The sequence below is a fragment of the Pinus tabuliformis genome, chromosome 1_1, assembly GCF_031772625.1.
Source record: "Pinus tabuliformis cultivar Carrire ecotype Pingquan chromosome 1_1, CPIR1, whole genome shotgun sequence".
In the NCBI taxonomy this organism is placed as follows: domain Eukaryota; kingdom Viridiplantae; phylum Streptophyta; class Pinopsida; order Pinales; family Pinaceae; genus Pinus; species Pinus tabuliformis.
In genome coordinates, this window is record NC_142297.1 from 919,454,379 (window position 1) to 919,598,557 (window position 144,179).

Consider the following 144,179-nt stretch of genomic DNA (forward strand, 5'->3'; position numbering starts at 1 on the left):
GAGGATTCGAAACCAGTACGTACCCCTATGGTAACAGGATGCAGCCTCAACGCAAATGATGAATCAGTAGCAGTGCATCAACCAACCTATAGATCCATGATTGGTAGTCTACTCTATCTAACAGGTACCTGACCAGACATTATGCATGCAGTGGGAATGGTTGGAAGGTTTTAGGCAAATCCAAAGGAAACTCATCTTCAGGCAGTTAAGAGAATTTTCCAGTATCTTCAAGGAACTCAAAACTATGGCTTATGGTATCCTAGAAGTATAGATCTCACACTTCATGCATATACAGATGCAGATTGGGCAGGAAGCGTGGATGACAGAAAAAGCACTAGTGGTGGTGCATTCTTCATGGGTCCTATATTAGTATCTTGGTTCAGCAAGAAATAGAGTTCAATTGCATTATCTACAGCTGAAGCAGAATATGTAGCTGCTGCATCTTGCTGCACACAACTCCTTTGGATGATGCAAACATTGCAAGACATGAAAATCACTTGTACTCCACCTATCTCCATTTTTTGTGATAATACAAGCGCAATCAATATTTCAAAGAATCTCATCATGCATTCAAAGACCAATCACATACCTACCAAATATCATTTTTCTCCGAGAACAAGTGCTTGAACAAAAGGTTAAATTAGAGTATGTTCCCTCCAAAGAACAAGTTTTTGATATACTCACCAAACCACTGCCCAGGGAAACATTTGAATACCTTAGACAGAAGCTGGGAGTAGTCGATGCATCATCTTGCTATTGAAACCTATCTGTTGCAGAGAAAAATGGGTGTATGCTAGTTTCATGAGGAGGATACGAGTACATATGCTGGTTTATGTGGGTACAGTCGCGTATATGTTGGTTTGAAGACAAACAGTGGGCCAGGCTCAGGATGAAAGGAGTCTGATATGGGTATGACAGAGACCATCTGGCACAAGTTCAGGGGGAGCATATATATTCTTCTAATAATGCATTGTTTGCATTATCCAAGAAGATCTTGGTTCAAGATCACAGTGTTTTGGTTTTAGGGGGAACAGGTGCAGAAGGAGAACATGGTTGCTAGTCTGAATGATGATTGACAGATGTTGCTAATGATAGTTGTTGATAACTATCATAGTCTGGTTGTAGATATTTCGTCTCTATGTCATGTATTTATTTTCTTGTCAAGGTCATGTAATGGTCTTCTTTGATTTCCCCACTATGCCTGGGATGGATAATGTAATTTCCTTGTTTTATCTTGTGTAAACTTTTGGTGTACCCCCACTTGGTTGGGTGGATGAGTCAATTCCCACTTGGTTGGGAGATGGATGTATGTATGAGTCTTTGGTGGTAGGAAGGTCACTTATGATGAATAAAGTTATGTCTCTTCTTGTAGAACATCTTCTTGCAGACCTTGCCTACAGTCAGGGGGAGCATGAACAACACAGCAGAGTAGAGATTTCGGCATGAACTAAGGGGGAGCATAACCATTTTCCCTTGATGTCAAAGGGGGAGAATGACTTTGAGTGAGTTGGGGTTGCCATCAAGTCCAAAGGGGGAGATTGTTGGCATTATGACACATGTTTGGCGCTATGACATAGGTGTTGTCCTTGATGGCAACTCACTCAGATGGCAGATCACTGTTCAAGCTCTCAGAATGAAAGAAAGCAAGGAATACGCAAGTTTCCTTTCACGAAGTCGCGTATACATGTGGTATTGCCGATAAAAAGTTACGTATGCGTATGCATGCACTTTCATGCACAGAAAAGCACGTACATGTGGGAAAGCTTATTTTTAGGTCCATGGTATTTGGACCTATGGTTTTGGACCTTGGTATTGCGTCCGAAGTATTAAACCGAGCTATTGGGTCCCTAGTATTGGTTCTTTATGGTTTTGGACCATGGTTTGAGTAAGGCCTAAGACTATGAAAAGGAGGAGATCATTTGGCAAAATGATTGACTGAAGAATTGAATATCTTATGAAGAGCAAGATCGGAAATACTGTTGATTGGTTTATGGTGCATAACTGAATCTGAATCAAGGAGGAACCTGAGCACAAGACGATGGATAACTCAAGACTCAAGATTGATGAGTCAAAACTCAAGACTTGAATAGTAGTATCTTTGTGTGATTTTGATTTGTTATATTTGGCGCATGACTTGATCTATAAATCTGATAATCTGGGTGTAACTAATGTCTAAATATCTGAAAGAATGAATTATCCTTTATAGATCTGTATGCAGGTTCATCAAAGCAAAGGCACGTATACACACTGGTTCTGTAATTCAAAATAGTGTATATGCAGGTTGGGCTTAATTTAGAAGCGTATGCACGCAGGTTGTACACATTGAAGTAGCGTACGTCTCTTGAAATATGTTTTAGCTACTTCTATTTTTTGTTGCAGTGTTCTGGGTTTAGAATTGGTGTCTGGTTACTGTTATTGTTTTCTGGGTACAACTTTCAGAGAAGTGACTATTTGATTTAGTTTGTTTGGTGCAAAGGAGATTGGTTGATGCAGATATATTTGATGTTTGATTGATGTTATTTATGGATCCAGTCTGAAAATTTATGAAACGTGGTCCCTGGAAGAAAAGAGAAGGTTGTATCCTTTTGTAGGTCAGCACCTACGTACTAGTACCTCAGCTAGTACAAGAGCTAAGGCGGTTGTAGCTCCCTTCTGGGAGAAGCTGGAGAACGAGAGAAGGTTGTAGCCTTCTGCAGGTAGTAGCCTGCGTAATGGTATAAGACTGCACCAGTACAAAATCTTTGTAAAAAGAAGTTTCTAAATAAAAGAAGATAGAGACGAATTGCAGCAGGTGGTTTTCACCCACATTGGGTTTCCACCTTATATCTTTGTGTCCATGTGTGTGATGATCTGTTCTGTTTTACTGCTCCTGTTTACTGTTCTTATGATTAATGAAGTCTAGATGCACTGATTAAAGATCAATCTTAAATTTTCTGATATACATTGGTTTCTTTAGACACAGTAGCGTATATACGCAGTTTCCCACAGCTGAAGTAGTGTATACAAATCTGATTGTGAAATGAAAAATAATTGATTTAATAATATGGATTCACCCCCCCCCCCCCCAGTATTATTTCCAACAATATCTTCCTTAGTATTACACACAATGATATCCCCTATAATGGTAAGATAGTCGCCACTAACCAATTAACTCATCATGAACCTATCTCATCACCTATGGAAAATAACATCTTACCGCTCATATCCCAATAAGACCTCTTCCCTTCCTTCTTGGAAGTTGGGCTAGGAATTTTCAAGGATTCCTCTCTTAATGTGACTTACCCAGAAGATCATATTTTTTACAGCCCTAGCTTAAATCCATATCTAAATGGTGTTTATTGCTCCAACAAAGCCAATCGTCAAATCCTCTACCCCTGAGCTAGAACCTAACATGGCATATTAAATGGTGTCCAACCACATCCCTTACTTACTCACTCAAAGTAATTTTCTGTAGCCACCTCTAGGATTAGTCTCACACTAAGTGATGGTCATAATAACCCTCCTCACTATGGTGTTTCCCATTCTAGTATGGTACTTGGACCCCCTGTCACTTATCCCATGCCAAAAACAACACTCAAGTATTAACAACAACTAACCCCACCCCTGCGAATCAAACACTAGTAGAGATTAGCATCATGACTGGGAACAACTAGAAGACACCAGTCAAACTACATAAATCAATCGAGGACAAGAAGAAAGATAATTTTGAAGCCTAACCATGCTATGATTCATTCATCCTTGCACCATTTCTAATAAATAAGTCCATCCAACCAATATGTTCTCTACACTCCCAAAGATAATGGATCTCCTCCATGATGCACATGCACCACCGCTACTACCCACTCTAATGATTGATGGAGATACAACAAAATAATATTTTCTTATGCACAACAAAAACCTACAAATAAACCACTGTCGCATAATTTATTTTGTACATGGCCCTTATACTCAATATTGTATTGGTCTCCCATGATATCAAGATGTGTTCAAGGCAGTTCATCAAACCATTGAGCCTACACCAATAATAATGCTAGTGGAAATATTAGAAATTATTTAGGATTCATTTATGATTTATTGTATGTTCAACTTACTAAACACAAATAATATATATGCATGTTCCTTATGTTGGGATGATGATCATCTCACCTATATTTTCCCCTTGATCATTTCACACCATGTTCGAAAAATGACCCAAGTAAAACATATAACCAATTTGGATTTGGTACATCAATATGCAGCCATTGCAACTACCCACCATGGATCCTATCACTTTCCTTCGTTGGAGAGGAATTCCATGAATCCCCTACTTAGCACTATAACACTAGAATAATAGTTAAAGGTATATCTTTCCCCATTTTACGCCTTAAGGAAAGAAATATTTCCTCTTCTCACAACTCATGACCAACACAACTATGAGCACATTTTTTATATTTCTTCATCCATAGGAAGAACATCCCCCATTATTTATTGATCATTTATTGGTGTTGAGAATGGTTCTTCTTTTAAGAACTCAACACCACCCTTCTTTGATGTGAAATCTCATTTATTTTGTGTTGTTTCCACTTCCATTGGCCCCATAGAACCTAGCATGTTGTCATAAACTTGCAATGTGTTTAGTTCCTCCACATACCTAAAACGCATTCACACCTTTCCTAGGTTAATACCATTGTTGTCACAAATATTTTAACTTGATAAAAGTATATTTGAGTTCATGAGAACACCAAACTACCCTTGGGATGCAATGAAACACCACTCATTTTTCTACTGAAAGCAACATTTCATCCACCAACAAACACTATAGTTTGTGTAGTCAAAACCAAAGATGGCATTCCTCTTTATCATGTTAACGAGTTCAAGAACCTAATCATCATACCAAATTCCTTTGAAGAAGGAAACATGGTGAATATTTCCCCTACAGTTAAGATGGATATATTAACAAAACTAGATTTCATTGAAGAAATCACATTAGGGGAAAATTTTTTCCCAAAGGAAATAATTTCCTACAAGTCTCCCTTTCAAGAGTTTAAAGATATATTTTCCTAGTCATACATAGAGATGTTTGATCGATATCTTATCATTGTCAAACATCATATCAATACATGGCCCAATGATTCATCAATCCATCAAAATCAGTGAACCTTACAGATATCAAAAGGAAATGGAAATTAAAGATGAAGTTGATAAGCTCCATAGAGCTAACTTCATTTATCTGTTCACTTATAGTTCATATGTATGTGATCCTATCCTTGTAATGGAAAAGAAAGGTACCATTCACATTCTTACTAAAATCAAGGATTTACAAAAAGTGTGTCCCAAACACAACTTCTCAATGTAATTCATTGAACAGGTCATAGATGCTTATATAAGCCATGATTCCCTCTCCTTCATGGATGAATTCTCATGGTACAATAAGATACAATTTTCCATTTGAATTAGTACATAACTACCTTCACTATACCATGGGGAAATTTCACCTATCACATTATGCTTTTTGGTATCAAGAATGTTAGAACCACCTTCCAACATGAAATGAATTATAATTTCCATGATCTTTCTCACCTCATCCTTTCTTACATAGATGAATTCACCACTCATTCTAGAAAGTACTCTTGACATCTTCAGAATATTTTTAGTACTTTCTAGTTCTTTCATTAGTATAAGATTCACTTGAACCCTCTCAAGTATTTATTTTGTATCTCCATTATACAATTAATTAGGTTCGTTGTTTCTAAGAAAGGAATTATGATGGACCTCGTCAAGGTGCAATCCATTGACAATATTTTTCCCTCAAAAGCTATGCATCAATTACAAAGTCTTTGAGGAAAGGGAAAATTATTACAATATTTTTCCAATATCACAACACTTGTGCTCATGAATTTTATATATTGTGTATCAATATATCCGATTTCAATGGGACAACCAAGCTTAACAATTCTTGGAAAATGTAAGAATGTTAAAATACCATTCATTAACCCCCATAATTTCATAAAGGAGTACATCCTATACTTATGAAAATTAATGTCATCATCATAGGGTGTTATTTTAATATGGGGATATTGGAAGGGAACACGTCATTTGTAACATTATAAAAAACTTGTTGAGGCCACCCCTCAGCTATGATATTAATGAGAAATTTTTATTTTCCTTGGTACATGCAATGCAAAAACTATGCCTTTCAATCTTGTTGCAAACCATGAAGGTTGTGGCAAGTTCCAAACCCATTCATTGTTTCTCAGTTGTAGAATTGTGAATGGAAAGTTTGTGTGATGGATCATCATTCTCCAATAGTTTAATATTCTTGAGTATGAATCTACAAGGAGTAAGAAAAAACTCATTCTCACTAAATTCATCACTGACTTGGCACTAGAAATCAAAGATCCCAAATGAGAATTTGTTTGTTATCTCCTCTAACAACCATTGGCATATGGTGACAACCTTGTTTCCCTTTGCACTCAAAGTTTTAGCTCTCACCTCCCACATGATGATCATTGATGGCTATGCCACTAAACCCCCCAATAAATCCTCATCATAAATTTCTTATACCAATGGGGATTTCATACCATCCTATAGGTCAATGCCTCAATTTAGAAGAAGATGAACGAGTCCTTAATGATGTCATAGTGGTCTATTTCAAGGCCATCATCCAGGGATGTCCACCACAAAAAAATTTCTCCACACTAGTTACTTTGGAAAACAATCTTCCTTTATTACATTCATGTTGTTAAGTGATGTCCAAAATTCCAAATTTTCATTCATAAAACTCAAGGACCTCTATCTCCCTTGCATCTGGTTATTATGATTGGCCCCTTTTGTATATGTGGAATTCATTTCGTGACATATGATACATTGTCTAGTAATGGCCACAACTACATTTTAGTCACCATTGGCTACTACCAAGTTGGCTGAAGCCATGCCTGCATTCAATAGCATTGTTAACACAAAAAATCACATTTGCGTCAGTTGTGTCATTACAAGTTTTGGAGTACCCAAAGAACTTGTTTCTAGTAGAGATAAAAACATTTAAAGAATTAGACAATTCAAGGGCCCTCATCCCTTATTGACATTTCCCATGACTTTCTTCCAACCTATTATTCTCAATCCAATGACCAATAAGGGACTAGCAACAAAGTCCTCAAAATGATGTTGCAATGCACGATGAAAACACACAAAGCCAACTAGAATCACATGATATTATTTTCCCTTTGGGCATATTGGACATCAGTTAAAACCTCCTCTAGGATCACACCTTTTCATATAATTAATGGGGTCAAAGTAAAGCTTCCCATCAACTATGTGTTGACAGTGCTAGATACCACCAACATATAGGGGGTCTCCCCGATGTGAAGTCCCAATTAGACCTCACACCATTTGGAGTAGAAGCCCCATCTAGAGCATCAGCCTGACTGCCATAACTGTAAGGTTTGCCTTGGTTTCAATGGATAACATAAGAGATCATATACATAAGCCTTGAACAAGCAAGTAAGTTTACATTGTGAAACACCAATTATAATGTGTAAAATGAGACTTTCATGAGTGGGAAATGAGAGTGAGTATCTAGAAGTAAGTAATAGTACTAACCTAAGAGATACATATGAGAGCATGCAAATATTCGTTAGAAAAATAGTTCACATAACGATTGTTAAATAAAATAAAACACACATTCAACTAGATGAGTCCCACATCCATCGAAATAGTTCAATTTATCCAATACATTTGAACACAACATATACCGTAAACATCCTAATAATAGTCCTAAAACATTTGTGATACATGCATGAAAATGTGTTGGCTCATTGAATTTCAATTAGGTGAAAGATTGAAGTACACGAGTACAATGATGAGGCACTAGTTCCAGTAGTGGAACATTAAGTCACTTCTTGCTTCTCCAAATAATAGTTTTCTCTCCTATGCCAAGTGGGGAAGCCAAGACAAGCTCTCCAAATCTTAAGCCTCTAAAAATCCATTTGCTTGAGTTATGAGGTTTCTTGTAACAAAAGGAATGAGCTTTCATCTCCCCTTGACTTTTAGTTTGCCCTCATGACTTTGGGACTCCTTAATATGTCCTTTGGACTTCTAAACAACTCTTGAACTTCTAAATGACCTTTGGACTTCTCTGTGTGACTTTTTTCCATATATGACTAAGTGACTTTTCATATTCTACATATGACTCTTGGACTTCCACACATTACATTTTGTCTTTTTCCTTAGAAATACATCATTAAATTCCACAAGATGATGTGGCATGACTCATGGATGCATATTGACCATTATGATGACACTTACACAAGTTATAACTTGGTAATAATGACATGGTCTTCATCATGAGGTGGCAATGTCAAGTTGTATTCGTTGCTACTTCATCTTGCATTCTTGATGGTAGATTTGCTATATGCTTCATATTCATGAAATATCCCCTTTGTTGCTTATATTCATCCTCCAAAGGGTATTATATGAGATTTGGAATCTTATGAGTCATCATGCAATGCATTCTTTCTATTTTGAACCATGATCTGCTTCATGTCTCTATGATAGCTCTCATTTTTTTCTTCTTCTCCACAGGAATTTATTTATGCTTTCTCCTTGCTATATGCTTTGAGAATTACCTTTTCATGCTAGGAAGGTACTCCTGCTAATGAAAATCATTCATGACAAAGTGAAATCAATCTTAGAAACATATATTCTATCACTACCTAGCTCATGAAATGATCATCTCAAGATAGGACTGTGAGAGGGTTAAAAGAAGGAGGCTTGATGGGAAAAGAGTGGTTGAACTCATTAGTGGCTTAAGGAGGCTCCATTATTCATTTTTTACTGCGCTGAAGGCAATGAAAGGTCAAGGCTCATAATAGATCTTCAAGGTGCACCTTTTTTCTTAACCAAGAGAGAGAGAGATAACTAAAGGGAACATGGCATAGGTCGGAAGCACAAAGGATAATCATTTGTTGGTTCAGGGTGCACTTTTGTGCTCAAGGGATAAAGGAGGGTGTAGGGATGCACACCAAAGGAATAAGGGATCAGACGTTGAGCCTTCCGAGTACATTTGTGTTCTCAAGGAGGGTGTAGTTCTTCAAGTCAAAGGAGCATGCTCAAATGAAGGCTTTGTGTTTCATGAGTATAACATGCACCCTAAGAGAAGGATGAAGGATTCGTGCTTCATGAGTGTGTCATTCACCCTAAGGGAAGGATGAAGAATTTACACTTTTTTAGTGCACCATGCACCCTAAGGGAAGGATGAAGGCTTCATGCTTCGTGAGTGTACCATGTGCCCTAAGGGAAGGATAAATGCTTTGTGCTTCATCAGTGCACCATGCGCCCTAAGGTAAGGATGAAGGCTTCATGCTTCAAGAGTGCACCATGCGCTTTTTAAGAGACAAAGTATACTTCATTGTTATGAAGTGTGCTTCATTATTAGAAAGTGCACTTCGTTGTTCTAAAGTGTGATTCATTGTTTTGAAGCATGCTTAGACTTGGGAGGGCGTAGTTCTCTCCAATGGTGGATGCTTGTTCATCTAGAATGTGATTTTCAAAAAGGAGGCAGAAAAAGTCTTGGTTAGTTATCCCAAGAAGTAATAATTCACTATGAGAGGGAGAGAACCTTGGAAAAGACTTATTGCACAATTATGGGAGGAAAATATATGTTAATAAGGCTTATGAATAAGTTCTTCTCATCACCTCGTACGAGGGATAATTCCTTCACAACTTGCACTGGGATGAGGAGAACAGGAAGATGACAGTTGAAAAATATGAATGACCTTGAAAGAAGAGTGAATATAACATGAAAATTTTACTTCTTAAAGTGAAATGAAGTAAAAACAATAGTCGCGAATGTGTAAGCCACACTTGTGGAAGAGAAAGCATGTAAAAGACTATAGTTGAGAAAACTCACCAAAATATAAGTACAAACACAACCAAGGCAAGGGAGACTATAAAAAACTTGCAAGCTAACTATCGGAATTAGTTGAACATCACATAGGAACTATATCTATGGATGGTGCTATACTGTTTTAAGCTTGCATAAAGAAAGTGCACTCATGAGTTCAACCAGGACTGTGCATGTGTGAACAAGTGACTTTGTAGTTCAAAACTATGAAGAAGACTTAAACACTTTACAAAACATCATTTGAACATGGAGTAATCATAGTGTGACAGTCCACAATATCCTCAGTAGGCTCCCAAATTCAAGTGTAGACAAAATTTTGGAGGGTGTTGATCACAACGTCAACACTAAAACATATTACCCAAATTAAGCATAGTTATTAAACTCTTTCCTGATACTACTCATACAAAGCAATGCTCATTTTTTTTGAAAACATCAACAAATATTGACATTCTTCTCGATAGAATAATGAGGATACTAAGAAATTATCCAAAACCTATTATTATCATAACATTAACCTTCATTTCTTTAATGAAGACACCTCATATTACCTTATGTCATTGCCAATGAATCTTTGGGCCTAGGAAAGTTTGAAACCTTGTGGAAAGGTCCGTTCATAGTTCAACACTATCTCACAAGGGGTTCCTACATATGGGCCTACTTATATGAAAATTGCCTTAAAGAATTTATCAATGGGATTTACCTCAAGAAGTTCTACCCTTGATAGTTTTCCAACTTCTTCCCAGCACTCTCCCTTTTGTTATATATACTTTTCTAGTAACAATATCATGGATTTTCTCTGTAATATTTTCCATAACTTTGCTTACCAAATGGATCCCCTACTACAATAACACATTAGTTTACAAACTATGCTAGTAAATGGAATCAAAATATTGCACCAACAACATGGGCCATTTATTCACCCTTGAGACTTTACTATATTCTAGTGATGTTTGTATTGGGTTCACCATGAATAACCAAGTGGAATATGTTGTAGACATCGAATTGTTATCTAGCATCATTCACATTTTCCTTCTTCACCTCATCTTAGATTCCTCTCTCTCTCTCGCTCACTATATATATATATATATATATATATATGGGGGGATCAACAATTTAAATGCCCCTCAATAAAAAATATACACAATGAAAGCCACATATATGGTGGAAATAGTGTAGGGGGGAATCCTTACCACACTTTCCCCTAGAAAGAGGATCATCTCTAACCTCCCTCTCTATCTCTCCACCCGATGTCATGAGTATTGGAATTTATATTCACACTATTACCATTTCTCACCTTAATGTTATTTTCCAATCTTACTGGGAAACACAAGTCTCCTCCATGTCCTCTCCAAGGTCACCCAACCCTCCTTAGGGACTCGTCAGAGATCCAACACCATCGAATACTTTCGTTCAAAATGCTATTGTTACAAATAATTCACTTTATCCGTAAGATGGTCTATATCCTCCATCTCCCCACCTGTATCTCCTCTATCAAAACACAAGACAACCCTGCCTCATGATCATAGTGACCCGTACATCATGGTCTCATCCATTCCTTTGGCTCTTGATCATCTAGATTCACTCTCCTTATCCTTGCAAATAGAGGGGACTTCTCCTATCTCCCTCAAACTCCTCCTATCACCTCCTCTCAAACCACCAATGCCTCCCATCCTCCTAGGTAAACATATACATTGAGAACCAAGTTACACATTATCATAATGATAGATAATCAAAATCATAAAAATATGAAATGATAAAAACATAGTAAATACAAATTCATGTACCTATGGCCCCTCGGGCCTCTCCTAAAGGTATGATGCTCTTTAAGTCATTTTGAAATTCCATATAAACATATGGATAATGGAGGATGATTTATAACATGTACCAAGCCTATCATTCCACCTTAGTAATCCAATACCTTTCACTAGGACATCCATCCTCTTAGATTTTCAACCCTCCCTATCACCTTATCTTAGGCCATATGGGATGGGTCACCTCCACCTACATCTATGAGTGCACTATGACTAACCATTATAGAGGAAATAGACAAACATGAACTTGTACAACTCTCCTTGTATGTAGTGTGTTAGATACAACAATAATATAACTTGTACTAAGTGAATCCATCCATAGAAGGTGCCTTGAACTATCTCTTCCATGATTGTCATCTGGACCCCCTGTTGTCACTATCACAATGACCCTCCAAAATTTGTTCATAAGTCAATTTTGGAGCCTACATGAACCATTGTTTCAAGCCCCCTAGTGTCATCATGTTTTTTGATTTGTTATTCGTATGTTTTCTCCTAGTGTCACATCCTCCTAAGTCAATGTTTTTTGAGTGTCATCACCTAACCATTAGAAGCACTTATGTTATCTAGTCCATGGTTAGGTGAACTCATGAATTTTCTTGACTTAGAATCTAGCCTTTACACCATGCACACACTTAAGAAAAGAACTAAAAGGAATAAAAAAAAAAGCAAAAGCAAGAAAATCACTCTTTAAGGAAAAATCATACTTCATGTTGGTGAAGACATGCACTTGAGTTGAGTGCACTCCTTCATGCTGAGCAAGTGAGCCCTACTTGAGTGCACTCCTTCATGTTGAATATAGGCGCCCTTGCTGGTTGCATGCATGTGCTTATTTGTTTCATGTGGGTGCACTCCTACAAAATAGGAGCTCACTTAACTTCCCTTAACTAATCCTTTCACTTATTGACAAGTGATGATAATGCAAGAAACAATTTTGCATGTAAACTCTTTTAAATTAGCCTAGTTTAACCATTCATTTGCATAATAATTCTCATCTGGATCAAGTGCATAACTGTGCATCAAGAAACTCTTCATTAACCTCCATTACAAGTAAGTTTTGCATGTTGAATCTATTCATTGTCTTTCATGATTTCACTATCGATCTTGATTTTATTGTTGGTCTTTGTTCGTTTTTAAGTTTATTCACTGGGATTTATGTTCAATCTTGATTCTTTAAGTGTTAATTTTTTGTCACATTGTTATAGACATTTTTGGGCACTGCAACCCCAATCAAACATGTCCATAAACCAAGGGCTCCTAAGTCCCTAAAAGTGTTGTTCCATACCCTAAAAGAACAAGGTTAGCTAATTACATCATCTCCCAGAAGTTCTCCATGAAAAACTGCTCAGAACTAGTCAAAACTGGACCATCTCACCTGCTCCATGGTCAAAGTGCGATGCATCCCACCTAATGCACATGGGAGGTGTGATGCATACTGAAAAGCCCTTCTATGGGGTGCGATGGGTGAGAGTGGACAAATGGCAGAGACAGTTTACGAGGTGGATGATCATGGAATCTTCCAGAAACTTCTCCTGTGACACTTGCCTCTCTGAATTCGCCCAGGGATGAGTAAGAGATCATCAATATCCAAGTGGAATCAAGAACTATCAGAGAGAGGACACTAATCAAAATCCCAAAAGCTGACTCACCCCCCTGCAATCATCTATATATGGATCCCTCATCCCAGAGATCCAGAGGCTAGAATTTTGTATCTTGTAAGGAAGTGCTGTTGGTTTCTTGGTGGAATATCATAGTGTTGGGTGATCTAAGCTTTTTCATGAGGTGAAAGAAGGGATTTCATGTTGGAGGATGACGCTGGGTCAGAACAATGGGTTGTAATTCTCTTTCCTATTCTTGATATTAATAAAGCTATTCAAGTTTTCCTCCACATTCTTGTATGTTCTATGCATTTGTGTGGTCAATATACATCTGGTCCTATATTGTTTATGATTGTAGATCTCTGTTCTTCGATAGTATTATGTTGATTTGATTCCACAGGTGCTCTTTGAAGCTGGGTAGACAAAGGAGAAGTGGCAAGGATCTGTCAGAAGGGAGAGGAATCGAGCAAGGAACCAAGCACAAGGCTGAGGTTGGTGTCCTTCATTCCACTCTTATCTACTTCTCATAAAGGAAAACGAAAGTAGTTTTAGTTTGTTTGTTTCTAAGATAGCTACCAGTCTTAGTGGGACTAGCAGCTCCGAGTGGACACTAGATTTCTCGATAACAAAATGGTGACTCCACTGGGGAAATCCTTTTTGCTATTCTTGATATTAATAAAGCTATTCAAGTTTTCCTCCACATTCTTGTATGTTATATGCATTTGTGTGGTCAATATACATCTGGTCCTATATTGTTTATGATTGTAGATCTCTGTTCTTCGATAGTATTATGCTGCTTTGATTCCATAGGTGCTCTTTGAAGCTGGGTAGACGAAGGAGAAGCGGCAAGGATCTGTCAGAAGGGAGAGGAATCGAGCAAGGAACCAAGCGCAAGGCTGAAGTTGGTGTCCTTCATTCCACTCTTATCTACTTCTCATAAAGGAAAACGGAAGTAGTTTTAGTTTGTTTGTTTCTAAGATAACTACCAGTCTTAGTGGGACTAGCAGCTCTGAGTGGACACTAGATTTCTCGATAACACAAATGTAGAGACTCTGCACATTCCTGAACCTTTCACAATCTACCATGATTGTGACAGGGTCCATATAAGCTTGTAAATCCTTCTTCTTCTCATTTCTACCACAAAATATTGTTTCTAGACTTTTTCTTGAGCCATCCTCAAGTATAGTGCATTTTTGAAACCTGAAGACTAATCATCCTTGAAACTGCACCAAAAATTACCAAGTTTCCCTCTTGAGCACACTCCTTCATCATGAATAACAACGCCCTCCCTTGAGCGCATGAGTGCACCATGAAGACTCCAATGGTTTTCTTTTGTCCCTTCATCATGCACCAATGCACCTTCCTTCCCTTTGAGCTCAGGAGTGCACCCTGAAGAACTAAAGGACCGAAGACACATTCTTTCTCCCTTCGAAGTGCATCAGTGTGACCTCTTTGTATCCTTGAGTGCATGAGTGCATTGTGAAGGCTTAAAGGCATTACAACTCACCCCTTCGACCCTTGGAGTGCACCAATGTTCCCTTGATGATTTTCTTCACTTATGTGAGTGCATAATCACACTGCAAAGCCCAAAATAATATTTGACCTCCCTTCATGCTTTGAAAGTGTTCCCTCCTAGTTTGAATGCTTATTTTCTTCTGCATGCAAGTGATTTTGTACTATCGTTAATAGATTTTCATGACCAGTTACATTTTATGTTTCTCTGTACATGATTTATGATATATTGTTGCTAATTTAAGTTGCATAAAGATAATATTTTCATTATGAGTGTGATGCCACAAACATGTGTTCGATCTACAACTATTGGGATGGGGTCCCCTGGGTTAGTTTTGGGTTAAAAACCCAAGTTTTGATGTAAAGGTTGATAAAAAGATGTAAAGTCTCAGCGAATTGTGGATGCAGAGTGCATAGTTAGTTAGGAGCCAAAAAGGGTTTTTACCCTTGTTTATGTAAAGTTGAGTAAGCTTTTGAGATCTACCCATGGTCCATGGACCATGGGATTGTATAAATAGGTGTGTGTTATAGAGTCTAAGGTAGGTTTATGTCTATGTATATGGGTACAACAAATGGAGTCTTAGAGAGTTAGCACAGGAAAGTAAGTCTTCGAGGGGGAAAAGGCTTTGCAGCTGAGTGCACAGAGGCCTAAAATATTGTTTGCAGTTGAGTGCGCAGACCCTTGCAGCTGAGTGCACAGGGAAGTTTTGAGTTTGTAACCTTATACTGAAGATCAATAAAGAAGACTGTTTGAGAAATTCATATGTTTATCTTTTTCCTTCTGTTGTTTATGTTTGCAATATATGTTGTGATGAGATAATGTCTTTATGAAACAATGATATATTGATGCGCGAAACTATTGGATAAGTCTTATTAACTGAACGCAATTCATGTTAAGTATTTATGCGAAGATCATAATACATTTTGTTACGTTTGTCAAGCACTTAAGTAGATCTGAGTAGATTCTTATCTAAGGATAATTTATGGTGTGCGTAAGTAGGTAATTCATCTATTTAGGGTTCGCAAAAGCCAATCGTCAACCTCCGCGGAGGTCTAGGGGTCATCCAAAGGGACTTACAGTACCAAGCCCTAAGGGCTTATAGATCTACATGGAGGCAGATCTAGGGCATAAAAATACATCACACTGATCTCTGGATGTGGAAACTTGGTTCCAGCATCCCCCCATACTGCTTCGGGTGAGACTTCAGTCCAGGGCAGTAGTGTAGGGTTTTGTTTGGTGCAACTAACTATGAACCTAGGTCAGGACCCACTAAGCCGACAACAACTATTATGTCCCTTTCATGATCTGCTGGAGCCATGCCTCCCAGTAAAGTGGCCTCCAAAGAAGTCTTAGAAGCAAGCACTAAGGAACAGCTTGAAGTTACCAAGCCAAACATTCCCATTTATGAAAGCACATATTGCTTCATTGATAAGTCTGTCAAGCTCACATGGAGCAGTATATACAACACATTCATGCAAAAAAAAATTGTTGAGGACTTGGAAGACATGCAAGGATACATCAACATCAAGCGGTCCAGGATGCATAAGGTCACATGCAGATTCCTATTCACCCCTTATTCAGACATAATTGAGTGGATCATTACACATATAGATGACTCTCATCTCATGGTTCATAGTGAGAGTGGCGATCATCTTGCCACTTATTATGGAAAACAGATTTAGACATGCTACAAGCTGCTTAGGCCTACGAAACATGAAAATGTTGACTTCTACCTTAGATGGGCCAACCTCGACACGAGTGACATTATTAAATCATGGTTTCGAGAGCCCGTTAGGTTTCACCATCTCCCATCTGCAGTCTATTGACTAAGATCCTCGGAGATGTATATCCGTATTTGATAGCCATGTGTTTTTGGTTTCATGGGTGCAAGAATGTTGAGGTGTTTGAGGAGAACTGGATATATATGCTCAATATGGTGGTAACCCATGGAAGAGTCTTCAATTGGGAAAATATGTTGTCATTTGAATTACAACCTCATGTGGGTCGAGAAAAAAAATCTTTGAGGCCGAACTAGGCCCAAAAGTTATACATGTATGCATTATTTTAGATGGAATCCATGCACAATATGCATTCACAGGAATGTATTGGAACTGGAACTGTGAGAACAAGTTCCCAATTTGCTTTCACTATAGAGTGTTATCATAATCAAGCTTTAGAGGCACATATGAAATATTGGATGAGCACTTATTTGTAGTTATCTTTCATATGATATTTGAGATCGATCCTTCTTGCATGACTGATGAGGTGGAGTCACTATGGGATATCAGAGATTGGTTTGAAATGCTTGAGGGTACATACATAAGGTGTTTTGGATGTTAGATATCCCATCATCTCAGGCCGTGATATGTGACCAATAAGGTGGTGATGCAAGAAGTAGAAAATGAATTGGAAAAGGGATTATTGGAAAATGGATTATCAGGAGTTCTTCAATAGGAGGAAGAAAGACCCTTGGCCTAACTTCCCGTTGAGGATTGAGTAATATGAGTTGAAGAGCCATAAGGTGATAGTAGTATAAATACAAGAGCTAGATCACTTGCACTTCACTACTAAATACTTTCATGGATATGATCTTAGGAGAGTGTGCATTCAACATTATGAAAGGATTAGTTATAATACGTGGTATTCATTGATGTCCACAAAAGAAGATGAAAAAGTGAAGAGTTGGTATAATGAGGTTAGAAAGACACATCTAGCAGCGAAGAATAGTTCAGCCCAAGATCCACCAGCTCAAGATATGAAGGTCGAGGAGGAAGAACAGATAACCCCTTCAGTAAGGAATGTATCTCCTCAGAAAAGGATAAGATATGATTCGACAGGTGAGAGCAGTAGGAAGTGGAAAGATGATCTTAAGAATGTAGGAGTTATTCAAGAAAAACATAAGAGGAGAGAAGCAAAAGAAGAAGAGGAGAAGACGTAGAAGGATGAGTTGCTTCAAAAGAAAAAAGAAGAAGAGGAGGAGAGGAGAATTATAGAAGAAGAACAAAAAAGGCAGTCAAAGGAGGAAGAAGTAGCACATAGACTAGAAGAAGAACAATTGACTCGAGATAGAAGAGGAAGAGTTGGAGAAAGAGGATACCATTCAACCCATGGATGATGAGCCAAGTTCTCTAGAGGAACCTCCTCTCACATGTGGTCATATGCCAATTGGAGAGATGGGGATCACTCCTCCACTAATAAACATAGTCATGGATGTAAGAAATGTCATGTTTGATCAACTTAAGAAGAGGATTATGCATCAAGGGCATATATAATTTCCAAAGGATCCTCATAACCTAGTCTTAGTTGCTATAGACAAGGTGATAACTACCACCACCAGAAGGTATCCTAGGGTAGTTATGGTGAAAAATGTTTCTTTTTCCACAACGACATAGGACAACTCCAAATATCTATTGAGTGATAATGCTAGATTGAGGAAATAACTTGCTACAGCAAAGCAATAGGATGAACATCTTGCAGTGGAGAGTCAATGGTTATCATCACATAGCTTCAACACCACAAAATGGAAGTCAACCATGCAAGAAGAACTAGGGCCAATGGAGGACACCATGGCACGATTATATGATGAGAAGATACTTATACAATAGGTGGTGGCTCCTCTTGTTGTCATTCAGAAGAAAGCATAGGAAGTGGTAAAAATCCTAAAATTAGAAGACAAAGCAGTTAACCATATTTAGAAGGGGGCTTCCAAGTATCTAGATGCTCTACAACATTTGGAAAGGAAAGATAGGGTTGTGTTGTAGCGGCTACAACCACCATCCTAAATTTTGGCTTGCATGAAAAATTCAGAGCCTACCTTGGATCCTACGATCGATTGTACTTGGTCACTTGTTGGTAAGTTGACAATCTCAAGATGCCCCTTCTTGATCTTAAGAGTTGTACATGTTCTCATATTTATGTAACGTGTGTTAGATTTGGGCATAGTGGTTGTTGTTTTTCATGCAAAGGGAATGTTGTTTTGCTTCAAGGGAAAGCATGCACACATGAGTTATTATCATCACATAGACATGTTTCACACTCACTGCATGCACTCTTGTCACAAAGGTTGTTGCATCAAGAGGAGTATGTTTTATACATTTTGGATTGTCTATGCTGCATCATTAAGTGTTCATGTGTGATCACATTCAAGTTTTATCTATGTTTACATATGTTTCACTGATCTTACAATTAGCCTATTTCCCAAGAAACTTAGCCTTATTCAACCTCCTATAATTGTGCAATTTTCTTCTGAAACCATCAATATTCCTCTCTTGCCTGTTGGAACTCAACAATGCGCAAAGACCCCAGCATCCTTTGGTATCAAAAACTGCGTAGTGGTTTCCCCCAGTGTATTTCCCCAGACAGAACTCGCTGTCTCCAGAAATTACGCAGTATTGTCTCCCAATTGCTCGGGTTGCAATGCACTCAGAAATTGCACAAAGGTGTCCTCCCAGGACCCCCATCCCATAGCAGTGTCAAGTGCCTCAAAATTGCATAGTGTTTTCCAAGATGCCCTATCTATCTTTCATTTAGAAAATGCACAGATGGGCTTCATAGGACCTCATTTTGGCAACAATCATTGCCCAGTGAAACTGCATTGATCTATCTCACATTGACTACAGGAAAATGCAACATGTTGAGATCACTCCCAAGGAGTTGAGGAGAATGACTGAGAGACCAAGTGATGGAAAAATATTTGGACTGCATGCAAACTTCATCGAATGCATGATCATATCGAGGGTAAATATGGTAAGTAAAGAATGCCTTTCGAAGTACACCTCTTTGTTGAGTTTGCATGATTGCTTGTAATTTTCATATCATCCTATCTTCAGTAACATTCATGTGTGAAAACACAAAAAAATCATTTTGTGTATTTCCTCTACATGTCTTGGTTCCTTTGCACTTGTTTGACCAACTGTCATCTTCAGCATGTTGATTGCTATGTCATGCTTGTGACCTTGTTCTAGTGATGTTGAAGGTTTGTCTTGGTGTGTTGAGTTGTGTTCACTATGTAAACATATATTGCACTCAAACACGAAGTTGTAAACAATCTCCCGCAACTTTCATCAGGGTCTTTCAATGATCTATCTCAAGTCTCGCACTTGTCACTCTTAACCTGTAGATAGTCATGCTAAGGCATGTGTCTTGTTGGTTTTGCATGTCCTTTCATCAAGTCATGTTGAATGTGTGTTCTCAAGGTCATGTATACATGATTTCACTCGCTCACACACTTGACCATTTTTCTGAAGATTTGTTGACCGGACCACCTTTCATCAACTAGACCTCCACTGAGCTGCACTGCGCAATCTCAACCCTCAGTGACCAAGCACTCTTGCCCAGAACTGCATAGAGCTTGAGAATGCCGTCTAGGTAGTCTACATTGCATAATTCTAGAATCAACCTGGCTGTCTGTCACCCAGAACAACATTTAATTTTCCCATGAAGCCATCCCATTTTGTGCTTCCCACAAGCCTATCACTCAAGCCTCCTACTGGTCAACCAGAGAATTTGACTTGGGTAGTGACCGAGGGTTGCACTCATCCCAAAAATGGTATAGAAGTTGTTAGCCTTCCTTCCTCCACTAACTAGAGAATTTGTGTAGACATGAGGGACAGGCACTTGCTTCTTGTCACTACAATGTCTCTGGAAATTGGATAGTTTTGTTAGTCAGTTCCCCTACTAGCCTGCTTGCCACTTCTCCTTAAAATTGCGTAGTTTTCATGGATAGTTCACCTGCTTCCCGAAACCCTGCTTAGCCTGGAAACTATGCATACATGTACTACATGAATGCCTCCCACATCTGTGAATCTCTGGCCACCAAGCTCCCATAGTTTGATCCCAACCTCCTTTAGAAATCTGCGCAGTTTTCACTATGAGTGCCTCTTGCTTCCCGCACTGCCTTCCTTAGAAAAATTGCATAGTTATGTCTCCCAACTAAGCCAGATACCATAGATGTCACTGCTGTGTCGGACTGCTCAACCCAGCCTCTCAGTGACCTCTGCATAGTTTTTCCTGACAGTTCCTCAGAGCCTCGCATCCTAGCCTCAAGTATGCTTTGCGTAGTTTCAGAACCTTGTCCTCTCTCCCGGTCAATTGCACTCAGAATTGAAAGATGATGCATCATGGTATATTAGGGGATTTCTGGATTTGATTTCATCTCATAATGAGTGATTGCAGAAATAAGAACTCGATTGAGACATGGTGCAAAGACGAATGGGATGAACAAGGAGCGCATGCTAGAAGACTTGCTTATGGTTGGACGAACACACGAAGCATACCAAGTAGCAAGCGAAGGAGACACATGCGCATACATGAACCATCAAGTGAACACTAAGACCATTGAAGACTCCACACACTTTACCATGTGGAGGTGAATCTATGGTACACCACAGGCACACTCATCACTCAACAGCACAACAACTCGACATGAACAACATAGCCAACATGTGAATACTAGTAGTTTCATGTCGATTTTTGTCATGAGCCACCTCGACCACATCACTACTTTGGGTCATACTTGTGTAGTCAATGTAATGTAACGTGGAAGTCCAAGAGACCCACAGATGAAGTTAAAGAGTCACGTAAGTCAAATAGTCACGAGAGAAGTCGAAGAGTCATAAGGGTCAGTTTCACCCTTGGCTATATATACCCCTCATTTGTATATGTAAAGGACTTTTTCACCTTGGCTCCTCCCAAATAGCCTTGAGAGTCTGTATTCTTTTCTTTGAGGAGCGAGTAGTGGCTCCAATGCCCTGCTATCAAGGTTAGTGAGGTATGGTATACAAATGTGACTTGGAACATTCACTTGATTCAGAAGCCTATTAACAAGACAACACGTTTTCACACATGTATTGTATTCATTTGTAAAAATATTCTTTGGATGCTTGTAATGCATGCTACTTTAACCTATGCTAAGATAGTTGAATTGCTTCGGTTGTTTTAGTGCATATGTTGTTGGAAATGTGTTGTATCAGTTGTTAATGTTGTCTTGACCATGTGGACTACTCCATCGGAAACTAGACAAAATCATTCTTGTAAACTTGTTATAACGACCGTTGCAATCATTTGGACTAATCCATTGGGTGTTGTATGTGCTATCTATTCACTTTGTCTTTGTGACTGCTGCATCCATGTGGACTAATTCACTAGAAGCTATGCAGATCCTTCTGTGTTGTGTGTCTCTAACTGAGTTGGGGCTATTCCCTTTCTAGTTGAGACTCACTCTCACCCTCTCCCTCTGTAGTGAAAGAAATTTGACACAAGTGACACTAAGCACTCACCAGGCATACAAATGTCATTGTTTGAAGACTAAATATACCACTCTCATGTGCTAACAAGAAAGAGCTAAGGTATATATTTAAGATAATGGAAACCAAGCCATCATACCGGATGGGACTCTTACACCAAACGGTGTGAGGTATAGTTCGAAATTCATAATGAGTCCTCAAAGTCTGTTTCGAATCTTCCCACTTCTATCATGTCTTATGTTATACTTCATCCTTCGGAATGTATGTCTTACAAAAATGACTTTGATTTGGAGGATTTCTAGAATGACTTGTCACAATACACATATGAAGGTGAAGGTGGAGTAGCTTGGTAGAGGCATAATATTTCCTTTGCCAATCTATGTAGCAGCCTCGAAAACCATAAGAATTATGTAATCTCCATGCTATTTGTATTCACTCTTTGTGGGAACCCACTGTAATGGCTTGTCACACTGCCTGAAAAATATATTCACTCATTTGGTCACTTTGTTAGAGAGTTATCTGATGCTTTCCATCACTTTGACCGTAAAGCACTCAATAAAGAAATTTTGAAATTATGGAAAGCACTTGATGAATCTGTTGAGCAATTTCACACACGCTTGTCTAATCTTGCAAACTAATATGTTGAAGATGAAATTGATTGGGAATTTCGTGATGGAAGATTTAAGTATCTTCTTTACATATCCGAAAATCCGCAATTCTTAGAATCATTCAAACCCCTCCCAACATACATGAGTGTTAGAGCTGCCAAAGCTAAGATGGAGAAAGTTGCTCTCACAATTGATTGTCCCTCCTCTTCTCATCAAACAAATATAGCTCCACAGCGCGAGGTGGGAGAAGGTGCATGCACATTTGCTAAAATGTCACATCCTCCAACCCCCTAGTCTTAATGTTAGTGTATATTTGGTTTGCAAGCTTGCTAGTTGTCACGTGGATTCATTCCCTCAACCTCCGTCCCCACATTCCATTGATCCTCCAGATTGTACTATGTTGTGCTCTCCTATTTTGGACTCCACATATTGTGTTCACGAGGATCAAGTTGTCAATGGAGTTGGTGTTGTGGAGATCATACTTGGGGACAACGCCACCTACCCCGTGAAAGGGATTGGGACTATCACTCTTCACTTGAATCAAGGTCAAATCCTTCATCTACAAGAAGTATTATATGTACCTAATTTGAAAAAGAACCTGGTATCTATTTCTGTGATGGAAGATAAAGGCTTCAAGGTAACATTCGTTGATGGGAAGGTGCTATCATTCATGATGAGTTTGTGCAGGAATCTGAAGAAGAAATCACGGTGAAGGATGACTCCCTTCCATCCGCAACTCATCTGCTCTATCCTGATCTTTCTTGTGATTCAACCACTCTTGATTTTCCCTGTGAAAACTCATCTTCAGATGTTTCTACTTCCGATCATTCACAGGACACACCAGATGTCAGGCTGAAATTACATTGTGGAGATGACACATCTTCCTCTGAAAATCCTTCCCATCTATCATCAGTCATTTCTAAAAACATAGAGGGTGAGCATCCTTTTTTCTCATCTACCCCTTTACATGATTCATCAAATCATGAGGATGTAAATGAACATCTCGAATTTTATGATCGTGGTTGTCGTTATCTATGTACTTCTTCATTTGATCACGATGTTGATTCACTCACTGTTAATATTTCTAAGCCACTAATGTTTGATGATCTATCTATTGACAAAGTGGAAACCCCACAAGTTGTCGAGGAACTTCAGCTTGAGCTAATGGTTATGTTAGGCCTTAATATCTTGAGGTTAGTTCCACTTCTGATTAGAAAAATTATGAAACACCCAAGGCTCCTCTTTAGTCATTTGTATGCACTAAAGATCAATCCAACACACAGATTTTACTTCCTCCACCAGAATCACATGATCCCATTGCTTATGCACTGGAGGAATCATACACAGCAAGCACACTTGCAAAGCATAATTTGTCTCTCTTTCTCATGTTTTCATGTTTGTCATAGTCAAGAGAATGCACATGCTTATCATCTGCACACAGTGTATCACAACACCATGTTAAGTCTGTAGAATGTTTGTCTTGTGCATTCGCTCTTTTCGTTTTTGTGGATGTTTAAGAACTTGGAGCATGTTGGTCTTCGTTGATCTATATTTCTTGTTCACGAGTTCACATGCATATCTTTCTTGTTTACCATTCCTTTGCTAACATGGGCCAACCAATGAAATAGTGGCTTCATTGGAAATATCACTTCATGTGAGTAGGCCCCAACACTATTTAGCATAGGAGTAGGAGTAGTTTTCGCTTTCTTGCTTTTCTTTGCTTCCTAGTTTGCATGTTTTCTTTGCTTGCTTACTTGGTTTGGTTGGCTTGCTTGCTTTCTTTTCTTAATTGTTTGTCTTTCTCTTTACTTATGTTTTTTTTTTTTTCTTTCTTTTCTTGCTCGTGTCTGCAGGCTAGCCTTACATGAAACCATGTTTGGCTCTCGAGACAAGCTGAGAAAATCTAAGAGGACTTGTACAACCATCAACATTTGGTTATATGTTTTCCTCTCTCTTTGTGAAGAACTTTTTATCTTCAGCCAATGATGCCTTGATGGAAAATACATTATTTTTAGAGTGAGTCTTAGCGAAAATACAATGCTTGCACTGTTAACTAGTACCACCTACTCTAATCGGTTCTTTTGGGTTAACCCTTGTCAGCTCAGTCAAGTAGAGTAAGGTGAGGGGGAAAATCTTAACAAGTATGTCAGAGGTATATATAACATACTTATATGAAGGAACAACCTCTTATGCTCTCAATAAGTCGGGATCCCTATTCTGCCTATGAAATAAATAAGTACCTATGCACAGTTCTTGGCTCGCATGCAAATTTCAGAGCCTACCTTAGATCATGTGATCAATCATCCTTGGTCACTTGTTGGTAAGATGATGATCTCAACTTTCCCCTCATTGATCTTAATAGTTGTTCATGTTCTCATCTTTATGCAACGTGTGTCATCTTTGGGCATAGCGGTTGTTGTTTGTCATGCAAAGGTAATGTTGTTTTGCTTCAAGGGGAAGCATGCGTGCATGAGTTATATTCATCACATAGACATGTTTCACACTCACTGCATGCACTCTTGTCATGAAGGTTTTTGTATCAAGAAGAGTATGTTTTACACATTTTGGATCATCTATGTTGCATCGCTAAGTGTTCGTGCGCTATCATAGTGAGGTCTTATCGATGTTTACATATGTTTCACTAATCTCACACTTAGCCTATTTCCCAAGCAACTTATCCTTATTCAGCCTCCTAAAATTATGCACTTCTCTCCTAAAACCATCAAGCCTCCTCCCTTTCTTGTTGGAACTCCATAGCGCATAGAAACCCCAAGGTCCCTTGTCATCCAAAAATGCGCAGTGCTTTCCCCCAGTATCTTTCCCCACCTGAAACCGCTGTCTCCAGAAATTGCGCAGTATTGTCTCTCGGCTACCCGGGCTGCACTGCGCTCAGATATTGCACAGAGGTGTCCTCCTAGGACTGCCATCCCATAGAATTTTCCTGTGCCCCAAAACTGCGTAGTCTTTTCCAAGCTTCCCTATCTGTCTTGCATTCATAAACTGTGTAGATGGGCCTCCTAGGACCTCATTCCTATAGTGGTCATTGCTCGCTAAAACTATGCTGATCTATCTCTCAATCACTAGAGGAAAAGGTGACATGCTGAGATCAACCCCAAGGAGTTGAGGAGAAGGACCAAGAGACCAAGTGATGGAAAAAGATCAGGATCACATGCAAACTTCGTCCAATGCATGATCATCTTGAGGGTAAGTATTGTAAGTAAAGAACACCTTTCGATGTACACCTCTTAGTTGATTTTGCAGGACAACTTGTCATTTTCATGTGATCCTGTCTTCAGTAACATGCATGTATGCAAACAAAAAAAGTCATTTCTCTATTTCCTCTACATGTCTTGCTTCCTTTGCGCTTGTTTCACCAACTATCATCTTCAGCATGTTGATTATTATGTCATGCTTTCGACCTTGTTCTAGTGATTTTGAAGGTTTGTCTTAGTGTGTTGAGTTGTGTTCACTTTGTAAACTTCTATCACACTCACACGTGAAGTTGTAAACAATGTTGCGCAAGTGTCGTCATGGTTGTTCAATGATCTATCTCAAGTGTCGCACTTGTCGCTCTTAACCTGTAGACAGTCACATTGAGGCATGTGTCTGGTCGGTTTGAGGTGTCCTGTCATCGAGTCATGTTGAGTGTGTGTTCAAAAGGTCATGTATACACAAGTTCATTCGCTCACACACTTGACCATTTTTCTGAAGATCTGTCGACCGAACAACCCTCCATCCGCTAGACCTCCACTGAGCTGCATTGCTCAACCTTAGCCCTCAATGACTAAGCGCTCTTGCCCATAACTAAAAAGAGCTTGAAGCTTCCCTCCAGGCAATCTACACTGCACAATTCTAGAATCAACCTGACTGACCATCACCCAGAAGAATACATAAGTTGCCCATGATGCCATTTGAGTCTACGCTTCCCTCAAGCCTATCTATCAAGCCTCCCACTTGTCAACCAAAGAATTTGACTTGGGAAGTGACCTAGGGCTACAATCATCCCAAAAAATGCACAGAAATTATCAGCCTAGCTACCACCATTCACTGAATAATTGCGTAGTCATGACAGATAGGCACCTACTACATGCCACTGCGCTATCACTGGAAATTGTGTAGTTTTGTCAATCAGTCACCCTACTGGCCAACTTTCCACTCCTCCTGAAAATCGTGTAGTTTTTATGGACAGTCCACCTATTGTCCGACACCCCACTCAACTTGAAAACTATGCAAACATGTCCTACATGACTACCTCCCAGATCTATGCATTTCTAGCCAGCAAACTCCCGCAGCCCAATCCCAACTTCCTCTCGAAATATGCACAATTTTCACTACCAGTGACTCTTGCTGCCCAGACTACCTTCCCCGGAAAAATTACACAGTTTTGTATCCCAACTGAGGCAAATCTTGTAGATGTCACTGCTGTCTTGGACTACTCAAGCTAGACTCTGAGTGAACTCTGCGCATTTTTTCCTAACAATGCCTCAGAGCCTCGCATCTTGGCCTGAAATGTGCTCTACATAGTTTCAGAGCCTTGTCCTCTCTCCCAGTCACTTGCACTTGGAAAAGAAAGATGGTGGATCATGGAAGACTAGGGAATTTCTAGATTTGATGTCATCTCATCTTGAGTAATTGCAGAAACAGGGAAATGAATGAGACATGGAAAGAAAATGAATGGGATAAACAAGGAACGCATGCTAGAAGACTTGCTCACGGTTGGACAAGCACAAGAAGCATACCAAGTAGGAAGCGAAGGAGACACGTGCATGCATGAACCATCAAGTTAACACCAAGTCCATTAAAGACTCTATGCACTTTACGATGCGGAGGTGAAGATATGGTACACCACAGAAACACTCATCACTCAAAAGCACAACAACTCGACATGAACAACACAACCAACATGTGCATACCAGCGGTGTCATGTTAAGTTGTATCATGAGTTGCCTCGGCCACATCACTACTTTGGGTCATACTTGTGTAATCAATGTAATGTAATTTGGAAGTCCAAGAGACCCATGGATGAAATTAAAGAGTCATGTAAGTCGAATAGTCATGACGGAAGTCGAAGAGTCACAAGGGTCAATTTCACCCTTGGCTATATATACCCCTCCTTTGTACATGCAAAGGAATTTTTCACCTTGGCTCCTCCCACATAGCTTTAAGAGTCTGTAGTATTTTAATTGATGAGTGAGAAGTGGCTCCAATCCCACGTTATTAGGGTTAGTGATGTATGGTGTACATATGTGTCTTGGAACTTTTTCTTAATTTAGAATCCTGTTAACAGGCCAACATGTTTTCACAAGTGTATTGTATTCATTTGTAAGACTATTCTTTGGACACTTGTAATGCATGTTGCTTTAACCTATGCTAAGATAGTTAAACTATTTTAGTTGTTTTAGTGCATATGCTGCTGGAAATGTGTTGTATTAGTTGTTAACATTGTGTCACTTGTGTAGATGATTCTACCAGACACTAGAGAGACTCATTCTTGTAAACTTGTTATAATGGTCGTCGCACTCGTGTGGACTACTCCGCTGGGTTTTGTACGTGCTATCTATTCACTTTGTGTTTGTGGCTGCCACATCTATGTGGACTACTCCGTTGGAAGCTGCGCAGATCCTACTGTGTTGTGTGTCTCTAACTGAGTTGGGACTATTCCCTTTCGACTTGAGACTCACTCTCACCCTCTCCCTCCATAGTGAAAGAACTTTGAGACAAGCGACACTAAGAAATCACTAGGAATATGAAATTAAAACCCATTTTATTCCAATTCGTGATGAACTTTGGGTCTGAATTTTAGATCTTTTCTTGCGATATTTTTGGAGATATGATCCAAGGAAGTTAGGGTTTTTGCAGGCTCCCAAATTACATCCCAAACGTGTGATCTTGGTAAAATCATCATAACTTTCGCTTTGAGCATTGGATTGAAAATTTGTAAGAAGTCATAGAAAGAGGACAGAATGTAATTTTCTTTGTATCATTTTTCAGTCCGAAGGTCGAAACAATGACATGTGGCACTTCATACAAGTTCGCTATACTGAAAACTTATATAATCCGGCCACCTTGGGATATTGGGCATAACTATTTCTTGAAGAATCCAATTTCGATCAAACTGGTGGCATTGGAAAGTAGACATAGAGGTCTACCATAGGTCACAATTTAAGACCTTGGAGATTCAAAATTTTATAGATACAATAGATTCAATATCGATCTCCTACAAAGAAAAGAAAAGGTGTGTAGTTTTTTTTTTTAATTTGCATAAGTTTGGTTTGAAAAATTAGTTTGAAGTGATTCAAAGGGCATAGTGAGACATAATTATCATTAATTGATGCCTCGAAGAAAGAAAATGGAAACACCTAGTAAGCAACTTGAAATCTCTACCATGACTCATGAATAAGAGGAAGAAATGCAACATGATATATCAAAATTACGAGACCAAGTGCAACAATTTTCACTCTCACAGAAAGTAACGGAAGCTAAGGTGTGGAAGCTAATATGGATGGAATGGAAGCTAATATGGATGGCATGGACATTAAGATGGATGGTATAGAAGCAAATATTAAAGGAAACATAGAAGACTTGAAGATAGGTTTGACAAAGTTGCTACAAGAAATGTTTACTAATGGCAAAAGGGTACTAAAGGAAACTCATGATGAGAATAAAAGAAATGTTAATTATGATTTCATACACTCTAATGTTGGATTGAAGACCCACCATGTTCCAAAGATTGATATGAGGAAGTTTGATGGCAAGTATCCCATAACATGGACACTACAGATGCAACAATATTTCGATCTCCATAATGTGCAAAACACACAAAAGGTACGTATTGCAACTTTATATTTGGAACCAAATCAGTTTGTATGGTATTGATGGCTTTTCTCTCGTAAAAAAATTGTCAATTGGGCAATTTTTATGGAAGAAATGACCGCACATTATGAGGATACAAAAAACAACACCTTTTTTAGCTAATTGATAAATCTCAAACAAAAGGGTTCAATGATGGAGCACATTGAGGACTTCCCAAAATTGAATATAAGGGTAGAAGATATTCCAGAGGAGCATTGGATTGATGTTTCATAGGGACTTTAAAGGATAACATCCAACATGAGGTTCTCATTTGGGAACTTACTTCATTAGAGAAGGCATTCAGCTTGGCAAGAAACATTGAAAGCAAAATTATGGCAACAAGGAAGCCTACCAGTCACAACTATAAAGATGGAAGTGTTGTTGCCCTAGCCTTCCACAACCTACAAGGTTTACACCACAACAATTGGAAGAAAAAAGAGCAAAAGGGATTTGTTACAATTGTGATAGAAAATACACTAAAGGTCAAAAGTGTGCTGAGAAGAAATTATTTTACATATATTGTGAAGAGGAGGAAGGAAATGAACAAGACACGTCAAAAGAAGAGGATATACACTACGAACAAACCCTAGATAAATAAGAAATGAATCCGACCATATCTTCTAATGCATTGGCAGGAATTACCACTCCTCAAACTCTCAAGATAGAAGAACATATCAAGAAGAAAAAGGTAATAGTGTTGATTGATTCGGGTAGTACCCATAATTTTATTCATTGTAAGATAGCCAAGGAATTGAATTTCTTCCTATATCTAGCACCAAAATGTCAAGTGATGGTTGCAAATGGAGGAGCCATAAATTTCTCTGGAAAGTTCCATACTATCAAGCTATCCATGGGAGAATATGTATTTAATAGACCAATGATTTCCATTCCAATGGGTGGTGCTGATGTTGTACTAGGAGTCCAATGGCTACAATCTTTGGGTACGATAACTTTTAATTTTCAAGAATTTTTCTTGAATTTTTTTTAGAAGTAAATGAAGTTGAATAAAGGGATATGGAAGGGAAACCGAGAAAGATAATAAGCTCTAACAGCATGACAAAGCTTCTAAATAAAGAACAACGAGGCGTAATTGCACAATTACATTCGCTAGAGGTTCCCACATCAAAATCATTTATTTCTCCAGATATCCAAAAAGTCTTGGAAAATCATTCCAAGGTATTTGAGACTCCCAAAGGCCTCCCACCTATTCATGATCATGATCATGCTATTCATTTGATTCCAAGAAGTGTTCATCCAAACTTCAGGCCTTACAGATATCCCTATTCCCAAAAGAGTGAAATTGAACGTATGGTTGCAGAAATGCTAGAGGCTGGTATAATTTAATCTAGTCAAAGTTCTTTCTGTACTCCAGTAGTATTGGTGCACAATAAGGATGGATCATGGCGCATGTGTCTGGATTATAGGGAGATCAACAAGCTCACTATTAAAGATAAATTTCTCATTCCTGTCATTGATGAATTATTGGATGAATTGCATGGATCAATTTACTTCACCAAGTTGGATCTTCATTTAGGATATCATCAAATTAGAATGAAGATTGAAGACATTCTGAAAACAACATTTAGAACTCATGAGGGTCATTATGAATTTTTGGTCATGCATTTTGGCCTTACCAATGCACCTTCTACATTTCAAGGTTTGATGAGTTCCATTTTCAAACCCTTAGAATTTTTTTTTAGTATTTTTTGATCATATACTAATCTACAACAAGTCTTGGAAGGATCATGTTCAACATGTTGACAGGGTGTTCATACTATTGGAGGAGAAACAATTATATGCAAAAAGCTCCAAATGTTTCTTTGGAGTACAAGAGGTGGAATATATGGGTCATATTGTGTATCATGAAGGTGTTAAGGTAGACCCTAGAAAAATTAAACCCATTAAGGAATGGAAAATCCCCACATCCATAAAGCATCTATGAGGATTTCTAGAGTTGACAGGGTATTATCGCAAGTTTGTTAAGAATTATGGGAGAATATCAACACCTCTAACAACATTATTGAAGAAATATGCATTTTCATGGATTCCAGAAGCAACGAAGGCCTTTGAACATCTGAAAGAGGCAATGTATCAAGCACCGGTCTTAGCTACATCGGACTTCACAAAAACCTTTATTGTGGAATGTCATGCCTCAAGAAATGGAATTGGTGTTGTTTTAATGCAAGAAGAAAGACCAATTAATTTCAAAAGTCATCTAATCAAAGGAAAGTATTTACACAAACCTATTTATGAGAAGTAAATGTTGGCAATACTACATGCACTTAATAAATGGCAACCCTACCTAATAGGAAGACACTTCAAGGTAAACACAGATCATGATAGTCTTATATAATTTTTAGAATAAAGTTTATCTTTAGAAGAGCAGCAAAAATGGGTCACAAAGATGTTGGGTTATGACTTTGAAGTCATCTACAAAAAAGGGAAGCAAAATGTTGTTGCAGATGCACTCTCAAGAAAGGATGAGGATGTGGAAGCAATGTTTTGTGCCATTTCTATTATCCAACCAGATTGGATAAATGAAGCAAGGGATGAATGGAAGAATGACAAAGAATTGTGGGCACTCATTCAAAAGTTGCCACAAGATCCCAGTACATCTGATACATTTAGCTGGAAAAATGACTCATTATGGTACAAAGATCACTTATACATCTGTAAGAATTACCAACTCAAACAAAATATTCTTATGGAATTGCACACCTCTCCCTTAGGAGGGCACTCCAGATTTTTAAAAACTTACCATAGGGTTAAGAAGGAATTTTTTTGGGATGGCCTTAAATCTGATGTTCAAAAGTTTTTGGCGGAATGTTTGGTTTGCAAACAAAATAACGTTGAAACAATTAAGACCGCAAGTTTATTACAACCTTTATCCATTCCAAGTCAACGTTGCGAGGAATTTTCAATGGATTTTATCACAGGTTTACCCAAGTCTGAAGGAAAGAGTTTCATCATGGTGGTAGTTGACAGACTTACCAAGTATGCACAGTTTTGTGCATTATCTCATCCATTTAAAGGTGGTAGAGTTTCTACTGCATTTATGGAAACAATTCAAAAGCTACATGGAAACCCAAAGATTATTGTAAGTGATAGAGATCCCATTTTCACTAAAAAAATTTGGACATAATTATTTTCTTGTCTCGGTACTCAATTAGGTCATATCTCATCTTATCATCCTCAATCTGATGGGAAAATTGAGATAGTAAATAAATGTTTGGAAGGATATCTTCGTTTCTTTGTATCTGATAAACAAACACAATGGATCAAATGGTTGCCTTTGGCTGAATGGTGGTATAACACTTCCTTCCATACTACAGCAAAAATGAACCCTTTTATGGCACTTTATGGATATCATCCACCATCCATCACATCATATTTAAGAGGAAATTCTAAGGTTCAAGCAGTGGGAAATCATATCGAGCATCAACAACAAGTTCTCTAGCTCTTAAAGGATAACCTCACTTTGGCACAGAATAGAATGAAACAACAAGCATATCAACATTGCAACGAAATAAGTTTTGATGTAGGTGACTAGGTATTTCTATGGCTACAACCATATAAACAAATGTCCCTCAAGAAATCTAAGAAGGATAATAAATTATCACCAAAGTATTATGGTCTGTAAAAGGTGTTGCAAAATATTGGTACTATGGCATACAAATTGGAGCTTCCCGTAACTTCCCGAGTGCACCCCGTTTTCCATGTTTCATGCTTAAAGAAGGTTATAGGTGATAAGCTCACAGTTCAAACAATATTGCTAGAACTTAATGAGGAAGGAAAATTCATATTGGAACTTGAAGCAATCATACAAAAAAGAACTCAACAGCTACAAAATTGATCAATTTCAGAGTATCTCATCAAGTGGAATAACTTACCCATTGAATATGCCACATGGGAGGATAAGAATTTTATACATAAGCATCCAGAACTACTCAAGCGTTGAGGAAAACACTTTTTTGAAGGAGAGGGGCATGTTAGGTCATTGTAATACTAGTGATTCCCCCATTACTATTATCATTGTATTCCTTATTATTATTGTTGTGCCCTTATATTATTATTGTTATGTCGGCTTTGATTATATTGTGACCCCTTATACTCCTATATATAGAAAGGAGGTTTTTTCATTTGTATAATCAAAGAATTGTTCATTTTTGTAATGTAAAGGAGGTTCCCCCCTTGAAGAGGCTGATTTTGAAGTCTGATTTTGAAGTCGTTGATCTATATTTTCTTCTATTTTATGAGTTGGTTGCATAACAGGAATGCATACTATTTTTGAGTCTCTAACACATAAACATGGGATTCCCAAAATAGAAGCACTTAAAGTAATCAGAGGCAGAAAGATCATCTTCCAGGAGATCAAGAAATACATTGAACATATCAAGCAAGTAATAGAATAGGAAGGCTTGGAGGTCACTGAGGACATTATTCTATAATAAGCCATCACATCAGTCAAATCCCTTATGAAACTTTCATGGGTATGGAATAATGTACAGTCAATCTCCAAGACCATATTGATAGAGGAACTAAAGGTGAAGATGCGGTATGTAGGGGACTTTCCAGTTTGGGTCAAAGCCATCACAATAGAGTTTAGAGCATGGAACACATACATTACAAATGAGATCCATGAGGAAGAAAATGATTTATTGATTTGATTAGAATTTTTCCCATTATCAATTTTGTCTTATATAGCCACCCTCTCATATGTAATATGTCTTATGTAATCAATGGTATGTAATGAAGTCCAAAGGACACGTGTCTAATTTGAATAGTCACATATGGAATGTAATATAGAATATGAATGGTTGTAGGAGTTGAAGAGTCATGAGGAAGCTCAAAGGTCATTTTTATTTGTTATAAATAGCTCCTCATAATGCAAGCTAAGGGATTGGATTCTTGGATTCTTGACTTGGCTTCTCTTGTAGTGCATATGTGATAAATCATTCTTTGGAGAAGCAAGTTGTGGCTTCATGTTCCACTAATGGATATAGAGTTTCATTCATGTAATAGTGTAGTTGGGATATTTCACTCTTAATCAAAATCTCTATGAGCTAACACTTCTTCACAAACATGTCGTAGATATAGTAGGACTATTCTTATTATGTTTATGGTATATGATGCTTTGCTTACATACTAAGTTAATGAACTAATTCATTAGCTATGGTTTTTATTGAATAAGGTTTTTTATGCTTTAATGATTTTTGTTTATTATGTGGACTAATCTGTAGGTATTCAACAAGTCTTTATGTTCCTTCCCAGGTCCCCCTTTAGGATAGTACTACTACTTTTCTAACTAGAGGTTCTTTTTCCTTTACCAACCATGGATGTTCCCTCATGCATATTACATTAGGTGTATCACAAATCCTACATACTTGCTACCCAAAGAGGTGTTGTGATCTCTTATGTGTGTGGGTGTAACTGAGGCATACTTTTAAAGCCTTTCCAATGGTGGTTGGACCATATGCGAGATGGGACTCGTACACCAAATGATGTGAGCCCTAATTGGGACTTCACATCAAGGAGATCAGCTTACAATGTTGATGGCATCCAAAACCATCAACACCCCAATAATTTGATGAGTGGTCATGTCCCCATACATCCTCACAATGAGGCTTCTCACAACTTGGACTACTACCTCTCAGGTATGGCTGATATACAACCCCGTCTCTCATAGCATCCATCCCCTAGTAGTGGTAAAAGGCCAACTCATTAGCAATTATCCTACCAAAATGAAACTCTCTTAAGGCCTCCTATATACATGGTTGTAGCCCCATTAGAATGTAACTATCCACCTCTATTGATAGTTGGATATCTCTAATATTGTCTTAACCTTTCTAGTTGGATATCTATACTACCTCACCCCACACCTCAAACAATTCCTAGTGCAATCACCAAAGTACATTCAACTCATAATTTTTATTTATTTTGTTGGAAATAATACTGAGAGGGGGGGGGGTGAATCAGTATTAGAAAATCAATAATCTTCTCATTTCCTTTATCAGATTCAGATATGCTACTTTAGTTAATGATACCTGCGTATATACGCAACTATGATTAATGCAACTAGTGTATATCTAGTAAACTTATGGTTCAGTTAGTTGATCTTCAATGGGTGCATCAGAACATTATTAACCATATGAATAATAAATAGGTGCAATAAAATAGAACAGATCATCACGCACAAGAACCACACATGAACACCATGATGTAAGGTGGAAACCCAATGTGGGTGAAAACCACATGCTACAATTTGTCTTTATCTTCTTTTAATAAGAAAATTCTTGTTACAATATTTCTATACTGGAGCAGTCTTATACCAATATGCAGGCTTCTACCTATAGAACGGTACAACCTTCTTTCGTTCTCTAGCTTCTCCTGGAAGGGAGCTACAATCCCCTTAGCTCTTATACTAGCTGATGTACTAGTACATAGGTGCTGACCTACAGAAGGCTACAACCTTTTCTCGTTCCCCAGCTTCTCCTAGAAGGGAGCTACAACCCCCTTAGCTCTTGTACTAGCTGATGTACTAGTATGTAGGTGCTGACCTACAGAAGGCTCCAACCTTCTCTTTCTTCAGCTTCTCTTTCTTCCTCCAGGTACCACGTTTCATAAATTTTCAGACTGGATACTCATGGAACACAACATCATAATCTGAAGGCCACGTTTCATACAATTTTCATACTGGACCCATCAATATCATTGAAGCACAAAATCAATCACCACTTGCATCATCAATATCTGAATCACCCAATACTGAATCACTGAAACCCTGTCAACAAAATGTAGTCACTAGAACATAGAGCAGAACACAAAACCCAACAACAATATTCAAACCCAACTGTATCATCAGAAATCATGCATCAGAGTGCATATGCTACTTGGAAGAGCCGAACCAGCATGTATACGCAACTTCACCAAAGCGAACCAGCGTATATGTTATCCAATACTTACTTATAACTTCGCTGCACTTCGTGACTTCAGACATACCTAGATCATTACATATACAAGGATAATATGTGTGTTAGCAACTAGATCTAATCCATCAGATCATATAAAGATAAGTCATTATGATCCTAATCCATTGTTAGATCTCATCCATCAACACTGACGCTAAACACAATCAACCAATCTGAATATGCAGAATACTGACACCAGTAAACAGTTACCAGAACTCAGACTTTACATCAACAATCAGAATCACATGTAACTTCAAACATCATATTTTATATAGTATATGGTATTCAGATGTATCTAACCTACGTATATATGCACTTTTATCAAAGTCAACCAGCGTATTCATCTATAAATATTCATTCATGATTTACAGCTATTCCAAACTTGAGTTATACCAAGATCATAATATTTATAGAACATTACATGCGTAAGTATACAGATCTAGAATAAGCATGATCAAACCATATAGAGATGATTCATTTCAAGCCATTAGATCCCGATCCATCATTAGACCTTGTCCTCCATCACCCGCTGAGATTCCTCCTTGGCTCAGATCAAGCAAAGCATCATAAACCCATAACCTGCATACTAGATCTCATACTTCCTCAGATATTCAAGACTTTCTAAGTGCCTTTGCCTAATGATCTTCTCCTCTTTTTATAGTCTTAGGCCTTACTCAATACCATGGTCCAAAACCACTTGGAACCAATACCTTGGACCAAATACCTGGGGTCATCACGTCAGAAAAGATACCTTGGACCAATACCATGGATCACAATACCATGGTCCAAATACCACAGACCAAAACCAAATGTACGCACCTTTCCTTGCATGAAAGTGCGTGTATACATATACGCACATTTTGTACTTCTAACCCACATGTATACGCGGCTTTATCAAGGGGAAATTGCGTATATCTCTTTTTCTTCATTCTGTCAGACTGAACTATGATCAGTTATCTTAGTAAGTTTCCATCAAGGACAACACCTGTACAATAATGCCAACAATCTCCCCCTTTGGACTTGATGGCAAAGCTATCTTGTCATACTGAGAACTGTCATCTTAATGAGTTATCATTGTATATTACATCTGAACTAATTCCTTTGAGCTGCCCTGCATCCCATGTAATTTGTCACATCTGATATCTCTATAAGTGAGTTGTTCTGCTACAAGTGGGTTGTCATCAAGTACAACACATGCATCATAATGCCAACAATCTCCCCCTTTGGACTTGATGGCAAAAACCATACCAATTCACTCTCCCCCTTTGAAATCAAGGGCAAAGGGCGGACCAAGATATTCTCTTCCTTGATATACATTCCATTGTCCATACTCCCCCTGAGTACCTGCTGAAATCTCTGATTTAGCTCCCCCTTTGTATATGCCAAGATGTACCAATCCGTCAATGCTCCCTCTGAGTACATGCTGAAATCTCTGCTCTGCTGAAGTGTGCTGTTCATGCTCCCCCTAACTGTAAGAAGAACATGACTCTATACATCGTAAATGACCTTCCTATCACCAAAGACTCATACAACCATCCATCTCCCAACCAAGTGGGGATGTACCAATATTGACTCATCCACCCAACCAAGTGGGGATATACCAGATACCAATTGTTTATACATTACATCATCCTTCCCATGCATAGTGGGGGTACAAATTACATCATATGACCAAAAGGGATTCATCAAATGACTACAATAGATAGAGACAAACTATTACATCATGGGTCTTTATATGACCTTTACATTGAATGATATGACATTTATAATAGAGACTAAATATCTAAACAAGACCATGATAGTCATCGACAACTATCATGCACACTGTGTGATCTGCTCCATAGGCATCTATCAACAGCATCCAGACCAGCAACCTGTATATGTCCATTAGTGTAGAAGTCATCAACCTGTAACAAGGTATGTCTGCATATAGATATCAACTCATCCTTTTGAACATTATCATAGCCTTTCATGAATGAATTCTGCATATGACATACAAAATCATTCACATTATATCATATGTGAAAAACACCATAGCCATCTCATCATCATCAAGATCTGCATGATCTTATATACCATCCATGTATCATCACTTGGGGACATCCCTCATCTACATCAATCAACATATGTAAGTATCAACCTATCATCATATAGGTAAGAACTCATCATCATCATGTCTCCAACAATGCAACTTTGAGTAATCATCCATGTATCCAACATACTGTATATAGCACTATGTATCTTGAGCTCAAGATCTTTTGTCAAGACTTCTTGATATCATCAACAACAACAATCCTCATCCATGTGAGCGCCAAGAACTATAGGAATCCTGCATCATAACTATATTATATGATCCTTATGCATATGTCGATAGCAGCATATGAGTGACTCATCATCAAGTAATGAAGATGTGTATTCAAGCTTTGTACTTCTCCTTATCCTTATGAAGATCACCATGTAAGCACCATATATGCATCATCAGAGAATCAACCACAAATCTGATCTGAACACCAACTATGTACCCCAAGAATCATATGAGATTTTGTCATGGACAACTCATAGCAAGATGTATCATTTAGCCATATAAGCATCATCACCAAGGACTTCTAACCATAATGCCAACAATGCATTATTCAAAGCATATGCTCCCCCTAAACCTGTGCCATTTGTTCACTGTCAGATCTGATCATGCATATATCATCAAGAAGTATCAAGGCATCATCATCATCAAGTTAGGATCAAAAACATCTTATGAGTACCAAGACATTTTCACACATCATCAGTAGATTGTAACCATTATCAAACAGAGCAAATAATGGACTGAATCATATCAGACCCTTTTTCCTGAGCTTGTCCCACTGCTTTTCTTCAAACTAACATATACGCGACTATGCAGTGACTAACTCGCATATATACGAGACTTCTCTTCATGAAATTTGCGTATGAGATTTAGAACACTGAAGTTTCACACTTTCAGCTCCCTCTGAGTTTGTTAAGTCTGTACATTGTGCTGTGCCACATCTTTCTGACTGTACTTCCTTCTTCTTCCATATCGTCAAGTGTGATGATGTTTTTTCCTTTTGGTATGGTGCCTGTACGTTGTTCCCTGCATTCTTTTGCTATATGTCCAAGTTTTTTACATGCATAACATCTCATATGGTTCATATTCCTTCTATAGCAGTCAATGGCTTTGTGACCAAACATATTGCAAGTAAAAAAATATCCCTTAAAGTACCTGGAACGTGATGATCTTTTTGTGTGACGGTCTTGAACCATTCTACTTCTGCATCTAGCTGCAACATGTCCAAGATTATGACATACATAACATTCAACATTATTCATTGGAGGAAATAATTGCCTATCACTTCCACAGTTAGGAGCAAAAGATTTTCTTTGAGGGATTTCTTTCCTTGACTGTTGATGGGGTTGTCCTCTCATCTCCTTGTTGATCATTTTAGATTTCTCATTAGAGTTCCTTGCCTCACCTTGTGAGCTAGATTCATCTTCAACATATTCATAAAAACCAATACCAGTTTTGATAGCAGGCGACCTTTGACTACTAAGAATATCATCCAAGATCTTAGTACTATCTTGAAATCATAAGAGCTTATCCTTTTCTTCTAATTTATCATTTAGAATATTTACCACAACCTAATGTTGCTCTTCCTTTTCAAGATACTACTTCTTCATGATTCCTTTAGTTTTTCTTCCTTCTTCCAATTGATGTCTTAATTCAAGAACTTCATTTTCTTGTTTTCCAAGAGCTTGGAATAGTTCTTTATTCTACTTATTTGATTCTTCAAGATCTTCTTTTAGCGAAAGGATCTTAGCTTCTAGACTTTCATAGTAACTGGATGTATCTCTGAGTTTCTTGATTGTTGTGCTCCTTTCATTTACTTCATTTATTAATGATGTCACTTCATCCTACAATTTTTGACATTGATCTTCCTTTTCCTTGAATAGCTTCCTTACCTTGTTTCCTTCCTCTAGTTGAGCTTTTAGTTTGGTAACTTCTTCTTTGGAGACATATTCCCTTTTGTGAAATAGATCTTGTTGATCTCTAATTTTGTCTGTAAGCCTTTTAAATTCTGCCTCTATTTCATATCTTTCTTTCTCACCCATAAGAGCAAATTCAGTTGTTTCGTTATCACTTTCATCGTCTTCAAAAGGATGGAGAAATGTATCACCAGAGGATAACAAATTCATACCTAATAGTTCTTTTGCTTGTTCATCTTCATTCTAGGTGATTCTAAATCTGAAGTGTTTCTTCCACATATTCCCCAATCGATTCTTCCACTGTCATAGTTCCTTTGAGATGTCTTCTTATTCTGAGGCACTTTCTTCTTTAGCTTCTTTCCCATTGTTCTACGGATCTCCTTCAAGCGATCAAGCTTCTACCAAAGGACCTGCTTTGACACCAATTGTTGGAAATAATACTGAGAAGGGGGGGGGGGGGTGAATCAGTGTTAAAAAATCAATAATCTTTTCATTTCCTTTTTTAGATTCATATACGCTACTTCAGTTAATGATACTCGCATATATACGCAACTGTGATTAATGCAACAAGCGTATATCTAGTAAACTTATGATTCAGTTAGTTGATCTTCAATGGGTGCATCAGAACATTATTAAGCATATGAATAGTAAATAGGTGCAGTAAAACAGAACAGATCATCACACACAAGAAGCACACATGAACACCATGATGTAAGGTGGAAACCCAATGTGGGTGAAAACCAACTGCTGCAATTTGTCTCTATCTTCTTTTAATAAGAAACTTCTTGTTACAATATTTTTGTACTGGAGTAGTCTTATACTAGTACGCAGGCTTCTACCTATAGAAGGCTACAACCTTCTCTCGTTCTCCAGCTCCTCCTGGAAGGGAGCTACAACCCCCTTAGCTCTTGTACTAGCTAATGTACTAGTACGTAGTTGCTGACCTACAGAAGGCTACAACCTTTTCTCGTTCTCCATCTTCTCCTGGAAGGGAGCTACAACCCCCTTAGCTCTTGTACTAGCTGATGTACTAGTACGTAGGTGCTGACCTACAGAAGGCTCCAACCTTCTCTTTCTTTAGCTTCTCTTTCTTGCTCCAGATACCATGTTTCATAGATTTTCAGACTGGATACTCATGGAACACAACATCATAATTTGAAGGCCACGTTTCATCCAATTTTCATACTGGACCCATCAATATCATTGAAGCACAAAATCAATCACCACTTGCATCATCAATCTCTGAATCACCCAATACTGAATCCCTGAAACCTTGTCAACAAAATGCAGTCACCAGAACATAGAGCAGAACACAGAACCCAGCAACAATATTCAGAGCCAACTGTATCATCAGAAATCATGCATCATAGTGCATACGCTACTTAGAAGAGCCAAACCGGAGTGTATATGCAACTTCACCAAAGCGAACCAGCGTATATGTTATCAAATACTTACTTATAACTTCGCTGCACTTCGTGACTTCAGACATACCCAGATCATTACATATACAAGGATAATACGTGTGTTAGAAACCGGATCTAGTCCATCAGATCATATAAAGATAAGTCATTATGATCCTGATCCATTGTTAGATCTCATCCATCAACACTGATGCTAAACACAATCAACCAATCTGAATATGCAGAATACTGACACCAGTAAATAGTCGCCAGAACTTAGACTTTGCATCAACAATTAGAATCACCTGTAACTTCAAACATCATAGTTTATATGGTATACGCTATTCAGATGTATATAACCTGCATATGTATGCGCTTTTATCAAAGTCAACTAGCGTATTCATCTGTAAATATTCATTCATGATTTGTAGCTATTCCAAACTTGAGTTATACCCAGATCATAATATTTATAGAACATTACATGCATCAGTATACATATCTAGAATAAGCATGATCAAACCGTATAGAGATGATTCATTTCAAGCCATTAGATCTCGATCCATCATTAGACCTTGTCCTCCATCACTCGTTGAGATTCCTCCTTGGCTCAGATCAAGCAAAGCATCATAAACCCATAACCTGCATACTGGATCTCATACTTCCTCAGATATTCAAGACTTTCTAAGTGCCTTTGCCTAATGATCTTCTCCTCTTTTTATAGTCTTAGGCCTTACTCAATACCATGGTCCAAAACCACTTAGAACCAATACCTTGGACCAAATACCCGGGGTCAACATGTCATACATGATACCTTGGACCAATACCATGGATCACAATACCATGGTCCAAATACCACAGACCAAAACCAAATGTACGCACCTTTCCTTGCATGAAAGTGCGTGTATACATATACGCACATTTTGTACTTCTAACCCGCGTGTATACGCGGCTTTATCAAGGGGAACCTGCGTATATCTCTTTTTCTTCATTCTGTGAGACTGAACTATGATCTGTTATCTTAGTAAGTTGCCACCAAGGACAACACCTGTACCATAATGCCAACATATTCATCTAGTTTACAAAGATTTTTCAAAAGCAAACTTATCCAACATCACATCATTTTCCCATTTTTCCTTTTCATGAAATTCCTATTCACCCATGGTAAAATATTTTACATTCAAATTTGATTGTGGTTGCTTGGTACCCCAATGGTTATCATTCGTGTTTCTCAGTCTCATTGTTGTGATTCATCAGTGTCAATGTCTTTATAAATTCTACTAGTTGTAGCCAAAACATTGGCCTATCGAGTACCATTTATGGTTTTCCTCCTAACTCCATATTTTTTCCTATCCCATTATGTTTTTGGCTATCACCCTCTACCTAACTATCAATTATGCTCCACCCAAGGGAATTCCATAGTTTTCATTTTGTCTCTATTGATATTTTCCATCATGACTAAAGACCACTCCATCACTATTTCGTATTTTTCACAACTATAGTTTGATTTCTAAGGATCCACTTCACTTGGTGGTCATGTTTTCTTTATTTTGTACCTCAGTATACACATTTCAATATTGAAGTGGTGTATTAATTCTCATTCTCCTTTCAAATGGAAAACCTCGAATGGAACAAAAATAGTGAACATTTATATTTGATTCTATCAACCCCCTTTTTATTCAAATTTAGTAGCTATTCACATCAGGGTTTTTGTTACTGTATGCCAATTACAATTTCATGTCGTGGTTGAAGACCCTTAGACATGACCATAATTCATCAACCATCATTTTAAGCATTTATTTTCATGTCAATTTCCTATGGATGTTCTCCTTAGAACCATGTTCTACTCTCATTGATTCACCTAAGGGAAATATATATTTCTACTTCAACATACACCATGTAACACCCTCCTCCCACATCTACCCAAGCAACTGGAGAGCATGGATAACCATGCGATGAGAGGACACTATGATATGTTTTTTTCCTCCTAAGTCACGTTAAGGAAGTGGAACTAACGAAAACACACTATATAGACATTAATCATCAACTATAGGACCCCCAAGAACCAATCTAATACTTTAGATAGTTGACCTTGGGGTCCCATTGAACTTTTGGACAACTTAAGCCTTAGTGTCTCCCATGCTATAGGCATAAGTGCAACTCAAGGATAATTTTAGGGGCGAATGTTCGCCCTTTGGCGAAATTAAGGGGTTTTAAATTTTTAGTGGGCGAATATTTTGTATCATAGTACATTTTTACAAATCACCTCAAATAGCCCACCTTATTTTAAGGAAGAGGGTAAAAAAGGTAAATTTAGCCCTTGAAATTAGGACTTACAACCTTCCATTCGCCCATTTTCAAGAATAGGTTTTATTTAAGTGAATCCATATGAATAGGCCTATGGGCCAAATACCATATTTATAAAAGAGGTATGGTAAATTAATAAAAATATAAATAAATGAGAGGTATGGTAAATAAATAAAACATTTTTTATATTTACTCCATAAGTCATCTTATATACATGTAAGGGTGTAAACAAATAAAAATATAAGTAAAGTGGAGGTATGGTAAATAAATAAAACGTCTTTTTATACTTACTCAAAAGGTATGGTAAATAAATAAAAATATAAATAAACTAGACGTATCGTAAATAAATAAAACCTCTTTTTATATTTAGTCCATAACCCTCGTTCTATTTATGAAGGCTCAAGAAAGAGGTTTTATTTAAGTGAATCCTATGGGCCAAATATGATATTTGTAAAAGAGGTATGGTAAATTAATAAAAATATAAATAAACGAGAGGTATGGTAAATAAATAAAACATTTTTTTATATTTACTCCATAAGTCACCTTATATTTACGAACACTCAAAAAATGGGTTATATTTAGGTGAAACCTATGGCCAAAATACTATCAGACAAATACCATGGACTAGATTGTTATTAATACCATGCAAAAAACCATTATTAACCCTAATATTAGAATTAATAAAAATAAAAATGGCACGTGGTATTGACCCATGGTATTCAAGTGGAATGTAGCCTATTTAAATGGGGGAATTAAACCAGCATGTAGTCTATGCTAAGATTCACTAGGACTTTACAAAGTTTTATTATTTAGTCAAAGACTCGCCAAGATCTTACAAGATTTTATAATTCAGTAAAATATTCGCCATGCCTGGTGAGAGATTCGCCAAAAAATTATATATAAATATTATATTATTGATAAAATCGCCTTCCATTTTTCCTATATACCATGGAGATTCGCCCATTTATTATATTTATAAATTTAGGGGGGGTTCTTAAAATTTTCCCTGGTGCAACTAGAAACCCAAATTCTCTCTCACAGGCTTGCCTGCCAATGACCAAAGACAAAAACTCTCAGTGCTATGCTAGTGACTCTAGGATTTGGGCTACTTTTCAGGCCCAGAGCCCAGGTCACTACCAAAAATTGAACCATCTCTTTAGATCAATAAAATAACATAAAAATGATAGTACTAAATAAATTACTCATTCAACACCTTAACTAGACCCTTACTAGCCATGATAGGCATTTCGTCAAACATATTGCAAATGTGTAATCTATAGGTGTAATTAATAGTTCTGAGCATAGGGGTCTCATACTTAACTGAGAATTACTAAGAGACATTGATTCCTCAACACATCAACTTCCATTCCATCCATTAGGTCATAGATACATTGATCATTCAATTACAAGTAAAAACATGATGAGAGCCATGCATGGCTGCTGTCATAAAACACATAAATAACCATCATAATAGAAGCAAAAAATACTCATGAAAGTATTGTCATATAGAGCACATATAATCCATCAAAATTATCATAGAAATATAAGGAGAAATAACCTTTCATTAATGATGCAAAATCCAAAACTGGGATGGGACTTCCATGTTCCACTCGACCGTAGAATGGCTAAGACAAATCTCTCTTCAAGCATTTACCCCTGTTCAATATTCTAATCACGAATGTGGGACCTCATAGAACACATCAATAAAAAACCATCCAAGGCTTCTAGAGGCCATCCACCTCAACCCATCATACAATGATTCCACCTCACGGTCAGACATCACAAAACAATCATCAGATCAGTCTCTATCCCAGCCATCTAGGACTCTAGAGCATTTGTTCCAACCAAGGCTCCAAGACTAGTAACTCAACCCACAACTACCATCGGGCTACAGAGCGTTTGTCCAACCAAGGCTCAAGGACTAGTAACTCAACCCACCAAGGGCTCCAGAGCATCTGTCCAACCAAGGCTACGAGACTAGTAACTCAATACAAGTTGTTACAAGGCTCCAAAGCATTTTTCCAACCAAGGCTATGTGACTAGTAACTTAACCCAAGCTGTTACAGGGCTCCAGAGCTTTTGTCCAACCAAGGCGACGGGAACTAGTAACTCTCTTGGGTCCCTATAATACTAGTGATTACCCCATTACTATTGTAGTTATACCCCTTATTAATATTGTTGTGCCCCTATTGCCCCCATATTGTTATTACTGTGCCCCATAGAATCCCTCTATTGTTATTTTTGTGGCTTTATATTATTATTGTTAGGTCAGCTGGATTATATTGTGACTCCTTAGACTCCTATATATAGAAAGGAGGTTTTGTCATTTGAATCATCCAAGAATTGCTCATTTATGTAATGTAAAGGAGGTTTCCCCCTCTAAGAGGCTGAATTCTAAGGCGTTGATCTATCTTTTCTATCTTTTCTTGAGTTGGTTTCATAACATTTGGTATCAGAGCTTTGGATTCTAGGGTTTTGCTGCTCCAAACAGGTCTTCATGGAATTTTCGCTATAACTTTTTTTCTGCGACGTTTTAGAAGTTGAAAAAAAAACCCATTTGAGAAGAAATCACGTTGAACCTTGGGTCCAAATTTTAGAGCTTTTCGCACTATATTTGCAGAGATATGATCTGAGGAAGTTGGTCTTTTTGCAGACTCCTGAATTACATTCCAAACAGGTGACCTGGGGAAAATCGTCATAACTTTCTCTCTGGGGATCAGATTGAAATTCCGTAAGAAGATACAGAAAGAGGATAGACTGTAGTTTCCTGTATGCATTTTTTAGATCCAAAGGTCGAAACAGTGACTCATGGAACATCGTACAAGTTCGCTCTACGGAACTAGTCTATAATCAAGTCACTGTGGGATATTTCGCATAACTCTTCCTTGGAGAATCCAATTTGGGTCAGAATTGTGGCATTGGAAAGAGGACACAAAGGGCTACTGCAAGTCACAAATTTAGAACTAGATGATTGGAAAGTACAGAGATACATCAGAGGCAATATCGAGCTCCTACAAAGTAAAAAAAAGGTGTGTAGTTTTTAATTTTTTTTCATAAGATTGGTTTGAAAAATTAGTTTGAAGGAATTCAAAGGGCATAGTAAAGCATTATTATTGGTAATTGATGCCCCGAGGAAAGAAAATGCAAACACCTAGTAGGCAACTTGAAAGCTCTAGGATGACCCATGAAGAAGAGGAAGAAATGCAACATGATATATCAAAATTACGAGACCAAGTGCAACAATTGTCACTTTCACAAAAAGGAACAGAATCTAAGATGGATGGTTTAAAGAAAGATGTAGAAGCTAAGATGGATGGTTTAAATAAAGGCGTAGAAGCTAAGATGGACGATTTGAAGATAGATCTGAAGACAGACATGGACGAATTGAAGATAAATATGAATAAGTTGCTACAAGAAATGGTCACTAAGGGTGAAAGGGTACTAAAGGAAGATGAGAACAAAAGAAATGTTAATCATGATTCCATAGACTCTGGATCGAAGACTCACCATATTCCAAAAATCGATATGAGGAAGTTTGATGGCAAGGATCCTGCCACATGGATATTACAGATGGACCAATTCTTCGATCTCAATAATGTGAAAAACACACAAAAGGTATGTATGGCAACTTTATATTTGGAACCAAATCAGTTTGTATGGTATCAATGGCTTTGCTCTCGTAAAAAATTTATCACTTGGGCAATTTTTACGGAAGAATTGATAGCACATTATGAGGATACAAAAAGCAATATTTTTTTTAGCCAATTGATAAGTCTCAAACAAAAGGGTTCAATAATGGAGCACATTGAGGAATTCCAAAAATTGAACATAAGGGTAAAAGATATTCCAGAGGAGCATATGATTGATGTGTTCATAGGGTCTTTAAAGGGATTCTATGGGGCATAGTAATAACAATATGGGGGCAATAGGGGCACAACAATATTAATAAAGACACAAAAATAACAATAGAGGGATTCTATGGGGCATAGTAATAACAATATGGGGGCAATAGGGGCACAACAATATTAATAAGGGGTATAACTACAATAGTAATGGGGTAATCACTAGTATTATAGGGACCCAATACTCTTAGTTATATTGAAGGGTCCACAAAACCATGGTACTAGCTTGGCACAAGATCCAATCTGCAAGGAGTTCTTCTTCAGTTTGATGCGCAAGTACACCTGTTCCCCAACTTGGAACTCCTTGAACAACATGTTCTGATCTACATAGCTCTTCTGCTTATCTTGTGTTTCCTTTAGATTCCTCTTTATAACCCGCATTTCTTGTTCCATGTTTTCCAACATATCTGGTCTAATCAACACCCTGCTAACTAGATCACTCCAACTGATCAAAGTGTTACAACTCTGCCCATACAAATCCTCAAAGGGACTCATTCTCAATGATTCCTGATACCCATTGTTGTACGCAAACTCTACCAAGGGAGATAATCTAGTCATTTACACTGCTGATGCGTCACGTACATCCTCAAAATTTCCTCAAATATCCTGTTTACCCTCTTTGTCTATCCATCTATCTGTAGATGATAAGCCGTACTTGATGAGCACCAGTATTACAGCAAGAATGCTACAACTCCTAGGGCTACCAACTTTACTTTATCAACCCAGAGTTCATACAAACTTGGAAGTGACAGTGCTATATACACAAGTAAATGTGATGGGTCCGCTCTTTGTCACTGCTAAGATGGAAATAGACCATTGAGGTTTTTCAAACCAGACTTCTATTGATTCATAAGAAGCTTGATTACCAACGAGGAAAAGAGAAATCTACACTAAGGGAAGGCTTGTCTACTGTAGTAAGGAAAAAGTCTCAAATTAAATGCTAAAACACACCATTTTTCTAACTAATTGCTAAGAGGCTTTGCTTCAAAAGAATGCTAAGCTAACATGGATGCAATCCTACTGTCTTAGGCATGCAAATGAAAACATCAAACATTCTACTGTTGTGCATGTAAATGAACAAAATAACTCTGTTTTTCTTTTTGGATTTCGTTTTGTCTTTTTTGTGTGAAAGTGTGAAAGCTAACTTCTTTTGGTGATGTGGTAGGTGGATTAGGGATGATGTTGAATGGCCAGAAGGCTTGGGAGACAAGTGGGGTCCTTTTCTATCCTCCTAGGGTATTTTTCCACAATTTGGCCTCAAAATAGGCCACTACAGGTCAACCTATAGGATGTCCTAATGCGTTCTACAGGATGTCCTGAATTCCTACAGGATCCCCTATATTCCTACAGGATACAACCGAGAGAAAAAGGAGGGATGTTGAAGGTGATGGAAGTCTTAGGGAAGGTGGTTGGTGGATGGAATGAGGCCAGTGAGTTCCTAGGACCACTTCAGAATTCAAAACCAGAGTTGGGAGATGGCTGGATTTTCTCAACAAGCTTGGAAAAGTGTTCTTGTGAAATGATGAAGTTGGTGAGGATTTGGTGAAAGAAAGGAATGATCATGGATGGTTGAAGTTGGGATGAGGTTTCTGATCATGAAATCTCTATGTAATGCTGAAACTACTACACTGCATCAACCATTGACATTTATCCATAAATCATGTAAATAAGAAGGATTCCAATTAACTAAGGAAAACAAAATTTCATGAGCTAGTTGCCTATTTCATGCATGAGGAAACATTGAAAAATAATATGAAACCTTGATGAGATCTAATGCAAGACTAAAGATAGAAGAAATGATAACTAAATCCTATTCTTGAAAACTGATCAAATGTTGGCCTAAGTATAGAAAACCCTAAATTCCATGAGAAACTAGAATTCTGTCTTTTTGGGGCTGCATAGGGGTTCTTTCCTCAAACCATGATCCCTGAAGGAAGGAATGAGGCCAAATCCACCTACTGAAATCTTTGTGATGTTCCTTTATCTCTTCTAAGCTACTTCTAAAGTAAAGCACAAATGGAAGAAAACTAATCAAATCTACAACTAATTGCAATGAAATACATCTAAAGAAAATTCAACCATTAATCTATGAAATTGACTAAGCATACAAATACAAGAAGAGGAGCCTTTGCTACTAGGGTTGGGACCTAACCCAAGAGCTTTAGCCCTCTGAGTCAACTCAGTGTGGATCAAGGAAATGATCATTCTTATTATCAAAACATAAAATTACATAACAATGTCTTCCACAAGTATTGAACTCGAAAATGACTAGTGTTTTTTTATAGAAAAAATTTGAATCCTAATGAGGCTCTAGGCCTTCTTATTTATACAACTAAAGTCTCCAATGAATTCCTTAAATCTAGTGAGGCTCAGCTCCCAAACTTGAGATAAACTAGCTCTTTGATTGTCACTTGCTTGGCTGCCTTTTGATCTCCATGACTTGGGTGCTTGTACTCCGAGCTTGTGTGATTGATGGAGGAATATTCGAATGAGTGAGGAGTAAATGAGGAGGATCTACCTCCTACAATATCCTCCTTGTCTCATTTGAGTTTCAGCCCTTAATTAGCCAAAATTTCCATGATTTTCTCTCAAAAACCTGCAATCAATGCATATTAGTCCATTAGGCATAATATCTCACTTTAACTCATCTCATTAAGAAAAATACAATCAAAATATGTAATAAATTGAGAAGAGTTGATTTGAATAAGCTAGGATGTGGATTAATGTCCATATAGTTACCCAATGATGAGGCTAATCATTACTCCCTACCGAAAGAGTTGTTTATCCTCTAAGCAACTCAATCAATATCCATGTCCTTCATTGCTCTAGTGGCCTCCCTGACATCCCATGCTTCTGTTGTAGTTTCCTCTTCTTGTGTATAGAATCCTTCCTTCCTTTCTATCTCCTCACACTGATTTCTTTCTTCCTCTTCCTTCCTTCCTTCCAACATTCCTAAGAATAGTGGTGGATTGAGTTTCAAGCCAATCCAATTGACTTTGACTCTTGGGAGAGATTGCTTGTACATGGGTGTCCTGTTGAGTGCTTCTCTCATTCTCTGAGGAGAATGATACTCTCTGATTTTCAAGCTGGAGGGCAGAGTTTTCCATCTCCTTTGGCAAGCTTGCCTTTTATCATCTCCTAATAGCCTAAACATGTCCTCATAGTGTGTGATTTCTTGCTCTTGGGAAGCAAGGTACCTAGGTGCAAGTTGAGGGTCATTTGCAATCAAGTTATGGGTGTTGATTATGTCCATTGGATTTGACTGCTCAGCTCTTATCATGAGAGGTTCTATTTCTTCGCTTTCCATTATTTTCTTAATTTCTACAGCCCTTGCTTCCTCATTGTTCATCCATGGTGCCAAATCCATCAGCTGTAAGTCCCCTAGTTTTGAATTAGGGTCCCACACATTCAGATCTGTTAAGGCTAAGTCATGTAGGTAGAACTAAGACATTTTAGCCCTATCCTCCAATGTGCTTTGATCACAAAGTTCAATGAATTGCCTATAATATTAGAATGGCATAGTACCTCTCTGTGCTAAAGTCTTGATTTGGACTGCAACCACTGTTCCTTAAGATACAATGCATAGGACTTAGCTGGCATCCTGCACTGGATTTCCTCTAAGGATAGACTGGCCATGGATGCCAATTGATTATCTCTCTCTTGTACCTATCCTCTTAACCATTCATTTTTTGCCTCCAACTAAGCTTTCATCATTGCCTTTCTCTCCCTCAAGCTACTCAATTCCCTGCCCATATCCTTTACTTTCTCCTCCATGTGACCTATGTCCTCCACTCCCTTGGATTTGGCAATTTGCATCCATCTATGTTTTCTTTCCCTTTCTTTCTCAAGCTCAAAGAATAATGGGATGGAAAATTTATGTGGAATGACCCTACCCCCTTCAATGAACCTATAGTAGGAGTCAATGTTAGGTTGAGGACTAGGTTCCCTCAGCTCTGGATCCTCCTTTTTTGTTTCTTGCTGCATACTCCCTTCTTTGTCCAATTTTTGAGTTTACTATAGGTTTAGCAGAGTTTCCTATAGGATTGCCTCTGCTTCCTGTAGGTCCTTCTGTGTATCTTGTAGGAGGTCTTTTCCATTGGATGAGGCAGATCTAGTGACAAGCCTCCTAACATAAGTGATAGGAGATTTGGGAGAGTCTTGTCTTGATGATCATTCTCCTTGATCTTTCATAAGAGGAGCTATGTTTTCCTGTTATTTTTGGGAGTCTTCAATGACAATAGGAACCTTGGTGGGAGTTTGAGGTTTTCCTTGCCTTATTCTTGTACTTTTTCTTGTCCTAAAGTACAATGGAGTTTGTCTCTATCGCTTCCCTTTTTGTTTGATAGGAGTACTAAGGGTAGTGAGGGCAATTGCTGCCTCTTCCTCAGTGAGTTATAGGGATACCCTGTGTAATTCTTCCTTGTCTTCTGTCTCCCCTTTTCCATTTCCCTTTTCATATTTGTCTTTATCCTCTCCTTTGCCCTCTAGTTCCTCACTCTGTTCATTATTTTTCTCCTTTGCATCTTCTTCTGTCTCTTAAGTTTTTGTTTCATAGGGGTACTAAGGGCAGTGAGGGCAGTTGCTGCCTCTTTCTTAGTGGGTTCTGGGGATACCCTGGGTGATTCTTCCTTGCCTTCTGTCTACCCTTTTCCATTCCCCTTTTCATCTTTGTCTTTCTCCTCTCCTTTTCCCTCTAGTTCCTCACTTTGTTCATTAGTTTCCTCCTTTGCATCTTATTCTGTCTCTTCACCACTTTCCTTCTCCTTTTCTTCCTCTTCTTTCTCATCTATTTCCTCTTCATACCTCTCTGTTTCTTCTTCATCCTTCTCTGTTTCTTCTTCATTCCTTTCACTAGCAATGGGGCTTTTGTCATACTTAAGGGATTTTATGCCTTCCTCTATCTGCATGTCTCTGAAAGTTTCCCATGTGATAGGGAGTCTGAGGTTTTGGAGGGCATATTCTATGATAAGTCTAATTAACCCATGATGGGCTAGTTGTTGATGGTTTCCTTCACACGCCTTAATACTCATATCTAATATTGATTGAAGAAGGAAGTAGGGTATGCTGAGTCTGTTTTGAGGAGGTGTGTTTTCTCCAAACCTCAACCCTTGGAGAAGCCTAAAGTGGTATCCATATACCACATTGTACCTACCTTCTCATGCTATATATTTTATAAGGTGGTATCTAATTTCATTCCAAGGATATGGTAGGCTTTCTCTTCTAACTCCATTTTTGTCTTCCTTGGCCTCCTCTCCTTCTAAATTTTTTTTATTCTTTGCAATTTGGATATTTCCCCTATCCTCCTCTCTCCAAGGCATCCCTAGAGGAAGGGTCATGATTATTCCTATGATTTCAAGGGTGAGTTCTATAGAGAGGCCTTTCACCACAAGAGTGGCATGGGTCCTAGTTAGTGGAATGAGGGAGAGAGCAAAATCTCTGGCTACTTCATCATCATATCCCCTCTATTTCTCAAAGAAACCCATCCAATTGTGCCTTGTGGATATCTCTAGTACAGAAGGGTGCTGATAAATCCTCACTGTGTTGATGGGTTCCATCTTATTAAATCCCCCTATGATTTTCTCTAATGGATGGAGGGTTGTATATGTCTGATACCAAATTTAATGAATGAGGAATTTTAAATGAAAATTCTGTGTAAACAATTCCCTTAGACTACAATCTTTCTCAACATAATAGAAGGTGTTTCTATATTCTTTTCACTTGGAAATTGTGGAAATGTATAGAGCCTACCTCCTTATCACTTCTTGATGAAACCAACCTCTTTTTTTCCCTTGTAGAATTGCTCACTACCAATCCTATAATTGTTGTTTTGTATCCTGTAGGATCTAGTAGGTGCTCCTGCGTAGGGAAAAAATTGAATTATGCCTTTCTTGTAGACTGCTTAAGGGCCATGAGAGACTTTTTCTAGTGTGTGGCCTCGATAATGTGAATGTTCATGGGGATCAATGTTTATTTCCTCATGTTGGGTAGTGGATCCCCCGCGTAATGGTTTTGGGGCTTAAAGCCCACAATTTTGGGTAATGGTATTGTAAAGGTTCCGCGAAGTGCATGGAGCATGAATCATAATACGTTAAGTCAAAGGGTAGTCCACCCTAAAATATTGTAATTTAATCTAGAAGATGTTGGCCTACCCATGGTCCGCAGACCATGGGAATGTATAAATAGAGTGAGGCTCTAAGTGTAGAAGGTAGCTTTGGTTCTGATAAAAAGTGATATGGGTTTTTGAATGCAATATTCGCTTTGAATCTGTAAGTCTGAGTCATAGGTGGTGGTAGTAAGAGTAGGCTCTACAGCTGTGTGCACAGAGGCCTGGTAGAGTCCGCAGCTGTGTGCGCGGACCCCTGCAGCTGAGTGCACAGGGTGGAATTGAATTGTATTGGAACAGAAGATTAATAAAATATAAGTGTTTCTGAAATATTGTGCATCTTCTCGTAGATCTGTGTGTTTATTCTTCTGTTATGGTTTTATGCATCTCTTTAAGGTTTATGGTTGTGCACACTAGTTACGAATATTGAATTATTGATAAAGACTACTGAATTAAGTTAGATCTATAATAAAAGCATACTAAGGGTAAGGGATCTAGACAACGCCTCCTCGCACTCGGTACAAGGGCTATGCGAAGGTCGGATAGCTGTGTGAAACAGTACAAGTGCTAAAGAACGGTTCAAAAACTCTCCAGACCTCATTGAGACATCCCTAGGGCACGAAAACTTGGTTCTAGCACCCTCCCATACTACCTCAGGTGAGACCTCAGTCCGCGCTCCATGGACTGTTACTGAAAGGGCTGGTAGTTTTAGGATTTGTTTGGCTAAAAAACTTCTGAACCTGGGTTAGGCCCCAACAAGCCAACAAATGGTTCCGTTGGCGGGACCTAAACTCAGGTCTCTCGGGTGAGAGCCGAGTATCCTAACCAACTAGACTACAATAGATAGGGTGCACCGGAGATGCAGAGTTTGAAGCAGGATAGGGCACCCCAGCCAGAAGCGCGCGAAGAAGTGTGGTGCATAAAATGTAAGGGTTAGGGGCAAGATAAGGATCACTGTCCGATATTCGTGAACTACTTGGTAGGAGGGGGGCCAATGCCATTGAGACTAGAGGCACAGGTAGGGCCAAGTGTGACACCCACGCTCTGGTGTGCAATCTGTCAGGTGGGAGGAGAGCACACTACAAACAACTATCACCTGTTGCAAAAGTATACACAGACTCCGCAACAGCTATTTTGTAATTTTTGTAGATCAATGGGTGACGATGAGCGAAACTATCAGAGTTATGAATTGTTGATGGATCGAACACTGGCCTACAGGATGCAGATCAAGGCGCGAGGTCAAGATCCAGCCATAGCAATAGCGTGTGGTGGATTCAAAGGACGTGGACGAGGACGAGGAGGAATGGGACCTGGACGAGGACGCAGACAGTTAATCTGTAATTGCAGAGGACCTGGGCACTATGTGCATGACTGTACGAATCTGACCAGAACATGTTGTCCATATTGTTATGAGTTTTATCATGAAGCGATAGAGTGTCCAATGTTGATCGCACAAATGCACGAGAAGGGGGTACTATAGCCTACTCTGACTTAGAATATCCAAATGATGAGGTCTGAACCGTGTTAAGAAGACCCCAACGTCAACATGGTGCTCAAAAGCAGTGCAACCATAGGGGAAGATAAGGGAAAGCAACCTGAGGATGATACATGGGTTTGCATGGCTCCTACAAAGGAACCTGAGCTTGACTTGGATCACGCAAGGGAAACGTTTATGGAAGCTAAGAAGAGCTTCATAGAGGCCTCTACTTCAGGTAGTAAGGATCAACCAGAGCCGAGAATGGATCCTTCTATGCTTACTACCTTTTTAGAGACATGCATGAAACTGCTACATGATAATAAGGCGGTTAAAGGATTACAGGAATTGATAACTAGGTGCATAGGGTCAGGGGAACTACGCATTCTGGAAATTGGGAAAGCATGCCTTGTGCACCGTGAAGGAAATGTGGTTGACGGCTCAAATTGGTGAATATAAGATGGATTAGGTAATCCTAGACCTGGGTTCGGATGCAAATGTGTTACCAAAGCAAACATGGGAACGCATGGGCAAGCCCGCGTTACAGTGGTCTCCTGTTCAATTACGGATGGAGAACCAACAAAAGATCGTGCCCATGGGAAGATTGCAAGGGGTAACAGTGGATATCGAAGGTGCGAGAAAGTGGATGGACTTTGAAGTAATAGAGATTGTGGATGACAATAACCCTTACCTCACGTTGTTAGGGATAGACTGGGCCATGGATATGAATGGAGTCATCAACCTGAAGAAGCGGAAAATGATTTTCGAGAAAAATTCCCTATGCGTAGTAGTTCCGTTAGATCCAGTCGAAGGAGCATGCTACACTGAACCTGTGCGTGAGGATGGCAGTGACGATGAGCTGGATTACATCTACCAGATAACAGTGCAAGACTAAGATTGGGTGAACCCAACTAAAGATGGGAGAATCTCATGGGAGTGCGACAATTCCTGTACTTCGGATTCAGACGAAGAAATAGAATGTTGGCAGAACCGGTTGCACGAAGTAACAATGCTAAATTGCAACATGATGATTAGATCACTGTGGTGCGTGAGGACCAAAGCAAGGGAACTACCAACATATGATGGGGAGACAGGCGTGGATGAATTCTTAGACAAATTCGAAAGGTCAGTACCAAAACAACAGTGGTATGGTGCAATGGAATGGGCATTGCGCACGACACCCGCACGATGGTGGCAGACACACTAGAAGAATATTGGGAGCTGGCGTGAATGTAGAAGATGGATGCACTTACGGTTTGGAAGTCCCCAGCGTCGAACGTGAGCTGGGTAGCCAAGACGAAGTAGCTTGCGCGCCCACCTATGTCAATGGGTGCAGATGTGTGCTGGGCAAACAACTTCCAAGCTAAGGATAAAAAATCAGAACCTGACGTAGCAACAGGAAAAGTGATGCACACCACAAATACCCCATGATGGAGCATTCACAAAGCTATGCAGAATCATGAATAGAGTTTACTAGGTGGGACGAATGGATTGGGACCTGCGCGTACTAGTAGTTCTGTTACACAGTAATTTGTCACTGCCTTCACTCCCAATCCATCTATTGTGTCATGTGTTCAAGTCAAACATGCTCATACTTAAAAAATGCTCTCTTATGCTACCAATTGACCCACTTTTCCTAAGTTATCTGCTTCATCGTGACTATGGACTTAATATACACGCTGAATGGTGCTCATAAACAGTCCAGCCGCACTGCCAGTGCGGAAGTACATTTGATTCCCACGATGGTCCAATTTCATGCACCAGTCAGGGCTACTTGTTATCTTTAGCGATGATCTGACTGGCTACATTGCTCACTAGCGATGTCAGTGCTAAAGCTTAGTTATGTACCCACGATGATCCAAATTGGGCAAATCCATTCCAACAGTCGGCCTTTTGGATGTCTCTGGACCTGGTTGTTGGGTCAGTTTGCGTCACCTTTCTGCCTCTAGGATGGTGGTTCCGCTTTTTGTTCTACTTACCTTGAGGATAAGCTCCCTCTCCCTCATTTCATGGAGGCTCCCTTTCCTATAAAATCACTCACCATTGCTATGATTTGCTAGTTCCTAATTCTTGGATTGCTGGTTGCTAGTTCTTGTTTTTTAGTAGAGTAGATAGCTTTGGTGTGAGTGTGACAAGTGTGGGATTGCTGATAGCTTGTGGAAGGTTGTGAAGTGCCCTTAACTTTGTGTAAAAGCTTATGAGTGAGAGAGAGATTTTGTCTGTTGGGAGATCCATCTTCAAAGAGTGAATGCTTGAAGAACATGCTAGCTGGATCCCTCTGAGAAGGCTTGCAACGTCAAGACTTTGGTTGTAAGCTTACTCTTATTTCATTATTAATACAATCAATGATGTTTTCCTATGTCTTGTATGTAATGTACTTGATAGCTCATGAATTTTTGACTTTGTGAGTAAATAGATCATTGTTGTTTTCCGGTTACGTGCTTTGTTGTATTTCCTTTGCATTGTTTCAGGTTGATCACTCATTAGGAGAAGGAAGCGGAAGTTGGAGCGGCGCAACGAAACTGCATCGACCACCGGTTGAGGTAGGAATCCAACTATGACTATTTAAGGAAAACTATTGTTGATCTGTCCTTGTTTGTGACTAGACCCACTCTAGGGCTAGAGGGGTTGCCTTTGTCTGCAGAGGGAACACTTTCCTGCATCACAAATGGCAACTCCGCTGGGGAAGCTTGGCCTTTGTTCTTCCTTTGTTTGCTCTTGTTTTGATTTTTGATTTGGTCTCTTTTGAAGCTTAGGGATTAATTATCAGTGTTTTGGGTTACCTAGATCGATCTGGGAAATCCCTCTGTTGTCTGTTGGATTGACTGGTTCTTGTTTGGGAGTTTTTGTTCATTTGTCATTGTTTTTGAACATCATCACGGAAAAAAGCCTAACAGTCGCGACGTCATCGCCACTTTATAGCTTTTCACCCGCGATGATCTCGGGTTTCTAGTTTAATTCCCGCGACGACTCTCGAAATCGCATCATCGTGGAAAATAGGTGTATTTCCGCGATCATCTCGGGTTGTCAGTGTAAAACTTGCGCTGACATCTCTAGTTGTCTGTCCATCACTAGCGATGGTATCTCATTTAGCGATGACATCTCTAGTTGTCAGTGTAACACTTGCGATGATTCCTGTAAAGTTGTTTTTACAACTTTTTACCTCCTGAATTCATCAATCTTGTCTATCCCCTGTTGTTTCTTGTCTCTCATTAGCTTGTTTTAATTGCTTTTGGTTAGGGTACTGTCTCTTTGATTTCATTGAGTGAGTCTTGTGTTTTTAGACCATGTGACCTAGCCCTTTAGAAGTTTCGTCGAGAAACCATTTTCTTAGGTTACTTGTCTGTTCAAGGTTCATCCACAACCGTCTTATTGATTTGCTTGAGGCTCTTTCACTGCTTGTTTTCTTGCTGGTTGATTTTTAGTGTCGATCATTGAACCAATTTTTTATGTTGATTCGATTTCTTTGCTACCAAGCATAGATCACAATTGTTTGGATCGATCAGTTCACACTTGCTTGTTTGTCTCTTTAAATTCACAAAAAAAAGAAAAATTAAAAGTTTGCATTGATTTAGCATACGAAAGTAAAAGTACATTTGCATTACGAATTTTCATGTTTGAAAAATTAAAAAGCGAATTTTAAATCTTTCATTAGTAGTATCGATGCATTGTGAGATTAGTGTATTGATGCATTGTGTTTCTTAGTGTTTGCATTTGCTTGTCTTGGTTTGGGAATGATCTCTCTACCTTTCTATAAGTAGGTGTTCATCGAAATCAAAGATGCTTTACTCATTCTAGCTGCATCCTAGGCTTTTGATATACATACGGTAGGGCGTGAAAACTGAAAAATAATTCAAGATCAACTCTAAAATGAACTAAATAAACCTAAAAATGCATTAGAACATAACGCACACTATTTAGAGGTTTAGGCTAGAGACGTGCTTCAGCGTCGTTAAACCTAGTCACTATTGTTTGCACTCAAGGTTGGGTGATTCCTCCTTCTATGACTCAATAGCGGTCTAGTACAGAATTGTGCTCCCATGTACCATCGAGTATATGTTGGGAGACCCCACTAGGTTATCATCCTTTATCCCTAGGAAACTGTGTCTGCAATCTTGCAAACCATAACGCACCGAACACAACATTCAGGAAGATTGACTGCCGTACGGAAAGTCCTTGTTTTTCATATCACTGCCAAGGTGTATATGCAGTTTTACAGGTTGTTTGGTAAACCTTTTGCCTAGTTCTCCAAAGTAGTCACTTTCATTCCTTTTCAGACTCCTTAAAAGAAAAGGTCCATCTGAGAACTTGTCCTTTCAGGTTCATTAAACCTCGAAAGAGATAGAGTCACCTTTCCATCCTTTTCTCCACTCTTGAAACATGAAAAGGTCAAGTTTTGTTCCTGTGCCATAAAATTTATTTGCCCACGAAATATTCCTGGTAACAATTAGAGTTCTTCATTACAGTTCAAGTATTTTCAGGCTCATTCCTGATGGCAACATTCCCCGAGTCTACCGGCCAAGGTATTTCCCCAGATGGGAATCCTAGTCCATTTCCTTCTTTTGGAAATTCTGGTGCTCCATATATGGCAACATTGTCTTTGCCTGGGTTAACCATCGGTTTGCCTGTATGGTTATTTTCAACCTCGATGGTCCCGAGTGTCATAACTCTTGTTACACCATCTACTTCGTCTGAACCATGACACGATGATTCCAAGGTTGAGCCTACGCCTTCTTCCCCTGTTTCTTCCTCCTCCTCTCCTCCTTCGCCTGGTGAAAGTTTCACATCTAGTAACTAGGAGACTAAGAAGAAGAAGAAGAAGAAGTCCAATAAATGCAAGGCCACCTGTGCAGTTACTGCTCCAAGTACATCTCAGGTCGAACCACCTTCTGCTCCTCCGCGGAAGGTTAAGTTTCCTTGTAAATTGTGCAAGGGTGACCATCTTCTTTGTGATTGTCCTGGCATTCCTAGGATCTTAGAAGTATGGTCTCATGATCCAGCTCATCCCTCATCGTCCTCTGAAGCTCATGGCAATGCTACCCTATCAACTGGCAACGGTAAGAAGAAAGGGAAGATTCAATTCCCCTGTAGGCTATGTGAAGGCAACCATCCCCTTCACCTTTGTCCGCTCATGGATAAAGCTTCTGCCATTTTGGAAAGTCTTACAGCTTCTTCACCCCAACTTCCCATTGGTTATCAGAGGCTCTCTTCAGACCCTCTCCTGATTGACAAAGAGATTGACTTAGATTCTTCTCTTGTCTGTCCTCCTCCTTCCGAGCCTGGCTGTGCTAAGCCTGTTCCAGACCAACCATTGGTCGGGGAGAGTGTCAACTTAGGTTCACCACCTGTTGATCACTCTGTTTCAGAAGAGTGTCATGCTCATGTTCTTCTTGTCTCGTTAGATTCTCTTGAGTCTGAGAATGACCCTCCTATCCCTGCTAATCACGAGAGTCCTTCTTCGGTTCCTATAGAGCAGGGGGGCAATCATACGATTCCCCCACCAAGTAGTTTAGTCATTTCCTTTGACTGGAGTCATTTGACTACATTCCACCTTCCATCCCATGTTCCTTTCCAGATTACAGTACATTCCTATGATAAGGCAGTACCTAGCACTATCTTGGATGAGGGTGCATTTGTCAGTCTTATGGCTTCCACTACTTGGCAAGGTTTGGGCTCCCCACAGCTTGTGCCGGTTGCACAACATCTATTAGCGTTTGACGGAGGAACCAGTCAACTGTTAGGGATCCTTCCGAAGTTCCCTGTTACTTTAGGAGGCAAAACCATCTATATAGATGTACTGGTTGTCCAAGGTGCTTTAGATTTCAGTCTTCTCCTTGGCCGTGACTATGTTTATGCCATGGGGGTCCTCGTCTCTTCACTTTTCCGTGTGGTTTTTTTTCCACACGACGGAAGAATGGTGACAGTAGATCAATTATCGTTCTTTAGTCCCCCAGTGCCTCTTGTGCAGTCGTCGTCCCCTATTGGTTCTTGCTCGCAAGTAGTGCCTTCCTTGCCATAGGTCAATTATGTGGCTACCCTTTCTGTCTTCGCCTTTGCTGATGGTCTCATACATCATGTATTGGGGGCATTGGAACCCGATCTGTCATTGGTCCATCATGACATGTATTCCTCCCAGAGTGTGTTTCTTCCATCTCGCGAAGACCTCTTAGGAGCCATGTTCTCGTATGGCCCATGAACAAGAGTCCGAGGATAGTTTTGATCTTGTGTCAACCTCGTTAAAAAATGAAACAAGGTGTCACGAGGATAGTTTGTTCTTGTGTCAACCTCATTTAAAAATGAAACAAGGAGTTGCGAGCATAGTTCCTGATCTTGTGTCAAGCTCGTTAAAAAATGAAACAAGGGTTATGAGGATAGTTCTTTTACTGCGTCAACCTCATTAAAAAATGAAACAACTCCCCAATCCAAATCAAGTCTTTCCAGGATCTCGAAAGTGAACCTTCATTCCATCCACCTCGTTGAATGCAATGAAGCTTGGGGGGCATGTCCCTCGATTTGCGTCATTATGCTGGGGGCATGCGAACTTATAACAAGCATAGTTTTTCATTTCAAGCTTGTGTAAACATGAAACCGAATCCAAGCAGAGTTCTCCATGGTTCAAGCTTATCTAAAAATGAATCCATACCTGATTTACACCTTATGATTACCGTTGTTATCTGCTAAATTTTGCTAGATGAGCCTTGGTTGTTTCATTCCATTGCCACCATCTCTTTGGCCAACCATATACTTTCACTTGGTTGTTTTTCCTTTCCTAAGGGACTGTAGCGATGAGTGGTTTTATTAGCTAGCCTCTTGACCATTACATGTTTTGAGTAGTTCCACCATTGCCGGAACCAGTTGCTACCCTTTATACCACTCATTCCTCTAGGACGAGTCACCTTTAAGCCCTTTTCTGACTCGTAAAAAATGAAAAGATTTCCGAGTATTTTTTCCCTTTTTTGACTCGTTAAAGAGAATAAAAATGGCGGTCTGCTTTAAGATCTTTTCCGATTGTGTAAACATGAAAAGATCATCGAGCCTTTGTCATTTCAAGCTCGTTATTGGTTACGAAATGACGTGATTCCGACTGCTTTTCTACTTTTTCGGGTTGAAGTCACTAGTTATGAAAAGTACTCCTCGATCGTAATGGTCGGGCGGTTCTTTCGAGTATCGTTTTATACTTTTTTGGGCTCGAGAGACACAAATCTATGAAAAAGGACCCCCCTAGAGTTTTATTTTCCTTGTCTTTTTCAAACTCTCTAAACATGAAAAAGACTCCGAGTTTTACCTATGTCGGACTCGTTAAACCCTGATGACATTGGACTCGTCACCATGACGAGACTTGAGCTTCTCCTCCCTAGGGCTCGTTAAACTATTACTAGGTTGGATTTGACCCAAGGTTGAGCTTATATTACAAGCATATGCTATCCCCTTCAAGCTTGTTTTAAAAAATAATAGGGGTACTCACCAACAATGGTGGGGGAAAATTTGGAAATCATCATTGGTAGCTAGTCACTCTTGAACATCGACACTTCTACTTCTTGTCGGGTTGGGATATCCATACATCGTCGGTTGGCCTTCCACAGGTTTGGGTTGCCATTTAGCCTCATTCCATTCGATTCACACCATCTCCATCGAGCCTCTAATCCCTTGGTACCTAAATGCTGCCACCCTCTGGAGTCGTGTCGCCGACATGTTCAAGAGTATAATCCCTCTGCAGTTTACACCCTTGCCTTCTCTTTGATGCTTTGTTTGACCATCTACCACTTGTTCCTTATCTCGTGTCGTTGATGAGGGAAACATTATGGCCCTCTTGTGACAGATCATCTCTTGTCGACATCAGCTCATTATCCAGGAGATCGATCTAGAGATCCCCTTTGGTACCTTAAAGCTTGCATGCCTCAATGGCAAGTTCTTCGCACCTGACAATTGACTTTCATCATTGGTTGTCAATTGGGTGATTCCACGAGTGTTCAACTTCAGCTCCTTTTTCACACTTCGTGGATTGTGCTAGCTAGTACCTTGAGAACCATTGGCATTATTGGTGGTTTCTCTCGCGCTTATTAACGATTTTCATCATTGACTGGTAATCAAGCGACTTTCTATCATGCTTGACCTCAGCACATCCATTCGCATGTTAGAATTTGTACTATGATCGGATGGGTTTAAGACCCCGAACTCAGATTACACATGTTCAGGTTGCGTGGATTGGTTCATGATTACACAACTCATTGATGAATGGTTGCGACCATACCTGAGTCTTCATGGATGGCTGCGACCATACCTTTATCACTATCATGGTCTTGTTAGCTGGATGGCTGCGTCCATACCACAGACCTAGTTTGTATCTTTTGGATGGTTGCGCCTATGCCTAGACTACATGTACTTCATTATCAGAGATATCAGTCGTACTTGCATGCAGGTTCTTCTAGATGGTGTTCCAGCTCAGTCAGTTTCATAAAGCATTTCACCCCTCCCATTCTCTCGGGCTTCATACTTTAGGGGGCATCTGTTACACAGTAATTTGTCACTGCCTTCACTCCCAATCCATCTACTCTGTCATGTGTCCAAGTCAAACATGCTCATACTGAAAAAATGCTCTCTTATGCTGCCAGTTGACCCACTTTTCCTAAGTTATCTGCTTCATCGCGACTATGGACTTAATATACGCGCTAAATGGCGCTCATAAACAGTCCAGCCACACTGCCAGTGCGGAAGTACATCTGATTCGCGTGATGGTCTGATTTCATGCACCAACGTGGGGCTACTTGTTATCTTTAGCGATGATCTAACTGGCTACATTTCTCACTAGTGATGTTAGCATTAAAGCTTAGTTATGTACCCGCGAGGATCCAGATTGGGCAAATCCGTTCCAACAGTCGGCCTTCTGGATGTCTTTGGACCTGGTTGTTGGGTTAGTTTGGGTCGCCTTTCCGCCTTTGGTATGGTGGTTCCGCTTTTTGTTCTACTTACCTTGAGGATAAGCTCCCTCTCCCTCATTTCATGGAGGCTCCCCCTCCTATAAAATCACTCACCATTGCTATGATCTGCTAGTTCCTAATTCTTGGATTGCTGATGCTAGTTCTTGTTTTTTAGCAGAGTAGATAGCTTTGGTGTGAGTGTGACAAGTGTGGGATTGCTGATAGGTTGTGAAAGGTTGTGAAGTGCCCTTAACTTTGTGTAAAAGCTTATGAGTGAGAGAGAGATTTTGTATGTTGGGAGATCCATCTTCAAAGAGTGAATGCTTGAAGAACATGCTGGTTGGATCCCTCTGAGAAGGCTTGCGATGTCAAGACTTTGGTTGTAAGCTTACTCTTATTTCATTATTAATACAATCAATGATGTTTTCCTATGTCTTGTATGTAATGTACTTGATAGCTCATGACTTCTTGACTTTGTGAGTAAATAGATCATTGTTGTTTTCTGGTTACGTGCTTTGTTGTATTTCCTTTGCATTGTTTCAGGTTGATCACTCATTAGGAGAAGGAAGTGGAAGCTGGAGCAGCACAACGAAACTCCATTGACCACCAGTTGAGGTAGGCCTCCAACTATGACTGTTTAAGGAAAACTATTGTTGATCTATCCTTGTTTGTGACTAGACCCACTCTAGGGTTAGAGGGGTTGCCTCTATTTGCAGAGGGAATACTTTCTTGCATCACAAGTTCGATGGGCCTATAGGACCATAAGCAAAAGCTGGAGTGCGGAAATGACCTCAATAGTGTCAAGAAGAGAGGAAACTAGGAGGATAGAGAAGAATCCCCCAGACCATAGCTCCCGCAATAGGGACAAGATGCGAGGACCTAGGTAAAGGAATTAGGTAGTTGCAGGAAGACCTTCGACGAGAGAGCATGAAACTTCAAGAACTCGATGATGTGTGGGCATGGCTAAGGAAGAGAAGTGTGACATTGGACGAAGAAATTAGGGAACTGGAAACCAAAGTCGTGCAAGCAGGTCGCGAGAAACTAAGCATGCTGGGATCAAGTTTAGCCAGCCCTACTACTGCATTAGAAAGAGTTGCAACCCTGCTATCATGGCTGCAACCGCACCTTACTAAACAAGGGAGCATACCACACAAAGAAGAACGTGATGCACTACCGGGCATAAGGGTGTTTGAAGGGTGCCTGCAGCCCAGGCTAGCAATAAAATCGAAGCCTTGCACCAGGAGTGCGACCACCTGACTATCTGTAGAAAGCATAGTCTCAGTGCTCCAAGCAGTTGAAAGAAGGTGTGGGACTATAAACAAGTTTGCAAGAGAGTTGCACAGAAAGGAGGTTCTGTGCAGGGCCAGTTTGTCATAGGGATCGTGGTCGCGCATAAGGGGTTGTGTTGCTGAGCGGGTAGGCTGGGGGAGACCGTTGATGTCACTGTTCATGACAAGAGGTCTAATTTAAGGCAGAAAGGAGCGGGTGGCAGGCCATTAAGACGAGAATTAAGAGCTAGATTCAAGATGATCTGCCGCCAAGAAGGTACTGTTGACTCAGATATGGAGGGAATGGCCGAGTTCAAATTCAAACGTTACTATAAAATTCTGTGGGGTAGCTGCAGAGAAACACTTGGTTGTTTAAGATTTGAGCCAGTACAGAGTAGTGAGCACCAAGCTACATTGCCACCCATGAGTACGTGATCGAGTGAATCCAATGTAGACACAATGTCAACTGCGAGAACTAGAGTGCGATTCATGAAAGTTACCCCAAAGGCCCGGGTGACCCAGGAGGAGCCTAGAGAGGCAATAGGTGCACTAGAGGTACCGAAGTCCCCATGCATGCTGCAACCACAGAAAAACAAACAATGAATGGGGCCAGTCTGGGTATCACCACGGAACCCAAGAGTTAGTGAATTGTCAATGACAGAGAAGGGAAAAGTTGTCACTGTTGAAATAGAAGAGGACGAGGAAGATTTGCAAGCCCTGATCACCCAAATTGAGGCATAGGATGATGAGGTGGAGAATGTTTCCCAAGTACCTTCAGTGATAGAGTTACCCCTCTACATTCCCCTGTGGAAAGTGATAGCCAAGATACCGAAGGACCTGGAGGCCACGAAGAGTGCGCTCCAGACCCCGCTTCTTCCGTATGAAATAAGGTTTGACAGTCCGCCATTGGAACGGGTATCGAATATAAAATTTGAAGACTGGGACCTCATGGATAGTGAGAAGTTCCCACACTTGGCCATGGTGAAATTACTGCAGAAAAAATGGTTGCATGGTGTGGAGAACGCTGGGTTACTCCATTTGCGGTGGATACCCCACTACCACCATGCACCCATCACAATCTTTGTCATTCGGCAGCTACCGTGTCCAGTACATGATGGGTATCTTTTGCTAGAGGAGCCAATTCTCACCACGATTGACTTAATTCACCAAATTTTGCGGCTGCCCATTAAAGGAAACAATCCCACAGACATTGCGGGAAAGAGCGGTGACTTGGGCCTCACAGAAGCTATGAAGGCAAAATATAAGTTGGAGAAAAGGAAGCAAGGGTATGTAATAGCAAGCATCAAGGACCGAGTGGTGTGCCTCGCCACCTAGCTGCTAGCTAACAAGCTCATGAGGAAATGCCTTGCAGACGAAGTGCTAGCATCTGTAATTGCATTGGCAGAGCAGTGTGCAGAGGAGGTCTAGTTCAACTGGGCGCAGTTTCTCTGCGATGAATTTTTGATGAATTGTAGGGAAGCTGAGGAGTAGGGTAAGACCTTCCACTATGTGTGGTTGCTCTTATCCATCCTATTGGTTTCCAGGGAGCTACCAGTGGATAGCCAGTTTCCCACCATTGAGAAGAACCTACCTAAGGTTGTGAGGTATGCCTCGCTCTGGGCAACAAAAGATGCGATGAGGATTCGAGAGATAAAAGTGTTTTGGGCATTCGTAGAGGTGAACTTACGAACATGGATCAAATGTAGACCACACTTGTCCATGACAGTATATAACAACTTACAAAGCACTTCAAAATTCAAGGCAGATATGCATAACCTGTATATTTGGGCGTGCAAGGATCTAGCCTAAAAATGGGTAAAGTTGCCATTCATTGCCACAGATGATGCAATATTCAAAGTAATGGCATCATGGTCTCCAAAGTGGTGTGCCCAGGACTTAGCGGAACTGGAAAAGATCACAGCACAACAGAGGAAGAGGGAGACCAAGCTACACATTGCGAAGCTGGCGGAGAGAAAGCATCAGGAACAGGAAGCGGCCACGCAGTGGAAGGCGGTTGAGGTAGCAGCAATAGAGAAGATGGTACAAACCACAACCGTGCCCACCGAGGAGATCGAGGAAGGTCAGGAAATGTCCACAGAGTAGGAAATATAGGGGGAGATGGAGACACAGGAATGTGCATACTTTACAACAACATTGACACAACTCAAGAGGCTGCGTGTCCAGGAGCAGCCACCCGCAGGCAAAAAGACAAAGGAAATGAAGACTGTGGAGGGATACCTTGTTAACAGTAGAAAACTAGTTTGAGATGTCACTAAGGATTCTCTGGATGAGTTGATGATGGAGCAGACAACTATGTTGGGGGTGCTCAGAGCACAGTTATAGGCATTACAGGTGCAACCCCGAGGAGTGATGACACCGCACCTTGCGGAAGGTATAGCCAAAGTTGAACAGATGGTGCGCACACACACAACAAACACTTTGGTGTTACCAGAAGGTGTCATCTTAGAAGAAGCCGAATGTGACATGAGGGGATGGGGATTGAATTTGGCCGCCCTTCCCAGAGAAACCCTATACCAGCTGCAGGATGGGGTAACTGGTGATCTTCACGCCAGGGAGGGTCGTGCTCTCCAAGTCTTGAGTGAGCAAAAGGTAAATTTAGAACATCTCAGCTTGCAGCACAACAACCTGGTTGCCCAAAACCAGGGATTAGAACTGGCAGTGGAGGAGGCCTGTAGCAACATTCTGGAGCTGGCCGTGCCGACGGCACTCCCCACTGTGGAAAAGATTCATCAACTAGAAGATGGAGTCCATAGGACCCAGGAGGAGGTTGCGAAGGTTCAGTTGGAGTTGAACCTGCAGATCGCAAAGCTGCGACTGAAGGAACAGTCCTCTACACCCCTAGAAGTCAGAGAGTAGTGCCACCGCACCATTCAATCAGGGTTGAAAGAGATAGAGCATGTTGTACAGGACTGCACGAGATTGTTGGACTAGTCCCTCTTCATGCTCACTTCACTACAGGAGGACCCAATGCTACAACAGTTAGAGACAGAAGCGTAGGAATTGCAGTAGGCCTATGATGACGTTCGGGGGACCGTGCAGACGGTCACACTTACCCAGCGATTGGCTAAGATGAGGGAGACCCAGGCTCTGAAAGAATAGGTGGATGCTGCATGCTAGAAAGAATCAAGGTTTAAAGCACGCATCCAGCCTTGGCTCGAGGAAGCATTCACGGTCACCGCCACGATCGAGGGAAAGCTGGCCCAGATGTAGGACACATATGCAAAAAGGCAAGAGGGTGCCTCTAACAATGATGCATCAGAGAGTCATGCATAATTGATACAACAGATAGCGGAGGAATGTGTGGCAGACATATTTGAAGCGCAGAGGATGCTGGATGGTCTTCGAGCAAAGATCGCCACACTGGCCAAGTGACTCGGGGCGAGTCACAATGTTTGTGTTGGGGGCCTGTTGGGCAGCGGATCCCCTGTGTAATGGTTTTGGGGCTTAAAGCCCATAATTTTGGCTAATGGTATTGTAAAGGCTCCGCAAAGTGCATGGAGCGTGAATTGTAATAAGTCAAGTCAAAGGGTAGTCCACCCTAAAATATTGCAATTTAATCTAGACTGTGTCAGCCTACCCATGGTCCACGGACCATGGGAATGTATAAATAGAGCAAGGCTCTAAGTGTAAAAGGTATATTTGGTTCTAATAAAAGTGATATGGGTTGTTGAATGCAATATTCACTCTGAGTCTGTAAGTCTAAGTCATAGGTGGTAGTAGTAAGAGTAGGCTCTGCAACTGTGTGTGAAAAGGCCTAGTAGAGTCCACAGCTGTGTGCGCGGACCCCTGCGATTGAGTGCGCAGGGTGGAATTGAATTGTACCAGAATAGAAGATTAATAAAAGATAAGTGTTTCTGAAATATTGTGCATATTCTTGTAGATCTGTGTGTTTATTCTTCTGTTATGGTTTTATGCATCTCTTTAAGGTTTATGGTTGCATGCACTGGTTATGAATATTGAATGATTGATAAATACTACTGAATTAAGTCAGATCTATAATAAAAACATACTAAGGGTAAGGGATCTAGAAAACACCTCCTCGTGTTGGGTACAAGGGCTACACGAAGGTCGGATAACTATACGAAACAGTACAAGTGTGAAAGAACAGTTTGCGAACTCTCCAGACCTCCTCGAGACATCCCTAGGGTGCGGAAACCTAGTTGCAGCACCCTCCCATACTACCTCGGGTAAGACCTCAGTTCGCACTCTGCGAATTGTTGGAAAAAGGGTTGGTAGTTTCGGGATTTGTTTGGCTAAAACACTTTTGAACTTGGGTCAGGCCCCAACAAGCCAACACCTCATATGGGTGATTTGAGTGGGGTGGTGTGCTGGCAGCTGAGGTACAAATATCTATTTTTGGACCGTTGGTCCCACTACCACATCACCATTTTCCTCAACTTGTAATGAACTCCCACTTTGGGCATCCGTAGCTTAAATACTTTTGACCTGATCTCTCCTTTTCCTTGACTTGACTACTGCCACGTGTGTAAGGACTAACTGTCTCCTCCTCGTTGACTGAGCGAAGGTGGCCAAGCTAATTGGAAACCTTTTGCTTATAGACCAACTCTTTCATAAATTTTACATGTTTGATCATATTATGATAATGAGAGAGTGGAAGTGAGATACTTACCTATGGTAATGATGCCTTGATGCTGTTTGTTGAAGAATGAAGTCCTTGCTGTGTACTAGCTGCATGTGTTTTTCTCCTCTTTTATTATTATTATTATTATTATTATTATTATTATTTTCCTCCGATGTTTTTCTTTTATGTCCAGGTACTGGGTGTTGATGCTAATGATTCTAATGCTATTGTGAGGCTCTGGAGGAGCTTCTTTGACCTCTGGATCTCCATGCTTGAAGCTGACTGCAACCTGTGATTTTTTTGTGTGGGATAGATTGCTACAGGCTTTCCTACAAGATGTCTTGTAGCTGCTTCCCCTCAATTCTTTTTAATCATTTTCCACTCCTAGAGCATGAGGATGGTTGGCATGGGCAGAGAAGGGGTATAGGGATTTGTGAATGAGGAAAATATCCTTCAGGTGTTGTCCCCTTGTTCTCTATCTTCATCCTCTTTTATCTGTGTTTTTTTCTTTGAAAACTGTAATTGTTTTTGAAACTAATATTTTTGGATGAATGTAGGGGTGATCATGGTGGAGAGAGGTATGGTGATGATATGGTGAAGTATAAATTTATTTTTTTGACATGGGCGGGTCATCCCCTTGCTCTAGGGTTAGTTTCTTTGGGATTCCCAAGCCACTGTAATTCCTACAGGATCATCCTGTAGGTTTTTGGGGAATCCTGTAGGTTTACAAGGAATCCTATAGGCTTACAGGGAATCTTGTAGAAAACACAGAACCCTTGAAAACTGAGCTAAATGAGTGGAAAAATGGAGGGAATTATGGAATGATGAAGGATAATGAATGGAGAAATAAAAACATGAACTAGATAGGTCCCTTTTGATCCTCTCTTGTTGCTCTGATCCTCCTCCTACTAACCTGCAAACAATATTTTCAAAATTTTCTTTTCTCTTTTTTTTTTTTATATATTATTTTTTTTTCTTTTTTTTCTTTTTGAAAGCAACTAGTCTGCCTCCAAGAGGTTTTCATCCTTGAGGCGCCCAGGGTAAGCAGCTAGGATGAAAACCTCTTGGAGGCAGACTAGTTGCTTTCAAAAGAGGTTTTCACCCAGAGATATTTTTATTTATTCTTTTTTTTTTTTTTTTTTTGTTGACACCATTGGGCCGCATCAAGAGATTTTTTAATCCAACAGTGGGACTCAGGCACCTCATGGAGGTTTTCACCTGAGTCTCCTTATTTTTCTCTTATTTTTTTCTTTTTTCTTTTTAATTTTTTAGTGACTTGATGAGGTAGAAGCTAAGACTTGCTCCACCACCATCACTGTCTTGCTGATGCCATCAATGAATTCTTGCTTTGACAATGGCTTCCTGTAAACCTTCAATATTTGCCCATTAACAAGTAAAGGAATGGTCTCTGCATCAGTGGTTCTAATCTGCACTGAACCATTATTGTGACATTTTTATATCACATAAGGCCCTACCCATCTAGTCCTTAACTTTCCCTTAAAATCTTTGTATATGGAATCATATAACAAATCCCAATCACCTTCTTGAAATTGTTTGTCCTTAATGTTATTGTCATGCCAGATCTTCCTCTGAATTTGGGTCACCTCTTTATGTAGGAGGGCCTGCATTCTAAACTCATCTAACCCATTCAGCTAGAGCAATGTCTCCTTTTGTGCACTATTGAGATCTAGATCTAGTTGGGCTACCATCCTCAATGTATAGTACTCAAATTCAATGGATATCAGGTCCTTTTTCCCATAGACCAACTCACAGGATGTGAATCCAGTGGTGGTCTTCCAGGTGGTATTATAGGCCCAGGTGGCCTCAACTAATCTATCTGCCCAATCTTTTCTACTGATGCTAACCACTCTAGTTCTCTATTGGTCACCTCTACTTTCCCATTAGCTTGTGGGTGATAGGGAGTGGAGGTTCCATGCTTGATCTTGTGCTAGCTTAACAATTCTTCGATCATGTGAGATGTAAAATGGCTGCCTTGATCAGTGACCAATTCTCTAGGGTACCCAAACTTGTAAAATACATTTTCCCTTAAGAACTCAACCAATTTCTCCTCTGTTGTTGACTTGGTTGCCTTGGCTTCAACCCACTTGGTCAAATAGTCAGTGCACACAATGATGTATTGTTTTTTCTTGGATGGAGGGTCAATAGGTTCAATGAAATCCATACCCCACTTGTCAAATCGCTGGAAAGTCACTTAAGGTTGCAGAGGCATTTCATCCCTTGGAGTAGGATTTCCCATCCCTTGGCACCGATCACACTGTCTAGTATACTTTCTCATGTCGTGATGAAGAGTGGGCCAATAATAACCAGCTTGTAACACCCTTAATGTCATCCTCTTGGCTGCGAAGTGACCTCCACAAGACCCATCATAACGGGTCAGAAGGATGTCAAAGACTTCCTCCTCCTAAACACATCTTCTCAGAATTTGATCTAGGCCTAGTTTGAAGAGGTTGCCCCCAATCCAGGTGAATGGGGCACTCTTCCTCACAATCTTGATTTTCTCTTTGGAGGACAAATTCGGTGGGAAATGTGTAGACACCAAGTAGTTTTCTATGTCACCAAACCATGGAGAGAGAACTGAAATGGAAAATAAGTGTTCATCCGGTAACTGATCATCAACCATTCCTTCTTCCCCTGCAGGAAAAGTTAATCTGGATAAAAAGTATTCAATATTATTCTCCTTGCCAGGCATATCAATAATAGTTAGATCAAACTAATGTAATAAAAGTAACCATCTAATAATTCAGGCATTCACATCATGTTTATTCATCAAATATTTAATTGCAGCATGGTCAATATGTACAAATGTTTGGTAACCTATAATGTAATGCCTTAAATTTGTTTAATGAATGCACAATAGCTAGGAGCTCCTTTTTAGTCACTATGTAGTTCAGTTCGGCCTTTGACATATTCTTGCTGATAAAGTAAATGGCATAAGGTAAGTTGTCATCTATCTAGCCTAGAGCTGCTCCTATGGCTTTGTGTGAGACATCAGCATGTATATGAAAAGGAAGGTCCCAATTTGGGCCTCGGAGAATAGGTGCAGTGGTCAACTTGTCCTTTAGGGTGTCCAAGGTCTCTTGACATCTTTTGACCATACAAATTTAGAATCTTTGGCCAATAACGCAAATAAAGGAGAAGCTAACTTGCTAAAGTCTTTTATAAACCTTTGATAGTATCCAGCTAAACCTAGAAAACTTCTGACATCTCTTTATTTTTACGAAGGTGGGACCCTTTGGACAATGGCTATTTTGTTTGGGTCCACCTACAATCCTTGCTGGGATATTGAATGACCTAGAACTGTACCTGCAGTCATCAAGAACTCACATTTTTTGGGACTAAGGGACATGCTTATTTCAATGCATTTGTTCAGAACCTTACCTAAGTTGGACACAACCTCCTGGAAATCACACCCATAGGGTGTAAAATCATCCATATAAATCTCTATTGCATCATGGACTAGCTCAGCAAAGATACTCAGGACTTCTCTATGGAAAGTGGCAGGGGCATTGCATAGGACAAAAGGAAGGACCCTATAGGTGAAAGTACCCAAAGGACAAGTGAAGGTGGTTTTATCCTAGTCTTCCGAGTTAATCTAGATTTGATTGTACCGCCTGAACCCATCTAGGAAAGAGAAAAGCTTTTTCCCTAGTAGACCATCTAGCACTTGGTTAATGAAAGGTAGAGGGAAATGGTCCTTCTTTGTTGCTTTGTTTAACTCTTTGTAATCGACACAAATCCTCGACTTCCCATTTTTCTTTGGAACCAATACCAAAGGAGAGACCAACTCGCTGTCTGAGATAGGGTAAATGAATCTTGCATCTAACAGCTTTTTCAATTCTTCTTTGACTATATCCTTGAGAGCTGGATTCATTCTCCTTTGGGGTTGTCAGATTAGTTTGAAACCTCCTTTGATATAAATGTGGTGATTACACACTAAGGGTTGCACTCCCTTCATTTCCTTGTAACTCCAAGAAAAGGCATCCACATGTTCCTCTAGCATGTTGCACAAATTTTCTTCTTGGTGTACAAAAATATATGGGTTGATTTTAAAAGTTCTCTCAGGGCCAAATTCTATGGTTTTGACACTGGTAGGGTTTGAATCAGCTAATCATAGGTCAATCTAATGGTTTTTCTGGGTTTCCTTTACTGCTTCCTCTAAGGACAATGTGTTGGGAGTTGGACTTTGGAGTATGTGATCAATGAAATCATCTTCATTCGGTTGTCCTCCTCCCATGGCTGATTCTAAGGTATAGAGTTGGGTTGAATAAACTTCATCTTCTTCATCCTCTTCCAGCCATAAATGCAAGTCATGTTCTAGATATGGCTGAGTAGGTGGGTACATGACTAACTGCTTGGACATATGCCCATTTTTTATAGTCATATTTCTAGCCCTACAATTGATGTAGGCATTGATAATGGCTAACTAGGGCCTCCAAAGGATGAAAGGGTAACCAGTAAGCTTGGCCTTAGGTTGGAGAACTAGGAAGTCTATAGGGTACTCCCAAGAGTCAATGGAGACCATTGCATCCTCCACAATTTCCTTAGGGGTCACTATGGAATGGTCTGCAAGTTGCAAGAATATTGTGGTCTTTCTCAATGAACCCTCGAGGTTGAGCTTAAGCATGGTGTCCTTAGTCATCACATTAATGGCAACCCCAAGATTAATCAAAGTGTGTGGGACAATGGTGCCATTGATGTGCACATCTCCTACAGGGCTTCCAAGGTCCAAATACTTTGGAGAAATGACTCTCCCCAACATTAAGTCAGACAGTTGTCCAATGACATTAATGGTAGGGGTGTCTCTTTTTTGCCTCCCTGGATGCTTGAAGAACTTATCCTTAATCAACTTGTTGTATATAGGTACATCCTTTATGGCTTAGAGAAGTGGAATTTTGACACATATATTTTTCAATTTACCTAGAAGTTCATTCTCTTTTGGGGTAGGATGGAATGGATGAGTTAATCTCTCAGTTACTCTAGGCATGCTTTCCTCTCTTTCTTCCTCACTCTCCCTAGATGGAGGTAGAGTTTGGTTGTTTAGGAGTACTCTCCCAGATCTCAAGTTGATTTCCTGAATCTCCACAACATAAGTAGGATAGGATGTCTCTCCATTGTATACTTGTTGTGCCTGTCTATTGTTCAAATTCAGATTTGGTTGGGTAGGCATTTAGGGTTGTTTAGGTGGAGCAGGGTGTAAAAGTTGTGTTTGAGTAGGTGATGAAGGCAATAAAGCTAGAGAATTATTTTATGGGGACCTCCACCCCTGGGGTGGTGCATTCCACTGAGGCTAAGGTGGAGCATATGGCTGAAATGACTGGCTGGTTGGATGGGAATGGTATTGAGGTACAAAGGACCAAGGAGGAGGTGTAGACCAGGAAGGATGAGCAGGGGTCCCCCAAGAGGGAATGGATGTGGTCTGGTTAGGGTTGTAATAGGCATGGGATGACCCTTGCATGCCCTACTAGTATGGATGAGGCCCATGAGATCTCCTTTGATTTATGTAGCAACGCTGTTCAGTCACCCCTTCAGTCCCCTGATACACATCTTTTAGTCGAAGTAGAGAAGGGAACTTGTCTATGGAGTGGTTTTCTTCATAGATTGAGTAGAATTCAATCAGATTCAATGGGTAGTCATTCCTAGGGTGCCTCCTTGTGCATCTAGGGTAGAAGATGGCTAAGGCTCTCTCTGCCTCCTCCTACTTTCTCTTGATGTACATAGTGTCCATATGTAGGGCAAGGGTTTGTAGCATCTCAATCTTGAAATCTTCTAACATATTTCCAATTTCACCTTTGATGGATGTATTGGAAGAGGATGGACTTACCATAGGTTGACTACTCCTACCCTTTTTCCTAGCTACCCTAGAATGGTTCCTAAAGATAGTCTTGATATCTTCATAGGGTAGTTGGTAGATGTCCCCCCCTACTAGCAAGTTTAGGGTATCCAGCAGATCTTCCCTTACCCATCTAAGCAGGACTAGCTTCAATGACTCAGGATCAAGTGTGCAACAGGACCTTTTGTAGCTAACCTGGAATCTTTCTTCATAATCCTCTAGGGATTCATCATTGCATAAGGTCATCCTAAAAATTTATTCTTTAGTGTCTTTGGACCTGCAATAGTCTCGATACTTGTTGTTGAAGGCTTGCTGCATCTAAGCCCAAGTTGTGATGTTATCCCCAGGTAAACCCATGAACCAGTGCAAAGTAGCAACCTTGAGAGTGGATGGGAATAGTTTCAACTTCTACTTAGCATTGGTGTAATCATAGGTTCTGCATATGACAACAAACTCAAACAAGAAAGTGTATGGATCTTCTGAGTTCAGGCCATGGAAACGAGGAAGAGCAGAGGAGCTTATATTCTTCATCTTGGTATCCCCATTAGTTTCTCTGATGGGAAAGGTAACCTCAATTCTTTCTCTATTTCCTCTATCATTTCTATTTTCAGCCATTGGGTTAGTTGGAATGGGTTCTTCTTATTCTTTTTCTCCCCTTGTAGCCTCTTCAAATATATCTGGTTGTTCACCTAAGGGTTCCTCCAATTCATAGCCACTGAAGAAGAGGGAAGGTTGGTTGTTTGAAGCAATGGGGGTATTTGGTAAAAAATTCCCTAAGTTATCCCTATTCCTATGAGGCATGAAAGAAGTGTTTTTGGTTTGTTTTGTGTTTTTTTTTTCAAGCTTTGAAAATAATTGCAGAATTGAAATTATGAACTGGATGGAAAGTAACTAACTGAATGGAAACTAACTACTTAGATGAAATCTCACTTGCATAATGAACAAAAAAAGCAAACTAAATTAGTTTTGCAGAAATGAAACTAATAGCAGAATGTCAAAGATAACAAATGGAAGAAATAAAGAAAAAATCACATATTACTCGGACATCTCCCTGGAAATGGCGCCAAAAAGTGATTAGCACCAGTATTGTAGCAAGAATGCTACAACTCCTGGGGCTACCAACTTTACTTTATCAACTCAGGGTTCGTACAAACTTGGAGGTGATAGTGATGTATACACAAGTAAATGTGATGGGTTTGCTCTTTGTCACTGCTAAACTAGTGATAGACCACTAAGTTATTTCAAACTAGTCTTCTGTCGATTCATAAGAATCTTGATTACCAATGAGGAAAAGATAAATCTACACCAAGGGAAAGCTTTTCTGCTGCAGTAAGGAAAAACACTAAAATCAAATGCTAAAACACACCATTTTTCTAACTAACTACTAAGAGGCTTTGCTTCAAAAGAATGCTAAGTTAACATGGATGCAATCCTACTGTCTTAGGCATGCAAATTAAAACATCAAACATTCTACTGTTGTGCATGTAAATGAACAAAATAACTCTATTTTTCTTTTTGTCTTTTTTTGCATGAAAGTGTGAAAGCTAAATTATTTTGATGATGTGGTAGGTGGCTTAGGGATGATGGTGAATGATCAAAAGGCTTGGGAGACGAGTGGGGGTCCTTTTCTAGCTTTCTAGTGGCTTTTTCCACAATTTTGCCTCAAAAGAGGCCGCTACAAGTCAACCTACAAGATGTCCTAATGTGTTCTACAGGATGTCTTGAATTCCTACAAGATCCCCTGTATTCCTACAAGATACAACCAAGAGCAAAAGGAGGGATGTTGAAGGTGATGGAAGGCTTAGGGAAGGTGGTTGGTGGATGCAATGAGGCTAGGGAGTGCCTAGGACCACTTCATAACTCAAAACCAAAGTTGGGAGATGGCTGGATTTGCTCGACAAGCTTGGAGAAGTGTTCTTGTGAAATGATGAAGTTGGTGAGGGTTTTGGTGAAAGAAAGGAATGATCATGGATGGATGAAGTTGGGATGAGGTTGCTGATCATGAAATCTCTATGTACTGCTGAAACTCTTGCACTACACCAACCATTGAGATGTATCCATAAATCATGTAAACAAGAAGGATTTCAATTAACTAAGGAAAACAACATTTCATGAGCTAGTTGCCTATTTCATGCATGAGGAAACTTTACAAAATAATACAAAACCTTGATGAGATCTAATGGAATAATGAATATAGAAGAAATGATAACTAAATCCTATTCTTGCAAACTAATCAAATGCTGGCCTAAGTACAAAAAACCCTAAATTTCATGAGAAACTAGAATTCTATCTTTTTGGGGCTGCATAGGGTTCTTTCCTCAAACCATGATCCCTAAAGGAAGGAGTGAGGAAAAATCCACCTACTAACAGCTTTGTGATGTTCCTTTATATATTCTAAGCTATTGCTAAAGTAAAGCACAAATGGAAGTAAACTAATCAAATCTACAACTACTTGCAATGAAATAATTCTAAAGAAAATTCAACCATTAATCTATGAAATTAACTAAGCATACAAAAAGAAGAAGAGCCTTTTCTGCTAGGGTTGGGCCCTAAACCAAGATTTTCATCCCTCTGAGTCAACTTAGTGCTGGATCAAGGGAATGCTCATTCTCATTATCAAAACATAAAATTACATAACAATGTCTTCCACAAGTTTTGAACTCGAAAATGACTAGTGTTTTTTTACATCAAAAATTCGAATCCTAATGACTAATAGGCCTTCTTATTTATACAACTGAAGTCTCCAATGAATTCCTTAAATCTAAGGAGGCTCGGTTCCTAAACTAGAGATAAACTAACTCTTTGACTGTCACTTGTTTGGCTACCTTTGGATCTCCATGACTTGGCTACTTGTACTCTGAGCTAGTGTGACTGATGGAGGAATATTCAAATGTGTGAGGAGTAAATGAGGAGGATCTACCTCCTACAATCTCTTCTTCTTGTCTCATTCGAGTTTCAACCCTTAATTAGAAAAAATTTCCATGATTTTCTCTCAGAAACCCGCAATCAATGCATATTAGTCCACTAGGCATAATATCTCACTTTGACTCATCTCATTAAGCAAAATACAATCAAAATATGTAATAAATTATGAGTGTTGGGTTGTGTTATATTCTTTCCATGACTAGCCCACATAGTTAACTAGGGGTTTAGAGGGTGGGTGGAGTGCCCCCTTTGTTGCACCGATTGTGTAGCGGGGGGGTCACAAGGGGTTTTAGGGGTGTAGGTAACCCCCCCCTATGGGGTCGGGGGCAGCACCCCGAAACATTTTGTTTTTTGGACCTTATATTAGGTTGGGTAGACCTAACTATGGTTTTGTGCATGTTTTTCGCACATGGGTTTGGATGTGATGGTTTTCGGTCCATGGTTTTGGACGTGATGGTTTTTGGTCCATGGTATTGGATGATTTGGCATGTATAAATATGTATTGTAACATTGAAAGGAAAATAATGAAAAATCAAGCTGGTAGTCCTGATTTTGGGATCTAGGGGAAAATCTTTGTGTGTATGTGTTTTATGTGTTATGCTCTCACATAGTTTATTTAATGTGTTTTAGAATTCGTATGCAGGCAATTTTTGTATGGGGTCAAAACCTACATTTGGTATCGGAGCTATTTTGGCTTCAAGGGGATGCCTTTGTTGTTGAGGGGTTTCACTCAAGCCTGTGGTAGACCCTATTCAATAGAAGATTTGTGAGATCGATTTTGGTGGTGAAAGAAGATGGTGAGCAGTGGAAAGATAGAGATCGAGAAATTTAATGGTCAGAGTTTTGAGTTGTGGAAACTCAAGATGGAGGATCTTGTTATCTCAAAATCAGACCCTGGAAGGCTGCTGACCAGGAAGACCTTAAGTAACTATTTCAAACCTACTTTAGGTTGAGGCTTAGCCTCCCCAACTTGAGAGGGCTCTCTCAAAGGATTAATGATCTTTGATTATGATTAAGATGGCTAACTCTTATAAAACAAATGTAAAAATATGAGTGGTGGAAACACAACTAGAAAGTATCCATTGGGCTTATGGAGTCAAATTCGTTTCAGTATAACAATGATATCAACCTTACATAGAAGTCAGGGCATATAAAATTCAACCATTCAGAATACACCAGAAACATACAGGACAACACAGTTTATAAATATGTGAAGGAAATTAGAGCACAATCAGTGATTTCTAAGTAATCACACATCTATACCACTGCAAATACTAAAGAGAGGATGATACACAACATTCTGAACAATGAATTCCTTCTGATTCCTAAGAAGTAAAGCCAAGTCTTGTATTACTAAAACAGAGTCATATGCATAGCACAATAGTTCTAATTTCTCTGAAATTTTCCAACCCCAAGTACATTGTTGTTTTTGCTATATATAGAATTCTATACAAGGCTAAGATTCCTCCTCCAGCATGAGGGGAACTCAAAGTCTGCTTGCTATGACACCTATTCAAACTTTAACTACTTATTAAATGCAACAAACTGCTAACTAGACGTTTTAGAAACCTAAGACAATTAGGAGTCTAATTCTACATCATGCTGATAATAACATTAATTACAATCAAATCTCATTCTTTGACAAGTGGTCTCCTTCAATTTAGCTGTGGTGGATGTTCGAAGCTCCTTACTGGTCCTTAATGTCTTATCCCTTTACTGCTGCTGAGAAGTAGGAAACTGCCCTGTTTTTATGCTTTTGGTTTCCTCAAAGATATTCGGAACCAATTAACCATGTTGATCTTCTTTAATTACCCAACCATCTATTTGAGTGCCACGTTCTTCATGTGCTGTAAGCCTTTCCCATATACATGTGTGATGACAAAACCCTTTTTAAAGCTGATTGAAAAGTCATTTACAATACTATCATTTGTATAACAAAAAGTTTAAAATTCATATAACTTCTTTCCGCTTGTTTTGCCATGGCTGATTGCTTGCATATTGTAAATGATCTTTTCTGAGATTTCCTTTCAAAAATGTCCCCTTGGTCCCTCAAAATTTGGTCGACTGAGCTTTAATTATGCAGCTACAGCAGTTTCGTAGCACGCTACGAAACTTCTGTGCATTATGCGTTCTTTTCAGCAGTTTCGTAGCGCGCTATGAAACTGTTGTGTAATCACAAAACACAGTTTAAGACCAAAATCTGACTAACTTGAGCCTCTTTTATCTTGACATATCTCTTTCAACTGTCTTGAAGCTATCAAAACTGAGTAGAGATGTATCATTCTTCAAGAAAATGTAACAAGGTAAATCATCAAAATTTTGAATATAACCTTACTTGCTGTGTGGTTTCCTTAAGGAGATCTTTCCCGCTGGCTTAGTTGCAGCTTCAACTCTTGAATTTGTCTCTTCATGACCCTGATCCCAGCTCTAAGTTTCATATTAACTCTTCTGATGAACTTTGCTTCTTTTATTGTGGGGACTGTCTAGGTATAATATTGTGCATTACAGTCGACCAGCTCAGGTATTTGAAATGTTTTGTCTTCCCGCAGAGCTTGCATTTTGTCAAAATGGGCTTTCTTGATTGCATGCTTCCTAGAGGCTTTCTTCAATCTAGCAATTTCAAGATTTGCTAGCCTCAGCTTATTTTTCAATTCTTCAACACTATATTCATCCTATGGGATAATTTCCTTTCCTCTATCTTCTTTTTGCAGCTGTGACGATGTTTTTAATGAATTCATAGGTTTGTCATGAGTTTTTACAATTTCCTCTTCTTCACCTGCTTCTAGCAGCATCTCCTGTCTCTGTTTGAAATTCCTCGTCATGGGTCCTCTTGGCTTAAAGACAAATTGAGCAACCTGATCATCGAACTTGAGCTTTTTCGAGGCTTTGGTTCTTTTAGCCTTGTGTTTACCTGATTCTATCAAATCTGCTTGAACCAGGGGAGATTCTTCAATATCAATGGCTTGCAGTAAGTCATTCAAGTTTCCCTTTGAAACAGGGTTTTCCTCAACAACCACCTTCTTGCCTTTTTCCTTGGCTAATTGACTCTTGGTCATTCTTCTCTGAACTACTTCTCCTATAGATGATTCACTTCTACCTTCTTTGATCTGATTTTTCTCTTTCAGGGACTGCTAGGGTGTGTCTTGGATAACCATTGATCTGGCGGGCTCCCTTACTTGTTTTCTAGCTTTCAATTTTGTGAATCTCTTGGATCTTGTTTCTGTATGATGACCAGTTGTTGGTGGAGAATTTTTCACAGCTTGGGGTTGAGACCAGTTTCATTTTTAAAACCAGGCATAAATATACACGTGGGCCAGTCTCTACCTACTCTCTGGAGTTCATGCAGAATGATCAACTTAACTAAGCCGTGGTGAAACAATGAGGTCTCACAGACTTCTTTCCTTAGCTGCACCTTGTCACACATTTTGCTTAGGCTACGAAATAAGTAGAAAGGTAAATCAAGACATATCTTCCCTGTGAAATGTAGCAAAAGCTTGAAATGATATGAATACACCTTATTATGTCTCCCTTCACAGGTAAGGTACCTTTGTATGCAGGTAAGAAAATTGGCATATGAGTCCTTGACATAATTTCTAGGCACAGATTTGTTTAAATCTGAGTCAATGAATTCCGGCTTCAGAAATTCTTTGCAGGGGGTCATATCAAATTTGAAATTTTTAAACCAATTTTCTTTTCCCCTTGGAATCTCAGTAACTATGGATATTACCTCTGGTGAGATTTGCAATTAAAGCATCCCAACCTTTGAATTCAGTCCTGTGAAATTCAAGGCAAATTCCTTGGTGATTTGTGCATGACCTCCCTGGAGTTTCTCGCAAAAATTCCAACATCCAACTTGCTTGAATGCATTCTCAACTTCTCTGTTCTTCAAGATAATGTCTAAACCTTTAGGTTCGTTCCTCAAACATCTCCCTGACTTGTGCTCTTTTCTTTCTGTAGATCCTTTCATGAGACTTCAGCGTAATGAAGGTTTAAAATGCTAGCACTGCTCAATCTTCGATCCCTGCCTCACTTGATGGCTGCCTCGCTTGATAACTACCTCGCTTGATGTACAATGAATTCAAATTGAACGCTTGCAGATTTGTTCCTCATGCAATGAATACAATCATAATTATGACTGTGAATGCTAGCTCTTCTTGAAACTTGCAATCCGAGTGTACCAAGGTACCTAACGACTGTAATGATGAAGATAAGTGGTTGGACATGATAGGTGAAGTGTATAAGCTGACAGTGGATGATGCAGCCATAACTGAACTTGACAGATTTGACAGTTAAGAAAGATTTGCTATGGATTGCACGAATCTTCAATTTCGTAGCGCAGCCAGTGTAAAATCTAGGTTATGCACTACGAAATCACCTAAACTGCGTTGTGCTATGAAAACACCTAAAGCATTTCATAACACTTAAGAACCTTTACAACGAGCTTGATAAAGAGAGTCTATGTAAGTTATGGGACCAATGGTGAATGAGAATGGACTATTGACCTTTATTTAACCATCCTACCAAGACTCTTAAGGCACTAAGACTTAGATACTAAAGGAAACATGGAAACACTGAACTCGGACTAACACCTAATCCTCACAATCAAACTTGATGTGAACATTTTAGAAATTGCTTCTTTAAGTGATAACAGATCTGTTGGTGGATAAAGATAAGTGTATCATGGTAGATCTAGGTACTAAACCAACGGAGTGTTCGATGAAGAATGGAAGAAGTTGGATCAGAATGAAAAGAGAACAATACGATTGTGTGTCTCAGATTCAGTATTGTTGAATGTATCAGGGGAAGCTACGACAAAGGGTTTGTGGGACAAGTTAGGGACTTTGTACCAATCTAAGTCTCTAGTGAATAAATTGTTCCTACAGAAAGAGCTGTATAACCTGAGGATGAAAGATGGAGACTTGGTGACAGAGCATCAGAACGCATTCAATACTATGGTAAGTCAGTTGTTATCTGTTGATATTAAAATTTCAGATGAAGATAAGTGCATCAGTTTGTTGTGTTCTCTACCAGATTCGTGGGATAGTCTAGTTATTGCAATAGGTAGCAATACAACTACCTTGCAGTTTGATGAAATAGTCTCATCCTTGCTGACGGAGGAGATGAGACGGAAAAATATGGAGAGCCAGAATGGTGATGCCTTGTCTGTATGAGGACGGTCCCATAACAAAAACAAAAATAAGTCATCAAGTGGGAGATCTAAATCTCCAGGAAAACATGTAAAGGTTGTGTGCTGGAAATGCGGAAAGGAAGGGCACTACAAAAACGACTGTAAATCTAAAGCTCCTGATAAAGGAAAGGGATCTGATGATGCTCCTTCTACAAAAGCAAAAACCACCTTAGATGAAGGTGGGGATGTGTATTTATCTTCTTCAAGTACACATGTAGATCATGAGGCATGGTTGTTTGACTCTGGTGCATCCTTTCACTTCACTCCCGATAGAGAGTGGTTCTGCGAGTATGATAAATACAATGGTGGTGATGTATTCTTAGGGGATGATAGGAAGGCTAGAATCGTTGGTCGTGGAAAAGTAAATTTGAAGTTGCAAGGTGGAAGGGTTAGAACACTTCTGGGTTTTTTGCATATTCCTACATTGGCCATAAATCTGATTTCTGTAAGAAAACTGGATGACGTAGGTGTGAAAATAGTGTTCGAGAAGGATACCTACAAGATGGTTTGAGGAGCACTGGTATTGATGTGGGGAGTTCAGATTGGAACTTTGTACAAGCTGCAAGGTAGCACTATTGCTGATGGGTGCAACAACTCTGTGGTTCCTGAAAGTGGAGAAGAAAATCTAGTGGTCTTTGGAGAGAAGACCGTGTTGTGGCATCAAAAGGCTTGGACATATTGGAGAGAAGGGCCTTCGAATACTTCATGGTAAAGGTATGGTAGAAGGTATGAGTAATAGCTCTCTGGATTTTGATTTCTGTGAAAATTGTGTATATGGGAAGCAGAATCGGGTGAGTTTTCCCTTTGGAGCAAAGAGGGCAAAACAGAAATTAGAGCTTATGCACAGTGATGTGTTTGGACTTGTGAAGGTTCCATCACTGGGTAAGTCTGTGTACTATGTATCATTTATAGATGAATTCTCAAGGAATGCATGGATATATTTCCTTAAGAAGAAATCTGAAGTCTTTGACAGGTTTAAAGAATTTAAGGCTCTAGTGGAAAACCAGACAAAGAAGAAGATAAAGGTGTTGAGGATAGATAACGGTGGAGAGTTTTGCAGTAAGGAATTGAATAGTTCTGTAAAAAGTGTGGTATAGCACGGCATAAGACTACTTCATACACACTTGAGCAAAATGGAGTTGCAAAAATAATGAATAAGACGTTGATGGAAAGGGCAAGAAACATGCTCAATGGTGCCGTGTTAGGACAGGAATTCTGAGTAGAGGGGGTGGAGACAACATGTTACTTGGTCAACAGATCACCTTCATCACCGTTGGAGGATAAGACTCCACAAGAGTTATGGACTGGTAAGAAACCCTCTCTTTCACATCTTAGGGTATTTGGATGTGATGCATATGTACATGTTCCAAAGGAGAAAAGAACCAAGTTGGATAGTAAATCTGAAAAGTGCATCTTTATTGGGTATAAGGATGGTTTAAAGGGTTATAAGCTTTGGAACCTTGTAACAAGGAAGGTTGTGTACAACAGAGATGTGGTGTTCAGAGAGGTGAAAGATGTTATTAAATATGAAGTCCAATCAAAGGAACCTTAGAAGATAGAGTTTGAGCTTAAGGAGGAAGAATCAGACTCTATAGTAGAGGAGGAATCAGAGGATGAAGAGCCACAAATTCTGGGTGTGAGAAGATTAGTTCGAGAAAGAAGGAAGCTGGAAAGGTATATTCCATCTAATTTCTATTCAAATTTTGCTTTATCTGTTACTGATGATGATCCTAGAACTGTGAAGGAAGTAGTAGATTCAGAGGATGGAAAACTCTGGAAAGAGGCCATGGTTGATGAAATGGCATCTTTACACAAAAATGAGGCTTGGGATCTGGTGGAGTTGCCGGTTGGAAGGAAACCCATTGGCAGCAAATGGGTGTTCAAGAAGAAGACAAATGTAGAAGGAACGGTGGAGAAATACAAAGCTTGGTTGGTAGCAAAAGGTTATTCCCAGGTGCCAAGAATTGATTTTGGTGATATTTTTTCTCCTGTTTCCAAGATAGCTTCTATTAGATTACTTTTATCTGTTGTTGCTACTTTTGATTTTGAGGTAGAACAGATGGATGTGAAGACAAAATTTCTTCATGAGGATCTGGAAGAGGATATCTACATGAAGAAACTGAAGGTTTTTTGGTGAAGGGTAAGAAAGAAATGGTATGCAAGTTAAAGAAGTTTCTTTATGGGTTAAGACAGTCACCAAGGATGTGGTATCAGAAATTTGATACATTTATACGGGGACTTGGCTTCAACAAAAGCAAAGCAGATCACTGTGTGTATTTTAAATTAATTGGTGACCGTGTTATTTATCTGGTCTTGTATGTGGATGATATGTTGCTGGTTGGATATGACAAAGAAATTATCTAGGATTTGAAGACCCAATTGTCCTCCAAATTCGACATGAAAGATCTTGGTGCTGCAAACTATATTTTGGGCATGGAAATTAAAATAGACCAGGAAAAGAGGAATCTTTGGTTAAACCATAGGAAGTATGTTGAGGCAATACTACAGAGGTTTAATATGCAGGATAGTAAACTAGTGAAGGTTCCTATTCCTGTAGGTGTGAGGTTATCTGTTGAACAGTGTCCTAAGACACAAGAAGAAGAAGAGGACATGTCCCATGTTCCATATGCAAGTGCAGTCAATAGCCTGATGTATGAAATGGTCTGTACTAAACCAGACATTGCACATGCAGTGGGAGTATTGAGCAGGTTTATGTCAAAACTAGGGAAGGAGCACTGGACAACAGTGAAGTGGGTTTTTAGGTATTTTCGTGGCACTAGTGATTATCATTTGTGCTACCAAGGAAGACCAGGATTGGACAGAGTGTTGGATATTCGTGGCTTTGTTGATGTAGATTGGGCTGGAGATCTGTATCAGAGAAGATCTACAAGTGGGTATGTGTTTAACCTATTTTGAGGTGCAGTTAGTTGGATGAGTAAGAAACAATCTATTGTGGCACTATCAACTACAGAGGCAGAATACATGGAAGTAACTTATGCAAGCAAGGAAGTAGCTTGGTTGTAGAGATTGTGTTCAAGTATGGGGTTAGTACAGGGAGCTATAAGGATAGACTGTGACAGCCAAAGTGCAATTTTCTTGGCAAAGAACCTTGCATATCATTCAAAGACAAAGCACATTGATGTTCAGTGTCACTTTGTGAGGGATATGATAAAAGACAAAAAGGTGTTGCTGGTAAAAGTGGACACTTTGAAGAAAACTGCAGATGCATTGACAAAATATGTGAGCTCTAAGAAGTTCTCTTGGTGTAGAGAAACAATGGGCGTTGCAGGGCTGGATAAATGAGTAAGCTCTCTTGTGGCCCCCCATGGAAAGAAAACAACAAGTGGGAGAATGTTCGGTTGTGTTATATTCTTTCCATGACTAGCCCACGTAGTTAACCATGGGGTTAGAGGGTGAGTGGAGCGCCCCCTTCATTGTGCCGATTACATAGCAGGGGGGTCATAGGGGGTTTTAGAGGTGCAGGTAACCCCCCTCTATGGGGCCCAGGGTAGCGCCCCGGATTTTTTTTTTTTTTGGACCCTATATTAGGTTGAGCAGACCTACCTATGGTTTTGTGCATGTTTTTCACACATGGTTTTGGACGCGATGGTTTTCGGTCCATGGAATTGGATGCTTCGACATGTAAAAATATGTATTGTAACATTGAAAGGAAAATCATGAAAAATCAAGCTGGTAGTCCCAGTTTTGAGATCCATGGGAAAATATCTGTGTATATGTGTTTTATGTGTTTTAGAATTCGTATGTAGGTAATTTCTGTACGGGGTTAAAACCTACATTTGGTATCGGAGCCATTTTGGCTTCAAGGGGATGCCTTTGTTGTTGAGGGGTTTCACTCAGGCCTATGGTAGACCTTGTTCAGTGGAAGATCTGCAAGATTGATTTTGGTGGTGAAACAAGATGGCGAGTAGTGGAAAGATTGGGATCGAGAAATTTAATGGTCAGATTTTTGAGTTGTAGAAACTCAAGATGGAGGATCTGTTGGTGGATAAAGGTCAGTGGATCGCGGTAGATCCAGGTACTGAACCAACGGGAGTGTCCGACGATGAATGGAAGAAGTTGGATCAGAAGGAAAAGAGCACAATACGATTGTGTGTCTCAGATTCAGTATTGTTGAATGTATCAGGGGAAGCTACGACAAAGGTTTTGAGGGACAAGTTAGGGAATTTGTACCAATATAAGTCTTTGGTGAATAAACTATTCCTACGGAAAAAGATGTATAACCTGAGGATGAAAGATGGAGACTCAGTGACAGAGCATCTGAATGCATTTAATACTGTGGTAAGTCAGTTATTATCTGTTGATATAAAAATTTCAGATGAAGATAAGTGCATCAGTTTATTGTGTTCTCTACCAGATTCTTGGGATAGTCTGGTTATTGCAATAGCTAGCAATACAAATGCCTTGCAGTTTGATGAAATAGTCTCATCCTTGCTGATGGAGGAGATGAGACAGAAAAATATGGAGAGCCTGAATGGTGATTCCTTGTATGTACGAGGACGGTCCCATAATAGAAACAAAAATAAGTCATCGAGTGGAATATCTAAATCTAGAGGGAGATCTAAATCTCCAGGAAAATTTGTAAAGGTGGTGTGCTGGAAATGTGGAAAGGAAGGGCACTACAAAAGGGACTATAAATCTAAATCTCTTGATAAAGGAAATGAATCTAATTATGCTCCTTCTGTAAAGGCGAAAACCACCTCAGATGAAAGTGGGGATGTGTACTTTTCTTCTTCAAGTACACATGTAGATCATGAGGCATGGTTGATTGACTTAGGTGCACCCTTTCACTTCACTCCCCATAGAGAGTGGTTCTGCAAGTATGAGAAATATGATGGTCATGATGTCTTCTTAGGGGATGATAGGAAGGCTAGAATCACTGGTCGCGGAAAAGTAAAGTTGAAGTTGTAAGGTGGAAGGGTTAGAACACTTCCAGGTGTTCTGCATATTCCTGCATTGGCATAAATCTGCTTTCTGTAAGCAAGCTAGATGACGCAGGTGTAAAAACAGTTTTCAAGAAGGATACCTACAAAATGGTTCGAGGAGCACTGTTATTGATCTGTGGAGTTTGGATTGGAACTATGTACAAGCTGCAAGGTAGCACTATTGTTGATGGGTGCAACAGCTCTATGGTTCTTGAAAGTGGAGGAGAAAATCTAGTGGTCTCTAGAGAGAGGACCATGTTGTGGCATCAAAGGCTTGGACATATTGGAGAGAAGGGCCTTCGAATACTTCATGGTAAAGGTATGGTAGAAGGTATGAGTAATAGCTCTCTGGATTTTGATTTCTATGAAAATTGTGTATATGGGAAGCAGAATCCGGTGAGTTTCCCCTCTGGTGGTAAGAGGGTGAAACAGATATTAGAACTTGTGCACAGTAATGTGTTTGGACTTGTGAAGGTTCCATCACTAGGTAAGTCTGTGTACTATGTATCATTTATAGATGAATTCTCAAGGAATACATGGATATATTTCCTTATGAAGAATCTGAAGTCTTTGACAAGTTTAAAAAATTTAAGGCTCTGGTGGAAAACCAGACAAAGAAGAAGATAAAGGTGTTGAGGACAGATAACGGTGGAGAGTTTTGGAGTAAGGAATTTGAACAATTCTGTAAGAAGTGTGGTATAACACGGCAGAGTACTACTCCATACGCACTTGAGCAAAATGGAGTTGCAGAAAGAATGAACAAGACGTTGATGGAAAGGGCAAGAAGCATGCTCAGTGGTGCCAGGTTAGGATAGGAATTGTGGGTAAAGGGGGTGGAGACATCATGTTACCTAGTCAACAGATCACCTTCATCAGTGTTGGAGGATTCCAAAGGAGAAAAGAACCAAGTTGGATAGTAAATATGAAAAGTGCATCTTTATTGGGTATAAGGATAGTTTAAAAGGTTATAAGCTTTGGAACCCAATAACAAGGAAGGTTGTGTACAATCAAGATGTGGTGTTCAGAGAGGTGAAAGATGTTATTAAACATGAAGTCCAACCAAAGGAAGCTTAGAAGATAGAGTTTGAGCTTAAGGAGGAAGAATCAGACTCTACAGTAGAGGAGGAATTGGAAGATGAAGAGCCACAAACTTCGGGTGTGAGAAGATCAGTACGAGAAAGAAGGCAACCAGAAAGGTATAGTCCATATGCTTTCTATTCAAGTTTTTCTTTATCTGTTACTGATGATCATCCTAGAACTGTGAAGGAGGTAGTAGATTCAGAGGATGGAAAACTTTGGAAAGAGGCCATGGTTGATGAAATCACATCTTTACACAAAAATGAGGCTTGGGAGCTGGTGGAGTTGCTGGCTGGAAGGAAACCCATTGGCAGCAAATGGGTGTTCAAGAAGAAGACAAATGCATAAGGAAAGGTGGGGAAATACAAAGCTCAGTTGGTAGAAAAAGGTTATTCCCAGGTGTCAGGAATTGATTTTGGTGATATATTTTCTCATGCTGCCGAGGTAGCTTCTATTAGATTACTTTTATTTGTTGCTGCTACTTTTGATTTTGAGGTAGAACAGACGGATGTGAAGACAACATTTCTTCAGGGGGATCTTGAAGAGGAGATCTACATGAAGCAACCTGAAGGTTTTGCGGTGAAGGGTAAGAAAGAAATGGTATGCAAGTTAAAGAAGTCTCTGTATGGGTTAAAATAGTCACCAAGGATGTGGTATTAGAAATTTGATACATTTATATGGGGAGTTGGCTTCACCAAAAGAAAAGAAAATCATTGTGTGTATTTTAAATTAATTGGTGACCGTGTTATTTATTTGGTCTTGTATGTGGATGATATGTTGTTGGTTGGAAATGACAAAGAAATTATCTAGGATTTGAAGACCCAATTGTCCTCCAAATTCGACATGAAAGATCTTGGGGCTGCAAACTATATTTTGGGCATGGAAATTAAAAGAGACTAGGAAAAGAGGAAGATTTGGTTAAACTAGAGGAAGTATCTTGAGACAATACTGCAGAGGTTTAATATGCAAGATAGTAAACCAGTGAAAGTTCCTATTCCTGTAGATGTGAGGTTATCTACTGAACAGTGTCCCAAGACATAAGAAGTGGAAGAGGACATGTCCTGTGTTCCATATGTAAGTGTAGTCAGTAGCATGATGTATGTAATGGTCTATACTATACCAGAAATTGCACATGCAGTGGAAATATTGAGCAGGTTTATGTCAAAACTAGGGAAGGAGCGTAAAGAGAATAAAACACTATTTTTAATATATTTGGACCAAGTCTGGAAGGAGGGGTTGCCCTAGGCCATAAACCAAGAAACACAAATACCAAGGGTGATAAATGGTGCTATAATATGCTTTTTTCGTTGTGCTGATTGCGTAGTGGGGGGTCACAGGGGGTTTTAGGGGTGCAGGTAACCCCCCTCTATGGGGTCCGGGGTAGCGCCCCAATTTTTTTTTTTTTTTGGACCCTATATTAGGTTGGGTAGACCTACCTATGGTTTTGTGCATGTTTTTCGCACATGGTTTTGGACGCGATGGTTTTCGGTTCATGGTATTGGATGCTTCAACATGTTTAAATATTTATTGTATCATTGAAAGGAAAATAATGAAAAGTCAAGCTGGTAGTCCCAGTTTTGGGATCCAAGGGAAAATATCTGTGTATATGTGTTTTATGTGTTATGCTCTCACATTTTTTATTTTATGTATTTTAGAATTCGTATGTAGGTAATTTTTGTACGAGGTTAAAACCTACAATGAGAAGAGTTGATTTGAATAAGCTAGGATGTGGATTAAGGTCCATATAGTTACCCAATGATGAGGCTCATCAGTATTGAAGGCCAACTCTGTGCCGAAACCTTCAAACAGTTCCTTCCAAAACTTGGAAGTGAACATCGCATCCCTGTATAACACAATCTTCTTTGGAACACCATGCAATCTAACCACATCTTTGATGAATACCTATGTTGCATTGATAGATGAGAATGTAGACTTAACTAGAATGAATTGTGCAACCTTTGTCAACCTGTCCACAATAACCATGATGGAATCATGTTGTCTCACTATCTTTGGAAACCCTATGATGAAGTCCATGGAAATGACCTCCCATTTCCATTATGGAATCAAAATCAGCTGTAGCAGTCTACCTGGATGCTTACATTGTGCTTTCACTCTCTGAAAATCAAAACATCTAGCCACAAACTCTTCTACATCCCTCTTCAAATTCGACCAATAATAAAATTTCTAAACTGCTTTCAGTGTCTTTTGATACCCTGGGTTTCCTAAATAAGGTTTCCCTTGAAAATCCCTCAATATCACCTTCTTGATCTCACTGTTATTTGGCACATATATCCTGTCTCAGAACCTGACCAATCCATTTGCCATAAGACAATAATCCATACCTTGTGCACCTACACCTATACCATCACATGTACCTGTACCTTTACTATCACTTGTATCATCACTTGTACCTGTACCATCACCTATACCTATACCTGTGCTATCACCTATACATGTACTTGTACCATCACTTGTATCTGTACCTATGCTCTATTGCAACCTATGCACAATATCCATATATCTGACATCCCGTTGACCTACCCGCAAGATCCTATCCTGTAAATCTGTCCCATAGGAGATCATAACTGCCAAGTGATGTATCTATATCCACCTACTAAGAGTATTAGCCACATTGTTATCTTTACCTTTGATATATCAGATCGCAAAGTCAAACTCACTAATCGTGGCCAACCATCTAGCCTGCCTGGCATTCAAATTTGGCTAGTCAAACAAATACCTCAATCCAATATGATCACTCATAAGTACAAATATTCTACCAAGAAGATAGTGTCTCCACATATTTGATGCATGTATCATCATTTCTAACCCCAAATCATGTGTGGGATAGTTTTTCTCGTGCTCATTTAGTTTCCAGGACTCATAGTATACAACTTATCCATCTTGAATAAGGACTCTGCCAAGACCTCTCTTGCAAGCATTTTTACATACCACAAACTCTTTGTCTGAATCTGTAATATGTAGCACTAGTGGATGTGTCAAAAACTACTTAAGTCTCTCAAAGTTAGCCTCACACTCCATAGTCCATTCGAACTTCTTACCTTTCCTCTACAATGATGTGATAGGATAAGAAATCTGTGAGAATTTCTTGATGAACCTCCTATAGTATCGTGCCAACCCATGAAATATCTCACCTCATCTACATTCTTAGGAGCTGCGCACTCCATGGCAGCCCTTATATTTTATGGATATACTAAAATGCCCTCCTTGGAGACAACATGCCCCAAGTAGTGTACCTCAGTCTGAAATAAATTACACTTGTTGAGCTTAACATACAACTGATGCTCTGTCAACAACCTCAACATTGCTGCTAAATGTTCTACATGCTCTTCCTCATTTTTAGAATATACTGGTATATCATCAATGAACACAATAACAAACTTATCTAGATATGGACACAACACACTTATTCATCAAACACATAAATGTAGCTGGAACATTAGTTAAGCCAAATGGAACAACAAAAAACGCATAATTCACGTACCTGGTATGAAAAGTCATCTTGTAAATGTCTTCCTCTTTGATGCGTACCTGATGATATCTGAATCTCAAGTCGATCTTGGAGAACAATTTTGCTCCCTTCAGTTGATCGAACAAGTCATCAATCCTCGATAATGAGTACTTGTTCTTGATGGTAACTTTATTCAACTACCTGTAGTCAATGCATAATTTGAGTGTTCCATCTTTCTTCTTCACAAACAATACCGGTGCACCCCATGGTGATACACTTGGCCTAATGTACCCCTCGTCCAACATTTCCTTCACTTGCAACTTTAACTCAACCAACTCAGGTGTGTTCATCCTGTAAGGTTCTTTTGATTCTAGAGCTGTCCCTGGTACTAAGTCAATAGAAAAGTCTACCTCCTTATGAGGTGGCAAATCTATAATGTCCTCAGGAAATACATCCTTAAACTTCTATAAAACCGGGTACCTGCTCAACACATATATATCCTCAACTTCCTTAGCCTTATCACTAGAAATGTGCACTGTGAATAACTTACACCCTTTCTTGTAGCACATAGCTATCACCATCCTAACTGATGTAGCTTTCTTCTTACCTTGTAAGAATCTTGGTTCCCCATTGTCATCAACACAGTCAATGGCTTTATGATAACTATCCACCTTGGTTCTATGGAGATACAACCAGTCCATGCCCAACAACATACTGTATGAACTCAACGGTAATACATTCAAATGTATTGTGGTAGGCATATCACTGAAGTCAAATGCACAAGCTCTTACCCAATGATGAACTTGCTTCTTCGTACTTATAGCCAACTGCACTAACCAAGACTTTTCATGCAATTCCTTACTAAAACCACACTTATCCACCAAGTCAGGACTAACATATATATAATTAAATCTAGGGTCAATCAAAATAGAAACATATTGATCACAAAGCTTATTGTCCATTTCAATGATAGATGCATGATTCTATGCCTATTTGTTATCCAATGCTGCATAGATACGTGAAATATTCTAACCAACATCTCAAACAGTCTATGCCTCCTACGCACTGTATATCTTAGGCATACCACTCTGGTATTGTGGATAGTCTTTCTTGCAATGATCTCCTCCACAAGTCCAACAATGCACGTGCCCCTTATTCTATTCCTCAGATCGGTGTACTTGTCCTCTATCTAATGCAATAAACCTCTTAGGTGGTGCGAAACTCCTTTTGTTACCTGTATCCTGAGGCCTTGCTCTCTTTCTGTTCCATTTTTCTTTTTTCTTTGCATTACCTCTCGAGTCTGAGTTAGTCTTGGTTTTGTGCTTTGATTGTTCATAGCAATTCCTTAGCTTCCGAATGGCCTCCTACAATGATCTAGGCTCATCGAACTCAATTCTATCTCTAAATGCAACTGGTAACCCACTAAGGAACCTCTGAATCTTGGCCTTTTCCTCTGTGAGATAAGGCACATACCTCACTAACTCCAATAAATTTCTAGTGTACTCATCATCTGTCATACATCTCATCTTCAGCTAATAAAATTCCTTTGCACTGTCATCAAAGTATCTTTCTGACAAATACTTCTTTTTGAATAGTCTCTCAAAATCACTCCAAGTTAATTCATCCTCCTGAATACATATGATATTCTTCACATCTTCTCACTAAATATCTGCTTTACCTTTGAGACTGAATGTAGAGACTCTAGATTTCATGTTCTTTGAATAGTCATGCAACCTAAAGAATTTCCTATTGCCAAGAAACCATGCCTCAAGACTTGCTAAAAATTTCCCTTAACTGAATTTCTAAAACAACCATTTTATAAAAAGAAAGAATTTGACTTCATGGATGTGTCTCATATTACCTCATCACATGATTCTTTAAATTTGCAGGAAGAAAGGCTTGTATTCATGCTTGGCCCACATGTGGAGGAGCAAGACCCTTCCACAACTCCATTCTAAGTTACACTAGTGATTCATAATTTATTGTTGCATAATTACATGGTTGCTTCAAGGGCTTCTCATAACCTCATTCCTTTTAATTTCATAGAACAATTAGGCCTGCAATTAACAAAGCCATATAAGGAATTGTATTTGATTCCAAAAGAATGAAATGCCTTGGGATGATCAAGGATTTAGTGTTTAATCTGGCTCAAATTCCTGTGAAGAGTGTGGTAATGGATATTGTGGTTGCAGACATTCCTGCAAGATTTGGTATGCTCCTCTCTAGATCCTGGGGAATGAAGCTTGGAGGGTACATGAAGATAGATCTTACATATTCCACTATTCTAGTGTTTTGTGGAGAAGAGCGTAGGTTGTACAAAGACTATAGGTCTATAAAAACTATCACTAGATAGGATAATTCAAACAAATCTCTTGTATATGGCCAAGAAAAATATCTTTCATGCTTTTTGTTGGAAATGGATGACCAAGTTATGGAGGATACCTAGGTGGAAATTGTATCACACACCAATCAAAATCAAATGAAAGTTGGATATGTGTCAAATTTATACTTCGATGGGGCCTACTCCAAGGAAAGAAATGGAGCAGGAGTGTTCTTGAGATCCCCTAAAGGTAACCTCATTCCTCTCTAATACAAGTTGGAATTTGACACTAAAAATAACATTGCTAAATATGAAGCGTTGGTGCTGGGCCTACAAGCTGTCAGAGATCTGAAAATTAAATGTTTGATAGTTTTTGGTGATTCTAAGCTGATTGTGAAACAAATTAAGTATCAATTCCAAACCAAGCATGCCAGGCTGAAATATTATAGAAATGAAGTGTGGGGCCTAGTTGAGAATTTCTTCCTAGCATTTAACATTTAATTTCTACCCAGGGAGAAAATGGAATGGAAAATTACTTGGAAACAATAATCAGTACTTTTAAACCGCCGTAAAATCCCCTGTTATGGTATTAAGTGGAAGTTAGGTACAAACCCTTAATGCTTGATAATGTAAAATATTCACAGGTGTTTGAGGATGAAGAAAAAATTAAAAGGTTTATGGAGGTGATGGGAGAGTTTTCCAACTTTGTAATAGAGCATGAGGGCGAAGATATCGAGGAATTTGAAGTAGATGAATAGCATGTTCCTTGGGAGGAAACTGTGGCTAGGTAGAAAATTATACAGTTGAAGGGAAATGTATTCCCCAAGGGGTTGGTTCCATTGGAAGGGTTATTTGATTTTAATGATGGGGAAATAAAACCAACCAAGAAGGAGTGTGAGGAGGATACATAAGACTATAACATTAGCACAAAACAACAACCCAAACTAATCAACTTGGCCAAGGGGATTCTAGAAGGGTACAAAAAAAAGTATCTTGACATGTTCAGAAAGTATGCTGATATTTTTGCTTGGCCTTGTGATGAATTGAAGACTTATGATATCAGTTTCATTCAACATAAGATTCCTATGAAGTCTAGAATTAAACCACAGAAGGAAAATCTTAGTCAGATAAATCCCCTCCTTATCCCCTTGATAGAGAAAGAAATCAGAAAAATGCTTCAAGCAAAAATAATTGTACCATTCAGATATTCATATTAGGTAGCTAATCTGGTCCATGTCAAGAAGAAGAATAGAGAGATCAAGTTGTGAGTGGATTTCAGAAACTCCAATGGGGCATCCCTAAAAAATAATTATCCCCTTCCCAAGATGGATTATATTTTACAGAAGGTGGTGGGGTCATAAAGATTGTCCATGAATAATGGGTACTCTGGGTACAACCATAGTGTTGTGCATCCCGAAGATCAAAAAAATATAACCTTCACCTCACCTTGGGGGACATTCATGCATGCAAAAATTCCCTTTGGTCTCATGAACACTGGAGCTACTTTTCAAAGGGAAATGGATATAGGATTTGTGGGGGAGAAGGATAAATTTGTGGTGATTTACCTGGATGATATCACATTCTTGTCAAAGTCTGATGAGGAATAGTTGTAGCATTTTCAACACACATTTGAGAAGTGCAAGAAGTATGGTTTGTCCATAAACCTAAAGAATTCTCAATTTTCCCTCAGGGAAGGAAAACTGTTGGGGCATATAGTCTCAAGAAAGGGAGTGAAAATTGACCCTGAGAGGGTAGAAGCGATCAGCACCATCCATTTTTGGGAAGTAAAAAGGACATAAAGGTCTTCTTAGGAAGGATCAACTTCTAGAGTAGTTTTATGGCCAATTATGCTGACATTGTGAAGGAGATTACATACATGCTTAGAAAGGAAAAAGACGTCAAATGGACTGTAGAGGCTACAAAACCATTTGATAACATTATGAGGGCCTATGGAGAGGCTCTAATCTTGGCTAGCCCCAATTACCAAAACCAATTTCTTACATTTTCTTTTCCATCCCTAACACTATTTCAATTGTCTTATTGTGGAAGAATGAAGAATGGAAAGAACAACCAATGGCATTGTTTAGCCAAGTATTGAGGGATGCAGAATTGAAATATGACATCTTGGAAAAACACGCATATGCTATGGTTAGGTCGATGAAGGCTTTCATGAATTACATTTTGTAATATAACATAATTTCCTATGTTCCTACAATAGTTGTAAAGGACATTCTCACGCAAGGAGAAAACAAGGGAAAAGGGGCAAGTGGATAGCCAAAATTCATGAGTTTGACATGCAAATGAAGCCAACTAAACTAATAAAGGGGTAGGGTTTAGCCAAGATCTTATAAGAAGAACATTGTCAAGCAATGGGAATAATTTGTTGGCTAATATTTCTGGACCAAATGTAGTAGGTAAGGAGGGTCAATCTAGTGAGAAAAATAACATAATTTCTTATAAATATATTTTTTCAGATTGCTACAAAAGTATTGTCCATTATCTATGATTTCTTAGCTGTCAAACAAATGTTGACTGAACTAAAGATAAGGCTCTGAGATTGAAGGCTGAAAAATATGTAATCACAAATGGTTAGTTGTATCGGAAGGATCCTATTGGTGTATTGTTGTTGTGCTTAACAAAAGATGAAGTCCTTGAGATAATAAAGGAATATCATGGTTGTGATTGTGGAGGCCATTAGAGTTGGAAGATTACAACACATAAGATCCCAAAGGTTGGATTTTACTGGCCTACCTTATTTTCTTATGTTTATAAGCTAGTAAAAGGTTATAGGAAATGCTATATTTTCACTGAGAAGAACAAACTAGCTCCATTTCCATTAATTCCAAATTTTTGTGGAGGTACATTTTAGGCAACGAGGATTGGAATTTATAGGAGAAATCCATCCACCTTACAATGGAAAACATAAATGAATTTTCATAGCTACTAACTATTTTATAAAGTGGGTGTAAGCCATTCCTCCCTATAACGCAACAGATTCAATGGCTATAAAATTTCTTGAAGAATTGTTTTGCTAGATTTAATTGTTCGGAGAAGATAGTGATTGATAATCTCTAGGTGTTTAAGTTTGCAAAGCTTATTGATTTTTGTTAGAAGTATAATGTCATACTTGGTCACTCTACCACCTATTATCCATAGGGAAATGGGTTGGTAGAGTCATCAAACAAGACTTTGGTGAGAATTTTAAAGAAAACTATTGCAGAGAATAAGAAAAATTGGGACTCTCGGCGTAAATTTTCTCTTTAGGCAAACAAAGTCACAACAAAAAGATCCACTAGAAAATCACCATTTGAATTAGTATATGATACTGTAACATTATTCCCTAGTCTATTTTTTATAAAATGGCTAAGTTAATTTAGGATGCAGAGAAGGAACCTAATCTATTGACTAGGAAAATAAACCAACCGATTGAATTACACGAGAACAAAGAGCAGGTGACTTAGAGCCTAATCAAATACTAGGACAAGATAAAGGCTCTCTTTGACATGAAGGCCAAAGACAAAATTTTCTAGCCAGGTGACCTTGTGCTTAGATGGGGTATTAAGATAGAAGACAAAGGTAATCATGGAAAGTTTGATCCTTTGTGGTTTGGACCCTTCAAGATAGCTGAAGCGAAAGATAACAATACATTCTTGCTAGAAAATCTAGATGGTGAAGTGTTTGAGAAACCTGTAAATAGGAAGTACCTCAAGCACTACTTTCAACACTAAAATAATGTATCCACTTCCATTGTAAATGCTGATGATTCATTGTAAGTACCATAGTGTTTATTTTACTTTCAGTTTTGTATATATTTTTTGACTCCATGCCCAACAAGGCTATTAGTCTGCAGATTTCTCAGTTCCTTGCCAGCAAGACACCATCCTCAATTGGAGATGATGGTGTACCATCATTATTTCTCTTTTATTCTTCATATAGAAAAGGGGTTAAATTTCAAATCATAACAGAGTTTGGAGCCATTTTCAGAGCAACAGAAGAGCTCAAAGACCACATCAGACCCATCCAATAAGAAATTTCTCTGGAAGACATTTCCATTGACATAAAGAAGTCTGTAAATGGCCTACTAGATCAAAAGATAGAGGTAGTCAAAGTTGGGCCTATAAAGGTAAAAATCCCATAGACCCCACGACGCCTGAATCATGTAACTCATCATAAAATCAATTTCAAAAAGCTTTGAGGACCAGGGATCTTTCAACTTTCGTAGTTGGGGTTGTCTAATGAAAGAAGCCCACAACAAAAATTAGATTCTTGAATCCCATAATTTCGAAACCCTATAACGATTTTTACATGCATTTTTTGAAAGTGTCGGGATTGAACCACTTTCAAAGAAATCAATCATGGAACAAAGAATCAAGGACCTTCCTTTCTCCTATGACAGGAAAAGTGGCAGCGTATCATTATACAAAGGTGAAATAAGCAATCACCCTATAGGAGACAGACACGTGGCAAACAATTTTAGTGTTTTCGGGCACCCAAAGGGCATATATATGGATGACATTGGATCGACCACCAGTAGAAAAGTGGCTTGGTTTACATGAGCATGACATCATCTCAACACTATACCTTGGAAGGTTTGGATCCCTTAATTGTTTGTTAATTCATAAGGGGGTGACAGGCTATGAGGAGTAAGGAACAATAGTAGACAAATATTGGAACCCAGAAATTTCATAGCTATTTCTAATTACATTTAAATACTAGAGCACCAGGGCATCCAAGTTCCATCTCAGTAATGAGGAAGTCCTAGGCAACACCATTTTCATCACATAGGATCCACCAAGTGGCAGTGGGATTCCCCAAATTTTCAAATGTAAATGGTTAAATCATGACTACCTATGGGGTAGATCCCCATCCATCTTGAAGAAACCTCACCTAGAAGAAGCTTTGATGGGTAAACAAACATGGTAGTTATGCCGCTGCTTGCCACTAGAAAGTCAAAGTCAATGAAGTGGAATTTTTAAATTGATGGTTTTGATTAATTCTGGGGCGTCAAACCTTGCCTCCAGGTCTGCCTAAGCACCCATTTGAAGGAGGTAAAATGGGGCTTCCACCTATCAAATTAACGTGGTGACCACATCAGTGGCTACAACCATTATCAGGTGAGTGAGGAAAAATTTAAGCCATCACCCTCCTTCCTTTCTCTCCACCCATTCCAACTCTGCCACATGTGTCCCCCACACCACTCCTTTCTTCTCCCACCTAAAAACCCCTGGGACTTGATTGTTGCACCCTACGTGCTGTCTGTTGCAATTTAAACTTGTCTATTTCAAACTTCTCTATGTTTAGCCACTCCATATGTTTACATCTACCTCCCACCAAGTGTTAACTAGAGTGAGGACTTCTGTGCACCGACATAATCCTATTTCATCCACCTACGAGGGAACCATCCATGACTCTTGTCAAGAAGAAATGAAGAAATCCAAGGGGAAATCGAAGGTGCCTGAGTAGAAACCATCCATCCCATTCAGGGAAACCATTGATGAGAAATTACCATGGGCGAGATTATGTACAGATACAATTTGTACCAAAGATTTTGGACATTCCTCGTGGAGGAGATCTACAAGTATTTTTAATATGAAGGCCCCAGGGTGATAGTCATAATAATTGTAGTCGACAACGAAGCCCCAACCTCAGAGGGAACTTCGTACAACACAATAAAATCATTTTTCATAGAATTGGAGTGAGGTCCCAGATCTTTCCCTATATAGATATGGTTAGATAGGTTATTGAAATAGTAGATATTATGAAAAATAGGTTCCACACTTAAAAAGGCACCACAATTGGTTTATTCTCAAACAATACCTTTCAGGAGATGTATCACTTTCCAGACCCTTAATGCATCTATGACAATAATTATGTGGAGGACTTCTTTAAAAAGCATGGGGGTCCAACTGATTCTATTAAATATTGGAGGAGTGACCTGAAAAAACACAAAAGGGAGGAATATGGTAAGTACTCCATAGATTCACTTGCTTCCCATTTTAGTCAAGTTGTTGCCATGCTTTGAAAATTTCATGCATATCGAAATATCTCTGAATTCCCTGACAGTTGGGTTCCTTTAACTGATGGGGATTCTGAGGGGTACATTTTTTATTGGCCCACTATACTATCCAACAATTTTTCCAAACACATCTTAGCTTTCTGTTCTACTAGTAATGTTTTAGAGAATAAAATCCCTCCATTTTATATGTCAACCTATGTCATGGACTCTATATGTTATTCTCTTGACTTTTCAGCCGTCAGATGGAAGTGGACCATCTTTTATCCCTCACCAATTCACATCTATCACAATGTACTATGGGAGATCACTTATTTTGGTCATTTCTATCATATTTGTCACAAGGTCATGATCCCAATCTATGACACTGTTGGGAATTGGTTTTGTGGAGAGTCATTTGCATATATTAGATTCTTGGGAAGCCATGTACACCCATATTTCTTACCACTCTATGTTCTAGACGAGTTGTCATGTAGGGAAGTAGCATACTAAATAGTTGGTCATGGGATTACGAAAGCCTTAAAAGATTTGAAAAAGAAGGTTTGGCCTCATTTCCCTTTGCCTTTTGGAATCTTCTCCTTGGCCAATCATGGATAGGCTAAAAAGGAAATAGGAGGTATTAAATTTAGCCAGCATTCTAGCTAGGCCTTATGACCGAGATGGAGTAGTGAAACAGGTGGCCCTAACATGTAGCATTAGAAGATTCCTCCATGAAGAAAAAAAGTTTTATGACTTATTCACAGAGCTAATTTCTTATTATTCAGTTTTTAAAAGGGTCAGTGACAAGTTTTCATTTCATGAGCGAGAATAGTTCCTTGCATTTAGAAATGCAAGACTGACCCTCCTTCCATTAGATTTTTTGTAGCTTCCTCTGTAAAAACAAATATCTTTAAAGGAAACCACAACATCTACTCACCAAGGGAGTTCCTCCCAAATAGTGGTTCCTCCTCAACAACAATTGGTTCTTCAGATCCTAAAGGAGATATACATACAATAGACCGAAGCATTGAACATGCCTGGGAATAGTTTGATCAAGACTTGAAGCAGTCTAAGCAAGGTGAACAAGGGAAAAAAGATCCTAGAGGGAGAACTTGTTTTTCAGTAGCAGACTCCACTAGGTAACCCCCCTTCTCAGTAGTACAACATGCCAGATAAATCTACAGTTGAAAAGACACCATTGGCTACCTAGCATGAAGTAGAGATTTAGAGATCTTTCTCGACATTGAAGAGATCCATCCAATGGATATTTTTTACAACCCTGTGAAAAAAGAAGTGGTAAAAAGAGGAAGGAAGAAAAGGAATATAGATGATTCCTAGGCCTTAGTCTCGGGGAAAACTTCACAACTTTATCCTATTGAAGTCTCTTGGAAAGGTACTTCAACTGCCCCTATCGCTGAACTTGGAAAGTTAACTTAATTCACAAGTGCATACACTTCTGTCACCATGGACAAATCCATTGAATAACAATAATTGCTAAGGGAAAAGGATGAGAAGATTTCCTCTCTAGAACATGCACTCATCAATAAGGAAGAATAACTGAGAGTAAAATGGCAAGTTTGCAAGTATATCAAAAGGTGGTTGCCCCAAAAGAGTTGCAAAAAAGTTCAATTCCCTTCAGATTCAACATTCGAAGGAGATCAAGAAAAAGGATAAACATCCCTGAGAGTCTCAACAAAATATAAAACAATTATAGGTTGAGACCCTTAAGATGAAGGATTTCAAACGGGAGTCCCATGATTTAAATGTATAGTTACAGAGGCGTCAAGAACAATTTTGTGAGAAATTAAATTTGATTAAAGAAAGATGAAGACCAGGAAATGCTCTGACTAATGAGTTGGTAGAAATGATCTCATTTTATGATTAAGCTAAGAAGGATCTAATTGAAATGTTAGAATGGAAACATTGTATTGAAGGGAGGAATTTTAACTTTCCAAAAATCGATGCAATGCATAAATCGATCATTCTTAAGGGATGCAAAGCCAAGATATGCTCATTATAAAAACTCATAAGTGATGCTTGTGAAATTTTGAATTCCCTACTTGAATCCATTAATGATTCCTTACTTGAATTGAATTGAATCTCTAGCTCTCCAGGGGATTCCTTACCAGATGTGGAGAGATGGCTTAAGAATTGGCTTGAAAAGAGGGTCGAGTTCATGAATAGGGTTAACTAGATGAGTAACAATGATCTTGAATACAATTGACATTATCTGGTCAAACTCCACACAAATTGGTTGGTTTTAAAGACACTTACCACCATCTCCACTTAGATGTTTCCATGATTGTGAGAGGTTGTCTTTAGTAGCCAGATGCAAATCAAGCCTCGATCCCCTCCAGAGTTAGTGATTCTTATAAATATTAAAAAATCAGGGCAAACATGGATAATGGAGCATGGGTCCACTTCGAAAGATGAAGCGAGCCATAAATGGATATTTATTTTTATTTGAATCATGAAATGTCACTGCCATTTTTGCAATTTTGTAAGTATTTTATTTTCAAGAAGGAATCAAGTTTGTTATGTAATAATTAGGACAACTAGTCCATTGGCATGCTTTCAAAACTGATTAGTTTAGACAACTAGAGCACTTGAAGATATTTTTTTAACTATTTTTGCAAGGACTCTCCCAATAAAAGGGAAGAGGAACTCATTTGTAAGGGTTCAATTTTCTATTCTTGAGGTTGTAATCTTCTGCAAGTTTCGATGTCTCATATTCCTGAAGATTAATGAAGATGTTTCGGTGATTCCAAGCACTAGTACGTGGAGTATGTGTTCCTGTCTTTGTTTATCATTTTTATATGTGTTTATTTGCTCTTAGAAATTGTTTAATCATAGCTATTGGAACTCAGTGTTGTATGTCAAATTTATCTATGTCATTGTTATGAAACCAGCTCACAAAAATATAGAAAAGATAGATCAACACCTTAGAATTCAGCCTCTTCGAGGGGACAACCTCCTTTACATTACACAAATGAACAATTCTTTGATGATGCAAATGAAAATACCTCCTTTCTATATATAGGAGTCCATGGGGTCATAATATAATTAGATCCGACATAACAATAATAATGTAAGCACACAATAATAATAATAGTGGGCTTCTATGTGGCACAATAATAACAATATGGGGACTACATGGGCACAACAATATAATAAGGGGGTTGTACTAATAATAATAAGGGGTTACACTAGTAGTATAGGGACCTAACATGCCCCTCTACTTCAAAAAGTGTTGTCCTCAATGCTTGAGTAGTTCTTGATGCTTATGTATAAAATTCTTGTCCTCCCATGTGGAATATTCACTGGGTAATTCTTCCACTTGATGAAATACTCTGAAATTGATTGATTTCGTAGCTCTTGGGTTCTTGGTTCTGTGACTGCTCCAGGTTCCAATATGATTTTTCCTTCTTCGTCAAGTTCTGGCAATATTGTTTGAACTGGGACCTTCTGAAACTTTTGAATGAGTAGCCACACTTCTTCATCCTTCTTCCATTCATCCCTTGCTTCATTTATCCAATCCCATTGGATAATAGAAATAGCACAAAACAATGCTTCGATATCCTCATCCTTTCTTGAGAGTGCATCTGCAACAAAATTTTTCTTCCCTTTTTTGTAGATGATTTCAAAGTCATAAACCAACATATTTGTGACCCATTTTTTCTGTTCTTCTAAAGATAATCTCTGTTTTAAAAAGTATTTAAGACTATCATGATCCATTTTTACCTTGAAGTGTCTTCCCATTAGGTAAGGTCACCATTTCTTAAGTGCATGTAGTATTGCCAACATTTCCTTCTCATAAGTAGCTTGCTTGAGATGTAGCCGTAAAAATACCCAATCACCTACATCAAAACTTCTTTCACTGCAATGTTGATATGCCTGTTGTTTCATTGGATTCTGCACCAAAGTGGCATTATCCTTTAAAAGTTGGAGAACTTGTTGTTGATGCTCGATGTGATCTTTCACTGGTTGAATCTTTTTCTTCTTGATATGTCCTTCTATCTTGAGAGTTTAAGGAGTGGTAACTTCTTCCAATGCATTACAAGATATGATCAGATTAATTTCTTGATGCTCGATGTGATCTTTCACTTCTTGAACATTTTTCTTCTTGATATTCACTTCTATATTGATAGTTTGAGGAGTGGTAATTCTAGCCAATGCATTACATGATATGGTCAAATTCATTTCTTCTTTCTTGATGTCATCTTTCACTTCTTGAACCTTTTTCTTCTTGATATGTCCTTCTATCTTGAGAGCTTGAGGAGTGGTAATTCTTGCCAATGCTTTACAAGATATGGTAGGATTCATTTTTTCTTTATTTGGGGTTGGTTCTTGGTGTATATCCTCTTCTTTTGATATTTCTTGATCCTTTTCTTCCTCCTCTTCATAATATATGTAGAATAATTTCTTCTCAGCACACTTATGACCTTTAGTGTATTTTCTATCACAATTGTAACAAATCCCTTTTTCTCTTTTTTCTTCCAATTGTTGTGGTGTAAACCTTATAGGTTGTGGAAGGCTAGGAGAAAAAACATTTCCATAATTATAGTCACGAGTAGTGGGATTCCTTGTTTCCATAATTTCACTTTCAATTTTTCTTGCCAACCTGAATGCCTTCTCCAATGAATTAGGTTCCCAAAGACAAACCTCATGTTGAATGTTATCCTTTAAAGTCCCTATGAAGACATCAATCCTTTGTTTCTCTGTAATATCATTTACCCTTATATTCAATTTTCTAAAGTCCTCAATGTGCTCTGCCATTGAACCCTTTTGTTCAAGATTTATCAATTGGCTAAAGAATGTGTTACTCTTTGTATCCTCATAATGTGCTATCATTTCTTCTGTAAAAATTGACCAAGTGACAAGTGCTTTACGAGAACAAAGACCTTTATACCATAAAAATTGATTTGGTTCTAAATATAAAAAAGCAATATGTACCTTTTGTAACAGTTGAATCTCATGTAGATCAAAATATTGCTCCATCTATAGTATCCAATTGACCAGATCCTTGCCATCAAACTTCCTCTTCTCCTTTTTTCTTGATTTTAGGAGCTCAATCTTGAAAATACTATAACTCTGTAATTTTAGATCTTTAAGTTCTGAAATTTCGGCCTATAATAGCCCTCCGAGTCCTCTTTCTAACTCCTCAATTCTGATCGCAATTTGATTCTCCAAGAAAGAGTTATGCCCAATCTCATAAGATGGCTTGATTATATAATGTTTCCGTAGAGCGAACTTGTACGACATGCCACATGTCACTGTTTTGACCTTTGGATTTGAAAAATATACACAGAAAACTACAGTCTGTCCTCTTTTTGTAACTTCTTACAAAAATTCAATTTGATGCTTAGAGAAAAAGTTATGATGATTTTCTCAAGGTGACCTGTTTGGAATGTAATTCGGGGGTCTGCAAAAACCCTAACTTCCTCAGATTATATATCCGAAAATATAGCAATACAGGATTTGAAATTTGGACCGGAGGTTTAGCGCGATTTCATTTCAAACGGGTTTTTTTTTTTAGATTCTGAAACATCGCAGAAAACAAGTTATAGCGAAAATTCCATGATGACCTGTTTGGAGCAGCGAAACCCTAAAATCCAAAGCTCTGATACCAAATGTTATGAAACCAGCTCACAAAAATATAGAAAAGATAGGTCAATGCCTTAGAATTTAGCCTCTTCGAGGGGGCAACCTCCTTTACATTACACAAATGAACAATTCTTTTATGATACAAATGACAAGACCTTCTTTCTATATATAGGAGTCCAAGGGGTCATAATATAATTAGAGCCGACATAACAATAATAATGTAAGTGCACAATAATAACAATAGTGAGCTTCTATGGGGCACAATAATAACAATATGGGGACTACATGGGCATAACAATATAATAAGGGGGTTGTACTAATAATAATAATGGGTTACACTAGTAGTATAGGGACCTAATAGTCATGTTATGAAAACTGCTACCTCTAATATGTGATATTGAAGGCCTTAAAATGCACTCCATGGTTTCTAATTTCATTCCCTTTGTATATTCATAATTCCACTAGAATTTAATGCACATGATTCTATAACTAACCCTTTGCACGATATTTCTTTCTTTTATTTCTTCTTTCACCTATACTACAACAACTAATGAAACTTCACTATATGTGTGTAGGCCACCATGGCTGAGCATTAATTATTTGGAGCTAAATATTGTTGATGTATGGAATGTGATTTTCCCCTGAGTAAAATAATTGAACTAGATATAAATCATTTTACATTTAACTCTTTAACAACATCGATTTATCTTCAAGAGACACTAAGATGTCCTAAGTACTGACCCTTCGACTTGACTTGGGGTTTGTCTCTAGGAGCCACAACAATAATCACAAATAACATACTCTCAAGTCTAGAAAAATAGTGGCTCCAATAAATCCATCAAATCTACAACAACATAACTAACCAGTAGCAAAAACACAACTCACACTCAACCATACCATCAAATCGTCAATATATCTTCAACAACAAAAATAATCAGCAATAAACACTAACAATGCTACAAAACAAGTGGATCAGTCACATAAATATGAGACATGCTACACTTTGTATCATCTACACTATAAAAATATACTCCATATATTGAAAAAAATCCCCGCTACAACTCCATCAACTATACTTGGCAAACTAATATCTCTACTTCAACATCTGCTCCATTCACTGCCATTAAAACTCATACATTGAAGAAATCCTTCTCATAAATTGGTCTGAAGCACTCCTCCTCTATGTAGAATTCTCTACCTCATGCTCACATAGAACCAACCATCACTCAGCTCCAAAGTGAATAATATAAAACATGTAGGGTGACATTCACTTTTGGACTAGGATCAAGAATGCACAAAGTTGAAAAAATCCAACCATTACCACCACTACTTGTGCACTTAAGGTGTTGACACCCATTGGAGGAATTTTCCAACCAATTATGACATTTTTCAATTAGTATAAAAGCTTACAAGAATATACAAGTCAAAATAATTTGGAAATGATAGGAATGCAGAGAAAATATCATTTAAAGCCATAAATGCACTCATAAAGCTAGAAAATATTAGTTATAAGAACATGCACAAAAATACCAAATTTCAGTTAGAGCCTTCCAACCGCATGCACAATCCTACACCCATGAAGTTAGAGCAGAGAAGAAGGAAAAATATAAGACCCTTAGCTATGAAACTATGCAACCCATTGTATCACATTCTCTAACATTTGTACATGCATTCAAACCTCATCTAAGCCTTGTGACACCACTACAAATAGGAAAAACATGTCTTCCAAGTGTCACTGCCAAGTTTACCTAGAAGACAAGAAAGAAAGGTTGACATGACCACCAAAAACTACTGTACCCTCATCTGGCACTTGCAAAAGCTAAAACACCTTTGGACAAACATGTAACACCTCTGAAACCCACTATAGCACATAAACAACATCCTCATAAGGCCAACAACGCAACCTCCAATTCCTACGCTACGTAGAAATTCCTACACTGGGCAATGAGCACCACAAGCGCATGAGAAACTATCATCTAATAATAATGAGTGTGGCATCAATGCATCATATGTCAACACCAAGTTTCCATCAAATGCCAACACAACCAACTCAAATACAACACAACTAGATGCAATCAATCTATGAGAAAGACATCAAGACATCAAGACATCAACTAGTTTACATAGGGTTGACATCAATGCCAACATGAGATAGCTACCATAATGAACCAATGCTAACATCTTCTATCTAGAACCATGTGTACCATAATTCTAATATGTACCCCCATACATCCATATTTACTTAGTAGTGACTATAGAGAATCTCAAAGTCTATGATTCTTCCATGTTATATTAGGAGGAGGGGCAAGTCCTCCCTTCCACAAAGACTTAGCATCAAATGCTTACGTAGAGTTGGAAAAGGACACATATTTTAGAAGAGATATATAAATATAAGGTAGGAGCAACGTAAAATTTATGGATTAGGTTCAGAGGAAAAATTCCAAGAAAAGATAAATGGTACTCTAAGGGGAAGTTAAAGGAAAACATTTCTCATGTCACTCATGTATTACTTTGGGGACCAAAAGCCTCATTAAATGTGTAGGTATGATATAGATTGGATCACCATATTATTTTTCATCTATATTGATGTTTTAAAAGTGGAAATAATTGGAGGAATCATCTATGGCTATCATAATAAGGGTGGGTCCTAGTTTGGAGAATTGAGGTATGAAACATTTTGGAGCCATTTTGATGAATTAAATGACACTTTTTGGGTTGAAAGAATACTTACTTATGAAATAACTTCTAGCACTATTCTATGCTCATAGACCTTTCCAGTAGTGCAAGAATCACATCAAATGGGGTTTGTATCAAAAGGTTATGCTTCTGACAAGTTGACCTACCATATTAACCACTATGGTATGAGAGGATGCCATATTATCCCCCATTATTAGTGCATAATGGGATAGACATATGTGGATTTTCAAGAAGATTATAAAAGTTCCAATATCATAACTTTGGTTAAGGGTTGAGGGAGTCAAATATTATCGATATATGTTAAATACTAGACAACTAATAGGAGTATGGGTCCCACTGATGCTATTATATTTTGTTCCATAGTTGAGAAAAGCAACTAGGAGTGGGAAGTTAGAGAATATAATAAGGGGTTAAGGTTTTGTAGTAGCCTTACTAGCCACATGTCTTAGATTACTCCATCAAGAGTGCATCCTTATTTGTGGTAGCATATTTCCATATAAGAGAAAATAAAGTAGACTAGTCTCACCTTCTAGTATTGTTTCTCTCACAAGGGTTTCCTGAGAAATATTTTCTATCTATTATGGAAAATATGGATTTTATTTTATTTGATACCTCTAAAATTTTAGCTAATTTATTTATCTAAGTTTAAAAACCATAAATAAAGAATATGATATTTTAATGGAATTAAAATTCCTAGTAAAGGTTTCAATATTTTCGTATTTGTTATTACAAACTACTCTACTAAAATATCCACAATAATTTACAAGTCTATATATGTATAATGGTATTTTAAATTATATTCCAAAAGGAATGCTACAAAAGATAAGTAACAAATGCTTTGGTTTCTCTTCTCTATGTGGAAGAAAGAAAGGGATGGTATTCTTATAGTAAAATAGAATAAGATATCAAAATCAAAAGAAGATGGGACATACGAATCAAATATTATATATTATTATGGATAATCTTTGGTTGGTAATATCCTTTAGAAGTTATTAAAGGAAGGGGTTCCTTAGAATATCTCTATGTAGATTAATTATATAGATCCAACATTTATTAACAATTGCTTTAGATTACCAATAGAAAAACAATATCATGGGATTCAATATTCTGGAATGAATAAATAAAGTATTTTCTAATTATAAGTAGATGCACAACTTAGAAAGTGGGTACTGTGTTTAGAGTGAGGATAGGACTGGACCCTTGGATCAACTGTGTTATATATTTAACATTTCCAAATCAACTAATCAATTCATCAAACAAGAAATATTATAAAATTTATGAGAGGTAGCATAGCCTAGTCATACTGTTGTGTAAAGCTAAGATTGAAAGGAAGGAAATAAGATATGTCTACAGGGCGATGAACAAAAATGTTGGACTCTATACATTCAAAGTTGAAAAAGAGTGAAATTGAAATAAGGGGAGAAGAGGATTACTTTGGCATAAAAATTTCTCATTAGAAAGATACAAAAATCTATCAGGATATAAAGTAATGTTTGATGTGTTGGGTGTGGAGCCTCATTATCTTTTGTATTCAAAGGTATTGCCGCATTGGACCCCAATTCATAATGGGATGGCAACACTGCCTATAAAATATTCGCTATAAGGGGGGTCCATGGGGGGCGGCTGCGACCTTTGGGAGCCCCCCCTGGCGGGGGATCAGGGGCAGCACCCCTGAAGCTAAAAAGAGATGTAAAATTACCTTGTAAAATGTTGTAATTTCGTAGTTAATCTAGGTCATTCATTAGGCAGAGATCTGACAGTAGAAGTTATGTTTAATTTAGGGTTTTTTGCCCTAGAAGGAAACCCCTCACTATATATGAGGGAATTGTATTGCACCTATGTAGATTTGTATTCAGAGTGAGGAGGAGAGAGGATATTGACAGCGAATAGGGAATTACAACAGATCTGTTGTAGGTTGTATCTCTTCAGTTTTCTGGATAATATAAAAGGAAGGACTGGCTGTTTCTTCGTGGACGTAGCCCAAACTAGGTGAACCACATATATCTGTGTCTCTCTTGTTTTATGCGTTTTCTGTGCTTATATTTCTGCAATATTTTATGTGTTCCATTGCTCTGTAATATATAATTTTCTAACAATTGGTATCAAAGCCGAAGGTCTATTTGGCTGATAAAATCACAGGAGAGAAGGGTTCCTGGTTCAAGTGGGAGCAATGGTGGAAGATGGTAGGTTTAGGGTCAAAAAATTTAATGGCCAAAACCACCAGTTGTGGAAGATGCAGATGTAATATTATCTGTATCAGAGAGATCTATACCAACCATTGAGCGGAAAGGAAAAGAAGACGATGAGTATGACAGACACAGAATGGGATATTCTCGATAGAAAGGCACTTGGAACAATACAGCTATGCCTAGCAGCGTCGGTAGCATTTAATATTTCAAAGGAAACGACAATAGAGGGTTTAATGTCGACATTGGCCAAACTATATGAAAAACCCTTGGCCTCAAATAAGGTATTTCTTATGAATCGCTTATTTAATATGAAAATGTCAGAAGGTGGATCTGTTGTTGATCATTTAAATGAATTTAATACAGTTACTAGTAAATTAAGTTCTATAGGGGTAACTTTTGATGATGAAGTTAGGGCTCTAATATTTCGGTGCTCATTGCGAGAAAGTTGGAATGGTTTAGTTATGGCCATTAGTAACTGTATCTATGGATCTAGTACTTTAAAGTTTAATGATGTTGTCGGTGCAATCCTTAGCGAGGAAATGCGACGGAAAAGCTCTGGTGAGACATCAGGTAATGCTTTGACTGTAGAGATTAAGGGAAGAAAAATGGAAAGAGAAAAGAGCCCTGGATATCACAGTAAGTCAAGAAAAGGCAGATCCAAGTCCAAATCATGGATAGTGTGCTGGAAATGTAGGAAGAAGGGACACCTGAAGAAATACTGCAAGTCTCGAAAGGAAAAGAAGGAGGCACAACAATAAAATAATCATGAAGTGAATGTAATAGGTAATGTGTTGCAAGATGCTTTGATTCTTTCGTTAGAAAATATTATTGATGCCTGAGTGGTAGATTTAGGGGCCTCATTCCATGCCACAGCTGATAGGAAACATTTTCATGATTATGTTCAAGGAGATTTTGGACAGGTTCACTTGGGCGATGATAAACCCTGTAAAATCATTGGAATGGGTACAATTTTCATAAAATAATAGAATGGAAACCAATGGCTATTGAAGGAGGTAAGGCATGTTCCAGATCTGAAGAAAAATATTATTTCAACAGGGCAATTGGGAGGTGAAGGCTGTGTGACAACTTTTACAGATAAAAACTGGAAGGTCACTAAAGGATACCTAGTAATAGAAAAAGGAGAAAAGGTTGGTACATTGTATTTATGCAATGGTATTTCTAATTCTATTAATGCTTTAACCTCTATAGGAGAAGATAAAACATTGTGGCATCGTAGGCTCGGGCACATGAATGAGAAGGGGATGCAGATTCTTCACTCAAGAAATTTCTTGCGAGGTTTGAAGCATGTTGATTTAAAATTTTGTGAGAATTGTGTTTATGGAAAACAGAAGAGAGTCATATTCCTCAGAGTTGGGAAGGAAAAGAAGAGCGAAAACTTAGAGCTTGTGCATACAGATGTATGGGGGCTTGATCAGGTATCATCTCTTGGTGGCTCTCATTATTATGTTACTTTTATTGAAGATGCAACCAGAAAAACTTAGATTTATTGTATTCGAAATAAATCTGATGTATTTGATACTTTCAAGAAATGGAAAGATTTGGTTGAAAATGAGACAGGAAAAAGGTTGAAGTGTCTTAGATCGGACAATGGAGGTGAATATTGCAGCAAATAGTTTGATAGGTATTGTTCAGAGAATGGAATTTGCAGAGAGAAGACAGTTCCAAGAACACCACAAGAAAATGGTGTGTTAGAAAGGATGAACAGGAAAATCATGGAGCGTGCAAGGTGCATGAGATTGCATGCAAGATTTTCTTTATAATTTTGGGTAGATGTTGTAGATATTGTTATTTATCTAATAAACATAGGGCCCTCAAGTTCCTTGGATGGTGGTATTCCAGAAGAGGCATGGATAGGTAAGAAGGTAAAGTACTCTTTTTTAAATACTTTTGGTTGTGAAGCCTTTGTCCACATTAATAAATAAAATAGAACAAAGCTTGAGGAAAAATTAAAGAAATGTACCTTTATTGGATATGGTGTTAATAATTTTGGTTATCACTTTTATGATTATGAAAAACACAAAATAATTAGGAGTAGAGATGTCATATTCAATGAAAAAGTTTTGTATAAGGATCAGCTACAGGAAAAGAAACAGGAAAAAGAAAATAGAGAATACACAGTGCTTGACGAGATCACAAAAAAGTGATGGTGTCTGAAAATCATAATGATCAATGTCCAGAACAACAACCACAATAGCAACAAGCACCTCAAACACCTGAAAGTGGTGTTAGAAGATCTACCAGGATAAGTAGACCCCCTGAACAATACTCTCCTTCATTATATTATGTATTGTTGATTGATTCTGGAGGACCAGAATGTTATGAAGAAGCAGTACAGGTAGAAACCAGGAATAAGTGGGAGCAAGCCATGAAAGAATAGATGGACTCCTTAGCACATAACTAGACTTGGGACTTAGTCAAGTTGCCTGTAGGTAAAACAACATTGTAGAATAAATGGGTTTACAAGTTGAAGGAAGAAGATAGAGGTAGAAAAAGGTATAAAGCTAGACTTATGGTGAAAGGGTTTGCACAGAAAAAGGGTATAGACTTTGATGAGATATTTTCTCCAGTTGTGAAAATGACTTCAATCAAAATTATTTTAAGTCTAGTAGCAGCTGAAGATTTGCATCTTGAGCAGTTAGATGTAAAGACAACCTTTCTCCATGGGGATTTGGAGGAAGAGATATATATGCAGCAGCCACAAGGATATGAGGTAAAAGGGAAGGAGAAGCTAGTGTGCATGAGGAAGATCTTGTATGGCTTAAAATAGGCTCCAAGGCAGTGGTATCTAAAATTTGACAGGTTTATGTCTAAACAAGGTTATACTAGATGTCACTCTGATCATTGTGTTTATCTCAAAAGGAAAAATGATGGTAGCTATATTATATTGTTATTGTATGTAGATGACATGCTTGATGCGGGTTCTAACATGTAGGAAATAAATGTGCTCAAAAGAAAATTGGTGAACTCATTTGCAATGAAGGATTTGGGTGCTGCAAAACAAATCCTTGGTATGAGAATAACTAGAGACAGGAAGAATTGCAAATTAACATTGTCTCAAAGTGAGTACATAGAAAAGATGTTGAAAAGGTTTAATATGCAGAATGCAAAACCAATTAGTATACCTTTGGCTAGCCATTTCAAATTAATTAAGGGGGAGTGTCCCAAGACTCAGGAAGAAATGGCTCATATGTCTAAAGTTCCATATGCATCAACAGTTGGAAGCTTAATGTATGCAATGGTTTGCACAAGGCTTGATATTGCACATGTAGTGGGAGTTGTAAGCAGGTACATGAACAATCCAGGAAAAGAACACTGGATGGCAGTGATGTGGATTCTCAGGTATTTGAGAGGTACCAAAAATCTAACATTATGCTTTGGTAGTTCAAACATTTCTCTACAGGGATATGTTGATGCAGATATAGTGGGTGATAAAGATAACAGGAGGAGCACAACAGGGCATGTGTTTATTGTGGGTGGAACAACTATTAGTTGGGTCTCAAAACTGCAAAGTGTTGTTGCACTCTCAACAATAGAAGCAAAGTATGTTGCAACTACAGAGGCTAGTAAAAAATGATTTGGTTACAAAGGTTTCTGGGTGAATTGGGTAAGAAGCAGGAGTTGGGCAGGTTATACAGTGACAGCTAGAGTGTCATACATCTTGTAAAGAACTCTACATTTCATTCCAAGACTAAACATATACATCTCAAGTACCATTTCATACGGTCAGTGTTGGAAGATGGACAGTTGTAGCTCGAAAAGATACACACTAGCCAGAATCCTGCAGATATGTTAACAAAAGTTGTAACCAGGGAGAAACTGAGAATTTTCTCAGTTTCAATTGGTCTTCAAGTATGATGAAGAAGATGAGAAATAGCCAGGTCTAAAGTGGAGTTGTTGTCCAGCAAATGAAGCAGCAATGGAGTTGCTATAATCAGTGTCCAAGTGGGAGATTGTTGGGTGTGGATCCTAATTATCTTCTATCTTCAAAGGTATCGTTTCATTGGACCCGAGTTTGTAATGGGGCGGTAACACTGCCCATAAAATATTCGCTATAGGGGGGTCTAAGGGGAGCGGCTGCGACCTTTGGGAGCCCCCACCCTGGCAGGGGATCAGGGGCAGTGCCCCCGAAGCTAAAAAGAGATGTAAAATTGCCTTGTAAAATGTTGTAATTTCATAGTCAGTCCGTGCCGTTCATTAGGCAGAGATCTGACAATAGAAGTTATGTTTAATTTAGGGTTTTTTACCCTAGAAGGCAACCCCTCGCTATATATGAGGGAATTATATTGTGTCTATGTAGATCTGTATTCAGAGTGAGGAAGAGAGAGGAGATTCAGAGCGAAGAGGGAATTACAGTGGATCTGTTGTAGGTTGTATCTCTTCAGTTTGCTGGATAATATAAAAGGAAGGACTGGTTGTTTCTTCGTAGACGTAACCCAAACTCGGTGAACCACATATATCTGTGTCTCCTTTGTATTTGGCGTTTTTTGTGTTTATATTTCTGTAATATTTTATGTGTTTCATTGCTCTATAATATATATTTTTCTAACATGATCTGGATGAGGAAAATGATAAAAAGTGGTAGAGGATGTTTGTGTGGAAAATAAAATTCCCTACAAAAACAAAAATTTTCCTCTAGTTAATTATATTAAATAAAATTTTGACATAGAATAATTTTACAAGGGAGTACATGGGCTCTTTGTAAAATTAATCATGATAACTCACCTTGTTGAACGAAATGTAACTAGGTTCGGTCTTCATAAATTTAATTTTGATATTTGTACTTATGCAAGAAAAAAATATTATTTTTATAATATATGTCAATGAGTTTCTTACTCATTGAAATAGGTCTAGCACATGTTAAGAGCTATAGGTGAGTAAAGGAGTAAAAGTAAGATGTTGAAGACCTTAAGGGCATGTTACACCATGTATATAATTGTATTAGAGTTAAACGAAATACCTCCAAGAAAAGTCAAATTAATCTCCTTGCAATGAAAGCCTTCAACCAGTAAAATGGTGAAGAAATAGTCAAGTCGGCCTTAAGTCTTCATGTCGACCTCAAGTCAACTCAAAAGAAGGAGACATACTCCTATATAAGTAGCCATTAGACCTCCTCAATTAAGTAGATCATCATATCTGAAATTAATGAGATAGAGGATGATTAAAGGGTACCAAGAAGGAAAGTCTAAGGGTCTCCAACTGCAGAAAAGAAGAAGGGAAGAAGAGAGAAGTTTTGGACTATTTCTAGTGCTAGAAATAGTCACACATGTGAAGAAAAAGGAGGAATGTATGCAGGTATAACAATTGTAACATAAAATTCAAGTATCCATCTTTGTTTGGGCTAGATATCAGGCCTATAAGGTCTCCCACTGAAGCGAAGAAGTCCCTCTCTCAAGCAAAGATAAAAGGAGCCTAAACTACAAGCTAACCTATCACAGGTGTGGGAATTTAGGGCTGTTGCATAGTCATATCAGTTTGCATATATATCTCAAGAAGTATTGCGTTGGAGCAAGGAAAGGGTGTCTCCATAAGCAAAGGAAATCACCAGGAATTGAAGAAGGAACATCTAATCTATAAGCTCACATAATCAAGGTCTATCTCTAGACAAGGAACAAATAAGAAGGTCAAAGTGTTGCAAAGCAAAGTGCTGGAAGAAGGAAGACTAAGTGAGAGATAACAAAGTGTAGAAAGGAGGGAGGACATGACTTGTGCTTAGAGGAAATCCTCGTGAAGGTTGTAGTGTTTGGCATTGATCAATAAACAAGCTTCAATAATATAAACTTACCAAAGGGTTTACCTCTCTAATAGAGAGAGGTTTTTGCCCTAGTAGAGAGTCAACATTTGTGTTCTTGTATTTATGTTCTCAATAGTAGTTTGATGAAACCCACACTCTAATAATAACAAGAAGATCCAAATAAGATAGTTGCAAAATTTCTTCACAAATTGTTATCAAGTCAAGAAGAATCCTAATATACATACTAGCCCTTGATTCTTCAACATGGTATCAGATCTAAGGTGACACATCAAAGAAAGGGCATCTCAAGAACACTCATCAAGGAAAGACATCTACAAAAGTTGAAGCATCAAGCCAAGAAGTCTTAATCACATCAAAGGACAAGAAGGTCCACCATCTAGCATTCATCAAGGAATACTATAAATAAAGAAGAAGAGCCTTATACAAATGCACCTACAAGAAGAGAAAATCAAAGCAGGACCTAGATCAAGCTACAAGTCATCAAGAAACTCTCATCATCAAGTCGAGTCCACTTGGAGAAAGCAACTTGAAGAACATAAAGATCTAAGAAATGAAAGCCATCAAGTCTTCATGGAGAAATCAAGTCTACTACATCTCAAAATCTATCAAGCAAGTATATGTCCCCTTATAAATATACATTAATGTTATTTTTCAAGGAAACAAATAAATTGGTAGGTACCAATAACTTTCTTGCTTGGAAGAAGAGGACTGATTTACTTATCAAGGAGAATGAACTCCTGTAATAGATCAAAGGGAATGTTACTATTCCTGCTAAGGAACAAACTCAAGCCTTAGAAAAGTACAATAAGGATGAGACAAGAGCTCAAAGGATTCTAATAGAATCCATCAAAGACTCTCTCATTCCTTATGTCTCCAAACTTGAAACATCAAAAGAAATCTATGATAAACTAGTAGATCTATTCTCGGTAAGCACGATCAGAGAAGTGATATCTCTTTGAAATGAGTTGTACAATCTGAATATATCAGAGGAAGTAATACCTCCCTACTTCATGAAGATCTTTGAGATGAGGGGTCAACTTCAAGAGCTAGGGGAAGTCATGTCTGGTAGAGAAATGAAAATTGAAGTACTCAATGATGTACCTGAGGATTGGGACAACTTCACATAAAGCATATATGCAAAGAAGGAAGCCACCCCACTAATTGAAATGTGGTCTCTATGCAAGATAGAGGAAACAAGACTCAAAGAAAAGGAAGATGTGGGATCAAAGGAGTAATATTTTTCTACCATGGCCAAGAGAAAGGGAAAATTTGGCAAATTTGGTCCATGAAGAACAAACAAAAAAGATATATCAAAAATCCAATGCTATGGATTCCAAGAATATGGATAGTACAATAGGAATTGTCCTAAACTAAAGAAGGATGACAACAACAAAAGGAAAAGGGAAGAAGCTCATGTGACTCAAGAAATGAAAGAAGAAGACAAGAAGCAAAAGAAGGAAGATCCTCCGGATTTATACTATGATTAAGTCTACTTCTTTACTTAAAGTCTTCTTTCAAAGTTTTGAGTAGTATATGAGCATGTAGGAATAGAATAGAATTTCATGGCTAGAAACATCATCTAGAATTTAGAAGCATGGTGTACATAGAGTCCAAAATACTCATGTAGAAGGAGCATTTATAAATGAGAACATAATGCATGGTTAGAAATATCCTCTATAATATATGAGCGTGGTAGATATAGCTCAAGATATTCATGTAGAAGAATCATACCTAGAATAGACCTCATCCACAATGAAATAAATTTGATCATGATTAAGAATCTTAGAAGACCTCCATCATCAAAAGGAAAGAAACATTTGCAGGGTAAGGGTATTTACGATCCTATGATGGAATCTTCAAAATAAGATTCATAAACAAAATCAGATGTCTCATTTGGAATCCAATTCATGGGATTCAAGAAAAGGATGATATGTAGGAAAGCTAAGATGAAGCAAGAAGGGCCACACAAAGGACAACCAAATGAAGCTAAGATGATCAAAGGAGAATCAAGATGAGGTATATATGCATCAAATTTTAGTAATGTTATCATTTGTATATTATTGAGTCATGAGAAAAGTTCTATAACATGATTAAGTATGAAAGAATCTCTTTCACCAATGACATGCTCGAAGGCATGTACTACAATGCAATGAATGTCAACAAAAATAAATACTCACATAAGGAGTATAATATTGCTGACTAAGAAGAAAGTGAAAAGGAATGTTGACTAGTCCTAGAAGCAAGCAATGAGGAAGTTATCCCATGAGGAACATAAGGTGGTTGACTAATCTATCCAAGAAGAAGAAAGTGATGAAATAGATAAAGCATGTGAAGAAACACCATGATCACAAAGAATCACTATCTCACAAATATCCATTGAAGACATCTCCCAAAAGAAGGAAGGACAACTCTGACTAAGAAAGGAAAATATCAAAGGACCCTTGACACCTATGAAGGCCTTGGAGATATTAAAAGTGAAGATAATTGATTATACTCTACGAAGATGTCATGGTGAAGAAGCCATCCAAAAAAGTTCCATTTAATGTTGAAGCAATATAAGGATGAAGTCATGAAGGACTACTAGATCAAAGCTTGGGAAAAAGAAAGTAAAAATGAGCATCCATGTGAAGAGTAGTTTGAAGCATAGAAAATATGACAAGGAATAACCATATGAAAAGAGAATATGATATATGAAAAGAAGGCCAATTTCCATAAAGGAAGAAATGACATGACAAAACATGAAGGAAAGTGATTGATGGATGGTGCCCTACCTAGAAGAAGTTTGAACAAAGACTTCATGACATCAAAGGAAGGAAGGAGATTAAGTAGATGAAGGACCCACAAAGAAGAAGTTGTTGATGAATGGACAAGTCCCTAGCTAAGAGGGAGTTATAACAAGTTCCCAATTACAAAGGAACTTGGATAAGTACCTTGTTAGAGGATACTTATGCACGTCTTCCTCAATTGAGAGGAAGTGATAGATACAAAATTCTTGTCTTTACTTGGGAAGAAAGAATGGGAGGATTGGGTAATCATCGGGCATCCAATACTCTTTGGGGATGTGTAGGGAATCCAAGACAAGAGTAGGAATGAGTACTAATATTCTTTGAGGGTTAGGAACCTAAGATAAGAATAGTCCTTGAAGGTCATACTCTATGAACACCCAGGTGGGTATGTACCTTGAGGGACAAAGACTAAGGTGTCTATAAGTCATTGTTCTCGCCAACGTTGTGCTCTGATATATTGAGAGATAGAGTTGTCATTCATGTCCTTTCTATGGAAACAATGTTAGTTATTATGACGCTATAATAGATGGATTGAAAATTTGGTTTCTCTTATGTAAATTCTTCAAGATTGAAACATAGCTAAACACCTTGTAATGTTGTATGAATACCTCCGCAGTTAAGAGGGAGTGTTGAAGGAAATGTGACTAGGTTTGGTCTTCATAAATGTACTTTTGATATTTGTACTTATTCAAGAAAATAAATATTATTTTATTAATATGTGTCAATGAATTTCTTGCTCATTGAAATAGGTCTAGCACATGTTAAGTGCTATAGGTGAGTCAAGGAGACAAAAGAAAATGTTGAAGACCTTAAGGTCACGTTACACCATGTATATAACTGAGTTAAAATGAATACCTCCAAGAAAATCCAAAGTCATCTCCTTGCAACAAAAGCCTTCAAGTAGCAAAATGGTGAAGAAATAGACAACTCAGCCTCAAGTCTTCATGTCGACCTAAAGTCGGCTCAAAAGAAGGAGACAGACTCCTGTATAAGGAGCCAATATACCTCCTCAACGAAGTATATCATCATCTCTAAAATCATCGAGATAGAGGATGAGTAAAGGGTACAAAGAAGGAAAGTATAAGGGTCTCCAAGTGCAGCAAAGAACAAGGGAAGAGTGAAGTTTTGGATTTTTTCTAGGGCTAGAAATAGTCACACGTGTGAAGAAAAAGGAGGACTATATGCAGGTATACCAACAGTACCATAAAACTAAAGTATCCACCTTTGTTTGGGCTAGATCTTATGCCTACAAGGCCTCTCACTCAAGCGAAGAATTCCCTCCCTCAAGAAAAGATAAAAAGAGCCTAAACTACAAGATAACCTATCACACGTGCGAGAATTTAGGGCTTTTGTACAGTCATATCAGTTTGCATATATATCTCAAGAAGTATTTCATTGGAGAAATAAAAGGGTGTCTCCATAAGAAAAGGACATCACCAAGAATTAAAGAAGGAACATCTCATCTAGAAGCTCACATAAGCAAGGTCTATCTCTAGACAAGGAACAAAGAAGAAGGTCAAAGTGCTAGGGAGGAAAGTGCTAGAAGAAGGAAGATCGAGTGTCAGAGAACAAAATGTATAAAGGAGGAAGGAATTTTATTGTGATTGGTGGACATCCTAGTCAAGGGTCTAGGGTTTGGCATTTATCAATAAAGAAGCTTCAATAAGAGAAACTTACCAAAGGGTTTTCCTCTCTAAGAGAGAAAGGTTTTGGCTATGGTAGAGAGCCAACATTTATGTTCTTGTCTTTATGTTTTTGGTAGAAGTTTGATGAAACATACACTCTAATAATAACAAGAAGATCCAACTAATATAATTGTAAAAGTACTTCACAAATTGTTATCATGTCAAGAAGAATCCTAATATATATACTAGCCCTTGATTCTTCAACACACCTCCCCTAATGATATGTTTTTAAAAGTGGCATGGGAGGAAATAGTTGTAGGTGGAAGTGAAAAATAGAAAAGTGCTATTATAGTAGATTTTTTAGAGATATAATTGAAGGAAAAATATATTAAATCTCATATAGATATTCCTTATATACTGATTTGGACCCTTTGGCTAGCTTGGGATGATATGATCTTCCAAAAGAAATAGATAGATGTTGCCCTCTTAGATTTGTTATAAAGATGAGTTTTACTATGAAGAGGTGCGGAATCTATGTAACAAAAAGTCAAAATAAGTGATTACTAACCCAAATATTAATAACTCATATGCTTAGGCATGATTTGGGGGGAACCTTAAGCCTAATTATGGGCTAAGTGGGATTGAAAGAGTTGTTTTCTTAAAATAAGAACAATAAATAACCTTTAAAGTGATATTGAGAGATGAAGCAAAGAGTTGGTAGAACCATATGTTCTTTGGATATTGAGGATAACAATTGAGAAATGAGACTTTGTTGAAATTCAAAGTCCATGGGATTTCAAGGTGGTTATAAATTAGATAAATTATAACTTAATATGAAAAATATGATTATGAAAAGAATAAAGAAATTAAGAGATATTTTTTCAAAATTTTATTTTGATTATATCTATAGAAAAATAGACGTCCAAAGTCATATATATTTCTAAAAGTTTCACTTCTTTTCATTTAGCGGCTTTCAAATTAGAAGAAGTGGAGGAGAGTATTCAACCTACAACCATTTGTAGATCCATATATGATTAGTTAATCTCTAGTATGTGGGAACACATTGATAAAATGGTGTTAGGTACTTTTAAGATAGAAGAAGAGGAGAGTATTCATCTTACAACCATTTGTAGATCCATATATTACTAGTTAATCTCTAGTATGTGGGAAGACATTCAAAAAATGGTGAAGGGTTATGAAGTAGTTGCCATAATTTTTTGGTTTTTATTTTTGTAGTTTAATTATATGATTTTTTTTAAGATTATATAATTAAATTTAATAGAAAATATGCTTTTAGATGTTTACAAGAAAAATATGTATTTTTTGTGCTAAGTGATGCTCAGTATGGAAGATATATTGTAATGTAATGTTAGGTTATATAAACACATTAACTTGGTCAAATTACATAAAAAAAATATTAAAAAAACCCTTATAATTGTAAATAATTAAACTATCCTAGATCCATCTTAACTTTGGATCTATCAAGCCTTGAGAAGGATCAAATATCTCAGGTTTGCACCTTGAGATATTTAATCACTCTTGGAGCTTGATAGATATAGAGTTAAAATAGATCTAGACTGATATATTTTTAAGTAACTTAATATCTATATCTATATATATATATATATATATATATATATATATATATATATATATATATATATATATATATATATATATATATATATATATAATATATATATATATATAATATATATAATATATATAAGTAAATTCAATGAAATATTTATATAAAAATAAAATGTTAAGTAAATTGTTGAAAACTTATAAACTTAAGGACTGGATAAATTTATTGTATTGATGTTGATAGTTACTTATGTTGTAGCCGCTACAACAACACCCAAATTTTTGGGCATATTGAAAATATTGGGCCCCCCTGTGCTTACCTAAGATCAATAGGGTTATGATCATGTTTTGAAAATTGGTCAATCTCCCTATGACCCACTCTTGTCAAACCCTATCAGCACAACACTCACACAATGCATATTTCATTCATTTATCATGTGTTATCTTAGATTTTTACCTTATGATTGCAATATGGTTTTGAGGGGGTTTTTTGTTTTAACTATGCACCAAGAGTCTCACATGAATTCAAAGTTCATCCTACTACAATTTGTGTTGCAATCAATGGAGGTACCACACGTTGATGGACAAGACTTCACTTTGGATTTCTTTTTGACTACATTAGGGTTTCTCAGGTGGTTGTTGTCCCAATGCACTATCATACATTATCCTTCCACCAACATGCATTTACAAGGGACGAGCATATGTTTGTGTCATTGGTCATACCACACATGTGTCCTTATGCCTTCAAATACTTTAGGGTTTGGAAGATTGTTATCTTGTCCATATATTTTAAAACCCTAAATTATCATAAATAAGAATGAAAGGTTAAACTTAGTTGTCTTGAGCTTCATTCTTTGTTCACATGACCTAGCTCACACTCCACCATGTTTTAGTGGTGTTTCCACTTTCATTGGTAACATCATCATTCCTTTAATATCCATGAACATATGCATTCGATTTCCAAAGGGATGTTTTATTTATGCATGAGAGAATAAGCTACCAAAGATTCATATTCTACTTGACATATCAATCCTTAAGAAAATATTTGAACATTTGAGTCAGTTTTGTTTACAAATTCATCCAAAGGTTGCTAGTGTAGTCATTGCAAGATCTACTTAGGTTGAGCATAATTTGACCATGATTTCTAAGGTCCTTACTTTTTGTATGCCTACAGCTTGGTATTTAATTGTTAACCTCACCTTTATATTGAAAATATGAAAAGCATTGGATTTTGATTCCCTAGATTCATAAAAGGACTTATTAATTGTATTAGTATTTGAATTACTTTATGTTATGGCTCTTACCCTCTTGAAATATGGAATTGCAGGGAATGTTTTTGACCACCAAGGTTGACTCTTCGAAAAAGGACCACTGATTTGAAAAGAAAGGGATGAAGACCTTTTTGGTCGATATACATAAAAGATCTTGACTATATGTATATTATTACATATAATCATGGAAAGTCTTGTGATAAAATATGATGATACCATCATATGTATATGGATCTCAATTGAATGTGTTTCACATATTTATAAACAAACAGTGCCCTTGGAACATAGCAATTATTCGACAACACATTGGTATCCCTAAGAAACAAATACGAGATTTCATGCCCAAAGGGCATGGAATTGTTCTTAGGATGGATGTACAAGGAGCAGCCAAATTGCAATCAATTCTTGTTATCAATGACATGTTTAAAGTTTTGGTTGCTAAGGGTGATATAACATTTTTAAAGAGGTTAATGGATAGGACATAAAATAATGAATAAATTCTATTGCATATTGCAACAACAAGAGAGGAGGTTAAGCATATGATCTAATTTGATTACGTGGTAATAAATGCCAAGGGTAGTTTGAAGAAATAGGGAACCTTATTAATTCAACCATTCTTGTTGAGAAAGTTAGGGTACAACAAAGAATGGTGGAAATTTAGCATCTAAGGAATCATATGTTAACTGTAATTATGTACAGAAAGAGTTTACATGGGACCATTCTAATGACTTATCATTCAAGAAATATCAGTAATAAAGGTGTTTGTTCTATCTCATAAAAGGACATGGACATGAAGGCACTTCATAGAAATATAGAGGCCCAAGTATTTGGATCATCATGAATGACCAAAATCCGAGAGGTTTCTGTTGGAATCTAATCCTAACATCTACATTTAATTTTTAGCCTAAGTATCCTTGACTTAGCCACATGCACTAAAAATCATGTTCACACTTGGTTTTTGGTAAACTAGCTCGCTGGACCAACTTTTCCTTGTTTTTTGCCTTTAAAGGCTTAATATTATGGAAATATTGGTCCAACCACTTTCCTAAACCATTTAGACATCTAAGTGCATGTTCACACCTAACCACACCTCATCCACTTGAGTTATTTGAGGATTGGCGCCCCACATGAAGATTACCCCTTAAATCAAGGGATTTGGTCCCTCGGACCATTTTAACATGTTTTAAAGTTGCCTTCCTTGGGAAATGCACACCTCCTCATGATTTCCTCATGGATGATAGCTGGCATAGGTTGTATTAAGTCATTTTTGCTATTTTAGGCCTCCCTTTAGCTTTTCTTAGCCTTTTCTAGTTTTTTACTAGTTTTTTTTCTAAATTTTCTAGATTTGGCAATTTCTATATAACCACCTCCCTTTGGGATTAGAGGTTTGGTTGCTCATGTTTTACTATTGTTCATTAATTTAATACATTGATTTTATGGAGCAAATTATTTCTCTCCTCTCTTGAATATCAACAAATTACTTGTGTTTAATTTATCTAGAGTTCTAGATATATCAGAGTTTCTGCAGAAATTCTACATGGTATCAGAGCTAGTTCGAATCTAGTGGATTGTACACGGTTTTATTTGCAGGTATAGATCATAAGGAGGCACATACGGAAGAAATGGATCATCTCTCTCAACCCACAAAACTAGTTCTAAATCCTTTCAATTACTTCGAATGAAAGATAGAGATTACTTTGCTCCTTCGAAGCAAAGGGATTTAAAGGGTAACAATGGGAACGGAGACAGAATCGACTTCTGCAATGGAGAAGATCAAGTATTTAAATAAATTAGATGAAGCAATCGGGCTGATATGACTATCAATTTATAGAGAAATTCTCTTTCATGTCAGCAGAGCCACTACTCCCGATGCAGTCTGGACCACATTGGAAGGACTATTCAGTAAGAAGGATGAAATGAGAGTGCATCAACTAGAGAATGGACTCATATCCCTCATTCCAACTCATTTCAGCAACCTACAAGAATACTTCACCAAGTTTAAATCCCTCTTCGTTGAACTTGATGCATGTGGAGTCAAGAAAGAGGAAGATCAACTCATCCTTTCGATTCTCTCGAAATTAGGCCCTGAATATTCCATATTTGTATCGTCTTTTCAAGCATCTAAATTGACTCAGGAAAAATGGAAAATGCCTCCATTGAATGACTTCATTGCAGCATTGACTTAAGAGTAAGCTAAGTTAGACCAAATTTGTTGCATCAAGTGGTCAAAGAACCAATCACTTGCAGCAACTAATGCTCCAAAGAGCAGTGGAAGAGACAAGCAAAAAGGGAAGGGTAAATTTAATGAATCGAAGAAGGAGAGACCTGTACAATCTTCAGAGAGCTCTTCTTTGCCTAAGGGTAAGAAGAAGAAGGAAAGAACACTTTTCAGCTATTGTTCCAAAGGTTTTCATCCCGAAGAAAATTGCATGAGGAAAACAATTGATGAGATGGCTAAGCAATTGCAACAGCACAATCTCACCGTGCCCGAGAATGCAAAGAAGAAGGATGATAACAAAACGGGAGATGGGAGAGGGAGAGCACGAGATGGTCATGCTTTAATGGCTATCACATCCACTCCATCAGCTTGGATCCTTGATTTAGGTGCATTGAACCATATGGCTGCATCAAAAGATGAATTTTCCTCCATCGAAGAAAGCACTAGATCCCCAATTTACTTGGGAGATGCCACACCCGCAAAGGTGTGTGGAGAAGGAATTGTAGACCTTGAAGGGGGCTGCTTCACAAATGTGCTTCATGTTCCCTCACTATCTACAAATCTTCTCTCAATATATCAAATCACTCATTCCGGCTCTAGAAGGAAGGTGGAGTTCACTCTGGACTCCGTAGTGATTACCGACATTTCCATGGGCTCACAGCTTGCACATGGAATTGTAGATCACAGTTCTCGTTTGTATTTCTTCTCCTACTTTTTTCCTAAAACTATTAGCACTGTATTTCTATCATAATCTAATGATATCAGTAGGTTATGGAATGAAAGATTTGGCCATCTAAACTATAAGTACTTGCATCAACTTAGTAAGGAAAACATGGTAGAAGGATTGCCGGCTATTAAATTCACAAGCGGCGTATGTCAAGGATGCATTCTTGGAAAGCATCCAGAGAAAAGTTTTGACAAAGGGAAGGCACAGAGAGCTTCTTCACCTCTTGGGCTAATTCATAGTGACATCATGGGCCCATTCCCGCAGCCTTTAATCAATAATGCTCGATATGTACTCACCTTCATAGATGATTTCTCTCGCTTTACTTGGGTATTTTTACCGAAATTAAAATCAGAAGTATTTGAATGCCCTATAGAATTTAAAGCACTTACTGACAATGAGTCTAGGTGTAGGATTAATATACTCTGTATTTATAATGGGGGGGAGTATGTAATCAAATATGTGCAGCAACTTTGTATTGATACAGGTACACAACTACAACACATAATGCCATATACACCACAATAGAATGGTGTCATGGAGAGGAAAAACTGGTCGTTAAAAGAGATGGCCAATTGTGTGCTACAATCCAAATCATTAGCTGCTGAGCTATGGGTTGAAGCTACTAACTGTGCAGCATACATTCAGAATTTCATTCCTCACAAAGCACTCAAAGGCACCACTCCATTTGAATGTTGGACCAGTAAGAAACCAAAAGTGTCGCACTTTTGCATTTTTGGTTCATGAGCATGGGCTCACATTCCAACAGATAAGAGGAAGGCTTTGAAGCCTCAAAGTGTTGAATGTATCCTTGTTGGATATCCTAATAGTGTCAAAGGATATAGATTGCTAGACTCTCACACTGAAAAGTTCCTTGTAGCTCGAAGTGTGAAGTTTGAAGAAGAATCACTGCATGATTTTTTAGCAGACCTTACCAAGGAACTGCTTATTGCCACTGATGAGGAGCAGTCCGAAACTTGTTCGAGCACTTCAGAGCAGCCTTCAGAGAATCCTCTTGGGTTTGATTCAGAAGATGAGGAGAAGGTCATGGCTTCTCCAACTCAGCTGCCAACTTGGGCAGAGAAAAACCTGCAAGATGCGAGTGAACTAGTTTGTGATGCTGCGGATGGGAGAAGGATTAGATCATAGGTTTTTGGGGCTCCTCAATCCCTGGCTACCACTGAACCATTGCTTCGTATACATTGCTATATGAACTTTTGTTTAGATCCATAGTCACACTCTGAGGCTTCTGGAAACCTGCTTTGGGAGGCTGCCATGGATGAAGAGTACTTTTCTCTCATGGAGAACAGCACATGGGCTTGGTTCCACTTCTGAAAGGAAGAAAGCTTGTTCGATGCCGATGGATCTATCGAACAAAGATTGTTGTAGATGGTGAGATCGTCAAATACAAAGCTTGAATTTTTGAAAAAGGATACTCACAGTTACATGGCATAGAATACACAGAGACATTTGCACCTGTTACAAAAATGGACTCCATTCGACTAGTTTTAGCCATTACTACTTCTCGTAGATGGGAAGTTTATCACATGGATGTGAAGAGTGAATTTATTCATGGAGATATCAAGGAGGAGATATATATGGATTAGCCACAAGGATACATTCAGAACTCTTCCCTCATTTGCGGATTAAAGAAATCTTTGTATGGCCTAAAACAAGCTCCCAGAGCTTGGTATGCCAAGATGGATTCTTTCCTACTTTCCATTGGATTCATTCGATGCAAATCTGATCTGAATGTTTATTTTCTACAACATGATGATTCCCTTTTGTTGATAGTACTTTATGTAGATGATTTACTGATGACAGGGAACCTTACCTCAACTATTGATTCGGCAAAATCAACATTGCACGATCGATTTTCCATGATAGATTTGGGACTGTTGCACTACTTTCTTGGTCTTGAAGTTTCTCAGTCTACTTCAGGGATCAAGATGGCACAGTCTAAGTATGCATCAGATCTACTTGTCTACTTTCAGATGACATAATACAAGATAGCAGCATCTCTCTTTATTTCAGGGATCAGATTTGAGGATGCGAGTACTACACCTTTGGTGGACAGTTGGTTGGGAGTTTGTTGTATCTTACTCACACCCAACCTGATATATATTTTGCAGTAGGAGTTTGTTCCAGATATATTTAGGAGCCCCATGAGCTTCATTGGAAAGATACAAAGAGAATCCTTAGATATGTGAAAGGTACTTCTAATTTTGGTATCTTTTATGCTGCAGATTTCCCACTTTCACTGATTAGGTACACAGATTTTGATTGGGCTGGTGATGGTATAGATTGCAAATCCTCCTCTGGTTATGTTTTCAACTTTGGTTCGGGGCCTTTTTGCTAATCTAGCAAGAAGCAATCCACAATTGCTTTATCTACAGCCGAGGAAGAGTATAGGTGCAGTGAATGTAGCTACACAAGCTGTTTGGTTGCAGGAGCTTCTCTCCGAGTTTAGTATTCAGTATCCACTTCTGACTATCATATTTTGTGACAATCAAGGGTCCATTCAGATATCGATTAATCTAGTTCAGAGGTAGAGGACCAAGCACATAGAGATTCACATGCATTACATCCACGAGCTGATCCGTGACCGAGTCATATCACTGCAGTACTACCCCACTGAGCAGCAGGTTGTAGACATCTTCACCAAGTCTTTCACTAAAAAGAAATTTTCAAAATTGAGAGCTATACTTGGAGTGGTGGAGACATCTGAGTAGGCCCTTCTGGCCACCTAGCCTTTTTTTCCTCTTTTTTTTTTTTTTTTTTTTTTTTTGGGGGGGGGGGGGGGGGGGGGGGTTCTCACAAGGTTTTTCCTCTTTCTTCATTTTATGATGATCTTTTATTTATTGTACCTGAGTACCTAACATGGCATATTGGCCGAGTATCAGTTTAGATAAGTGATTTAGGATGAAGGGGCGGGTGCTGGGATATAATCCTAACATCTACATTTATTTTTTAGCCTAAGTATCATTGACTTAGCCACATGCACTAAAATCATGTTCACACTTGGTTTTCGGTAAACTAGCTCGATGGACCAACTTTCCCTTGTTTTTTGCCTTTAAAGGCTTAATATTATGGAAATATTGGTCCAACCACTTTCCTAAACCATTTAGACATCTAAGTGAATGTTCACACCTAACCACACCTCATCCACTTGAGTTATTTGAGGATTGGCACCCCACATGAAGATTCCACCTTAAATCAAGGGATTTGGTCCCCCAAACCATTTTAGCATGTTTTAAAGTTGCCTTCCTTGGGAAATGAACCCCTTCTCATGCTTTCCTCGTGGCTGATAGTTGGCATAGGTTTTCTTGAGTCACTGTTGCTATTTTAGGCCTCCCTTTAGCTTTTCTTAGCCTTTTCTAGTTTTTTGATAGTTTTTTTCCTAGTTTTCTAGATTTGGCAATTTCTATATAACCACCTCCCTTTGGGATTAGATGTTTGGTTGCTCACGTATTACTATTGTTCATTAATTTAATACATTGATTTTATGGAGCAAATTCTTTCTCTCCTCTCTTGAATATCATCAAATTACTTGTGTTTAATTTATCTAGAATTCTAGATCTATCGGAGTTTTTTGTGGGAATTCTACAGTTTCTACATATCGAGGATTGGTGATAGGATGAATATTTTAACCCATATTAAATAAAATCACTAATGTGCCTAGGAAAAAATGATCCCACAATAATTGAAGTGTTGGATGATGACCAACAAACTTAAAATAGAGATAGTGATCCAATCAAATAGAGAAAAAATGTGTTGGGATGACTACATTTATCACGTGGCATATATTCATGCAAAAGGATCAACCATACAACCATCACACATTTAGTGTCAAGATATTATTGAAATTCAACCTTTGATAGCTACAATGTTGGCTGCATTCGTTTATGGAAAGTCAATTGGTACAATTGGTGCAACTTGAGTCATGCTCGGTGTTATAGATTTTCAACCTTTGATAGCTACAATGTTGGTTGCATTCTTTTATGGAAAGTCAATTGGTACAATTGGTGCAACTTGAGTCGTGCTTGGTGTTATAGGTTTCTTATATCTATAGGTGCCTGCATTTTATGGTAATGATATCCCTAAAATAATGGTATCTCAAAGTGAAGCTATCCCAAAAATAATTTTAAAACTGTGAGGAATTGAAGAGTGGTGGATGCTCCTTGCAGCTCAAAGCATGGTTGCGGTAACTGTAATGGTCCATTGGGTGTGCCAGTATTCATATACTGTCATGGCAATTGGATGGAATATGATTATTGGTTTAGCTGCTAGGGTCACTGGTAATAGTTATTAATATATATGGTTAATACATCCAACAACGTTCAACTAGAAAATGACGCATGCAGAATGTTCTCTTTTGAGAGATGCAACAAAGTTGATGTTTCTGGGAATTTTTCTTTGGGAAACTACAATTTTTTCAAGCATGGAATTCATATACGATGACAAAGGACCAGAATATGAAATTTCATGATGTTGACTGGAGACCATTGAACTTGGATTACCTTGGTCGATCGACTTCAATAATCACACCTCTAGATGGCAATTTGAATTGGGATCGCACCTTCAGATTGAGAATTGAATGAGGTCACATGCGGTTTGAATAGTCACATCCTTCCTTACCATATTTCCAATTAGATCATTTTCTTGGTGCTATAGGTCATGACATCACAATCGAAAGCCTTAGAATGAAACCGAAAATGAGACCTCCATTATATTGCGACTATGCGACCTCTTCCAAAGTCTCTAAGTCACATAATCACTCTCGGAAAAGTCAGTGCCCAGTGTGAGTTGCATCATATTGTGATCATGCAACCTCCATAAGTTGCATCTCTATCTGCAATCTATAGTATGGGCTCAATATGTGATTGGAATGAGGCATAGATCACATTTTTAATCCTAGCATTTTTCAACAAACACCACAACTAGATGCAACTTGCGATCATGCTAAAGTTGCAGGTGGAAAATGCAATCTGCTCTGGCATTATGGAGAAAGGGTGTGACCAAAATTGAGACCCAAGATGCGACGAGTGCATCAAGCTTGGACCTGCGACTTGCATGCACTATAAAATATGACCTGCATTGCGCATTAAAGCTCCATTCCAAGGTTGTGATCTTAAGATAGATATGTTCCCCTTCCATTCAATTTGTATCTTGCTGGTAGCATACATAAATGATATGCATAAACATGCAAAATTATAGTGAAATTGACCACAAATAAAGGATATGAAATGAAAACAATTTTTAATGCACTATGTTTTGCAATCGCTCATTTGGTTTAACTACTACAGGTTTGGGAGAAACCATAATATTTGATTCATAGTACCATTATTGTTCTTAAGAAGGATTTATCCTTACTGATGTCTCAATATTAATTAATTGGGGACCTTTGGTTTTTCGAACCCTTTTTTTGATAAATTGAATGAAATTTTACTAAATCATCAAGATAGAATTCATGATCAAAGGGAAAAATAAGAAGTAACATCTTTATGCTCCAACAAGCATTAGGGAAATGGGGAGGAATACTATTGACATAGACTATAATGGTTGCCCATGTGGAAAAATTAGGGGAATACCTATCTATTTCCATTTAATACACCAGCTCCAATAGTATGTACATTATTTAAGTGCATATTTGGCACCCTAATCTTTTTCTAGTGGTGCCAAAGTCACAGATAAAGTATATCTATCATAAGGGTCCTAGCTCACACATTTTCTCTTGTGGATGTTGCAACTTCATTAGTTGACACATTATTAGTATTTTTAGATCTTTCTTGGAGAAATTAAGCAACCCAACCAAGATTATGGCTGAAGAGGGAGGAAAAATATGGCTTTTTCCCTTGTCTATGTGACTTCCTGGGCTTACCAAGCATGATCTTTGTGATCCTATACATATTTCTTGATGGATCATAGAAAATGGTTTCAATTCTTAACAAGTGGTCGATAGATAATGGTTTTAATATTCTCTTATTTATGTGTGCTGTTATTTCAACTTTGTTAGTTCCAACTATGGTAACAAATGCATTCTTTCGATGGAGTACTTGTTGAATTATGCCTCAAATATGGCACATGCCATGCATACCATAATGTTGTTACACTTCATAATGGGACTATACAGGGGTATTGTTGGGTCCCTATAATACTATTGATTACCCCATTACTATTGTAGTTATACCCCTTATTAATATTGTTGTGCCCCTATTGCCCCCATATTGTTATTACTGTGCCCCATAGAATCCCTCTATTGTTATTTTTGTGGCTTTATATTATTATTGTTAGGTCGGCTGGGTTATATTGTGACTCCTTAGACTCCTATATATAGAAAGGAGGTTTTGTCATTTGAATCATCCAAGAATTGTTCATTTATGTAATGTAAAGGAGGTTGCCCCCTCGAAGAGGCTGAATTCTAAGGCGTTGATCTATATTTTCTATCTTTTCTTGAGCTGGTTTCATAACATTTGGTATCAGAGCTTTGGATTCTAGGGTTTCGCTGCTCCAAACAGGTCATCGTGGAATTTTCGCTATAACTTTTTTTCTGCGACGTTTCAGAAGCTAAAAAAAAAACCCATTTGAGAAGACATCGCGTGAATCTCGAGTCCGAATTTTAGAGCTTTTTGCGCTATATTTGCGGAGATATGATCTGAGGAAGTTGGTCTTTTTGCAGACTCCTGAATTACATTCCAAACATGTGACCTGGGGAAAATCGTCATAACCTTTTCCCTGAGCATTGGATTGAAATTTTGTAAGAAGGTGTAGAAAGAGGACAGACTGTAGTTTCTTTTATATATTTTTCAGAGCCAAAGGACGAAACAGTGACTCGTGGCACGTCGTACAAGTTCGCTCTATTGAACTAGTCTATAATCAGGTCACTGTGGGAGATTTCACATAACTCTTCCTTGGAGAATCCAAATTGGATCAGACTGGTGGCATTGGAAAGAGGAAATAGAGGGCTACCACAGGTTGCAATTTCAGAACTAGATGATCTGAAAGTACACAGGTACATCAGAGGTAATATCGAGCTCCTACAAAGTGAAAAAAAAAGGTGTGTAGATTCTTTTAAATTTTTTCTTAAGAGTGGTTTGAAAATTTATTTTGAAGGAATTCAAAGGGCTAGTAGAGCATTATTATCGGTAACTGATGCCTCGAGGAAAGAAAATGCAAACACCTAGTAAGGAACCTGAAAGCTCTAGCATGACTCATGAAGAAGAAGAAGAAATGCTATATGATATATCAAAATTACAAGAACAAGTGCAACAAGTGTCACTTGCACAAAAAGCAACAGAATCTAAGATGGATGGTTTAAGGAAAGATGTAGAAGCTAAGATGGATGGTTTAAAGAAAGGTGTAGAAGCTAAGATGGATTTTTTAAAGAAAGGCGTAGAAGCTAAGATGGATGGCATGGAAGCTAAGGTGAATGGCATGGACGCTAAAATTGATGGCATGGATGATAAGATGGAAGAATTGAAGATAAATATGAATAAGTTGCTACAAGAAATGGTCACTAATGGTGAAAGGGTACTAAAGGAAACTCATGATGAGAACAAAAGAAATGTTAATCATGATTCCATAGACTCTAATGTTGGATCGAAGACTCACCATATTCCAAAAATCGATATGAGGAAGTTTGATGGCAAGGATCCCGCCACATGGATATTACAGATGGAGCAATTCTTCGATCTCAATAATGTGCAAAACACACAAAAGGTACGTATGGCAACTTTATATTTGGAACCAAATCAGTTTGTATGGTATCAATGGCTTTGCTCTCATAAATAATTTATCACTTGGGAAATTTTTACGGAAGAATTGATAGCACATTATGAGGATATAAAAAGCAATATTTTTTTTAGCCAATTGATAAGTCTCAAACAAAAGGGTTCAATAATGGTGCACATTGAGGAGTTCCAAAAATTGAACATAAGGGTAAAAGATATTCCAGAGGAGCATAGGATTGATGTGTTCATAGGGTCTTTAAAGGATAATATCCAACATGATGTTCGCCTTTGGGAACCTGATTCATTAGAGAAGGCATTCAGGTTAGCAAGAAAAATGGAAAGCAAAATTATGGCAACTAGGAAGCATACCACTCACAACTATAAAGACGAAAGTGTTGTTGCCCCTAGTCTTCCACAACCTATAAGGTTGACACCACAACAATTGGAAGAAAAAAGAGCAAAAGGGCTTTGTTACAGTTGTGATAGCAAATACACTAAAGGTCATAAGTGTGCTGAGAAGAAATTATTCTACATAGATTGTGAAGAGGAAGAAGAAAAGGAGCAAGAAAGGTCAAAAGAAGAGGATATACTCCAGGAACAAAGCCTAGATGAAGAACAAATAAATCCGACCATATCTTGTAATGCATTGGCGAGAATTACCACTCCTCAAACCATCAAGATAGAAGGACAAATCAAGAAGAAAAAGGTAATAGTGTTGATTGATTCAGGAAGCACCCACAATTTTATTCATTGTAAGGTAGCAAAAGAATTGAATTGCTTCCTATATCCAGCACCAGAGTGTCAAGTGATGATTGCAAATGGAGGAACAATAAATTGCTCTGGAAAGTGCCATAATATCAAGCTATCCATGGGAGAATATGTATTGACTAGCCCAATGCTTTCCATTCCAATGGGAGGTGCTGATGTTGTACTAGGAGTCCAATGGCTACAATCCTTGGGTACAATAGCTTTTAATTTTCAAGAACTTTTCATCAAATTTTCTACGGAAGGAAAGGAAGTTGAATTAAGGGGTATTGCAGGGAAACCAGGAAAGATAATAAGCTCTAATGGTATGACAAAGCTTCTAAAAAAGGAACAAAGAGGTGTAATTGCACAATTATGTTCGCTAGATGTTTCCACATCGGAATCATCTATTTCTCCAGATCTCCAAAAAGTCCTGGACAATCATTCCAAGGTATTTGAGACTCCCAAAGGTCTCCCACCTATGCGTGATCATGATCATGCTATTCATCTGATTCCAGGAAGTGTTCCTCCAAACATCAGGCCGTACAGATATCCCTATGTCCAAAAGAGTGAAATTGAACGTATGGTTGCAGAAATGCTAGAGGCTGGTATAATTCAACCGAGTCAAAGTTCTTTCTCTGCTCCAGTAGTATTGGTGCACAAGAAGGATGGATCATGGCGCATGTGTCCAGATTATAGGGAGCTCAACAAGCTCACTATTAAAGATAAGTTCCCCATTCCTGTCATTGATGAATTACTGGATGAATTGCATGGATCAATTTACTTCACCAAGTTGGATCTTCATTCAGGATATCATCAAATCAGAATGAAGATTGAAGACATTCCGAAAACAGCATTTAGAACTCATGAGGGTCATTATGAATTTTTGGTCATGCCTTTTGGCCTTACCAATGCACCTTCAACATTTCAAGGTTTGATGAATTCAATTTTCAAACCATTCCTTAGAAAATTTGTGTTAGTATTTTTTGATGATATACTAATCTACAGCAAGTCTTGGAAGGATCATGTTGAACATGTTGACAGGGTGCTACAACTATTGGAGGAGAAACAATTATATGCAAAAAGATCCAAATGTTTCTTTGGAGTCCAGGAGGTGGAATATTTGGGTCATATTGTATCTCATGAAGGAGTTAAGGTAGACCCTAGCAAAATTAAAGCCATTAAGGAATGGAAAATCCCCACATCCATAAAGCATCTGCGAGGATTTCTCGGGTTGACAGGGTATTATCGCAAGTTTGTTAAGAATTATGGGAGAATAGCAGCACCTCTAACAACATTATTGAAGAAAGATGCATTTTCATGGACTCCGGAAGCAACAAAGGCCTTTGAACATCTTAAAGAGGCAATGTGCCAAGCACCGGTCTTAGCTACACCGGACTTCACAAAAACCTTTATTGTGGAATGTGATGCTTCAGGAAATGGAATTGGTGCTGTTCTAATGCAAGATGAAAGACCCATTGCTTTTGAAAGTCGTCCAATCAAGGGAAAGTTTTTAAGCAAAGCTATTTATGAGAAGGAAATGTTGGCAATACTCCATGCACTTAAGAAATGGCGACCCTACCTAATGGGAAGACACTTCAAGGTAAAAACAGATCATGATAGCCTTAAATACTTTTTAGAACAAAGATTATCCTCTGAAGAGCAACAAAAGTGGGTCACAAAGATGTTGGGTTATGACTTTGAAATCATCTACAAAAAAGGGAAGCAAAATGTGGTGGCAGATGCACTCTCAAGAAAGGATGAGGATGTGGAAGCATTGTTGTGCACCATTTCTATTATCCAACCAGATTGGATAAACGAAGCAAGGGAGGAATGGAAGAATGACGAAGAAGTGTGGGCACTTATTCGAAAGTTACAACAAGATTCCAGTACGTCTGATACATTTAGCTGGCAAAATGATTCGTTATGGTACAAAGATCGCTTATACCTCTGTAAGAATTCCCAACTAAAACAAAAGATTCTTATGGAATTGCACACTTCTCCCTTAGGAGGGCACTCAGGATTTTTAAAAACTTACCACAGGGTTAAGAAGGAATTTTTTTGGGATGGCCTTAAATCAGATATTCAAAAGTTTGTGGCCGAATGTTTGGTTTGCCAACAAAATAAAGTTGAAACAATTAAGACACTGGGTCTATTACAACCTTTATCCATTCCAAGCCAACGTTGGGAGGAGGTTTCAATGGATTTTATCACAGGTTTACCCAAGTCTGAGGGAAAGAGTGTCATCATGGTGGTAGTTGACAGACTTACCAAGTATGCACACTTTTGTGCATTATCACATCCATTTAAAGCCAGTACAGTTTCTACTGCATTTATGGAAACAATTCAAAAGCTACATGGAAACCCAAAGATTATTGTAAGTGACAGAGATCCCATTTTCACTGGAAATTTTTGGACAGAATTATTTTCTTGTCTTGGTACTCAGTTAGCTCATAGCTCATCTTATCATCCTCAATCTGATGGGCAAACTGAGATAGTAAACAAATGTTTGGAAGGATATCTTCGTTGCTTTGTATCTGATAAACAGACACAATGGGTCAAATGGTTGCCTCTGGCTGAATGGTGGTATAACACTTCCTTCCATACAGCAACAAAAATGACCCCATTTATGGCACTTTATGGGTATCAACCACCATCCATCACATCATATTTAAGAGAAAATTCTAAGGTTCAGGCAGTGGAACATCACATCGAACATCAACAACAAGTCCTCCAACTCTTAAAGGATAACCTCGTGTTGGCACAGAATAGAATGAAACAACAGGTAGATCAACATCGCAGTGAAAGAAGTTTTGATGTAGGTGATTGGGTATTCCTACGGCTACAACCATATAAGCAAATGTCCCTCAAGCAAGCTAAGAAGGATAATAAATTATCACCAAAGTATTATGGTCCATACAAGGTGTTGCAAAAGATTGGTACTATGGCATACAAATTGGAGCTTCCTGCAGCTTCTTGATTGCACCCAGTTTTCCATGTTTCATGTTTAAAGAAGGTTATAGGCGACAAGCTCCTAGTTCAAACAATATTGCCAAAACTTGACGAGGAAGGAAAAATTATATTGGAACCAGAAGCAGTCACAGAAACAAGAACTTGACAGCTACGAAATCGAGCAATTTCGGAGTATCTTATCAAGTGGAAGAACTTATCCACTGAAGATTCCACATGGGAGGATGAGAATTTTATACAGAAGTATCCAGAACTACTCAAGTGTTGAGGACAACATTTTTTTGAAGGAGAGGGGCATGTTGGGTCCCTATAATACTAGTGATTACCCCATTACTATTGTAGTTATACCCCTTATTAATATTGTTGTGCCCCTATTGCCCCCATATTGTTATTATTGTGCCCCATAGAATCCCTCTATTGTTATTTTTGTGGCTTTATATTATTATTGTTAGGTCGGCTGGGTTATATTGTGACTCCTTAGACTCCTATATATAGAAAGGAGGTTTTGTCATTTGAATCATCCAAGAATTTTTCATTTATGTAATGTAAAGGAGGTTGCCCCCTCGAAGAGGCTGAATTCTAAGGCATTGATCTATCTTTTCTATCTTTTCTTGAGCTGGTTTCATAACAGGTATGATATTGACATATACTTTTCATAAATTTGTAATTTTATAGTATTTCTCTGTGGTTACAAATATATATGACCGATGTGTTTTTCTTATAGGATAAATAAGGGCATGAATGCCAATCTATGTGCGGAGAGCTAAGGTTTACCACAAGAGGTAGTGTAACTATAGTTTCCATTAGCATGTGAGATGACTCCTTAAAATCTTCAAGGAAAATTTAGTAAGCTCAAAGGAATGACATCAAACCTGGTAGGACGCAAGTGAGGGGTAATAGCAGGAAAATAGACATTCAACACCCAGTTCATTAGCCTATACAAGTTTCCATATCATTGTCGCAATATTGGAAACAAGGATTCTAGGGTTTCCAAAAATGCTCTTTATTCTCCTCATGACATATTTTCTATAAACATGTAAATGTTTCCCATCATGATGGTAGCAGCTATACTGAGATCATTCTAAGATTGTAATAGTCATTGGGCATGAGAGAACTATGAGAAAGTTCAAGAGTCATGATGGTAGGTCAAAGATCATGGTAGGTGAACAGTCACCTCACCCCTATAAACGTACCTTCATGCCTCATTTACACGGGTCTTTAAAACTTGAGTTGGGACTAGTAACAATTAGTTGATATATTCTTAAAGAGCTACAGGAACTTAGATCTTGGGAGATAGTAGGGTGAGCTATGGTGAGGGTATGGTTTTTCACTAGTTAATGGTATGAACAACCCATGTTCCACTATTGGGCTTTGATGAATTGCAAGATATATACTTGTATTTGCAGTGACAGTGATAAGAGATTCTTCATTTCTAGCACTGATTCCCATGCTTACTCATAGTGGTTGTATTGGTTGTCTAGTATTTTCATTGTATTTGTAATTTTCTTTCACACAGGAAATATGTGGAATAGTTTGAAGTTGTTCCATGTGTGATTGATTTTCAATTTTTTCTTACTTATTCCAATCCATGCCAATGACTTGTTGTGAAATAATTTATAATTAACCTCTGGCATGTTCTTGTTCATGTATGTCTGAGGCAATTTTTGGCTCACTAATCCTTCTTATGGCATACTTCTTCTTACTATTTATATGACCTTATTGTACCTCTTGCTGTAGTCTGTCAATCTTGGGTTGACTTTATCTCATCTTATGGAATTTCATTCTTAACCTCACTCTAACATCATCACATTTAATAGCTAAGAGCGAAACATTCATGGTCACAATGGGGCCCACATACTGGATGTTTCTCCTATTCCAAACAGTGTGAAGTCTAATTGAGACATTGTACTGGGGAGACCCCCTATATTTTGGCAATACATCTAGCACCATCAAAATATTTTTGGCACTAGGAGGAGGGCCTGATGACAATATGAGACCCTGGAGCCTTTATCTTAACATCATATCTTTAAATGGATCCATCCCAAACCTTTATCCCATGTTGTTTTTCTAAAAACATAAATCTTTTGTTGCCTGCAGAAATATTCTATCACTTGTCCTAGTGGATGTTTGATTGCGAGGGTTGAACAATTGTATTTTGACACATGTGTAGAGTTATTCATTTTTTTCACTCTAACGGAATTGATTGCAAATATGTTGTTGGAATATTGTTCACCCTCATGCTTGAAGGTTGCATCAAGCATTGGTGTCACACGTTTTCAACCACTTCTATCCATTCATTCAAGAAACTCATCAGTAAGCTTTGTCAGGCATTTAATAGGTATGATTTTAAATATATTTTTAAAAGGATAAATTAACTTAGAATGAAACCCAAATAATCATTGGAATATTTTGTTGGTAGTTTTATTCATCTCTATTATGAGTTTCCTGAAAGAGACATGGATTGTATTTATTTGAGTGAGAAATTCTGATGTTTGGTTTATATTTCTCTGTAACATTTCAATCTGAAAAGAATCTCAATTCTGATGATCATCATGATAATATACAAGTTTCCAATCAGCTAGATCTTATCCCTAATCTTGTCTTGCCTATTTTTGTGTGTCAGAAAAAGCTTCAAGCTTTTGGGGAGGAAATTACTTCCTCTCAAACTCTGCATCCACCTTCAACTTCATTACCAAATGACATTTATGTCGTTGATAATTTAAGTGATGAAGAGTGTTTGCAGGATGAAGAACCAACTTGTCTTGCTTCTAAGCCTCTCATACAACCTATTGAATTTAAACTTGTAGATCAAGTTGATGTATTATAAATCGTTGTTGATGAGTCCCAACTCGATCATGTTAATCATCTTCTTGAATCTTTCCCTAAGTCTCCTAATGTTATTCTCCCTCCTTCATTTTATGGGCATGACCTAAGTCATCTCTAAGATAATACCGAATAAACAATCCTTTCCATGGAGCATGATGCAGGAATCAATCCTTTATTGCTAAATCAAAATTTTGTATCAGATTTGGTTCAGAGTGATGCTTCTTCTATGGATCCTTTACACTCTCCTTCATCCACAATACTAGCAGAAATATCTGTACTAGATGAAAATAAGTTCTTAATCGATTCCATGAAACATGGCATGCGTGCTGATTCACTGATTTCCCAAGCTGACATCAATGTCTAGGGTTTTAGTTTTGAACTAAAGTTGGTTGAAACTGAGGCCTCTTCAACTGAACCTTTTCATTTTTTGTACCTAATTTGTTCCATGAGTTTGATACACCAACGGTTCGTCCAAATTATTCAAATATTTATCAGTTCAATTACAATCATCTACATAAGAGTGATGTTTCCATTAGGGGAATTTTGAGGTCTGAAATGTGCCTCCTAAGAAAAATGTACAACCAAAATAAAATTTATAAGAACCAATAGGTTTCAAGATGATGATGTCAACCATGGAGGATGATTCACCATTTTTGGAGTAAAAAAGTAAAAATATTAAAAAATAATGAAATAACAAAACTACTTTTCAACTCGTATTTTCAACTTATCTCCCGAATGTTTTACCCAAATTTCAAGCGGGAGTACTCGTTGCATGGAAATTTTAATTCCTCATCCAAAGAGTACCTATGTTGCATACTTTTGATGGACTCTATTACACAAAAAATGAGAAATACATGAAAAAATGTGATTGCAATCACATTTTTCATTTATTTTTCAATTTTCATGTAGTAGGGTCCATCAAAGGTATGCAACATGGGTACTCCTTGGATGAGGAATCAAATTATGCATCCAACGACTATTATCGCTCGAAATTTGAGTAAACTCATAGGGAGATAAGTTGAAAATATGAGTTGCAAAAGAAGTTTTTTCTTTTTTCCCTCAAAACTTTGATGATGCAATCTAATATTATTTTATTATTTCCAATATTATTTTATAATTTCCTTAGTAGTCCCATTTTAGACCTCAAAATTCACCTAGTGACAATTAGAGGATGAAGAAATTGAACCCCTGGCTCATAATTTATTCAAACAAAAATCTTTAACATGTAAAT